This window comes from Helicoverpa armigera, chromosome 24 (genome assembly GCF_030705265.1).
Source record: "Helicoverpa armigera isolate CAAS_96S chromosome 24, ASM3070526v1, whole genome shotgun sequence".
Lineage (NCBI taxonomy): Eukaryota > Metazoa > Arthropoda > Insecta > Lepidoptera > Noctuidae > Helicoverpa > Helicoverpa armigera.
The window spans coordinates 559,649-703,827 of NC_087143.1; the positions used below are offsets into that span (position 1 = coordinate 559,649).

The 144,179-nt window shown below is 39.5% G+C and overlaps 7 protein-coding genes and 3 non-coding genes across 11 annotated transcripts; 6 read left to right on the plus strand and 4 right to left on the minus strand.

Annotated features, from left to right (window-relative positions):
* Window positions 1-14,117: 14,117 nt before the first annotated feature.
* Trnal-cag (transfer RNA leucine (anticodon CAG)) lies at window positions 14,118-14,201 on the plus strand. Its single transcript has one exon. It is a non-coding gene; the product is annotated as a tRNA-Leu (tRNA).
* Window positions 14,202-14,838: 637 nt separating this feature from the next.
* Window positions 14,839-22,423, plus strand: LOC110383307 (6-phosphogluconolactonase). The gene is made up of 4 exons (XM_049850070.2): window positions 14,839-15,028; window positions 15,621-15,821; window positions 16,209-16,489; window positions 22,012-22,423. The coding sequence occupies exons 1-4, from the start codon at window positions 14,911-14,913 to the stop codon at window positions 22,114-22,116; spliced, it is 705 nt and encodes a 234-aa protein (XP_049706027.1). The 5' UTR covers window positions 14,839-14,910; the 3' UTR covers window positions 22,117-22,423.
* Window positions 22,424-22,495: 72 nt separating this feature from the next.
* Window positions 22,496-66,456, minus strand: LOC135118650 (protein lingerer-like). Its single transcript, XM_064041217.1, has 30 exons — window positions 66,318-66,456; window positions 59,854-60,021; window positions 57,358-57,432; window positions 54,487-54,609; window positions 53,945-54,053; window positions 53,636-53,833; window positions 52,797-52,882; window positions 51,768-51,839; window positions 50,224-50,238; window positions 49,722-49,829; window positions 48,270-48,374; window positions 47,712-47,796; window positions 47,324-47,415; window positions 45,679-47,178; window positions 45,062-45,143; window positions 44,384-44,475; window positions 43,788-43,871; window positions 42,265-42,372; window positions 41,735-41,845; window positions 40,152-40,245; window positions 37,415-37,523; window positions 36,585-36,690; window positions 36,124-36,222; window positions 35,766-35,852; window positions 34,746-34,863; window positions 33,729-33,832; window positions 30,462-30,578; window positions 24,977-25,012; window positions 23,565-23,663; window positions 22,496-23,060 (listed from the first exon to the last, which is right to left on the minus strand). Exons 2-29 carry the CDS (start codon window positions 59,974-59,976, stop codon window positions 23,574-23,576), a joined length of 4,128 nt encoding a protein of 1,375 aa, XP_063897287.1. The 5' UTR covers window positions 59,977-60,021; window positions 66,318-66,456; the 3' UTR covers window positions 22,496-23,060; window positions 23,565-23,573.
* Window positions 24,104-24,187, minus strand: Trnal-cag (transfer RNA leucine (anticodon CAG)). Its single transcript has one exon. It is a non-coding gene; the product is annotated as a tRNA-Leu (tRNA).
* A 694-nt stretch (window positions 66,457-67,150) lies between the features above and the next one.
* Window positions 67,151-69,983, plus strand: LOC135118628 (uncharacterized). Its single transcript, XM_064041145.1, has 5 exons — window positions 67,151-67,419; window positions 67,729-67,875; window positions 68,069-68,205; window positions 68,523-68,722; window positions 68,973-69,983. The coding sequence occupies exons 1-5, from the start codon at window positions 67,266-67,268 to the stop codon at window positions 69,916-69,918; spliced, it is 1,584 nt and encodes a 527-aa protein (XP_063897215.1). The 5' UTR covers window positions 67,151-67,265; the 3' UTR covers window positions 69,919-69,983.
* A 219-nt stretch (window positions 69,984-70,202) lies between these two features.
* LOC110382041 (homocysteine-responsive endoplasmic reticulum-resident ubiquitin-like domain member 2 protein) lies at window positions 70,203-79,576 on the minus strand. Its single transcript, XM_049850387.2, has 4 exons — window positions 79,119-79,576; window positions 75,211-75,659; window positions 73,283-73,513; window positions 70,203-72,682 (listed from the first exon to the last, which is right to left on the minus strand). Exons 1-4 carry the CDS (start codon window positions 79,251-79,253, stop codon window positions 72,451-72,453), a joined length of 1,047 nt encoding a protein of 348 aa, XP_049706344.1. The 5' UTR covers window positions 79,254-79,576; the 3' UTR covers window positions 70,203-72,450.
* A 471-nt stretch (window positions 79,577-80,047) lies between these two features.
* Window positions 80,048-82,029, plus strand: LOC110382042 (mediator of RNA polymerase II transcription subunit 20). Its single transcript, XM_064041212.1, has 4 exons — window positions 80,048-80,282; window positions 80,563-80,705; window positions 81,062-81,321; window positions 81,755-82,029. Exons 1-4 carry the CDS (start codon window positions 80,269-80,271, stop codon window positions 81,962-81,964), a joined length of 627 nt encoding a protein of 208 aa, XP_063897282.1. The 5' UTR covers window positions 80,048-80,268; the 3' UTR covers window positions 81,965-82,029.
* Window positions 82,030-83,161: 1,132 nt separating this feature from the next.
* LOC135118588 (uncharacterized) lies at window positions 83,162-90,806 on the plus strand (the record flags this gene model as incomplete). Its single annotated transcript, XM_064041000.1, has 11 exons — window positions 83,162-83,291; window positions 83,667-83,775; window positions 84,171-84,307; window positions 84,495-84,569; window positions 84,648-84,730; window positions 85,972-86,097; window positions 86,700-86,847; window positions 87,442-87,560; window positions 88,439-88,571; window positions 88,704-88,997; window positions 89,484-90,806. Coding segments are annotated over 11 exons (1,497 nt in total), but the record flags the coding sequence as incomplete, so codon positions are not given.
* A 1,347-nt stretch (window positions 90,807-92,153) lies between these two features.
* On the plus strand, window positions 92,154-95,776 carry LOC135116567 (uncharacterized). 2 transcript variants are annotated; one of them, XM_064041250.1, is made up of 4 exons: window positions 92,154-92,252; window positions 92,933-93,058; window positions 93,142-94,173; window positions 94,361-95,776. In XM_064041250.1, exons 2-4 carry the CDS (start codon window positions 92,945-92,947, stop codon window positions 94,475-94,477), a joined length of 1,263 nt encoding a protein of 420 aa, XP_063897320.1. In that variant the 5' UTR covers window positions 92,154-92,252; window positions 92,933-92,944; the 3' UTR covers window positions 94,478-95,776. The 2 variants fall into 2 exon arrangements, with proteins under 2 accessions (XP_063897320.1, XP_063897319.1); XM_064041249.1 differs by having other exon boundaries at window positions 92,196-92,252; window positions 92,927-93,058.
* A 23,997-nt stretch (window positions 95,777-119,773) lies between these two features.
* Trnal-caa (transfer RNA leucine (anticodon CAA)) lies at window positions 119,774-119,888 on the minus strand. The gene is made up of 2 exons: window positions 119,851-119,888; window positions 119,774-119,818 (listed from the first exon to the last, which is right to left on the minus strand). It is a non-coding gene; the product is annotated as a tRNA-Leu (tRNA).
* Window positions 119,889-144,179: the final 24,291 nt, after the last annotated feature.

The window sequence follows — 144,179 nt, forward strand, 5'->3', positions numbered from 1 at the left end:
GCGTTGTCGTCAAACGACATGTGACCATAGGGCTGACACTGGCTGATATGGAAATACTGAATAAAAAAACAATCGCCTAACACTTTCCTAACCGCTTTGGCTTCCAATACCACTTGCACAATGCGTAAATATCACAGGTAAATCGAATGTTGTAAAATTCATTAAGAAGTTTTAAAAGAAGAAACATATTACATATTCTGTAAATTAAATGATTGCTCTATACAAGCAAAACAAAGTAAGCAGAACAAGGGATAAACTAGGGTAAGTCGAACAAGGGATAAACTACGATATAAGGGCAATCTAATAATATTGAACTTCAGTACCTTACCTTAGTAAACTGGTAATTTCAACAAATATCTTAAAAGCTCAGTACAAAATGCATTTAGAGGCAACCCTAAGGCAGTTCACACATGTGCGGATAAAACGGCGCTAGTTAGTACATATTGACGCAGCAGATTGTTTGTCTTGTGACAGCGCCACTGACGAAAGTATTTACTTTACCATGTATTACTGCTTGTTTAGTAAATAATTATTTTTTGTTTTGTGCACATTCTGTTTTATTATGTAAAGGAAACAATAAGTTTGATTAATTTTAAAAACGTATGCAATAAAATGCAAACAAAATCAAAGATTTAGGATTTCTATGATCAATAATTATGTACTTATAGATACATATTTAGGTATATACGGACTTTTGTATTTACTTTATTTGTTTAAATAAAGTAGACACATAGGTACTCGTGTATGTAGGTACCTGTCTATTTACCTGTTCGTAATAAACTCAAAAGCTCCTGAACAGTTTTCCAATTGTGTGAACGGTTTACACCAATATGTTCAGTGGTCATGAAATCTTGAGAAAATACTTAGGAAAACGTAGCGTACTTATTTAAGATTTTCATAAAAGATATTTTTGCCTCTGCTTTTATTTTCTTCAGATATATTTTATCGCCATAAATATTAATTATCCCATAAGTAAACACAGAGATTATTGATTACTTCATAGCAAAATAACACTTATGTACGCCAAGGTTTTGTAAACCGATACTAAGAACAAATTATCTAATAAGCACTTACGAACAAATGCCACAAAATATCTTAATGAATTCAATAGCATACGACATTGATCTTTGGCAAGTACCCACGCCCAAATACATTAAAAGTGTTACACAGCATTTAAATTTATTTAACCCAAGTATATACTTATATGTAGATTTGTTTGTATGACTGTAATTATGTATGGTCGTAAAATCACGCTTCGAAACTAAATGGTTGAACGTTGCATTTTTATTTATTTATCTATCAGTATAACACGCTGTTATATTAAGAGGGCAGAATAGTTCTTATGTTTACTAGAAGTTTTACCTCAATATGTTGCTTTGTTGCTCAATTTGGCTGTTTGTTTGTAATGGATAAATTCAAAAACTAGGTACTACATCAACGTTTTTATTTAATTCTTTCACTGTAAGAAAGCTACACTTTTCCCGAGTAACATAGGCTATATTTTATCCCAGTACGGGGAGTAGGTCCTATGGGACGCGGGTGAAACCGCAAGAAAACGGCTATGTCGTATTATTTTTTATCGTATATATTGTTTTTCTGTTTATTCCTGTGGTAATATGCTGCACAATGGTAGACTCAGCCACAGGTGCACTCTCTATTCCTTCACCCTCATAGCCCAATGAGACGGCAATCCGACACGACCGGAGAGAGATCAAGCGCAGGACCGACAACTCAAAATGATGTCTCAACCACGGAGAGGTCTCCCTCAACTACGCATAACAATATACTTATTTACACTTAATAGGATGAGCATTATAATGTTTACAGAACTATAAATACAGGCACGTTGAATAAAGCTGTGCAACAAGATTAGAGCATGTACCACGCTCGCGGCCACTAGGAAGAAACCTTACAGGGGATTATATTGTAACGTTGCAACTGACTGATTATTGCATACTAGCTGAGCACGTGGTGGTGTGTGCATTATTTTGTATTTTTTTAAACCAGAGATATTAAGTTTGGTTGTCGTTAAGGGTAGTTAGAAGCTAGAAGGATTGATAACCAGTCTTACATAGGGGTATTGGGTTGCCACTTCTAAATCAGCTACATTTGGTTACATTGGAAGACGATCTCAAAATACATAGTTTGACGATGATTCCGAAATTAAGGTATAAAGGACTGGTTATGGGTGATTTCAGTTTGTGATGATATTACGCAAATTACAATCTGCCTGGCCTTTTCCACGTGGGGGTCGGCTTCCATTCTGGCAGCCACTAACTACCCAAGCAAGAGGGAAAAATTACGTATACCTACTTTTATTATATTTTTTGAGCTAAGTCTATGTCCAATGAGAGAAAAAATCACATTGCCAAGCACCTAAGATTTGACAGAAATTACAGTTAACACCTGGTGACGATAAAATTAAATGGACAATTACTGCGACACGTACGGTTAGCAAAAATAATGGTCCAATATGTATGTAAATCAATTAGGTTAATATATGCGTACGGTTAGCGAAACAAGAGGCGGGTATCGGCCGATCGCTCGCTATCGGTGGCCGATCAGACTCGAATTATCTTGTGTTTTGATATATTATTATTGTTGGTTTTATAGTAGCGTTGGCAAAACCATATTGGTTTAATTTTTTTAGAGCATGTGATCTTTGGGAGGTTTACCTATGGATTTTCTTCTTGTTTCGGAAACCAAGAGCGTCTCGACGGTCGTTTCAATATTTGGTAGCTGTTACGGGTAGCCAGAAGCCAGAGCCCGAGTAACTGGGTTAAGGAGGTCAGATAGGCAGTCGCTCCATGTAAAACTCTGTTACTCAGCTGCATCCGTTTAGACTAGAAACCGATCCGAATAGAAAGATATGATGATACTGTTGCTGATACATGTTTATCAAAGAAAAAAAAAAATCGGTTATATTTTGTATTTGATATATTTCTTTGTTACGAGGTCAACAGTCACCAAAATACCTGCCTACCCAGTCAGTGGTAAATATCTATGCTATATATGTATGTCTACTTGTTTTGCTGTCGGTAGGCATTAGTTATTTACGTAGCTGTCGGTACTGACATGTTACTCGCACATATGCACAAGGCGAGCAACCGCGCCCTGCGCATGAGTGGCTAGTCATGTGAATACTACTTATCGATATGGTCGATAATATAATATCGATATCTTTAATAAAAGTTTTAAGCTCAAGAATTACTTATTACATTTGGATAATGGGACTACACGTTTTAGTTGCATTAAATGATTATCACCTGTTCTGAAAAATAAAATGGAGAGCGCTGTAGCAATCGCTTAAATACAATACAACCACCGATTCCCAATTCATTGGGAGTTATTTTACACTGGGTTGGAAATATTGAAGACAAGTTTCTTAATTAATCAACTTCATAAAACGAGGAAATCCTTAATTTTAATTCTTAATTTTATTTGTCCATAGCATTCTTAAATTATCTATAATATGCACAGAAGTATATATCGATAAATTTAATCACATGACTACCCGCGTATGCTTCCAGGCGACATATAGTTGCGACACGAGTGGTAGGTGACCGCCAGGTGGCGCAACGACCAAGCCCACACGCTGGTGAGACACCTCGCCGTACTACTCACATGTACTAACTATTATATGCACATTGGACCATAAGCAGCCTGTTAGCAACAGCTGTAGTTCCTGCCCTACTCTCCTGTCGTCGCTACGAGCGCCTCTCTCCTCACAAGACCTCAAAGTCAAAGTCAAAGCTCTTTAATCTCACACTCTTGTGGCAGCAAATCCCAGAAGGACCCACCAGACTCATGTACTCACGTATTGTATGCACATGAAGGCTTGAGCTGGCTCTTAGAAACAGCTGTAGCTCATACCCTTCACGCAAAATCGTGAAGCGTCCGTAGTCCGTCAGTCTGTAATCTGGAAGTTGGTGACTGATACACCCGTGCATCGGAGAGCACGTAAATGAAATCTCTAGATCAGGTACATGACCGACAATCCGACACGACCGGAGAGCCGGTCGTGTCGGATTGCCGTCTCATCGGGCTGTGAGAGTGAAGGAATAGTAAGTGCACTTGTGTCTGCGTAAATGCACCATCCTTATATGAGAACAGCCGCCATAAATCTCATATCCACGTGACAGTAACCGATGATGGCTTTAGAACGTCGTATTTTAGGGCACAGCCCACATGCATACACCTACGCAAGTGAGTGACAAGCCACCATGGAGTTCGGGAACAAATAGATTTCAGGCAGTTTTTTATATCTGCCCATGCGATGGGCTGAAAATGAAAGCCTTCGACTCGAGCTTTGTATCCACGAAACTACGATCCGTCGATCAGATGCTTTGGGCCTTACCCTGAGTGAAACTGCATTTAAGGTTTCAGTGTTTTATGGGGCCAGCTAGTCAACAAATCCATAGTACTTACTTGAGAGTAATGAGTTAGCCTTGCGTTTGCTTGCTATTTTACCTGATACGAAGTCACATAAAAATGTCACAAGCTAATTACCAGCCCTAATCAATGCCACATTTCCTATATCCTGCCATATAAAGCTATAAATAGCCGCCGTGTCCTCACCTATAAGGGCGATGTAGGTCATCAGGCCTGGAGACAAGAGGACCCTGACCTCTGTCATATATCCATGTATGGCAATGTTTCCGGACAGCCTTTATAAAGCTGCAATTGTACGCCTTCGATTATTGCCAATCGATTTTTTCCTGTTAAGTGAATTTGTTTTTGTTAAATGTTATTTAATAAGACCCTGACTCTTGTAAGAAGATCAATCCAAAATAGCATACGTCTAGGACAAGTTTAATGTCTGCAGATTTCAATAACCCATCTCTGGTTGTACAGATATATCCACCATTCAATCATCCTCCGAGCCTTTTCCCAAACTATGTTGGGGTCGGCTTCCAGTTTAACCGGATTCAGCTGAATACCAGTGCTTTACAAGAAGCGACTGCCTATCTGACCTACTCAACCCAGTTACCCGGGCAACCCAATACCCCTTGGTGAGACTTTTGTCAGACTTACTGGCTTCTGACTACCCGACTATTCTGTTATTTAATAAGACCCTGACTCCTATAAGATCAATCCGAAATAGCAATACGTCTAGGACAAGTTTAATGTCTGCAGATTTCAATAACCTATCTCTAGTTGTACAGATATGTCCGACGTTAAAAGTAGAATACAGTTAGCAATTTCTATTCCTATCAAATAGTTTCTGGCAAAAGCTATCTTATCGTAATAGCCGTGAATATCCCTAGTCCGGATGTTTTCGGTATAAACCCTAGTATTTAGTGTAGTCGGGAGCCGTGACACGCTTGGCTCGATTCCAGGGTCCGTCCTTTGTTTATCATCTCCCCGATTATTATATTAGGAGTCATTACTTACCAGCGCATCTGCTAGATAACTGTATTTGTGGAAATATTGGTCTTGCGTGCGAGTTTGATTGGGATTTTTTGGAAGTTGACAAAATTTAATGATGTATTCAACTCGAGCAATTAATATGAATGCCAGAATGTTTGAATTTTTTCTGCGAGTGCTTTTGCGGATTATATTATATACTTAACAATAAAATTGCTTCTGACTTCAAAATGCTTATCAACTGTCATTATCACAAAATCCAAAAATCATTGGCTTCCCCATTTTGAAGATAAGTATCAATTTGACAAAGATGGACCCCATCCACGATCCCCATCAGTCGTGGTAATTGACAGCTAAACCTTTGATTGGAGTAATTTTGCTCCACGCTCTTCTAACAAACCTACAACATTTCTGTATATTCTATATAATATAATACTCTTTAGTAAGATTCGCAATGAATGGAAGAGCCATATGTTCACGGTCGTGGACGAATGAATGCAATGCCAATGATATAGGATGGTATATAATGTTTCTAGAAGCTAGTGTGAATGTTTGTGTTTACCATTCTCACATAACTAAAGCAAACTGTATATGTATTTCAAGTTAATTAATAATGGCGGAGGGGTCCAAATATACTTTTTTATTTTCGATGCCGTAGAATGGAAACTTCGTAGTAATTAACTATGAGCTTTTCATGTAGAAGATGTAGGATGAGCTTTGCAGCAATTCCTTCTTAAGCAAGCAATAAAATAAATGTAAAACGCCAGTTTATTTATCACAAGTGTAATTTAGCTAAAATGGAAAACAGGAGAATAGCATGGTACACCGAATATGAGTCCAATTCAGAAAGTGACCCGGAGCAGGCGAGTGAGGACGACCGGTGTTCAGAGCTTACCTTCGCAAGTAAAATAAGGATACGTAAAGGACTTATAATTAAAAATAACTGTTAACTCTCAAACATATGTTAAGCAGAGAGTTTAGGTTATAGAATTATTTTATTTGGATACTGAATAGTGCTAAGACCTCGTCCTGTGAAAATTTCGAAACAATATTAAAGCTCCTTACAATCTGAAAAAATTTAAATCTAAAAGCCGGTCAAAAATTCCACAAATCTAAGTATTTCCTTAATCTAGATTTGAGTCTGTAATATTGGGCACGCGTCCATAAAGTACGTACACATGTCGGTAGTGTCCAGTAGGTAGGGTCAGCACACACGGACCTGCACGCAACGCGCCGCGCCCACCGACACACATTCGTGTAACGACAGCAAATATAGCGTGTGTTGGTCTAGTTAAATAAGTTGTAGGGTATTAAATGTTATTGAGCTTTTAGTTTTAGAATCCTCAAGTACATAATAGATAATTAATTTTGCAAAACTGAGTTTGAGTAACGCTTTTACGCTTACCGGCTGAACCGGATGAAATGAAATTGGTACAGAATATTCGGCTACCTTTTGTCCGGTTATGATAGTAGTTAGTGTCAGTTTTTATGTCTTTTCATCTCTCAGGTTTACCCTTTTATTATTATTGACTATACCTAAATATGTAGTTCTGTTGTTTTATTAACACGTCTACCCTCATCAACACCTAAGGACCCTGCCTGTCGGAAGGTTGGCAAGCCCAACATCACAACACAAAATGCTAAAATGCGGAACTAACTTTATTAACATCATTAAACTTAGTTGCTTGTCTGTTTTGCTATCGGTCCTTAACACATATTGCTAAATAAGCGCAGATTGATATCTACGATAGTATGGACTAGGGCTTTCAATACCGGTATTACGGGATCCCGTAATACCGTGATCACGGATATATTTTGGTCCTTTTTCAATACCGGTATTGACGAGCCAATACCGTGATTACGGTATTACAATCTTTTTTATAATTTTAATTATTTTGGTTTGAGGAAGTTGTATTAAATAAGATAGATAACTACGTACTCGTAAGATGTACTCGTAATATTATTCTCACACTTCACACTTGTGTATTAAGCGCCAACTTTTATCTCCAGCATACCTCCACCTTTCTTAAACAACTGGTTTCTTAATCGATCGAGCGAGCCAAACGACGTTATTGTTTTGTTAGTCAGTAGTAAAGAGACATCTCATCACTAGGATGTATCGCCAATCTACTTGGCAACACTGCAGGGACTCCAGAACAGAGTAGATTTCAACCGAGTCAAAGGCCTTCTCATAGTCCACAAATGCTAGACACAGTTGAAGTTGAAGAACAGGACGACAACAGTCCTACTCCACGTCTCTGGAGTTCTCCCTTCAAACAGGACATCGTTAAAAAGCTTCTGGAGCTCCCCCAGAATGGGCTTACCTCCTGCTTTTAGTAGCTCTGTTGTAATGCCATCCTCGCCAGGTGCTTTTCCATTTTTGAGCTATCTCAGTGCGATCTCGATTTCACTGACTTCTGGCAGGCGGTGAAATGGCGTGTTAATGTGGCTCTAGAATCCTCATTTCCGGGATCAGGTCGAGATGCATGCGATGCGTATAACCGGCCATAGAAGTTTTCCACTTCCGAAAGGACTGCCGGCACCGAAGAAATGACTTCTCCACATGTTGTGGTCAGCTTCGTCAAGTGGCTTCTTCCAAGAGATTTTACGAACACCTTTGACCCCCGATTCAGCTCAATTGCTCTTTCAATGTCTAGAGTATTGGAGCACCGGAGGTCGCGTCGTACGTGCTTGTTGATCTCTTGGTTTAGAGCCCGCTTAGCTGACGAAGTGACAGGCGGGTTTTCACGTCGTTTCTCCATAAGCCCTAATGTCTCTTCCGAAAGCTTTGATTTCTTGCCCTTACGCTGCATGTTACAGAATCTCGAACCTTCCTCCCTGAGGATCCGAACCACATATTCGTGGTTCTGGTTAACGTCTGTTGTGGTTTCCACGGCGGCAAATCGGTTCTCCAAATTTGACTGGAACGTTTCAGATCCCGAAATGGTTTGGAGCAGTGTTGGTCGGAGCTTGGGCCTTCATCAGACGGAAACGTTCGGCCTTGAAGTTACCGTCTTGTCAGAGAGCCTCGGACAAGTCGGTAATCGCTACCGGTATTAAACCTATTGATCACGGAGACGTTTCTATGTGCTTCTTGTTCGTCATGATGTAGTCAATCTCATTTTTAGTCATAGTGTCGGATTCATAGCGTGATTGGACGCTTTTTGAAACTAAAGGATTGTGTTTAAAAAAGTTTTAATCGATCTAAAATTAAACTCCGATTTGAATTAGACGAATTCGATTTGACAATATTAAAAAATATTTACAACAGCCTTTCTGTAGTAAAAGTAACTGTATTAGAAATTTGTAAACGGGATGCCAATTTACTAAAAGCGGATATTGCGCTAAAATGTATGTTGACGAAGTTAGATGGTCAAGCTACTATCTTATACTTAAGCCTAACTCTTGCAAAAGCACTTCGAATAAAGGAGCGACGACTTTTAATATCTGGAGTATTGCAATATTTGCATGACCGACAATACCGTGATCACGTGATCACGGTATTGAAATTTTTAATACCGGTATTGATACCGGAATTGAAAAAATCCGGTATTTGAAAGCCCTAGTATGGACATGCGAGTCAGCTACCTACACCGACCTTACAATATTCGCCTGATATACTTATTCAGGATATTTATAACAATAATTAACTACCTATGTATAATAGTTAATTATACTGTAACTTCATCCAAATAAATAGTTTCAGAGGGATTTACCTGAATGGGTAGTTTTTACTCATAAACACTGTTCACTACATGTATAGGATTCAAAACATACTTTATAGGGAGGAATTGTAATTAATAACAGACAGAAGTTGTCCCTAAAATTTTTCCATAAGATTTTTTCGATAATATAATGATAACGATTTACACAAAACTTCTTGATAGTAATGAAATATGTATAATCTGCAATAACTGAAAATGAATCAATCAAAATCAAAAGTCATTTATTCAAAGTAGGCTGAAAATCAGCACTTTTCGAACCTCAAATTTACAAAAGACAGCCCCCAAAACGCCCGTCCTTCACCACTTCCTATGTGTTTTTGCTGGAAAGAAGAAGTGGTGGAACAAACTCCCCAATTGTAAAATCAGTATCAGTTAGTCATCATTTTTCTTTTGAGGTGGGAAATCATGTGAATCATATGACCCCTCCACCTAAGTTTCTTCCAAGAGCCCTGTATGTACTAGGACCTGCGGTAACATGCACAAACAATCCCGCAACCCCGGCAGAGTTTAGCCATCTTGAGATAGCTAAACTAGTAAATATAACTCAAAAACAGAGCAACCAATCACAACTCCATACAAAAATAGTACAACCGCCATATTAGTCTCACAATTAAATGAACAGCCAGAATCGCTCCAAAAAAGTCTTAATCTATTTACAACGACCTCTCTGGTACTGATAAGGTCAGATGAGCTCTCGTCCGATCTATAGCCTAAATGGCCAACGCTGGTGAGGACAGTCACGATTCACGATTTTAAGATGAAAAGAACAACATATGTGGTTTGAGAAGCATCATTATGTTGAAGATCATCGTCCAAAAAACATTATCCAAAATTTTAAAGATTGTCTGTCTGCCTATCTGTTGCGCTTTTACGCAAAAATCACTGAATCGATTCAAATATTTGATACATAGATAGTCTTTCCGGTCGTGTCGGATTGCCGTCCCATCGGGCTGAGAGTAATAGGGAGTCCACCTGTGTCTGCGCAAATGCTCGTGCACTAAAATACGTCCTGCGCAGCTGGCTAATCTCCTTAAATGGGAATAGCAGCCGTGGCCGAAATCGCCCATGGACGCCATTCCATTACATAAATAGATCCTGAAAAGGACCTAAAAGGATACAGGCTACATTTTCTTCGGGATCATCACCTACGCAGCCTTTTTCAAAATATGTATTCAGCTGAGACTTTATCCGAGTGTGAGAACAAACTACTCGTAAAATAACTATTTAGAGAACTAACTAAACTAGCTAAAAGCGGTTTCTCTGAAACGTCGAAATCATATTCAGTGTGTAAATTATGAAATAAGAAAATATTTTGTGTGGTTGCACACACTTTTAGAATAGTTAGATTAGCATAATGTGCCTAATAAGTTGTCCAAAGCAAAGTTGGTTTTAACCAACAAAATTATTTCCAAAACTGGTAATTTTTCTGTAACATGGACCTTTCTGCAACAGTTTTAGCAATGAATAAATTAAACACAGACCAAACCTCGGCTACCTTGCAATTTTAAGGCCTGACACCCGAAGCTACCTTAAAACCCTGAAGGTCAGGATGCTGCCCCGGGCGCTCGTGATTCCAACGCATATATTACACGTTATGTATCGATATCTCGCAGAAAGTAATGTTAACTGTGTCAAGTGCAACTTGTACATATGTGCTTAAGGCTGAGTACACATGCCACTACATCTGACCTTTTGGTCCTACGAGCATTTTTTTCAACAATTTCGATACGAGAAGCTGCGTTCTGTTGTCCCTTTTAGTTGGCTGATACACTAAACTACACTTTAAACCAAGAAAGGAATGGACTAATCGCCCTCTCCCTTCCTTCTTAAATACAATCACTCCATGCATATCAAAAGAACTTATAGATGAAGAAATATAAAGAAGTCCCATTATAGGTGTGAGTATGGTCAAACACTCGAGATTGCGTACATTGGTGAATTGACATTTACTAATAGCAAATTAAGAATAATTTTAATTATTATTTTATTTAAATAAGTAATATTAATATCTAGTATGTATCGGGTTTACAGGGGCACGCTGACACACGGAGGTCAGACGCTCGGGGCGACGTAAAAAGGCAAACCATTGCCTCATTACTTAAGGCACAGCGTCTTAAAAGTGCCTTTGAAATCCTGTACCCTCAGCCCTGAAGTTGTGGTCGCCTAGTGGGTAAAGAGCCAACCACTCGAGTGTGAGGGCGTGGGTTCGATTCCAGGTCAGGCAAGTACCAATGCAAATTTTCTAAGTTTGTATGTACTTTACTAGGTTTAGTTTTATGTTGCTAGGGATATCTTGGATACCAATGACCGTCTTCGGATGCAGCGTTAAACTGTAGGTCCCGGCTGGCTGTCATTGAACATCCTAGGCAGTTTTTACGGGTATTCAGAGGCCAGTTAGTCTAACACCAGTTTAACTAAGGGGTATCGGGTTGTCCGGGTAACTGGGTTGAAGAGGTCAGTTAGGCAGTCGCTCCTTGTAAAACACTGGTGCTCAGTTGAATCCGGTAAAACTGGAAGCCGACCCCAACATAGTTACGAGAAGGCTCGGGGGATGATGACCCACAGCCCTGAAGTCAGTAATTTGTTCCCTTGGCAGGTTGTTACAAGCCTTCAGAAGGTACAAAGTCTGACGGCTAGAGTACCTACGTATGTAGGTTGTGAAGATCAAATTGGCAGAATCTCCGTTAGTTGCAATTTAGTCTGGAAGTCTAAGAATAAATACCAAAACAACAGTATGGTCTAAAACTAAGGTAATGATCGGGTGCTGCTCGGCTGTTAGAAGCTTCCTGGCACATGTCTTATAAGACCTTCTCATATATTATGAGTTCCACTGCTAGAAACACCCTTCCGTAATATTAGTGGGCCCAAAGGTTACTAAGATTATAATGTCCGTCCCTTTTACAATACTGCATTAGTCTCACCATCCCACTAGCATGCTCGTCACTTCTGCACATTGATAAGTTCCTAGCTACCATCTACTTCCCTAATTTCTATCCATCATCTAACGTTCGTTCCCAGTATACTATCTGCCTGTAGATGTACTTGGCTGATAAAAAGGTGAAGGAAAACATCTTGAGGAAACCTGGACTGTATAGTCTGAAATCGCCAACCCGCATTGAGCAAGCGTGGTGATTAATACTCAATCCTTCTCCGTGCTGAGGAGGCCTGTGCCCAGCAGTGGGACAATAAAAAGGCTGTAACTGTAAGTAATGTCAAATCCCTATCTCTTGATAGACAGAATATTGAAAATTGCTCTAAATGATAGCTGATTGGTTATTTAATAGCCGAGAATTGTTGTAGTAACTTCTACTTAACACAGGTGTATAGAAAAATATCATGATCGCATATATTATAATTGGCATTTATTGCTGTATGTGTTACTTGTATGGTCTAAGTTCTAGGTTGCATTATGATTTCACCTCTACCTTTATTTATTTCAGGTTTGCAAGGTGTAACTAGTGTAACTACCCATTACTTAGGTATGTTGTAAGTACAAACAATTTTCAATCAGTCAGGTAAAAAATCTTCGGCACTTATGTAGTAAAAATAAAAATTATTTAACTTTTCAACACCTTTTAATATTTTTATCGTTACTATTACTGAAACAGGTAGCCAGGGGTACGCAAGTTTGAGGTCTTTTTAGAGCAGTACCTTACCTACGTAGAAGAATACTAATGAGAACTACACTAATCATTGAATAAATGAACCTATACTTTCCTACCTTACCTTTCACTACCCCATCACCCGCGCCGTAAGTAAATATGAAAATTGTATCATAAAGCCCTGTAAGTACCCTTTATTCGACAAAAACATATCGTACAAGAGTAGCGAGGCCGCCCTTATTCCTATTATGTCGGTTACGTCATTCTCGTTTTGACGGTCAACAACCGTGTGTCGCGGTCACCGTGCCCGTTTTCATTGCGTTTCGTCTCACTTTCACTTTTTACCGCGAAACTGCATTGTTAACAGCGCCATCTGTTGTCGAGTAGGAGAATTAAAAATTTAAACTTTTATTGAATTAAATTGTAATGTGAAGCAGCTAATACAACTTCAGTCTTCAAATATGGCTTAATGTGTTCTTCTATCTCAATTATTTTACAACAACAAAAATATCCTTGTATTTATATACACTGATCAGTATTTCTATTCGCCAATAGATGGCACTCATCATTCACTATGTAATAGACAAAACTGCCAAACCCATTGACTACACCCATGGAAAAAATACTGAAAATTATTAGAAAAATAAACAAAAATAAGTAGGACTGACATGCCTAAACGGAAGTTTCGAAATCACGGTATTACATACATACATATGGTCTGTTTTAGAATGCAAATGGGTGTTTCCTACAGCCGCGATGTTGTGTGCCGACGAACACCGGTATCGGCGAAGCGGGGACTGACTCCTTATTGTGTTCGTCTGAGAGTCTACCTCCTTTGCCGAGCCGCTGGTACACGAACGACGCGAGGTGTGGGAAATGCCTTTTGCTTATTTTAGGTCCCAAAATTCATATCAAAGTAATTCTACGGTTGCTCACAAAAAGGACGGATAAGTTTTCACAGTTGACTTATTTATTATTGCAATAGTATTTTTGGATATTTACAGTAAGTCAGTAAGCCAGTAAGCCTGACACCAGTCTAACCAAGGGTAAAAGGGTATTGGGTTGCTCAACTAACTGGGTTGAGGGGGTCAGACAGAGCAGTCGCTCCTTGTAAAGCGCTGGTACTCAGCTACATCCGGTTAGACTGGAACCCGACCCCAACATAGTTTGGGAAAAAGGCTCGGAGGAAGATTTTTGGATACTTACAATTAATCGATTTCGATGGCCGAGGTATCATGATTCTTTTAATTGACATACATAAATAATGTGTTTGTTACCTTATTAAATTAACATGGAATTGTTTTAAGTCCGCCCTTATAAATATTAGGAATAGGGTTTACCAATTCTTTACGCGATATTGTGTTCGATTTGTATTTACGACCCGTAGGTACTTCTGTACTATAATTTTGTATTAGTTTAAACAGTCAGGATGGCCGAGCGGTCTAAGGCGCTGCGTTCAGGTCGCAGTCCACTTCTGTGGGCGTGGGTTCGAATCCCACTTCTGACAAAGACTTTTGCTTCGTTATGCCTGCATTTTACACATAGAAACGCTCAAAAGAAGATTAAATAATAGATGAACATACTGTTCCTAGCTTTGTTAATAGTAGGGAATGTTAGCGTGATTGTCTCTGGTGGGAACTTGGGAAATTGAGACACCGGCAATGTATACAACAAAAGAGTGTCAGCTAGAAAGTCGGATACGAACAAGCATGTTCATTCACATGTATATTATTATTATTTCTGTATGTTTCCATGTGAGTTTTTTTATTATTTTATCATTGAAGACTACGGTTGAAGAGGTGAGATAGTAAAACCTCAGTAATACATAGTATTACATAGTATTACTGAGGTTTTACTATCTCACCTCTTCAACCGTAGTCTTCAGTAATACATAGTATTACTGAGGTTTTACTATCTCACCTCCTCTCCAATTCTCTAAAAACTAAATTATATTATTTATAATAATATAATTTAGTTTTTAAATAGATTTTAGTTCTTAGCTGTCGTATTAGGATAAGAGATCCTGTAAAGATTATTTAAAAGGTGTTTTTAAATAAATAAATAAAATTCTCTGTCTACGATAACAAATTGTCTATGGTTAACCTAAACGAATCTGGCAACTTCAGCTTGACATGAATGACATTCCAAAAATTCTAACCTCGCTTGCTTGCTCGACTATTAGTTGTTGAATTGAAAGTTGTAATACTATTTTTAAAATGTCCACAATAATAGTGAGTGACGAACAAGAACTAGTTAACAAACTAGCTTCTCACATAGAAACGATAGCTAATGATGCTATCGAGAACCGCGGAAAGTTTTTTGTCGGATTTTCTGGTGAGTTTTGAAGGTCATTTTGGTTTTTACATGTTTTGATTTTTATTTATCAAAAACGTAACTTTTATATAAAATACGAATCCTTAAACAGGTACATTGAGGCTTGAACGATCAAACAATAAGATCACTTAAGTTTTTCTTCAAATTTTACTGTAATTATTTAAATGGCGTCTTTAGAAGGACGTGCTAGTTACCTACCGCCCGGCATTTCGAAATCGATTTCATGGAAATGCTTTCGTGATTTTCATCATGGTTTTTATAAATAACTTAGTAATTTTTTAGCCCTTCCTGTGAGTGGTGGTTTTTATACATATTTCATTAGCTCAAGTCCATATTCGCGGTTTCATCAGGCGCCGACCTTGGGGGCGTACTCATGCCAAGTCGTATTGATTACCCGCGTTCTATCATCAATTTTCGATATATTAGTCATAGTATTTCGTATAACTTCTATGCCACACTTGTAGGTTATGTTAGATAGATTACATTTTATCTCATAAAATGAATCATTTGTACACTTTTTGTGTGTCATAAAATAAATTTATTAAGACATAAGTATCACATCACTTTCATGAATGCATTACTTTATTTACAGGAGGTTCTGTATTGAACAACCTCTGCGAGTGTCTGCAGACCGTAGACACGGAATGGTCCAAGTGGGTGGTAGCATTCTGTGACGAGCGCGTGGTGCCAGAGAACAGCGAGGACTCCACCTTCGGCACATACAAGAGGGAGCTCATACCCAAGACCAAGCTGGTGGAAAAGCAGTTCATTAAGATTAAACAGGGAGTGTCAGGTAATTATGCACAAATCAATATTTGAAAGTTTTGAAAAAAAAAACTGGTACCTACTCAGCCACATCCAGTTAGACTCAAAGCCAACCCCAACATAGTTGGGAAAAGGCTCAGCAGGTGACTTCTTGCCCATTTTGCTTGTTGGAAGTTGGCTAGTGAGTTCAGGATAGTCGAAATGGATGAACAAAACACTGCTGTGCAAGGGTTCAAACGAAAAACTTTAGATAAGAGAAGTAAATTGACAAGAACCACATTCAAAATTCTTATTAATGATTTTGACATACAACAACCCACTGACATGTTGTTGCTAACCTATCTCATAAACTAAAATAAATATTATGAATCACAGGAATCCATAAACATACTAATGCAAAATTTATATCCTTTAGCTGAGGAAGCTGCCAAAGATTACACTGAACAGCTGACTAAAGCATTCGGCAGCGAGGACTTTGTGTTTGACCTGCTCCTACTTGGCATGGGCCCAGACGGTCACACCTGCTCGCTGTTCCCTGGCCACCCGCTGCTGAACGAGACCAGCTTGAAAGTGGCTTCCCTCACTGATTCACCCAAGTTCCCACCAGAGAGGATCACACTAACATTCCCCACTATTAACAAAGCTAGGAACTGTATGTTCGCTATCTGTGGTTCTAGCAAGGCTGAGATGATTCAAGTGAGTAATTTTATTTTAGATGAGAGGAATATACGCTTAGTAAGTTCATTATAAATGCTATAAAATGCATAAAACTTCCAAGAAAAACAAAAACGTAAAAAAGTATGTAATGGTTTCTCAGTAAAAGAATAGTATAATGATTGTTATGAAGTATTATTTTAGTAAAAAATAATACAAACGCAATCTGTCCTACACACGGAGGAGAAAAGACTAGCAGAGATGCCCTAAAGCAGGTAGGTCACGCGCCTTCAGGTAGGTCAAATACGTCACGACTACGTCACGGCAGGCGTGGCTGAACACCGCCCATAAACCGTCCTTCACATCAAATTAAATGCTACCAGACATAGAAAATTCACTCACCCAATCTTATAAAAGATCGTATTTAAAATCATAACTCTATGTATTTTTTTGTTTATCTAAGAAAAAACAAAAGGTAAAAAAGTACTTTTGTAAGAAGATTTCTCGATATATGTGAATATGAACTTCTTTGTTGGGGTGGTTGAACAAAGATTTTCCTGTGTAGGTATGTACGAGTATGTATGTAGAAGGAATATTTTGTCAGTTAAAAATTATAGGTAGGTACTGTGTTATTTTAAATATAAGATGTGACGAAAATTGGTGTAGATTTATTTATATTCATCATCAGCAATATTTTACATAGGTATATCTCTCTTCCCATACATACTTTTTGAATGTAGGTACCTTTACTCAGAGCAACATCCGACGCACATAAAGTCTGCTATTTAGTGGATGCGCCGTTATTATATAGTAGTGTAAACTCTTATTTGATAAACACTGTCCCTATAATTTTTATTCCCATTTTTCTTGGTGAATTTCATAATATGGCAACATTGAAAATAACAACAGTCATCATCAGCACGATTCTAGAACAAATAGAACAAATTTTCGGGGTGTACTACGCCGAATCGAATAACATCAATTGATCGACCACTATAAATCGAAATTCTAAATACTCGAACATTCATAATATCGAATGGTTATTAAATCGAACATTCAATACATCGCGCAGTCAATACATCGAGTGTTCAAAATATCGAATGTTTGTTTGATCGAGCGTTAAATGCATTGCATATTCATCCTATCGAAAAATCTGTATTTTGTATGAATACAAGAAAAACTCAAAATTTTATAATAAAACTCATTTTAATATAGTTTTTATTATTATTTAATATTTTTTCAATCGCATTATCATCCCTTTTGCCTCTTCTTTAATAATAATAATAATAAATAATAAATCTTTATTAGGCATTCCAGAGTATACAGTAATAATTTACAATGACAACCGCACTAGGCAAAGCCTGTATCGCGGCTGTCAACAATACGGTTTCCTTAAGGACTAATGAGATCAAAATACAAATACAAGACTAAAAATAATTATAACAAGAAGCCAATGTGTGTGTTTGTGTGTGAGTGTGAGGGTGTGTGTGCGTGAGTGTGTGTGTGAGGGTGTGTGTGTGTGTGAGGGTGTGTGTAATGTGCAAAAAATTTCTTCCTCTTACTGTGTGGGTTTTAGTAGCTGTTCTACTTCGTTATATGATAAATCATTTAAATATTTTGTAACCTTTTTTTGAATTACGCGCGCCGTGTCGTCTTTTAATTTACAGATTTTACAGATTTTGTTGTATAAATAAGGAAATAAAAAATTTGAGAATCTTTGTGCAAAGGAAGTATTAACTGTGGGTACCGGGATTCTAAATATTCTATTTTTCAGCAGTTTGTTGTAAGATTCAGATTTTAATATTTGTTTATGTGTAAGGCAGACAGCAGCTTTTATGTAAAGGCGGCGAATACTTAATAAGTTCGTTTCATTGTATATAAGTGCCGTGGAATACCTTATAGGCTTTTTTAGCATAACCTTTAGCACGGACCGCTGAGCTCTTTCCAATGAGATTAAATGTGACGCAGCAACACCCCCCCAGGTATTGATACAATACGTAACAATCGATTGACAGAGAGCAATATAAATATATTTTGCAAGATCTGGGTTTGCTACGTCTCTTATTTGTTTCATAACATATATCAACTTTCTGACCCTAGCTGATAAAGCTGCTGTGTGATCACTAAATGTAAGTTTTTCGTCAATATTGACGCCTAAATATTTGATGGTATGAGTTCGTTGAATGAAGTTACAGTTACAGGAGTTAACATTAGGTGGATTATTGCAAGTACGCTCATGAATTTTGATATCAGATGTGACCAAGGGAGATGAAATCGCGGTTTTATGAAAACATACGTATTTCGTTTTTGCAGTATTTAACGTCAGTAAATTATCAGAGAGCCACTCAAAGACTTTTGTCATTCCGTATTCCGCGCTTCTAAAACATTCACTCCAATTTGCTTCATGGAATATTATAGCGGTATCATCGGCATAGCAAATAATTTCAGCATTTCGCAATGTTAACGAGGCAAGATTATTTAAATAAATTAAAAATAAAGTAGGACCAAGAACACTGCCCTGCGGAACACCAAAGGACAGTTCTCTGGAGGAACTAACCCATGAATCTATTTTTAAACATTGCTGTCTTCCAGTGAGATAGCTATGGAACCAATCAAGAGCTATACCTCTGACCCCAATGCTTTCCAGTCGTCGCAGTAGAATTGGAATTGACACGGTGTCGAAGGCTTTTGCAAGGTCTAGGAAAACACCAATGCATGCCCTGCCATTGTCTAGATTATGTACAATATTATGGGTGAGTAACTTTACTGCATCCTGGGTTGAGCGTTTTGATCTGAATCCAAATTGATTTGGTGATAAAATATTATTGGATTCAAGATACCTCACTAAACGTTTATTGACCACTCTTTCTAATATTTTTGAAAATACTGGCAACAAAGAAATAGGTCTAAAGTTATTGGGACTATTAGTTTCACCACCTTTATGAATCGGTACAACTGCTGCTGATTTCCAGGCATCTGGGACTGTACCAGTAGTTAAACTATTATTTATAATAGCAGCAAGGGGACTAGTAACGTGATCCTTAATAGCTTTTATGTACTGAACTGATAAGCCATCGAGACCCGGTGCAGTATTAGATTTTAGACTGAGAATGATGCTGTTGATCTCGTCACTGTCAGTTGGTTCAAAAAAGAAAGAAGAAGAAGGAGAATTAGAAGTATCTATTTTATGAGCAAGTTCAATTTGTGTAGTATCTAACTCCAACAGTATTTTATTAGCAAATGATTCACCTACCGAAGCAAAAAAGTCATTACATATATTAACTGATTCATTGGGACAGCTCTTAATGGTTGTTAGTTCAAGGTTATGGGACTTTGTGGTGGCTTTCCGGTGTGTAATGTCGTTGATAGTATTCCAAAGTTCACGAGGATTGTCTTTGTGTTTTTCAAGTAGGTTAGATTGATACTGATTCCTGACTTTCCGTATTAAAGTGATGTAAAAATTCCGATATCTAGTATAAATTATAGATTTAATATCATTTAAGGGATATTTTTTAGTTTCCTGGTGAAGTTTGTCTTTTACTAGAGAACATTTTAGTAAACCTTGTGTCATCCAGGGCTTGAGTATGATCCTTGATCTAGACAGACGCATACGTTGGGAGTTTTTGTCTAATACACCTTTTATAACACCAATAAAAATGTCCACTTGTTCATTAACATTGGAAACATTATTTAAAGATGACCAATCAATATTATTCAGTTCATCTGAAATAGAATTATAATCAATACGTAGTCTATACCTAGGTCGGGGGACCGGTTTAACGATTGATCCAGTCATACCAGTAATAATTAAATTATGATCAGTTATGGATGAAGAACAAATTATAGTTTCCACATCTACTTCACCAGCATAGAAGACGTGATCAATACAAGAACCCCCTCTCGTTGGGAGGTTTACAGCTGGTTTTAGACCCAGTTCAGCAAGCGTACAGAGATAAGTTGAGACATCATTAGAGGCCTGGTTATTAATGTTAATATTTATATCGCCTGTAAAAATGGTGCAAGGTTTAATTTTGAGTGTGGTTATTATTCTTTGTAAAGAGTTAATAAAATTGTCAGTATTCTTAAAAGACGGAGATCTGTACACACCCATGATGTTAATAACCTCTGGAATGCGCAGAAAAATACAGTCAGCATCGTCAATTAAAGGTTCATGGACCAGAGGGGACCAAATATTCAAAACATAGACCACTACCCCACCAGCTTTGTTCACGTGATTAGTTGTATGGAAAGAATTATAGCCCTGGATATGTGGAACTGTTGGAGAATTTTCTAGCCAGCACTCCGTCAGAATTATAGCGTCAAAGTCTACATTAAGTCTGTTTAAAACTAGTAAGAAGGAGTTGAAATTACGATTTAAACTTCGAATATTTAGTGTTAAAGTTTTAAATGTATGATTATGTATGATGTCTTTGTAAAGTAGGTCTTCCCAATCCCGCGTTTGCCTTTTCAATTCATACAAAAATTTAAAATGTACCTTTAAAAGATAAGAATTAAAGATTAAAATGTGATTTATTATAAAATTTTGAGTTTTTCTTGTATTCATAAAAAATACAGATTTTTTTATAGGATGAATATGCGATGCATTTAACGCTCGATCAAACAAACATTCGATATTTTGAACACTCGATGTATTGACTGCGCGATGTATTGAATGTTCGATTTAATGACCATTCGATATTATGAATGTTCGAGTATTTAGAATTTCGATTTATAGTGGTCGATCAAATGACATTCGATTATTTGTTATTCGATTCGGCGTAGTACACCCAATTTTCGTGCTTGTGACGCCATAGTGGCTAGTAGACGAACTAACACAATGATATAAGTTGATACTTAAACTACACCATGGGGGTATTTTAGACCCGTGGTGAATAAAAATGATTTTTAATTGAGTCTCCGTTTAATGATTCCTAGTTGAATTATACCTACCTATTTCATTTCTAAGGGTGTAAAGAAATTGTTGTAGTGCAAGTTCTCTGGCACAAGATAATACTAACATAAGTATTATTTTTCTAACTATTTTATCTCTCTCTTTTTTTTCGTTCATTTCAAATGAATGCTTGTTCAAACTTTCCAATTCAATTACTATTTTTAAAGAATTATTAAGTTTGAGTATTTACTTTACTTTTTAGTATGTCACTAGTGGTTGATGTTAGTTTAGGGTTAGATTTTAATCATCCTATTCCACGCTAGATGGATTTACAAAAAATGGGTGGCTTATCTTCAATGCTGTATTTTTAATAACTTCGTTTTGATATCGTTAAATCATTTATAAAAGTAATGTTTGTAAGCAATAAAACTTGCACGGTTGTATGTCTTTGAATTATGTGTTTTTAATGTTTGTCTACCCCTTCTGATCTGTCCTTTAAGATCAGAAGTGGTCTTCTCCAGTAACGTTCCTCGTCCCCCGCTCACCCGAATTTTGGCGCGCTGCTTTGTTAGGAGATTTTACGTTAGGGGGGCACCTCCGCTAGTGTTTTCTCCTCCGTGGTCCTACAGCAAACAATAATCTTAAAAATAACACATGGTTTCCACTATTACAGCGTATCCTGAAGGATAATGACGACGACGTCCCAGCGCGCCGCGTGAAGCCGCACAGTGGCTCCCTCTACTGGATCCTGGACAAACACTCCGCTAAGAACCTCTAATTCCTACAAACTTAGAGCCGACCATAATATCGACTAATTATATTTTTATGCTAACACTGTAGCATCGGAAGAAAAATATATTTTTTAAAATATAGTCGTTATATTCAATAACAATGCATTTATTACGTAAACAGACAAAATGCGAGAATTTATTTAGTTGGGTTTGGCAGTTTGTCGTGATCAGTCTATGTAAGAACTAGCTTATGATTTGATAAGTGAAATGAAATATAATATTTTGGCAGTATTGCCTCGTTGTTATGTTACATTCCTGTATATTGCGTATAATAAATGTTTGTCTTGGCACTAATATCTAGTTTGATTTACCTGTAGTCTGAAAATGTTTGAACATTTGTGTTTAGTGGGAAATAAAAGTCTTGCATCAAGTTCCAATATGTGTAATCCGTCATACTTTCAAATGCCCGCGAGATCATCACAAGTGCATTCTTCCACATATAAAAGAGCTCGACTATCATACTCGTTACAATTACGATTATCGTCCTATGACATCTCTTTAATCATTTTTAATAATAAGTGTTAATTACAAAAAGTATGTCAACTAAATAAAAAACTTCGGCGCGCATAGCGTACCAAATGCTTACATACATATACATACTTTATTAGATATACATAGCACTAGAGGTAATTTCTTTAAACAATTGAAACCTATGATAGCGGACTTAACGAATGAGATGATGCATCGACGTCGTCACGACGCTCATAAACAAATAAAATACATAATTATATTGCATCGTTCAACTACGACATCTGGCTACCGACGACAGTAGTATTTAAAAAAAATGAAAAAAAAAATCTTAGGTGACGGCGGCGATGCCTTTACACTATGAATTTATATAATAATGCGGTATTTGTGTCGCGTGGAGTTGGTTTAGTATTGAGCTAGGTTACTTCAGAGGGCACGCTGCACCCGCACCGAGCGCCCGATCCTGCAACAACGGACGCATTTTACAAACAAACTGCATACAGATAAAATTAAATCCAACAAAACATGTATTATTTCATATTCCAACCTTCAACAATTTAATATTTTGTTGCTAATCGTGCCAGTCAACCCTAATTGCTTGAAACAGTAACAATTATTAAATAATGCAGTTATTTCTGTGTTCCGACTTATTTCCATTACTTTTGTAAATGTCAGCACACACTAGCATATTTGTTGTAACTGTTAAAGAATTTAATTAATTAGTTCAATAGTTTCAGAGCCTTTAGGGCAAACAAACAAGAAATGTTTCCTCTTTAGTATAGAATATAGTAAAAACCTACATTTTCTATTCACTTTAAATGAAAATACAAAGATGTTATGTACCAGCATATTGATTGATAGTTGATACTTAGGTACCAGCTTAGTGCTTAAGTTTACTAGCCAGAAAGTTTCCTCTCTACTATATTATATAAACGGATTAAACGGTGTATAAAGTAGTTTGTCTCACCAGTGTTAGCTAGTTGGGTGCCCAGTAGGACTGCGAGTAGCTAGGCTTGCTGGCCGCCGGCTTGCTGGCTGCTGCCCGACCGCCGCCCGCCCCGCTCTCCTGTAAACACAACCATACGTTTAACAACACCATCTTATACACCCGGCTTATTTACTGCGGATTGCAATAACCGATCCATCTGCTGTTTTGCGATAGATAAGCCTCATAAAAAATATGTCAAGCTTGAATATGCAGTCACAAAATAACAGACAGGATAAGTTATAGATTCGCGGGTACGAAAATAATTTTGTATTTAATAGATCCAAAAATGGTATTTTTTTTAGTAAGCAAATCTATAGATAGGTCATGGAAACCTGCAGAACGACGTTCCAACAACAAGCTTGCTTCGTAAAACAGTTTTTTTTCTGGATGCAGTTCAAATGTCAATAAAATCAATTTAGGATAAAATTAATTAAATTATTTGTAAGAAAAAACAAGCGGTACAACAAATAAAGGAAAAGTTTTGTGAAAATTACTGTAAAAGATGTGCAAAATTATATTGTCAGAAGTGGGATTCGAACCCACGCCCACAGAAGTGGACTGCGACCTGAACGCAGCGCCTTAGACCGCTCGGCCATCCTGACTACACATTTCTGTCCTAAATTACGCATCGGTATCGTAGATTTCATTCAGCTATATCATGAAGTTTTTTTTAGGTAGAAAGATAGATTCCAATTCAGTGTTAAATTTCCCCGGGAGTCATTTTAAGACCTCATGTTATACTTTTGTGGCAAAAATATAATTTACTTCAATCACTGACCCTAAACCAAAAACATGCATATTTTTACAAAATTGCTGTTGAAACGTGCTATAAAAAAACAGACTTTATGCAAAAGAGTCAATCGAGCGTATATAGTGGATATTATTAAAAGAAACATTTGAATAATGTCTAAAATATGTTGCAAGATAAAATATATTATTGACAAGTACATAAGCGAAATCGAAACATAATATAAGTACATGCAATAGTACGTGAAAGGCGGGTAGTAAGTACATAAGATTAAATATGTTTATATATAAGGGTATTATTATATAAAATAAATACATTGCCATATGTATAGGTTAACCTGTTCAATGAGTATATTCTTTAATTGTCTTTTTGTAACAACGTTATTTATTATTTTATTTATCTTATAATTGGGATCAAAAAAGCATCAAACAAATATTATAAAGTAATTAGAAAATAATTCCCATATTAATTTACATAAGCATAAAGCATTTTTTTACATAATATTAATAAATCCCATTAATTATTTCTGACAAGAATTTCACAGACAATATATCAGCAACATTGAAAAGGTTAACACAATAATAAGTGCGTTATACATAATATAGTGCGTTAATAAATATAATGTATGTATATATTAACTTACCCGCCTATTATGACTACTGTTCACCCGTACATCCATCTACAAACGAAAGCAAACTCTAAGAAATATAATAAAAACTGAATCAACTAAATTGTATAAGATCGCATGCATAAACAAAAATGTAGTTTTTATGCTGGCTATCGTAATGGGCCCTGGGAAGTTATTATTAGGTAACCTAGAATCCGTAATAAGACTTAGATTTTACAGCTTTAAAAAGAGAGATACTTTCATCCTTCTTAGACTAAAATCTTCTGGACTTTGCCAAAATACTCTCTCAATAGAAATTTAAGCAACACGTAAATATTTCGTCTATTTTTCCCAGAACCCATTTTCAGTGATATTCAGGAACATAGAAGCTGGAGATGGCTTATTTTTTTTGAATAATATGTATTTTCTTTGACTAACAAATGCCTGTCTACAGCCCCTATGTGCCAGTGACATATACCTATATAATTTCGTGTCAATCATGCTACACTCGTGAGCCAATTTTATGCACTATATGCATTTTCAAGTAACTAAGTGTATTCAAGTCACTGCAATCATTTTACACAGTTCATGAGTTATTTTTTTTTACAGATAGACGCGGTTTTTTTCTTAATATACTTTTTCGAAGTGTGTGAGTGTGAAGTGTGAGGGTCTGGGTGGGTAATGAATGTCGTTGTCGTCGTAGTCACAGCCTAAAAACTTCGTCTGCTGGACTGCTGCCTCCTCCAATCTGGGGTGATTTGTCCATACTCACCGCGGCACCGGGCATGAGTTTTGTTTTGTGTGTGTCATCTGGCCGGCGTAGGTCTCATGGGTGGTGGCGTGTGTATATGTGTGTGTGGGGATGTAGAGGTGCGAGGCGTGGTGTGTGTGTGTGTGTGTAGTCACCTGGTGCTGCTGCGGCGAGTGGTGGTGCGGGTGGTGGTGCGAGGCGTGGTGTGTGTGTGTGTGTGTAGTCACCTGGTGCTGCTGCGGCGCGTGGTGGTGCAGGTGGTGGTGCGAGGCGTGGTGTGTGTGTGTGTGTGTAGTCACCTGGTGCTGCTGCGGCGCGTGGTGGTGCGGGTGGTGGTGCGAGGCGTGGTGTGTGTGTGTGTGTGTAGTCACCTGGTGCTGCTGCGGCGCGTGGTGGTGCGGGTGGTGGTGCGAGGCGTGGTGTGTGTGTGTGTGTGTGTAGTCACCTGGTGCTGCTGCGGCGAGTGGTGGTGCGGGTGGTGGTGCGAGGCGTGTGTGTGTGTGTGTGTGTAGTCACCTGGTGCTGCTGCGGCGCGGTGGTGGTGCGGGTGGTGGTGCGAGGCGTGGTGTGTGTGTGTGTGTGTAGTCACCTGGTGCTGCTGCGGCGCGTGGTGGTGCGGGTGGTGGTGCGAGGCGTGGTGTGTGTGTGTGTGTGTAGTCACCTGGTGCTGCTGCGGCGCGTGGTGGTGCGGGTGGTGGTGCGAGGCGTGGTGTGTGTGTGTGTGTGTAGTCACCTGGTGCTGCTGCGGCGCGTGGTGGTGCGGGTGGTGGTGCAGGCGTGGTGTGTGTGTGTGTGTGTAGTCACCTGGTGCTGCTGCGGCGCGTGGTGGTGCAGGTGGTGGTGCGAGGCGTGGTGTGTGTGTGTGTGTGTAGTCACCTGGTGCTGCTGCGGCGCGTGGTGGTGCGGGTGGTGGTGCGAGGCGTGGTGTGTGTGTGTGTGTGTAGTCACCTGGTGCTGCTGCGGCGCGTGGTGGTGCGGGTGGTGGTGCAGGCGTGGTGTGTGTGTGTGTGTGTAGTCACCTGGTGCTGCTGCGGCGCGTGGTGGTGCGGGTGGTGGTGCGAGGCGTGGTGTGTGTGTGTGTGTGTAGTCACCTGGTGCTGCTGCGGCGCGTGGTGGTGCGGGTGGTGGTGCGAGGCGTGGTGTGTGTGTGTGTGTGTAGTCACCTGGTGCTGCTGCGGCGCGTGGTGGTGCGGGTGGTGGTGCGAGGCGTGGTGTGTGTGTGTGTGTGTAGTCACCTGGTGCTGCTGCGGCGAGTGGTGGTGCGGGTGGTGGTGCGAGGCGTGGTGTGTGTGTGTGTGTGTAGTCACCTGGTGCTGCTGCGGCGCGTGGTGGTGCGGGTGGTGGTGCGAGGCGTGGTGTGTGTGTGTGTGTGTAGTCACCTGGTGCTGCTGCGGCGCGTGGTGGTGCGGGTGGTGGTGCGAGGCGTGGTGTGTGTGTGTGTGTGTAGTCACCTGGTGCTGCTGCGGCGCGTGGTGGTGGTGCAGGTGGTGGTGCGAGGCGTGGTGTGTGTGTGTGTGTGTAGTCACCTGGTGCTGCTGCGGCGCGTGGTGGTGCGGGTGGTGGTGCGAGGCGTGGTGTGTGTGTGTGTGTGTAGTCACCTGGTGCTGCTGCGGCGCGTGGTGGTGCAGGTGGTGGTGCGAGGCGTGGTGTGTGTGTGTGTGTGTAGTCACCTGGTGCTGCTGCGGCGCGTGGTGGTGCAGGTGGTGGTGCGAGGCGTGGTGTGTGTGTGTGTGTGTAGTCACCTGGTGCTGCTGCGGCGCGTGGTGGTGCGGGTGGTGGTGCGAGGCGTGGTGTGTGTGTGTGTGTGTGTAGTCACCTGGTGCTGCTGCGGCGCGTGGTGGTGCGGGTGGTGGTGCGAGGCGTGGTGTGTGTGTGTGTGTGTAGTCACCTGGTGCTGCTGCGGCGCGTGGTGGTGCGGGTGGTGGTGCGAGGCGTGGTGTGTGTGTGTGTGTGTAGTCACCTGGTGCTGCTGCGGCGCGTGGTGGTGCAGGTGGTGGTGCGAGGCGTGGTGTGTGTGTGTGTGTGTGTAGTCACCTGGTGCTGCTGCGGCGAGTGGTGGTGCGGGTGGTGGTGCGAGGCGTGGTGTGTGTGTGTGTAGTCACCTGGTGCTGCTGCGGCGCGTGGTGGTGGTGCGGGTGGTGGTGCAGGCGTGGTGTGTGTGTGTGTGTGTAGTCACCTGGTGCTGCTGCGGCGCGTGGTGGTGCGGGTGGTGGTGCGAGGCGTGGTGTGTGTGTGTGTGTGTAGTCACCTGGTGCTGCTGCAGCGCGTGGTGGTGCGGGTGGTGGTGCGAGGCGTGGTGTGTGTGTGTGTGTAGTCACCTGGTGCTGCTGCAGCGCGTGGTGGTGCGGGTGGTGGTGCAGGCGTGGTGTGTGTGTGTGTGTGTAGTCACCTGGTGCTGCTGCGGCGTGGTGGTGCAGGTGGTGGTGCGAGGCGGGGTGTGTGTGTGTGTGTAGTCACCTGGTGCTGCTGCAGCGCGTGGTGGTGCGGGTGGTGGTGCGAGGCGTGGTGTGTGTGTGTGTGTGTAGTCACCTGGTGCTGCTGCGGCGAGTGGTGGTGCGGGTGGTGGTGCGAGGCGTGGTGTGTGTGTGTGTGTGTAGTCACCTGGTGCTGCTGCGGCGCGTGGTGGTGCGGGTGGTGGTGCGGGCGTGGTGTGTGTGTGTGTGTGTGTAGTCACCTGGTGCTGCTGCAGCGCGTGGTGGTGCAGGTGGTGGTGCGAGGCGTGGTGTGTGTGTGTGTGTGTGTAGTCACCTGGTGCTGCTGCGGCGAGTGGTGGTGCGGGTGGTGGTGCGAGGCGTGGTGTGTGTGTGTGTGTGTAGTCACCTGGTGCTGCTGCGGCGCGTGGTGGTGCGGGTGGTGGTGCGAGGCGTGGTGTGTGTGTGTGTGTGTAGTCACCTGGTGCTGCTGCGGCGCGGTGGTGGTGCGGGTGGTGGTGCGGGCGTGGTGTGTGTGTGTGTGTGTAGTCACCTGGTGCTGCTGCGGCGCGTGGTGGTGCGGGTGGTGGTGCGAGGCGTGGTGTGTGTGTGTGTGTGTAGTCACCTGGTGCTGCTGCGGCGCGTGGTGGTGCGGGTGGTGGTGCGAGGCGTGTGTGTGTGTGTGTGTGTAGTCACCTGGTGCTGCTGCGGCGCGGTGGTGGTGCGGGTGGTGGTGCGAGGCGTGGTGTGTGTGTGTGTGTGTGTAGTCACCTGGTGCTGCTGCGGCGGAGTGGTGGTGCGGGTGGTGGTGCGAGGCGTGGTGTGTGTGTGTGTGTGTAGTCACCTGGTGCTGCTGCGGCGCGGTGGTGGTGCGGGTGGTGGTGCGAGGCGTGGGTGTGTGTGTGTGTGTAGTCACCTGGTGCTGCTGCGGCGCGGTGGTGGTGCAGGTGGTGGTGCGGGCGTGGTGTGTGTGTGTGTGTGTAGTCACCTGGTGCTGCTGCGCGCGTGGTGGTGGTGCGGGTGGTGGTGCGAGGCGTGGTGTGTGTGTGTGTGTGTAGTCACCTGGTGCTGCTGCGGCGCGTGGTGGTGCGGGTGGTGGTGCAGGCGTGGTGTGTGTGTGTGTGTGTAGTCACCTGGTGCTGCTGCGGCGCGGTGGTGGTGCGGGTGGTGGTGCGAGGCGTGGTGTGTGTGTGTGTGTGTAGTCACCTGGTGCTGCTGCGGCGCGTGGTGGTGCGGGTGGTGGTGCGGTGGTGTGTGTGTGTGTGTGTAGTCACCTGGTGCTGCTGCGGCGCGTGGTGGTGCGGGTGGTGGTGCGAGGCGTGGTGTGTGTGTGTGTGTGTGTAGTCACCTGGTGCTGCTGCGGCGCGTGGTGGTGCGGGTGGTGGTGCGAGGCGTGGTGTGTGTGTGTGTGTGTGAGTCACCTGGTGCTGCTGCGGCGCGTGGTGGTGCAGGTGGTGGTGCGAGGCGTGGTGTGTGTGTGTGTGTGTAGTCACCTGGTGCTGCTGCGGCGCGTGGTGGTGCAGGTGGTGGTGCGAGGCGTGGTGTGTGTGTGTGTGTGTGTAGTCACCTGGTGCTGCTGCGGCGCGTGGTGGTGCGGGTGGTGGTGCGAGGCGTGGTGTGTGTGTGTGTGTGTAGTCACCTGGTGCTGCTGCGGCGCGTGGTGGTGCGGGTGGTGGTGCGAGGGCGTGGTGTGTGTGTGTGTGTGTAGTCACCTGGTGCTGCTGCGGCGCGTGGTGGTGCGGGTGGTGGTGCGAGGCGTGGTGTGTGTGTGTGTGTGTAGTCACCTGGTGCTGCTGCGGCGCGTGGTGGTGCGGGTGGTGGTGCGAGGCGTGGTGTGTGTGTGTGTGTGTAGTCACCTGGTGCTGCTGCGGCGCGTGGTGGTGCGGGTGGTGGTGCGAGGCGTGGTGTGTGTGTGTGTGTGTAGTCACCTGGTGCTGCTGCGGCGCGTGGTGGTGCGGGTGGTGGTGCGAGGCGTGGTGTGTGTGTGTGTGTGTAGTCACCTGGTGCTGCTGCGGCGCGTGGTGGTGCGGGTGGTGGTGCAGGCGTGGTGTGTGTGTGTGTGTGTAGTCACCTGGTGCTGCTGCGGCGCGTGGTGGTGCGGGTGGTGGTGCGAGGCGTGGTGTGTGTGTGTGTGTAGTCACCTGGTGCTGCTGCGGCGCGTGGTGGTGCGGGTGGTGGTGCGAGGCGTGGTGTGTGTGTGTGTGTGTAGTCACCTGGTGCTGCTGCGGCGCGTGGTGGTGCGGGTGGTGGTGCGAGGCGTGGTGTGTGTGTGTGTGTGTGTAGTCACCTGGTGCTGCTGCGGCGCGTGGTGGTGCGGGTGGTGGTGCGAGGCGTGGTGTGTGTGTGTGTGTGTAGTCACCTGGTGCTGCTGCGGCGCGTGGTGGTGCGGGTGGTGGTGCGGCGGCGCGGGGATGTAGAGGTGCGAGGCTCCGCCGAAGGGGCGGCGTACCGCTGTGGGCGACGCCTTCTCGTAACTCTGCGACAACCGACTGGCAGCGACACGACACGACGGCACCACCGCCACCATGCGCTACACCCTGACAAATGTTACTTGATCACAACGACAGCTACATACATAACCGACGCAATTTCGACCATATACGAAACCAAACAAAAAGAAACAGGAAATAAAAGAGCACTTTTCTTTTTTAACGCGGCCTTTCAGCCTCTGGTCAATTTCACAGACACATTCTGTCATTCTAATCAAGTAACATTTTAGAAGGCGCCAAGAAAATTTTCATCTAATATGCATACAACATTCCAAACACTGGTAACAGTTTTCGCAATAAATTTCTCACACAACTACGCGCATGTCGGCATGCCTTCCCCCACCCACGCCACCCGTAGTTTACCAAAAAATATATTTCTGCTCTGGGCAGTGTCTAGCTAGAAAAATGTAGGTACCGTTCCAACGACAAACAGCCTTACTACAAAAATTCAAACATCTGTTGAACACTTGTCTAAAAAAAGTGTGGTTGCAAAACGGACCTTATTTCAACGTCATAATCTGTCATTTTTAGACGAGTGTTCAACAGACGTTTAAAAGTTTTTGTGGAACGACGGCAAAAGTTTGGCGAGAACTATAGGAGATAGCACGGTCTATACGGTACGGTAACGGTAGGTCTGATGAAGTGGTTGATCAACCCGCGTTTTACTGCGTATTAGAATAACCGATTTACCGGTTGTTTTTCGATTGGAGAGCGAAATATATTATGATTTTGTAATGTCAAACTTCTATCTCAATCGCAAAACAACGGATGGATCTGATTAATGATTTTTTGATAAAATCCCTTGCCCTTAAGAATGGCTTTCTAATAAGGCACATCACGCACAGCGTCGTAGTGTAAGCGTATCGGAAGCATATCGTTGCCACGCTGCGCGAACTTTACTTGAAGTGTTGAACATACGAATCGTAGCCCATACTTTGTGTTACTCGTTTTGGATATCACCTTGCTCGCCTCGTATACGACACGCTTATACTTCATAGTGCTAAACAGTGTTGCACAAACGGATCGTTGCGAAGACGTATCATTTTAGATATTGAGGATCAAACTTGCTGTTTAGACTGTTTTGTTACATATACAATTTTATATTATATTTTTTTATTGCTCCACTTAAAGTTTCACTTCATAAAATTCATAAGTAATTAAAATTCAGTTGAATTGACTTTCTACTACTGTCGTAATGACAATGAACATGTACGATACGCCGCATTGTGTGCGAACTTGTCAGGAAATGTTTAAGGCCCCAGTACACGTTGGCCTGTGTTGGGCCAAGCTGTGAAATGCACAAATGTAGGCCACGATCAAATGGTGGTTACACATTGGCGCATGGCTCATTGCTGCCTGGCAAACCACTTGCGATGGACGTCGAGGTAGTTACGGCTGCGGCTGTTTATTTGTACAATACCATATATATTTATATTAAACTACACTACTATATATATTTATATTATACTACACTTCTATACTGACCACTATATTTATTTTTACACGCAACACAAAAGTGTACTATCCTCAGCGGTCAGTGACGAACTAAACATTGGCCGAATGTGTAAACACCACACGCCAAGCTGGGCCAAGTTTCCTTTGATGTGTGCCCAAAAAACCGACAACTCGCCGAATGCGCGCCAACCTCGACAAATGTCCGCCAACCTGCACCAATACCCCGAGTACACATTGGTGATGGCGCGTATTGGCCGCACTTGGGCCAACGTGTACTGGTGCCTTTATACTCGTATCGATGTCGTCGTACGCGCGTTCTATGTTACGCTTAAGCTACGCCGCCGTGTGCGAAGTGCCTACATTTTCATAGGTTGACTATAGTCGCGCGCGGCCGACGGCTGTCGTAGGCCGCGCGCGGCTGCGACAACCGCGATCCACGGAATTCTACCTTTACACATATGACGTAAGTGGTAGGTTGACGTGTTCTATAAACAGAGATGTAATTCCTGCGTCTATCACTCGCTCAAAGAAACAATTTTTGGCGTTCTCGTAATTCACGAATAACACAGCACATCAGGTTAACAAGTGACAGTCGGTAGGCGTGTCCAATAATTTAAGCACACTATAACTATAATTCAGAATTTAATGAAAATTCCAGATGCAATAAAAATAAATTTTGTGGACTGAACCTATTAACCTATATTCAAGTCGCACATATTTTTTACTACTCAAATTACTATTTGCCGTGACGGCGTGTCTTAGTATTTATTTACTATCAACCAATGATATGTATATTGTATAACCCACTTCTCAGTGCATGCCGAACTAAGATAATAAGGTTAATTATTGTATTTGATTGTTTCTACGAAAACTTGCTTCAGTGGAGTTATACATGTCATTGTATGAAAGCATAGTGGACGCGTGTTAAATCGACAAAATATGTTTTGCAGGTTGGAGACAACTTGTTGCATTTGATGGTAGGTACTCTTGTAAATATTCGGATTATAGCGCATTGCGAGGGGCGGCGGATTAGACAGGGGCTGGATAACGAGGATGTTTTGACGTGATAACATCTTGTAAACGTCTAAAACCCTACATTACACTGGGCATCCGTGACTCTTCGGGGATTTTCTGTTCTCACACGTCAGCGGCGTGACAGTGTCGCGTCGTAAACGGGCAGACGCATCATCTTACTTCAGTCGGTCCTTATCAAAGCACACGGCACAAACCGTCATAATTGGAATCGGATCGTTAAAGCTTTGATAATATTAATTCATTCGCAATGTTATTGTTATTAGTGACAGTTGAATTAACGCTCCGTTGCTGGTACGGGTACGGACATTGTGTGAAGCCTTGTATCGTCAGCGCGCGGCAAACCATCGAACATGAGCTCGCGGCCGCGCTGTGTGGGCACGCGCCGCAGCGAGAACCAGCGGTGTAGTCGCCATATTGCGCGGCCGCCGAATACGAATACGGTTTTATATTAAAAGCGAATTGCCCGTTAAGGTTAAAACTGCTATTGAGATTACATTGCTATCCAATTGTCACATTATTGTATTAGCAGAATCGTGTCCTTGATAGTTTTCTAGAGATCTTCCGTAAACCGTGTTCGCAAGCCACCATTTGTTTTGAAATGGCATGGAAGTATGTGATCGGCAGTGGGTAGTAGATGTGGTACTCACGTTGACCTTGTTGAGCGCGGGATGCGGCTTGGCGTAGATGGCGTTGCCGAGCTCCGCCGCCGCGCCGCCGCCCGCCTTGCTGCCGCTGCCCGTGTAGCCGCCGCCTAAAGGAACACATGTTTTGTTAATACAAACCATAATGATATACACCTAGCTGATTATCGGCTACGGCGGCTGTTCTCATGTAAGGAGATCAGCCAACTGCGCAGGACATATTATAGTGCACATCATTTGCTTGGACACAGGTGCACTCACTATTCCTTCACTCTCATAGCCCGATGGGACGGCAATCCGACACGACCGGAGAGAGATCACAAGCAGGACCAAAATTTACGTGCTCTCTGATGCACGGGTGTATCAGTCACCAACTTCCAGGCTCCGGGCTGCTTTGTGAGTCTTCTAAAACCCACAAAGCGATTACGGCCCGACTCGGGCTTCGAACCCAAGACGTGCTCAGCAGCCGCACTCGAGACAGTTAGACTAACGAGCCATATTATTTAACGAAGCAGATATTCCGTGCATTCCCCTCTGCCTAATATACCTATGAGGGAACCATAAATACTCCTATGCCTTTAGAGTAAATGCTTCAAATGAATTTTTTGATGTTAACATTTGATATTAGACGTGATCTTGTGGATCGCGTGAATTTATAATGTCTTTGTGTATCTCCGAAAGTTCTTCAAATTGAAATCCAGCCCGATATCCTAACTAATATTATAAATGTGAAAGTAACTCTGTCTGTCTGTCTGTCTGTCTGTCTATCTGTCTGTCTTTTCTTCACGCCTAAACTACTGAACCGATTTGTGTGAAATTTGGTACAGACATAGTTTGGAACTTGAGAAAGGACATAGGATAGTTTTTATTAAAAAAAAAAAATAATAAAAAAAAAATTTATTCCGGACATATAGCGCCATCTATTGGTCAAACCAAAAATATGCCGGAAGTCACTATTCCATGCGAACGAAGTCGCGGGCAAAAGCTAGTACTGTTATATTTAGCAAGTTAATCGTAACATACCAGGTTTATATGAGTCCTGCGCGTCGTAGGGCTGCTGCTGCGTGTAGGTGGACACCTTGCCCTGCGTCGACACGCCGCCCACTCCGCCCACGCCGCCCACGTTCGAACCGCCGCCGTACTGAGGAGGAAATACCATTGGTTACTCATATCACATTACATTTTTATATATTTTTTTTTTACATAATGAGGTTAATTTACAAGTTATAGGGCGAATCCACACAGTGAGCTCACGAACCGAGATGTTTCGCGCGACAAATTTCTTGCCAGGACGTTCACTGTATGTGGATGCGCTTATTTGCTCTTAAATAACTTCTACTTTTACAGCCTCCTACATAGCTCATAAACGAAATAAAAATAAAAGTTTGCGCAATAACCAATCGCGATCGGCAATTGAATATGTCACCGTAAGATTCCAAACATCGTTAGATTACAATCTATCTCGAGAGATTGTAAACTGTCGAATTATTGTGAACTGTAACATCTGATTGCAATTTAACGTATTATTTTTCGCTATATTATAATCTATCAATGTAAAGCGGTCAAATTGTCAACTGGCGTAGAACGGAATGCATCTTGCGCGCTGATTGGTAGAACGTAATTAATAACTCTACGTGAACTCTATGGGAACAGAACGGCTGGTCGTGATTGGTCGATCTTACAAAAAGACTGACCAATCGGGGAGAGCTTTCGGACAGTTGACAATTTGACAATTTCTCATCGATAGATTATAATATAGCGAAAAATAATACGTTAAATTGCAATCAGATGTTACGGTTCACAATAATTCGACAGTTTACAATCTCTCGAGATAGATTTTAATCTAACGATGTTTGTAATCTTACGGTGACAAATACATCACAAGGGTACGCGCTTGTGGTCAGTACTCTCCGGTACTGGCGTCACTGATACCTTTCAAAATTTCTGATGATGACAAACAGTTTGGCGGGAATCTCATCAACTAATGTATTAATATTATCCTATCCATACATATTTTAGTATTTTTGTTCAGTAGGTACTGACCGTAGGATAGACGCCATACTGGTATGTGGTGGGAGGCGGTTGGTACGCGAAGTACGCGTAGCCGGGAGGTAACGCCGCCGCTGGCACCTGCAATACAATACATTACATATTTGTTATTACATTTATAATACAAAGGAAATATTTATAAGTGTAATCTGCAGTCTTTTCTAAGTTAACCTTATTCACAGAATGCGATCCCCATATTATGCATACTCCAGCACTTGGACTAATTGTACATGTATTTACATAGATTTTTACATTTAGAACGGAGTTTTTAAATAAAAGGCGATATCATGATTGTTTACGTATAGTTACTTGGGGTACATAAATGGAGTAGGTATAGAACTAGTAAGTGTACCTGTTGTGGTGAAGCAGCATCAGTCCTTCCGAATCGTTCGCCGGCGCTGAGGCCGAACGTCGCGTCCCGTCCGCCGTAACCCACCTCATAGTACCCGCCCTGCAATTATAACATTACATGCTTAACTTTCCTTTCATTTACACTATCATGGTCAATAGAATGATGTAATATAATGTTTAAACATGTTTCATGCAAATGAATATTCTTATTTATTACTATAGGTAAATAATAGGGATTTAAAGGCGATATTGTGTAGAAATGAATGATACTTTTTTCTTAATCCGACCTTTCGGTGTGGTTCGGTCAGACAGTTCGGTTGAATTGCACTGATTGACTTCAAAAAGACTGATAAAGACGAAGGAAAATATCGCGACGAAATTTGGTAAATGTGCCACAAATATGGTAATTAACGCGCAAAGGGGAAAAGGGTAGTTATATAAATGATGGTATAGTGTACGTACCATGTGGTGCGGCAGCGTGGAGCGCATGAGCTGGTCGTCGTAGGGCGCTAGGGCCGGCGTGGTATAGTGTACGTACCATGTGGTGCGGCAGCGTGGAGCGCATGAGCTGGTCGTCGTAGGGCGCTAGGGCCGGCGTGGTATAGTGTACGACCATGTGGTGCGGCAGCGTGGAGCGCATGAGCTGGTCGTCGTAGGGCTAGGGCGGCGTGGTATAGTGTACGTACCATGTGGTGCGGCAGCGTGGACGCATGAGCTGGTCGTCGTAGGGCGCTAGGGCCGGCGTGGTATAGTGTACGTACCATGTGGTGCGCGGCAGCGTGGAGCGCATGAGCTGGTCGTCGTAGGGCGCTGGGGCCGGCGTGGTATAGTGTACGTACCATGTGGTGCGGCAGCGTGGAGCGCATGAGCTGGTCGTCGTAGGGCGCTGGGGCCGGCGTGGTATAGTGTACGTACCATGTGGTGCGGCAGCGTGGAGCGCATGAGCTGGTCGTCGTAGGGCGCTAGGGCCGGCGTGGTATAGTGTACGTACCATGTGGTGCGGCAGCGTGGAGCATGAGCTGGTCGTCGTAGGGCGCTAGGGCCGGCGTGGTATAGTGTACGTACCATGTGGTGCGGCAGCGTGGAGCGCATGAGCTGGTCGTCGTAGGGCGCAGGGCCGGCGTGGTATAGTGTACGTACCATGTGGTGCGGCAGCGTGGAGCGCATGAGCTGGTCGTCGTAGGGCGCTAGGGCCGGCGTGGTATAGTGTACGTACCATGTGGTGCGGCAGCGTGGAGCGCATGAGCTGGTCGTCGTAGGGCGCTGGGGCCGGCGTGGTATAGTGTACGTACCATGTGGTGCGGCAGCGTGGAGCGCATGAGCTGGTCGTCGTGGCGCGTAGGCCGGCGTGGCGGCGGCGCCGTACAGCGCCGCCCGCGTACCCAGACCCGTGCCCCGCCACTGCACACACAAACATATACCTTAGTAATATACCACTCGACATCATCATTCATCCATCCGTCCGTCACCCGAGCCTTTTAACAACTATGTGGAGATCAACTTCCAGTCTAACCGAATGCAACTAAGTACATACAATAGCCAGCATATAACTTGGAAGGATACGAGTCCTTTAGGGTCAATTCCCACTGAAAGAGCAGCGGCCGGCAGCGGCCGTAAGAGCACGGACAATGTAAGAGCGCGGCGCGGAGCGGCGCGGCGCGCTCAATCACTTGACTCGCTACTGCTAGAGCATTCTCGGGAGTTCCCGCGCAGTCGCACGACTCCGTTCATGGAATTCGCGGGAAGTGCAGCGGCGCCGCGGGCATCCGCGCGACTCGTTAGAGTTTCTCATGCGAAAATTAATGGGAATAAAGTAAAAATTCAAATGACACTCAAACCGCGCTTCGCTTCGCTGCCCTTGGCCGCGCTTTTGGTGTGAATTGAGCCTTACGGCCGCTGCCGGCCGCTGCTCTTTCAGTGGGGATTGACCCTTAATAAGTGTAAGCTCGCACATAGTACTAAATGATACAAAAAAGTGGTCCAGGTTATTGCTTGTCTATAATTCTATGGTTATTAACATCATTGATCGGCAATTATATCTGCTTGAAAATAAAAGGAACTTTTCATCTCACGATTCTTGCCAAGTTACGACTGTACTAACTTGTTTATTCATTTTACCTATTCCCTTATCTCTAATTTATTTGTAGTCGATACAGCATATTTTCTCCTTCCATACTCTTCTATCTGCCGGCAACTCACAAGTAACATTATTCTCCACACTATTGCCGAGAAAGTGGTATCACATGATTTGTGTATAAACATATTATACGAGAACCCCTGTGAAAACCATCCATATTCTCGTTCACACTTATTCATGTTCATATTTATTTTTTTATATCAAAACACCGCTAATTTTATCTTTACAGGTTTTCACTTAGCCTAATACGACAAAATTAGTTACATTACACATACGAAAACTAAACATAATATTACAAAAACAATAATAATACTACCAAAATTTTAACACTTTCGCTGCCCAGCTCACCTATGCAATTCCTATCCACATGCCCAAAAATATTTTGCATAATTACATAACAACCCGGTATTCGAGTCCAACAGCGCAATTGTATCGGAACGGGACCCTTATGCCCGAAAACCCGGCGTCCGGGTTCACTTAAGCCCCGCCCACCGAGCGTAGGGTTACCCAAAATAATTTACTAGAATATAATTATTGTGCATTTTTGATCAGAATAAAGAAAATAAATCCCGTCTTGTTATTTAATTTTATTATGTTGTTAAAGAGACTATTTTTTTTAATTTTAACGTACATTATGTTAGACCAGATTTACTTAATATGATTTATCTACATGTTTCTGTAAGCTTTTTTTTTAATCAATACAACGTCGACGTGCTTTGTTTTAACACCTGCATAGGATAACAAAGAAAATAAGTATCTAGTTTTTAGTTTAAATACTCGTAATCTTAAAAAACATGCCGACGCGCTTTGTTTGTCATTTTACGGGCCAGAGATAAAAAACCCTAAATCTCGTTATTGCACAAAAGGCGATAGAAGCACTTTTGTTTTAACTTTAAAAAAAGTTTTCGGCAAACGATTAAAGGTCTTACTCAGGTAAAAACTTAACCCTTCTTTACTGCTAAAAGTAGGTACGTATTTACAAAATAATTTAAGCTTTACCTACCGTTCGTGTATTCAGTTAATCAATTATAATTATACAAACATATACGAAGTTTATTTATTACTTCCGTTTATCGTATTACTTCCGTTTATGTTATTAATATTTTCAAAGAGATCCCCAAATGAGATACTTTCAAAAATCTTTGAAATCCGTAATTCTTCTCATATTTTGTAAATGATATGTGATTTAGCTGTAAACACTAGTATTTTTATATTACTTTGACCTAATAATAAATTTATTTCCCATTTATATTAGGCAAGGATTATCTTTGCGAATTTAACGTCTCTTGATTTGGACATACATCAATAGATGGCGCGCGTGAGCGCATTATTACTAACATCAAACAAGATCTAACCTAAGTACGCATGTACCAAATTAATACAATACTGGAATGAAGCAATAACTGGATGGAATAATACCAATTTACGTTTTCTAATCCGTTATAAACTAAAGCGATGTTTTTTCAATTGATTTCACTCACTTCGATTTATTTACTTTTGACAACCCTTACAGCTTACTTAGCTATGGACTCGCTATTCGGGTCCTGGGCATGAGCACATGCATCTATAGCTACACATAGCGACGACTCGGTATTCGGGTTGCGGACATAAGGAATGAACTATGGTTCGACTCGAATCCCGGGTGCTGGGGGGCATCGAAAGTGTTAAATTACTACTAATAATATAGCGGCTCTCTATAGATGGCTCTTGTGAACTCATTCAGCGAACAAGAACAATTTATTATAACCATATCGACTTTCACGCAATCTTCCCAAAAGGAGGAGGTTCTCAATTCGACCGTATTTTCTGGTCATCCTCTTCCATGCTCATGCCTTCCTTTCAACATTACATGCACAGCTTAACATACAGTATGTAAACTTTAATGAACTTACCTGTGGTAGTCGCTACTTTGGCTGTGGAAGTCTGCGTCTGAGTCGTCGTACTCGTTAAACTGTTACTCGACGCCACTGAACTGTCGTACTGTTGCTGTAACAAACGATAAATTAAAATCAAATATGCAAGTTACAAAAATATACTAATAAACTCATACATAATTTATTTTTCAATAAACATATGTAATTTACTTAGTAATTTACGGGGAGTAAAAAAAGGAATTTGATGTTATGACGACGACGATGATGGAATAAACCTTCATAAAGTATCACAAAACACAGATCTACAATAACGCTCACTTAATTATCTTGATCACAGTAAATTGCAATCCCATCATAGCTTAACAAAATTTGAAAGCATTATAAAATTTTATTAATTTTTTATTACACTTAAGACCGATTTGGATAATTGACGATTCGGTTAATCGGCGCTTTCCTGTAATAAGTTTTTTGTAATGATATAACCATATCAAAGATGGGCCACTATCGTCGCCCAGTGGTACCTTAGGATAGACACCGCAGGCGGGGCAGGCCCCGGAAGCGATGGCGTGACGAACTAGGCGCCTATCTTCGAGACTGGTGGACTCGGTCTAAGGATCGAGAAGTGTGGAAGCAAGATGGGGAGGCTTTTGGCCAGCAGTGGGATATATGTGTTACCTGCTGCGTCTCCTTGGGCGGCTGCTTGGGCTGCGCGGTGGGCTGTAGGGGGTGTAGTGTACAGTGTTGCTGTGTTACCTGCTGCGTCTCCTTGGGCGGCTGCTTGGGCTGCGCGGTGGGCTGTAGGGGGTGTAGTGTACAGTGTTGCTGTGTTACCTGCTGCGTCTCCTTGGGCGGCTGCTTGGGCTGCGCGGTGGGCTGTAGGGGTGTAGTGTACAGTGTTGCTGTGTTACCTGCTGCGTCTCCTTGGGCGGCTGCTTGGGCTGCGCGGTGGGCTGTAGGGGTGTAGTGTACAGTGTTGCTGTGTTACCTGCTGCGTCTCCTTGGGCGGCTGCTTGGGCTGCGCGGTGGGCTGTAGGGGTGTAGTGTACAGTGTTGCTGTGTTACCTGCTGCGTCTCCTTGGGCGGCTGCTTGGGCTGCGCGGTGGGCTGTAGGGGTGTAGTGTACAGTGTTGCTGTGTTACCTGCTGCGTCTCCTTGGGCGGCTGCTTGGGCTGCGCGGTGGGCTGTAGGGGGTGTAGTGTACAGTGTTGCTGTGTTACCTGCTGCGTCTCCTTGGGCGGCTGCTTGGGCTGCGCGGTGGGCTGTAGGGGTGTAGTGTACAGTGTTGCTGTGTTACCTGCTGCGTCTCCTTGGCGGCTGCTTGGGCTGCGCGGTGGGCTGTAGGGGTGTAGTGTACAGTGTTGCTGTGTTACCTGCTGCGTCTCCTTGGGCGGCTGCTTGGGCTGCGCGGTGGGCTGTAGGGGTGTAGTGTACAGTGTTGCTGTGTTACCTGCTGCGTCTCCTTGGGCGGCTGCTTGGGCTGCGCGGTGGGCTGTAGGGGTGTAGTGTACAGTGTTGCTGTGTTACCTGCTGCGTCTCCTTGGGCGGCTGCTTGGGCTGCGCGGTGGGCTGTAGGGGTGTAGTGTACAGTGTTGCTGTGTTACCTGCTGCGTCTCCTTGGGCGGCTGCTTGGGCTGCGCGGTGGGCTGGTAGGGCGTGTAAGGCGCCGCTGTGTACAGGGCGCTGCCGCCGTACGGGCCCGCCGACGACGATGTCTGAGGAACACAATCATATTTATCATGATGATGGCGTCTTAGATCCATGGTACAAAGTGGCGGCTGTTCTCCTGTAGATCAGCCAGCTGCGCAGGTCATATTGTAATACATAAGTACTTGCATAGACGTAAGTGCACTCACTATTTCTATTTATTATTCTTTCACTCTCTGCGTCCGATCGGACGACAATTCGACACGACCGACATTAAAGTGCTCCCCGATGCACGGGTGTACCAACTTCTGGGCTCTGGGCTGCTTCGTGAAAGTTTATTGGGGGTATTGGGTTGGCCAAGTAACTGGATTGAGAAGGTCAGATTGGGCAGTCGCTTCTTGAAAAACATTGGTCTTTGGCTGCATCCGATTAGACTGGAAGCCGATCCCAACATAGTTGGATTAAGGCTCAGGAGATGATGGTGTACCTGGTATGAGTTGATGATGGGTTGGTACTGCGTGAGCGTGACGCTGGACGGGTAGGCGGACGCCGACATGGCCGACGCGCCCGTCAGCGACGCGTTGGTCGAGTTCACCTGCTGACAATAGTATATAAACATAAGCTTCGTCATCATCAGGATATTTATGCTCAAATGGGGCACTTCGCCACTGGTATTCTTCTCAAACTGTGTGAACTTTTCAATAGTTTTTAAGCTTATTGGAGATTTGTAAAATTTTTCAAAAAATTAAAGGATCTTTTTTTGCATAGGTATTTTTCTTAAAAATACAATCAACAATTTTATTTATTGTATTTGGTGTAATACAATCAGTTCACTTAAAAAGTGTGCCCTTTTGCGAAGTTCATATTCATATCATTTATTGCATTCCATAATGTACATTTGGTGGAAAATATAAAATAATAGAGGTAGTCACAATTATGGACCCTGATGGGCACAGCAAAATAGTTAGAAGAGAGGAAGGCGTTTAATGTAATAAAGTAGTATGTAGTATATTATTTAAGTAGAGGTATTTATTTAGGTATATATTAATATTACGTATATTTTTGTGTAGCATGACTTGTTTTATAGTTATTTTTCTTTATATGTTGCTTTTATTTAATTTTAGGTTATTTCTTTATCGGTTCACAATTTGAGAAGTGTACCAGTCGCGAAGTGCCCCATTTGAGCATGGTGTACAAGTTGAGGAGTGCACCAAATGCGTCAAACTCTTATAATGTAACAGCTGGGGTGCGGCGGTGTCTCCCACACGCGGATGGCGAGGTGGCCGCACGCACGCTCTCGCGGGACAGCGCACGCGTTGTGTCACTACCGCGCGCTATAGCTGTACCACTCCATACACACCACTCATTCCTTACTGCTTTACTCACTTTGAGTAAATGCTGAGTATCAACAAACATGCTCATGCAATGTTAATCACAGACTTCTTATTCCAGGTTTTTCCTCACCTTTTTTAATCAATCAGAGGAAATCAAAAGCGTAATCAATTACCCTTATGTAAGATGCATCAGCTGCAATCTCAACTATTCTCAATCTACACTAATATTACAAAGTTTTTTTTTTGTAATAGATAAACCTACAAACTAAAGGACCTATTTCAAACATTCTTTCACTATTAAACAACAACATTTTCTACCAATAACATGGGCTATATTCTATCCCAGTACAAACCAACAAATCCCACGACACGCGAGTATAATAACCGCAAGAAAATATGTAATATTATTATAAAATAATAAAAGCGCTCAAACTGTTTTAAAAAAGCCGTTTCAATAAACATATCATCTATCTTCAATAGCGATTCATCATCATCTCAGCCATATGACGTCCACTGCGAAACAAAGGCCTCCCTCTTAGATCTCCACAGATACCTATTGGTGGCGACCTGCATCCAGCATCGATGGCGACCGACATAAGGTCGTCTGTCCACCTTGTTGGTGGACGTCAATGGCAATTATTTAGTTAAAATTAATAAGTAAATTGCAATATGTTACCTGTGGCGCGTAGACATTAGCTCCGTATACAGGCGGGTGATGTGACACCGCGTGATGCGCGTACACATTCTGTTGTCCTACAGTCTGAAATATTATACATTCACTGTTAACATTTCTACTAACAATGTAACAAACAGAGAGGCATGGTTAAATTTATCGTTAAAAGCTTGCCGGCTTACCACAAAAACTTTTAAACGTCAGTTTAAGACTTGTCTAAAAAAATACAGATTATGACGTTAACATATAGTTCATTTTGCAGCCACAATTTTTTTAGACAAGTGTAAAACAGATGTTTAAGTTTTTGTAGTAAGGCTATTGTTGTTTACAATTGAAGTACATCCTTGGGTGAAGATTATATTTTTGTTATAAAAACTGCTTCATTATGGCACAAACCTAGTTAAGCTAGTCAAACATTTTTACTAGCTCTTGTCGCTCAGCGATTACACAAGTAAAGTGATCACCTATTAACAATTTATTTATACGAAATAGTTATCTTTCTGTAAGTTTTTTCAAGAGAAAAATAGCCGACAGTTAGTAGTTTTCTCGCCGGCAATGGGACAACTACCTGTAAAAGTACAAAAAAAAAATGTTTGTACCTTGGGCCTGTGGTGCTGCGGCTGGTGCTGCGGCGGCGGCGCGTCCGACACCGACAGCTGCTTCATGCTCGACAGCGCCGCCTCCAGGGACGCTGTCAACATACAATATGTTTTATATGGCATTTTGTACTATATACTAATGTAGCGAAGAGGAAAACTTTGTTTGTAGTTATGGATAAAATAAAAACGAATGGACTGTATTTCAAAATTCTATCACTGTTGGAAAGCTACAATCTTTCCTAGTGACATAGGCTTTATTTATCTCAGTAAGGTATTTTCCACAGGATGAGGGTGAAACCGCGGTAAAAAGGTAAGTTTATTAAAAACCTATACTTAAGGTAGAAACAGGTATGTTGATGAAGTGTCAACAAATCGACTGGCATGGCAATTATGAAAAAATATAAGAATCATTTCCACCTACTTTGACTGGTAGGAAGTTGTCAGATTTACACTGATGAAAACTATCTTTCTTGTGGAACCCACTCGAATATACTGTTAACTCTTTTGATCAATACCGTAGTCCTAACCGGAGACTATTTGGCAACTAAATTAAGCATTGATTTTGATTGCACGAGTCTAAACAGAACAAAATATAGTTGCCAGTGAAGAATATTTAGGGCGCGCTCTCGGCGGAGTTCGATATAGATAGAACCCAGTTATAATATTGTGGATACTCACAGGTAGTGTTAGTGACAGTGGGCTCGGTGGTGGCCGGCGCACTCACTGGCGTCGGCTCCACTACTGCTAAACTCTCACTCAGCTGGAACATACAAACGTTTACTTTTAGATATGTTGATGCAATGCAGCTTATTTCTTAACTAAAAGACAACTCGTCAAAAATGAAATATATAGGTTTGCTATAATTTGTACAATTTTCTATGGTGGGTATATCGAAGGTAGGAAGAAAATTGCAATAAATAGCTAGTATGTATTGCATAAAAATAATGCTGGGTAAGTGTTTATCTGGTGACAGTAGTCGGGGATGACCTATCGTTCCCCAGCGTGATTGCTACCATGCTGGGAAGTGAGGAGACTCCTTCTGTGAGGGCGTCATGTCACAGAAGGAGGCGGCAGAGCACATCAAGAGAACAACTCTCCCGCGGCGCCGCCACTCTGTAGACGAGGAAGCGGCGAACACAACGTCCTCATCCGCCCCGATGGGTGATCAGAGGGTGACAGGCGCGGGGGGCGCTACCGCCTGCATCACAAGGATTCCTCCTGTGCTCCAGCCTACTGGGGGGAGGTATGTCGCCGGCGCCAGCTGCTGCTGCTGCTGCTGCTATGTTGGTACATACGGCAGTGCTGGGCGGCTGGTAGGGCATGGGCGCGGGCGGGGTGTCGGCGGGCGGCTCGTGCGGCGGCGTGGCGGCGGCGGGGGAGGCGGGCGCTGGTGGCGCCGCTGCTGCTGTGTTGGTACATACGGCAGTGCTGGGCGGCTGGTAGGGCATGGGCGCGGGCGGGGTGTCGGCGGGCGGCTCGTGCGGCGGCGTGGCGGCGGCGGAGGCGGCGCTGGTGGCGCCGCTGCTGCTGTGTTGGTACATACGGCAGTGCTGGGCGGCTGGTAGGGCATGGGCGCGGGCGGGGTGTCGGCGGGCGGCTCGATGCGGCAGCGTGGCGGCGGCGGGGAGGCGGGCGCTGGTGGCGCCACTGCTGCTGTGTTGGTACACCACGGCAGTGCTGGGCGGCTGGTAGGGCATGGGCGCAGGCGGGGTGTCGGCGGGCGGCTCGATGCGGCGGCGTGGCGGCGGCGGGGAGGCAGGCGCTGGTGGCGCCGCTGCTGCTGTGTTAGTACACCACAGCAGTGCTGGGCGGCTGGTAGGGCATGGGCGCAGGCGGTGTCGGCAGGCAGCTCGATGCGGCAGCGTGGCGGCAGCGGGGAGGCAGGCGCTGGTGCGCTGCTGCTGTTGGCATACAGCAGTGCTGGGCGGCTGGTAGGGCATGGGCGCGGGCAGGGGTGTCGGCGGGCGGCTCGTGCGGCGGCGTGGCGGCGGCGGGGAGGCAGGCGCTGGTGGCGCGCGCTGCTGCTGTGTTAGTACATACGGCAGTGCTGGGCGGCTGGTAGGGCATGGGCGCAGGCGGGTGTCGGCGGGCAGCTCGATGCGGCAGCGTGGCGGCGGCGGGGGAGGCAGGCGCTGGTGGCGCCACTGCTGCTGTGTTGGTACACACGGCAGTGCTGGGCGGCTGGTAGGGCATGGGCGCGGGCGGGGTGTCGGCGGGCAGCTCGATGCGGCGGCGTGGCGGCAGCGGGGAGGCGGGCGCTGGTGGCGCCACTGCTGCTGTTGGTACATACAGCAGTGCTGGGCGGCTGGTAGGGCATGGGCGCGGGCGGGTGTCGGCGGGCGGCTCGTGCGGCGGCGTGGCGGCGGCAGGGAGGCGGGCGCTGGTGGCGCCACTGCTGCTGTGTTGGTACATACGGCAGTGCTGGGCGGCTGGTAGGGCATGGGCGCGGGCGGGTGTCGGCGGGCAGCTCGTGCGGCGGCGTGGCGGCGGCAGGAGGCGGGCGCTGGTGGCGCCGCTGCTGCTGTGTTGGTACATACGGCAGTGCTGGGCGGCTGGTAGGGCATGGGCGCGGGCGGGGTGTCGGCGGGCGGCTCGTGCGGCGGCGTGGCGGCGGCGGGGGAGGCGGGCGCGGCTGCGGGCGCCGCTGACGCTGTCGGTGCCGGCGCCGGCTGCTGCTGCTGCGGCTTGGGGGTGCAGTTGTCCCGGAGCGCGTCGGGCTCCAGGGCTCCGAACTGCACGTCCAGGAACATGCCGCCCTCGCCGCCTCCCGGCATCTCCACCGCCATAGACGGGATCTACAACATTTCATTAACAATAAATTTCCATTCAGATACAGCAACAGTTAGATTATAAAGCGACTCGCAAAACAGTGAAATGAAAACACTTTTGTTTTAGGCTCCACCTAATAAAGCGTAAGATAATATCAGACTTGTCACAAACCTTAGAAGGAGGAGGAACTCTCGCTCGCTGCGGTTTCCTCTGACTGGTGATGTCTGTGTTGCCGTACACGCCGTAATTTGACGTGTACACGCCTGCAATACACAAACATACATATGTTAGGGAACAAAATAAATAAATATATAAGAAGCTGACATTTTTATAACTCCAGATTCCGAGGATTCCACCATTTGTGCGAGGTTTCATACGATTTTAAATGAAGAATGCTAAAATTCTTTTCTTTCGCCATACGAACGATACTATTTTTGAAATTTCTCATTACACAAGTGTTTATTTAAATCAATTTCGAATGTGTGCGTGTGTGTGTGTATGCCAGGGTGTTCCTATGTTGCGTAGTGTGTGTCAGTGTAAATAGTATAATAGTACTCACTATTGTCGTGCCTCTGCGACTGCTGTGTGAGTTGCGAGAGATACTGCGACTGCGCCGCCGTCAGACTTCCAGACATGCCCATTGGCTGAAAACATCACAAATTTTAGATGTCAGTCTCTAGTTCAGGAACGAGAAATAAAAAGATATCGCACAAAAATAATATTCTTAAAAGTCATATCATGTTATTTTTATTATGTTAAACAATAAATACACCATTTAACTACATGCTACAAGTAAAACTAATTAAAATTAACTGAAAATAGATAAAAAGACCCAGGAGCATTTTTGCAAAGTCCTTGGGAAATAGGTACATCATACAACGAAAATTATGTAGTCTGATTCTACGATTAATGTTAAGGTTATATAGGATTAAATAAAGTGTTATTTAAAATATATTTTGTGAAAATGTAATTTTGATCATTAGAATGGCTAAAACTCGAGAATGGCTGGACCGATCTGATTTTTTTTTTGTTTTAAAATATTTGTAGAGGTCCTGTACAGACAGTTTATGTGATAAATAAATAAATACATATATAGTAAATAACATCATATTCTTACCTGATGATGAACCGGATGATGGTAAGTATCGGCGGGCGGCTGCGGCTCGGCCGGCGCCGCCACCGCGCCCGACACCGGCGACTGCCGGCTCACTGAACTTATTTGCTGTTTGAACAGATATACAAGTTGTAATATTTACTTTATTATAAGTTAAGAACGCATAAGTACAACAAAACTTGATATTTAGGAATCATGGAGAACAAGATGACTAGCGGAAGTGCCATAACCGAAAATCGCCTAAGAAAGCAGCGCGTAAAAATGCGGGGGACGAGGTTCGTTGTTGTTTTCGCCTTATACGCCTTAGGACCCGAACATTGTTTGTAATACATATCATAATCGATATGAAAATCGTTGACAAATGTTTCGAACAATCGTTAGTTCACTCATTACTGATCATTTCGGTCATGCCCACGGGGGGCCTTTGACCCGAAAAGAAGACCCCTGACCTAACTGTATTATGGCATCTCCGCTCATCTTTCCTTACTCCGTGGTTGGTATGATCTTGATAAACATGTATGTGCAATGCGATAGAAAGGAAACCACCAGTGTAAAAATGAAAACGTGGACAAATAACCACACATATTGGGTGCATTTATATAATTTTGTACAGTGTATAGGTGAAACATTTTGTACATGAAACATGGTACATACAGAAAAACACCATAATATATGAGGAATTTTACATTTATACGCTTGCCAAGTCTCGATAAGTATCCAAAAATTTGCGTGAAAGCGGAATATTCGGCTAGCGAAGCTTGCAAACTGTGTCAATTTATTTATTAAAAAAAAAACATTTTTTTTGTGAAGTCGGTGCAAAAAAGGATAAAAAGAAAGACACTTCTTGAAGTTTTGTCTTAAAAATTGTTGGTAATTCTTGGAAAGCATGTAAACCAGCATACGGTGTAGGTGGGGATAGCATAGGTACGTGTAGGTGGGGACAGCATAGGTACGTGTAGGTGGGGACAGCATAGGTACGTGTAGGTGGGGATAGCATAGGGACGTGTAGGTGGGGATAGCATAGGTACGTGTAGGTGGGGACAGCATAGGTACGTGTAGGTGGGGATAGCATAGGTACGTGTAGGTGGGGATAGCATAGGTACGTGTAGGTGGGGATAGCATAGTTACGTGTGGGTGGGGATAGCATAGGTACGTGTAGGTGGGGATAGCATAGGTACGTGTAGGTGGGCATAGCATAGTTACGTGTGGATGGGGATAGCATAGGTACGTGTAGGTGGGGATAGCATAGGTACGTGTAGATGGGATAGCCGTGTAGGTGGGGATAGCATAGGTACGTGTAGGTGGGGATGTGTGTGTAGACCGGTACTCACGTCCATGTGAGTGGTGGGGATGCGCGGGTATGTGCGCGGAGTTGTGGTACGTGTAGGTGGGGATAGCATAGGTACGTGTAGGTGGGGATGTGCTCGTGTGTAGACCAGTAGTGTGGGTACTCACGTCCCGTAGCGGGTGGTGGGGATGCGCGGGTATGTGCGCGGAGTTGTGGTACGTGTAGGTGGGGATGTGCGCCTCCAGCGGACCGTTGGCCTCCGTCGCCTCCCACTCCTGTCACGGATATTCTCGTTTTTGCATTTTTTTTTACTTATAATATCGTTTAGGTAGGCGATTTTTGAACTCCAAATACAGAAATGCTTTGACACTGCCAAGTTATTTATCAATTCGTCACTATATAAAATTATATGCGAAAGTGAGCCAGATTCAAAGATCGCTTACATGGCGATATATTTTTTTAGGTTATGGACTCCAGAAAGATTATTTTCAAAAAAGATAAACATTAATTTACGTTAGTATATTAAGAACAATATTTAGAACTGATTCAAGACCAAGATTAAGAAAACTTATTTGGAAGTTTTAATTGAATTTACATCTTTATAAGATATTACAAATGGTTTATCTCTTTCAGTTTAGTACGTTAGCATACGCGATGAGAAATACTTACTTTAACTTCCGTATTCTGAACGTAATTATGGGACAGAAAATATTGATTAGCAGTGTGTTACATAGACATTGTTATAGATATAGAAAAGCATGGGTTAAAGCACTTTAGTGGCAAGAATGAAGTAATTTCCATCCCAGGAGTGATGATCGCTATGTATGGATCCACCTTTATATAGGGTGTTTGGTAATTAGTGACCGGTACTTGGAACACGTGATTCTACTCGTGATTACCAAAAAACATTTCCCAATAGTTTTATCACAATAGCAAAACAAGCACAAATTTTAAAATTTGAAACAGCTGTTACGTTAACGTGATAAATCTAAAGAGGTAAATAAAAAATGTTTTTTTTTTTTTTGGAAAAGTTGTTCCTAATCATGGGTAGAATCACGTATTCAAGTGTTGGTTACTAATTAACATCACCCTTAACCTACCTAAAAGCTGTTGATTTGCATTTGTGCTAAAGGACGATGGGCGTTTTGGTACCCCGTCCAACAGTGTTGATTTTAGTACCATTGCGTAGGTCTTGGCAAGGCAAAAAATGTTTACTATGACGACTAGTCCCAAATCCTTGTCCGTTTCGCGTAACATCGACTAATAGAATGTGTAATGTTCATAAGTCATCAACGTAGATGTAGTTCTTAAATCCAACTGTATTGAATAAAAACTGGTAAAGTACCAAAAAAACAGGAATTTGGTCTTCTTTAAATGTTTGCCTGCCGACTGCTTTAAAAAAAGACTGTGCAAACCTTTGCAGTTCACGCAGAACTAGCTTATGTATTTGATGAAAGTCTTTCAGTATTAACAATCAATTAAGGTTGAAAAGTCAGGAGACGATGTTAACATAGTGCATATTACGACTTAATCTTGCTCCTCAAGAGGTGCTGAGATAATGATGAATTTCTTCCTAAAAAAAGATGAATAGAAATGTTTTGAACTTTTGTCAAATCAGATGATGATTGTGTTTCCGTAGTATGACTCCATAGACGATTACAACCTTTAGATTATAATAGAGTGTATCTCAAACAATGTAAGATGTCTATTAACTGAGTTTAAAATTATTACACTGACGACATAAGCCTCTTAATGAATTTGCATATATGGATGACATACATGTTTCTATGTCGATTCAATTTTTATCATTACTCGGATCGGACAGCTAATTGAGGCAAGCCCCATAGTTTTTATTATTCTTCACGTAAATACTTTCTAATGATATATCATGAGTTACTGTTGGAGCGGGTACCAAATCCCATACAAAGTGCCCATTGTCCTTTCAGGACGTTGTTATAAAATATCAAAAATATGTAAATCAATTGAAAGTACGGTAAACGGAAAATAGCTGATATGTGCTGCTTTTTTGTTCTTGTAAATTAATTTTCAATTTTATGAATGATCGTTGCGTAATTACGTCCTTGAATTTGGCAGGAATTTCAACAGCTTGTATATGGGGGGATTTCAAGTGACATATATTATTTACAGGAACCCTTAAACCCGGCAGTGTGTTAGCATACAGCTCGCATGCTATATGTATGTGACATAGTTACCTGAGTGGGCGGCGCGTCGGGCGCGGCGTCGGCGGGCTGCGCGGCGGAGCTGGGCGTGAACACCTGCAACACCTGGCGCATTACGTCTCCACACTGACACACTGCCCACACCGACACACACAACCATCATCATCATCAGCCTATCGCAGTCCACTGCTGGACATAGGCCTCTCCAAGTGCACGCCTCTGAGATCGATTTTCGGCTTCTCGCATCCAGCTCCATCTCCACACACAACCATCGACATCAACATAAATCCTACCCTTATAATATACTAGCGACCCGCCCCGGCTTCGCATGGGATATCAGTATTTCCCCACTATTTAATGTATATTATTATATATATAAATCTTCCTCTTTAATCACTCTATCTATTGAAAAAAACCGCATGAAAATCCGTTGCGTAGTTTTGAAGATTTAAGCGTACAAAGGGACAGAAAAAGCGACTTTGTTTTATACTATGTAGTGAAGTTATTTGGGACGGCAGCAGAGTATGTTTTCTTCTTACATATTCTTCTATCTGCCGCCATCTCACTAACATTTTTTATTTTTTAGCCATATTGACTCAACTATGTTGGGGTCGACTTTCAGTCAAACCATATACGGAGTTCCAATGTTTTACATAAACTGCTGATCTGACCCAGTTAAACGGGATATCCAATACCTCTTGATAAGACTTTCTGTCTTCTGACCGCTCAAAATGTTCAAATGACTACCAACAGGACCTACCCAAAGTCATGACATAGTCAAGCCTTACTTAACCTCATGATCAATCAATCCGCTCGGCTGTAAAACCTCAAAATCATTTGTTTTTATTCTTAGTCTTATTCTTTATTGCACCCTTATCATAAATACATATATACAAAGAATCAAGACAGTTTTTGTACAACGGCGAGCTTAACCCAGAATTGGGTTCTCTTACAGCCAACCTTGAAGCCATAGAGAGATTCGATAGATTATATGGAAAAATGCATCTTTTTCTTTGAGAGGTTATAAAATGGCTTTACCTATATAATTATGCTGGTACTCACCTTGGTGTCTGATAGAGATCCGGACCACTCCTCGTTGTCCCAGTCTTCTGTGGTGGGGAATGTGTCGACGATGTTGTTGCTGCCGCCTGTAAGCACAGATTGAGTTATACCTACTTCAAGTTCAAACCATGCGTTTTGTAGCAGTGTTGGTAATGATTTCTAAGATTAAACGATAATGTCGTGGACGTTTCATTTGATCATATATGCTCGAAGTGTACGGGTTGTGGCTAGGGTTGCCAACTATACTGTTTTTCACTAAATTATACTTTTTACTGTTTAACAAAAAAAAAGTATACAAAATACTGTTTTCAGCATCAAAATGCAGACACATTAGACGCTCGAAAAAATATATATTTAAAAATAATAAATAAATACTGTTTGTTTTGCTAAAATACTGTTTAATAATCTTCATAGACCTGAATATACTTTATTTCTTGTAAAAAAAGTTGGCAACCCTAGTTGTGGCGATTCCATATGCTAATAATCGTGCGACTTGTCTCTACTGCGGTAGGTCGTTGGAGAAGACGACGCGCACAGAGCACCGCCAACGCTCCAGAGGCCCCCTTCACTATCTGCCCGAGACTCGCGACCCTGACGCGTTGCACGTCAACATACCTGTGCAGGAGTGCGGGCCCGAGCACGACACCAGTGCCCCGCTGCGGATTTATCTGGATCTACACGTTCTTGTGTATACTCGCAGGGACAAGCTGAATAGGGACTGTACCTGTGCCTGCGCAAATGCTTGTGCACTACAATATGTAATGCGCAGTTGGCTGATCTCCTTATATGAAAACAGCCGCCGTAGCCGATATTCGGCCAGGAGGGCATCGCCCCGCCACCCGCCCTCGCCCCGCTCGCCGCGCCGCCCTGCACACTCACCTCCGGGCTGCGTGTGGTCCCAGCAGGCGCGCTCGGGCGCGGGCGACGGGCGCCGCCGCCCGCCCCCGCGCGCCGCCCGCCCGCGCGTGCCGCCGCGCCCGCGCCACCCGCCCTCGCCCGCTCGCCGCGCTCGCCGCCCCGCTCGCCTGACCCGCGACCTGGGAACAACATGGATATCATTAGCATGTATCAACAGCTAGACTCCCTTCAAACTGCAGTTACACGACTCAAATCCAGCACAAATATTGTGATAACAATCAAATACTTACGTGGCCTGGGTCCAGAGCGACTGCGCGGGTCCCGTGGTGGGTCTAGTTCACCGTTGCCAGCGGGGGCTGGTGGCTTCTTTTTCTTTTTCTCGCTGGTTCGCCACTCGCCCTGAAAACAAAACACTCTATTTCAATACCAACGTAGCTTTAGGTTGCCTACTTCTACCTCTCTCAGTTATTTAACTGTCTCGTTGGTCTAACTGTCACAAGTGCGGCTGCTGAGCACGAGGTCTCGGGCTCGATTCCCGAGTCGGGCCGAAATAGCTTTGTGGGTTTTAGAAGACTTTCACAAAACAGCCCGGAGCCTGGAAGTTGGTGATTCATACACCCGTGCATCGGAGAGCACGTAAATGTCGGTCCTGCGGCTGATCTCTATCCGGTGGTGTCGGATTGCCGTCCCATCGGGCTATGAGAGTGAAGAAACACTGAGTGCTCCTGTGTCTGTGCAAATGCTTGTGCTCTATAAATATGTCCTGCGCAGTGAGCTGAGAACATCCGCCGTAGCCGATAATCGGCTAGGCAGACATCATAGATGTATGTACCTGTATCCGCTGGCTCTCCTCCAGCAGCAGGTTGCAGGCGGCGACCATGTCGTTGTCGGAGTCGTGCAGCGCCGAGCACACCTCCTCCTCGGTGCGGCACGTCATCTCCATCAACTCCAGCACCTGGAGACCACAACTCACTCTAGTACTATGTATGCACACATTTATTAATGGGAAATCATCAAATGATCTTTCCCCCTGTGAGTGCAACGTGAGAGTGTCAGAATCTTGCTGACTAAAACCGATCATATTTCTTCTTAAGCCCTTTATGTAAAAAGCAGCGGCAGCGGTTTCGAACAATACCGTAGCCAGGCAGGCTACGGCAGGATGTAAAACATCTTATATATAAATTCAAAAAAGAACACCTTAAAAATGTGATTGGACGATCTCGAGAAAATTCTCGTTTCGGCGCTGAACGCAGGCTGCTTAAAACCTGTCATTTAGGTAAAATAGAACACCAGGAAGTTTATGTCAAACCTAGGTCAGCTGATTGCCACAAATAGTCTGGAATGCCAGTATTCAGTAGCAGATACCATTTTACAAGATTAAACAATTTAATCGAACCAAAACTAACCTACTTAAGCACACCTCTACTCTAATGTCAACAGGACTTTATTAGAAGCAGCATATTACCTTAAAACGATGACGTCATAACCAGTCTTGCTACTAACAAGCACTCGACTTGCATCCCACCGAAACAGCTGTTACATTGTAAGCCTTTGTTTCTTAACCGAGTGAACGGAAGTGGATGTATGAGTACTTGTAATTTTCCTGTTACCTTACATTGTTGCTTGTCAATGGGTGAGATTATTATCTCATAGTATTGTGAATATAACATGATAAGTACAAGTCATACTGCAGGGCGATATTGCTACATGAGATTGTTGGTAGCAAGTTTCGCACGATCACAGTAAATTATCGATAAATATTTGCCCTAATAATTGCCCCTTCATCCTCCGAGCCTTTTTCCAACTATTTATTTTGGGGTCGACTTCCAGTCTCACCGGATGTTGCTGAGTACCAGCGCTTTAAAGCGCTTCAAGGAGCGACTGCCCTATCTGACCTCCTCAGTCCTCAACCCAATTATCAAGGCAACTCAATATCCCTTGGTTAGACTGGTGTCAGACTTACTAATAATTGCCCTTTGAGGTGAAGATTTCCCATCAAATCGAAAGAAAGAAAGAGGGGAAAACAGATCATGGCTTAAACTGGTAGCGGGAAATTCAAAATAAAATGGTTTATTGATGTTTTACCTAAGTTACATGTGGTCAAAGTAATTTTTGATATGTTTGTTTTACTTCGAAAGTTCCTACTCGTCATAATTAATTCGCTTTAGTGCCCGAACGCAGTTGCAACTCTCAACAGTAAAAGTGACGAGAACTGAACACCGTTAGCTGGCTAGACTTTCCCACGCTACGAATGGTAAACGCATATCAAATCTATAAGTTGTGTGAAGTAAAACTCTTTATGGAAAGCTGATTATATCTTTTGTATAGTCTTTAGCATATACGGTTTTTATGGTCACCATGCGATTGCTGTGTATAGAAAAGTTGTAAGTAATTTAATGAAATTAAGGATAGATGAGCCCTAAAAACTAGAACTATAGAACTAATTGAAAACATAGCTGTAATTTTGACTGATGTCATTTAGAAAAAAAATGCAACATTTTACCTTGCTGCTACTTTTTCAGTATGGAACTCTTTATCCCTGTACCACAAACTGTATTTCCAACAAATTGTACAGGATAACTTAAAAATGCAAGTGAAATTCGTTGCGTAAACTTGTTAGCGAAGTTTTTCTTGCTTTTGCAATAACTTTTCTTGGTTTTAGTCCTTTGTGAATTTGAGGGATGTAGAGTATAAATAGGACCCTTTTAAGAGTAAAAGGTACATTGGGTGGTTATGTAAGGTGACTCTGAACAAAGTGGCACATGGAGGCGTTCTCAATATGGTACGCAGTAATTTATTTATATCAATGATTTTTTGCTTCCATTCTTTATTCGAGACTTCTTACATCGAGTGAAGGCGAAAATAAGTATGTTATTTTTAGCTTTACATTCTACCTTTTGGAGTATTACGAGTTTTCTCATCTAATTTTAGGTTTCACTTGGTCTTATTATACAGCCAAAAATAATGTATGCGATTGCGAAATCCTAATAAGTCTTAGCTAATTGACAGGCCTGTCAACACATGTTATCGCGGTTCACACAAACATCCGTCGTAATTTTCAACAAATGCCTACTTGCAGAGTTAAGCTTTATCTTAACTACTTCCGTCCATTCCCTTACTAAGCATTTTAAGACCTACATACTTGTTACATATGTTATATTGTATGTAGTTCAAGATTTTTTATCGTTTTGACATTGGAACTAAAGTCCGCCTGCATTGCCTAAGGTCCTGGGCTCGATTCCCGGTTCGGTCGACATTTGTGTGATGAGCATGCTTGTTGGCCGTGGTCTGGGTTTTATAATATGTATGTATGTAGCTATACGTAGTTTATCAGTTGTATTAGCACCCATAACACAAGTTAATTAATAACTTACCATGGGGCTAACCGACCGTGTGTAAAAAGTGCCTCGACATTACATTGTAAGTACCTATGTATCAATAATAGATAAGTATGTAACTACAGAATCGATGAATATGATTGACAGTAAAAAGTACACCAAACAACCCACCAAACACATTGTTTTCATTTCATTATCCTGGCATAAAGGTAAAGCTACTTTGACCTAGTACGTTCGTTTACCTTAATTTTTTTAATATTCCTTGTGTATTTTAGTTTAGACGTTAAAGAAAACTGAAAAAAATACTCGAATGAAAATTCCTGTACAAATTATGTCAGCTATTAGTAAAAGTATGCGTAACTCACCATTCTTCGAACGTCAGACGCGTCATCGCTTTTACGATCGATCATGTGTGCCATCCGGAGCTGTTCTGTAGTAGCCTGAGGACAAATAAACAAAATATTCTTATCAGTATTTTTTTATTATTGAACTAATTTCCAGGAGTGTGGGGAATGTATTTATTTACGAAAAAAAAGACACTTCTTATTAGATACTCTAGGACCTATAGTTTTAGACTTTTCTTCCTCTGATTTATTTGATAGTCATTAAAGTGATAGGACATGTAGTTTTTTCATGCTATGGTGAACCTTGGGAAAATAACATTACGTTTGCATACATCATAGGGATAGATTATCCACAATAAGGTTTGCCTATATTTCGCCATGCCAATTAAGTTATTTATGTAAAGCCACATTTAAGGCTCTTTTGGTTGGTTGACAGAAATGGTTTTTACATGACACATGGAAAGTCTATAAAACCTAAACTCGTGCTTACCCCCTGAAGGAATATAGACCTTCTATTATGTGACAAATAATATGTCAATATGACCACTACTTATGAGTTAATACCGGCGTATATTATCACTTGCTAAAACAAGTCGGCAATACAGTTGTATTACTCGCGCGCTACCCACGTCCTTCCCGTAACTTGTAGGGATGTCACAAGGGATTTTCTACCACGCCATGTAGAATGTGTTACAAATTAAAAAAGAAAACGTTGCCATGTTCAGGAAATAACAAGAGACATTTATGTTTTGTTGGATACTATCCAGCAAAAGCATAAATCGCTCTCATTGCGCCATTTCTTCTTAACAGAAAAACCGTGCCCTTGAAAAATAGCGCTTTTAGGGTCTGCATCTTTACTCTTTTTACCCGACTGCGAATTAAGGCATGCGTTGTGCTTATTAACTGATTACGTTTGGCCGAAGGACGTTACAGAATAATCCCAATACCACTAAAGACTATTATTTTCTATTGAATATATTTAACTCTGCTGACTTCTCTGCGATCCATACCCCATTATGTATATCGGTATCTACAAGTTTATCACTCTCCGGAAACGATAAAACCATCGTGCCAGCCCTAGCCGCACCCCCATTTCACCGGGCCGGTAGGAACCGGTATCACGTTCTCATTATTTCGCAAACAAATAATACGCGAGCAATTATAGAAAGCTTAACAAACAACACCAATATTGCTTGTGGTTTCATTGATTTTGCTGTGTATTTATTCCCATTTACTTGCATATTTTTTGTTTCATATTCCGCGTAGGTATATCATTATCAAACCAAGATTTATCATCCTATCTCGCTCATAGCAAGTCATGTTTAATTTTGATGACAGTCCAAATTAGACAACATACAAGCACTCCATAATTTTACCCAACTGTACCACGCAATGGTGTGTTAGAAACAATACAAAAGAAATCTTGGTCGTATTATTCCAATAAAACACTCAAAGGATCAAGTACAAAAAAATCGGCGGTTAAACTCGCAATTTAACAAGAATTAGAAAGAACCGGCTGCCTAAACTGACGTGCAATGTCAATGACACGCCGGAGGTCACACGCCAAGGTCGCGCGGTGTTATTGTCGTATCTATGATTGTCTAACGACCGATCCCAATATTCGATCCATCTTTTGTTAAACTTACTAGAGATAGCTATTTTGACAGTATACCCGTACAAGTAACGTCAAATTCCTATCTCTAGTAAGTTAAACAATCTGATAGATAGGATTTTGGGAATGAACGTTATCTCTTGCAGTTGCGATAAAAAGACGGTTATAATGCTAATTTATTGCAAGAGCCATGTTTACGGTTTTTGTTTAGGGTAAAATTAAGTAGCACGTATGACCTCACGATTCTAATAAGATATTCAACGCACTAAAGGTTATATCGATTTGCATTTATGTGCGATTAAGTCAGGAAAAAGCGGCTGTCCGCCAATATCCGGTAAGATATACTTCGTAAGGCAAATTGTTCTATTCTAGCACCTAAGAATATGATTAAAACAAAAAATAAGACAACAAACAACACAAGTTATTTATTGACATCAGAATGATCGGGGAAGTCCCTGAGTCACTGTTTGCATATCGTTCAATTGTTTTTATATCCATAAAGATACCAATAATGTTTGCCTAGTCCGAAAAGCTTCGGACTTTCCCAATTACTGGGATACATTTTGCCCGAGTGCTTTATTGGCTATAAATATTTACTTAAATATTTTGTTTTTCTATTTAGACCATTTGCACCGCCTCGCACCAAAAATTGGTATGGGCAGGAAAGTAAAGATGAATCGGAAACAGTAGCATCAGGCTCGACCTGAGAAACTATCGCATACAGAAACGTTAAATAATTTTAAATACAGCTGAAACTTCATTTTATTTAACACAAATTGCTGTGCCAAAAATACTTTCACAACTTAAAAGTTTTCGAGGTATATGCCATAGACTTAAGGTTGATTGATTTTAGCAACGTTGAAGTTGTTTTTGAGGTATGTTGGATAGACTAAAGTATTAATTACCTGTGGTTTAACCTTCTCCTTGGTCTGGGTTTTGTCTGTGCTCTTCCGAGTGTCCTGTGCATGCTTGCCGTCTTTAGCGCCCCCCTTCGCACCACCCTTGGTGGCGCGCGCACCCAAACTCATCTTTAAACTATATACGTTATATTTACAGCCTCTATTTACAAGCAGCTGAAACAAATAAAATATAACATCATTAGAAAACACTTGAAAGTATAAGAAAACCTCCGTCTTGGTAAACATATCAAGGTCTTTAAATATAAGGATTAAAGTTTACTTTCTCTCTAGATTTTGCAGAAACTTCAGCTTACGTGACTATTCATTTAAAAATTATCAACGTAAGCTTCAGCTTCAGCTATCAGTGCACGCTTAAGTTATTTCGTCAACTTTTATACACTGGATATAAAATATTTACATAAGTATAAATCCCCGAATGGTGCGTCAAAAGATGAGCTGTTGCTTTTTAGTTCCTGCTGTTATTTCTATATAAGCAGACGCAATCCAAATCCTGCATAACTGTCTAATGAAGAATAACACAAAATATAAAATAAACAACATCTATTTTAACAGGAAAGTCTGCCTATCAATCAATTTCTTGTCAAATCCGCACGAAACTCTCCCGGGTCGACGACGCAATGAGGAAAATTAGCAAATAAGACCTCATTTTCGTAGATTATGCAATACCCTTGAAGGGAAGTGCCGTAAGGTTTCTGCGATTGCCATATATAAATAGAAAATACCCTTATTCTCAAGGTAAAAGGGCTTTGAACCAAAAATATATTTGGGAATGACGTACTAAGTGGTTATAAGAGGCTCGAAATGCCTATTGTCAGGTATCCACTTGAAGAACGATGTTACATACAAATATGAGATGTCTGAAGGCTTTTTCCTTATTCTTGGAGTTTTTCCAAATCGTGTAGAACATAAACTGCTAGACATATTCGAGCTTGTAGACAGGCTTCTAGGATACGTTATTAGTAAATGCTGAAGAGAAAAAGAAGGGGTAGTTTCTTGCAGTTCAGAAAATGACTCCCATAAAATCAATACGATGAATGGTTCCACAGAAGGAACTTGATCAACATCGATAGAGCCACAACGGACATAAAACTGAAATTAAAAATGTCACAAGGACAAGTAAGCCTTCGGGGAAAAGTAAATACGTCATTACTATTCATTTAAAAATAGTATCCGACACAAGAGTTACCGAACCATCTACAAAAATAAGTTTAATGGAATTACTTTCCCTAAGGAATTACTATCCAGGCTAAGCTATTTTAAAAGCATCCACTAAAGCCATTACTAGACTCGGAGGCTACCTATCCCGATGCACTTAGCCCAATTTATTGAGACTGAGCATTTTACCAAGTTTATCGAGTTCTGGTTCCAGTAAAACTTGCAATCTATTCGACAGGGAGAATATCTATTTGCCTTCTACAATCTTGATATCCCTTGGTAAAACTTGGTACTGAAGACCAATAGGATAGTTTCAAGACCTAGAAATAACATAGAGACTTGATCTGTGAAACGCAGAGGGTATCTTTACGAAATAGATGCTCAAATTGTTCACCCATCTAAAACACGACCGTGGGAAGACCAGTTTAATATAAACTCATCAACCATCCATCTGTTACTAAAGCAGGATCTTCAAACATATTTCTACGTTAGATTCTATAAGGCGGTATACATTCTGAGTCACGACCGGCACGTGCCAAAGGTATGAAAACAAACAAAAGCGTAAGTAACAGAGTAATGGTGGATATCGTACTGAAACCGCATGAAACATAAGCTTGTTTACGTTCACGTCTCGTAAAAAATATCTTACACTAGACAGAGATAGTCTAGCGTGGGATCGAGCTAATCTTACAATATGGTTAATGTGGTTGATGGCACCTTTTGAGCGTGAATATATTGACGAAGAGTACGACCAAAGAAACGTTGTTTATAGTGTGAAAGACAATACGGCTACAAAGATAGGAAGGCAGGTATGCAAGAAGACATGCTGCGCCGACCTCAAGTATGAAATTGGGATAAGGGCAGGGGAATGATCACACCTAATAATTTTTCACGCGTGACACTGGCGGGCGCCGGAATTATGATGCACCATATACCAATATAAACTCAGTTTAACTTGAACAGCCCACGCCAGTTTAGGGACATCGGTCCTTAGCGTTCAGAATCTGAATAAGAATAGGATTGACCTTTGTGACTAACTTAACGCAATCTGTAGTTGAGTGAGGCGCGAATTTGCGATTCTAATATGATAACTGTGAAAGTGAATGCTTGTTTATTTTATTTGGCACTCTATCACGGTTTAGCGGCGCAACGGACTTTGGAATTGACCGTCCTGGTAGCACTCATACATGGAAAGAATTGTCTTCTAAAATAGTCAGATAAATATGGACAGAATTTGCCTCTTGTTTTATAAAGAAGTTGACCTAAACCTCTTGATCATCGCAAGGCTTTTTTCGTTTTTAGCGATGTTGAAACAAAAATATAACACGAATCCAACATACCTAAGAAAACGTTAACATAAAAACAAATGAAGGATAACTTATGAGTCACAAGTTAAACCGCATTCCCCCGCTTTATCGCCCACTGACCCACCCCCAGACAACTTACATTTCTATCTACAAAACATGGACAAGGCATTATTCGTTCAGCCTGTAATGTCAATAAACATGGCTACCGAATTGTCATTTCCTTCAGGGGCTGTTATTAGTGACTATGTATGCATAGCTTTGTGTTTTTAGTGCATTCAATGTTACCGATGACGTAAGTCTGTTCATTTAAGTAATTACGTGGAAGAGAAAAACTGATGAATTAAAGGCCTCCTTTTTTGGAAGTTGGTTAAAAATAACAATTACTTTCAGGTTCATGTCTGAAAATCATCTAAGCTGATCGAAAGCCAAATGTATCTAAGTCGAAAAGTAGGTGAATAATATAGAGCATTGACTTAAATATCTGCCTGATAGTAACAGTTCTAAATACATATCTTGGTCATAAGTTTGTATGCAACATTATGATAACCAGTTAGTATGTTGAACTGCAAAGGGTCAAGCTATTCTCGAGAAAGCATAGTGACGACAATTATGTTTACAAAAAACTTTTGTTTACAATTTGTTATCACTAGTGATAAGAGAAATTAGCGCACTGTTGATTATTTTCTTCTCTTAGTAGAGAACAATCAATTGTTATGCTGTTTAGTACTACTATAATTAAATAGTGAGTAATTATTTATTCGAAAAATGGCTTGAGAACACTTAACCAAGAAGTTTACAAATACTTAATCTGTTTACTTTTGGTTTAGCAACTTAAGTCAATGCATACATGTCCCAGTTTTTTTGGGCATTAATGACTCAGGGATTAGAAACTTGTATTATGTATGAAATGTAAAAACTCTATATCAAAGAGGAAGCAGATAGCAAGCTGCCAAGTTTGACAAACAGTCTGTTATTAATTTGAATTAATGCCAATATGTCTATTCTATTAATGATACTTAAATGGCCGCTCTTGTTGTTGTTATTGTTTTAGTTTTCATAACAACAATGTATTCAGCTCATTTGGAATCTCTGATAGTTCTAAATTCTGATGCTAGGTGTTAGAAAACATATAATTTACCTACTACATAAGAAGCAGCAGTCCGGAAGAAAGTATGTTTGTATGGACCCTGGAGATTCAGCTATATGCTATGAATGATTAATGCCACTCAAGAGCAAAATATATGAAAACCAGAAACAGGAAAAATACCAAACATAAGTGCAGTAACTTTGTATCTATTTACAACACAAATTTTGTGCATTATAAATTGAAAACTATAATCTTCAAAACTAACGCTCCATCACATACACAATTAGTACTTCACGAATACTGAATTGCTTGAAATTAATTAGCCGTATTTAATGTATACACTAAAGATCTAAAATAGAGTAAACAACAAACCATAAAGAGGGTAATACAGAAATGGGCAAGTCAATGACCTGAAGACTGTCATGAATAAATAATGCAATGTTAAGAAATACTATAATAAGAACATGCAAGTGTTCCTAACAATATATCAGAAAAGGATAACCAGGACTTTCTGTTATTTTTTTTTTCTCTATTAATCTATAATTCTAATCTCACATCTCATCAAATTGATAATATAAACATGAATGTTTGGCAAAATGATGCAATTATGAATGTTTTTACTCTATGACAAAAATGACTGAATGGGGTTTTCATGAACCTGTAAATAATGTCAGCTATACGTCATTACAAAATATAGAAGTGCAGTTAAAATTGCAGGCAATATCATATAGCCCTCAAGAAGTATACATTTCAGTAGACTTATTTTCCTTCTACCAAATGGACTTTGATCCCTCAGTTTAGGCATAGGTAGGTAATAGATTGATGAGCCTAATTTGTGCAGCTATGCAGGGCAATGCAGAATCAATGAATTGCTACCACTCTAGGCAGCTCTTAGCCAATTTACTCAAGGAGCTCTTGTTAAGCAGAGAAGTGTTATTGTCTAGCATATATTTTTGTAACTAGCTTCTGGCTACAGTTTCACCTGCATCCAGAGGCTACTACTTTGTGGGCCTGGATAACAATGTAGACTTCACTGTTCCTAAGTAAATAAGCTATCTAGCTATCAGAGAAGATTAGCCATATTGAACCACACAAATAATCTCGTTATTTCATCAGCTTTAAAATATTAGTCACATGTGTATATGTAAACTTAAATAACTTTATATGGTTAACAATGTAAATAAGGCGTTTTAAATTAAGGGTTAGGAGGGCAGGGTTAAATTAAAACTATAGGAGCAGGCTCTAATCTTAGTTAAGTGACATACTATGAAAATTCCACCATTTCAGAATTGATTAAATTAAATCATTAATATAAAAGAACAGGTAAAATAATTAAGTTATTTACTTCTAATTGTATTACATATTGACATAATTCCGGTAAGTGAACTATTTTGAGTGATTCCATTGAGTGTATTACTGTGTCAAGGACGTGTAGTGTAATGCATTACATTGCTCGCATAATAAATAAGTTACAGATATAGAACACAACATGATGATTAAGAAAGTTCTTTTTAATTTTGTTAATGCTGAAGCCGAAAATCAATCTCAGTGGCGTGCACTGCGATAGGCTGATGATGATGATGATGAATGCTAAAGTAATATTAGCTTTACCAGACAGATATTCTTAGGTGATTAATGTTGATAACATAGTAATATTGATTCTTAAAGTTAATACATATTTTCATAAGTAATAAATTCTGCAAAGAATATCTATGGCAGTGAACTACAAAAGTACCAACTTAATGTTGTTATTAACTGTCCTACATGAAAAATAAGCCTGAATGAAGAAAATTATATATTTAGATATTTTTCCTTTCACTATCAAGTATACATAAATAGGTAATACATAATTATATGCATAGGTACTACTTACTCAAACTTCTTGTTTGAAATACAACTTGGATTGGAGGTCAATGAACTTGACAGTGATAAAATTTTGTGAACTGAATTGTGTGCATGTATGCAGCAGATATTACATAAAGCTATACAACATACAGGTAAATGATATCATCAATTTGACCTTAAAGCCTGCATGCAAAACTAAAGGAAATAAACGTAAATTAGTTTATCACGCAAAATTTACGAGATTTCGTTTAAGTAGGACAGATGTATGGATGATATAAATGTTCTGCATTTCATGTGCAATGTTTGGTAATCGGATTCTTTCGGACGATACATCCTGATGCGCTAATAGTAGGTATTGTGAATAACTACCGGCATTACTGATCATGACGCGATAATGACTCGATACACAAGCAATAACAACTGAACCAGCTCATTAGCTAACAACACCTACAAAGAAAACAACGATAACAAAGATAATATGAAAGTTACCGTAGCCCGGCTGTCGTGTAAGCGGTAAAATGGTAAACAAAACAAATGGGCGGATCGCGGAAAATTCACTATTTTACCCTTCAAAACACACAAAAATACTAATTATGACACACAATTTAACGGCCATGACGCTTAAACCAGTGATTTGTAGCGAATTTTTATGTAATATTTCGCAAAAATCGGAACAATGAATCACTGAGACTGGCAGCGCAAGGGCACCGAACGAACCACCGAATTTTCGACATAATTCTACCGGAACACCGACGGAAACCCAATGCATCAGCTATTTCACGCCATTTCAACAGCTCACGTCATCAGATTCATGCACCGCCAAGACGAAACTCAATAGGCCAGCGGCACATGTGGGGGACGCCATTCTTGAAGCACCTTTCTTGGTATCAAAATGACAGTCTTTGTTGACGAAATAACCGTGCACAGCACCATTAAACACTGTATTTGCACGCACAACAACACTCAATTTTAGCGCAACATTATTATTTACCTTATTTCTACAATAATATCCAAAATGTAACTAAATTTCTAATAAAATTTACTAATTTCCATACCTGTTAGTGCGCTCAAACGCAAGCTGGTCACGTGACTTTCAAGGGATGGGACATAGGTGTAATCGTAAATCATTCCGATTTAACCGTAACAAGAATGGCCAGTTTTATTCCCAAGTTAAACATAAAAATGTTTTATATTATTTGAAAGAGTCGCTGATTACTTTAGCTCTTATAACTTAGCCACTTATATTGTAATAATCGGGATAACGTTTCAAACGGTTCAGTAATTAATCTTATCATGTCGACGTTGTATCAAGTAGAGAAAACCGTTACAGTTTAATCGTTACAAACAATACTGATAATTTAGAGCACTTTTCAGAAAAAACAAATAATTAGCGTAGAATAATCATAAAGGACAACAAACTTTCGAAAAACTTTTAAGTATTGCATTTTAAGTTTTATTACATTAATCGTAAAACTTTTAGGGGTAAATGGTAAAGGGTAAATAAAACTGCTGTTGCTAATTCCTTCTGCTGAAATATATGCTTGTACTCCTTTTGATAGAAAATAATGCAATATAAAATAGAAAATGCATTTTTCAAAAAATCGTTATTCGTTTACCGCAGGCTATGTTAACCGTATATTATCGACAAACGGAAGCACAGCATTATTTTAGGGCGTTCCACAGGTAAAAATTTTCGTTCGAAAATGTTAACATTCACGATTTCAATCATTTTTCGATTATTTACCTGAGTTTCACACATTTGAAGACGTTTTGATTGAAAATTTATTTCTCTTTATATTCACTGTAAGAATAAAAACCTTTATTCATATTCAAGAATTTTAACATAATTCCAAATTCCGATCCAAATTCCGAACGATCAAACCATAAAGATTGTAAATTTTTCCCGCTAAGTTTGACGTCAAAAAATATTATAAACCAAATATTTTGGATTTCCATTCAAAGGCAATTTGTTTTCTATCGAATATTATTGTTAATGCTGATTAATGTCACTCCTAGAAGATATATTCTTGCAAGATGAAGCCGACGAGGCGCAGGAACTGGAAAGAGTTATCGAAGGTGATGAATATGATGAGAGACCCCGGTCTCGATCTGCAACACCAGACAGCGATGATAACGGACCAAAAGATGATGAAGCAGGTACATTACTCCTTCTTATTTACATTAATCTTCGTATTTTTATCATAGAAAACAATTTGCAGCTTTTATAACCTATTCACTCAGGTATATAAAAACTATTCAACTTAGTTTTGCTGAAACATTGACTACACTACACGCTCAACAAACGTGCTACAGCATTTCAATAAGAAGGAAATAGTCACTAGTCCTTCTTCAATATAACAATATAACATTGCCACTACAGTCATTGTGATAAATCTACATACACCAGCTTAAAATTTTATATACCTTCCCTAAGGTTCCCCACTGATCATATTTTTACTTTTACAGAAGAAGATAAGAGACGGGTGGATCCAACATCCACCAAAGCCAAGAGAGTAATAAAGAATCCCAGGTTTATTCTGAATCCCGCCCGACTAACTGGTCCAAGAGGCATACAGATTATACCTGATCACTTCAAAGATTTTAAGTTTAAAGGTTGGTCATAATAATAGCTTCTACTAGTGGGTTCAGCCATGTGCCATGGCAACTTCTCTATGCAAGTACATAAAAAGTAGCCTTCCTTGATAAATGAAGTTTTCAAATTGGTCCAGTAGTACCTACTACCAGAGATTAGCATGTTCAAGCATAAAATCTTCAGCTTTCTGATATTCTATAAAAATGTTTTCAGGCAAAGGTCATGAGAAGGAAGACTTAGATATAGTTCTTAAAAAGTTAGAGCACTGGGCATACAGATTGTACCCTAAGTTTCAGTTTGAAGACTGCCTAAAGAAGATTGAGACTCTAGGCAAGAAGAGACCTGTTATGGTGAGTTTAATTTATTTGTGTTATAATAATTATATTAATCATCTGCCTAGCCTTTTTCTAACTGTATAGGTTGGTTCCTAGTCTCACCAGATACAGCTCAGTATCAGGGTTCTACATGGAGCAACTACCTACCTGACCTTCTCAACCCAGTTATCCACCAACCAAACAATTTATCCGAATTAGTTATGCTTTTTATGCAACATGCAATGGATTTATATTAAGCCTCAAAAAGAGCATTGAATAGGTTTGCTGCATGTGTTAAAGTAGCCTCAGGACATGGGAGGTTTGTCTTATAATTTCATTAAAACAAATTACAGGTCCACCTGCAAAAAATCCGCACAGACCAGTTCCTATCAGAAGAGACTGTAGTACAGAAGGACTCCAGCGACGAGGAAACCCAGCCGCCTCAAGAAGAGGATGAGTTTGACAAGCTGTTGCAGCAACAAATAGAACTGGCTAGAGCCACTCCTGCACCAGGGTCTGTCAAGAAAGTCTTGGCTACTCCCATGAAAGACAGGTAGGTGGAAAATCACCAAATAACCCCTGTAGAGTCCATTCTAATTTCACAGTTTTACATTCCAAAATTACAAAAGTATTTTGGTTCCTGGATAAAGTTAGTTTCCAAAACCATGAAAATAACTAAAACCACCATTTTAGATTACACTCAAATATGCAAAACTGTCTAACTAACAAAAACACTTTTTTGCCCACCCATATTTTAATGCTTTTTGGGGTAAAAATTAAAGATTTCAAATATTAATTTCTAGATCTCCATTCACAATGCCCAAAGCCACCTCCTCACCGTCCATAAGTGACGAACAGAAAGAAAGAATGATAAGAAACAGAAGACTAGCTGAAGAAAGACGTTTAGCTCGACTAAAACAGGCTTCCCTAGACACCAGTAACAAACAAGATAGTTCTAACAACATCAGTCAAATCATAGAAGTGGATGAAGAATTAGAAACCAGTGTCACAGCTAAGAAAAACAATAGGTCTCATGTTATAGATAGCTCAGATGATGAATGTGATGTCACATCAGTTAATCAGTCTGTGGCTGTTGATGTACATAACGGCACAAATCCTCATGAAACAGCCAATAAAAGTAATAAGGAAATTAATGGAGCATCAAACAATGTACAAACAAATCTAGATGATATAGAAATGGATAGTAATGACGTCATAGAAATAGCTGACACTGAAAAAAGTAAGGATAATGAAATTAGAAGTCAGAATAAAGTATCTGATGATGTTATAGAGATCAATGATCCATTTGAAACATTAAAGAGAGGTCCTCAAGAAAATAGTAACAAAGACACTGATGTTAGTGAAGTTATTGAAATAAATGACCAAAATGATAAAGCTAGTCCAACAAGAAACAATAATATAGGAGCAGATGAAGTAATTGAAATACCTGATCCAAATGATAAACCTACTAACATAGTGGACCAAAGTAAAACAAATGCAAATGAAATCATCGAGATAGATGATCTGGCTGTAAATATTGATAAAGAAACCACATTAAGTAAAGTTATTGAAGTAAGTGATAGCAACAATACTGAAAATGAAAACTTAATAGAAAAAAGATCTGAATCAGATGTAGTTCAAAAAGATTCTGATTTACAAAAAAATTACGGTGCTTTGGAAGAAGATGCCAAAATGGCGGATGAAGTGATTGAAGATATAATGGATGTTGATTTTAGTGATGATTTTTGAACTAGAATAAGATTAATCATGTTTTACGAAGTTGATGTATTTCTAGGATAAGTTTGATAATAAAGCTGGTATTTATTGAAATATTCAGTGAACTTATATTTGACCTCGCAAAAACAACCATACCGAAACTTAAAATTCATCCTTTAGTAGACTTTCTCTATAGAGCTTAAGGTGTATGAAAATTAGAAAATAAATTCTGAATTTCATGTTTCTGGTCTCTTTGCAATAGACGCTAAGTAAAAATCTAATTTATGTTGTTTCGGTAGGAAAAAATAAAAAGCTAATTTAATGATAATTTTGTACATTTTTAATACAATTTTCACGCTTACAAAGTTTACTTAATCATCTTAGCAATCGCTACCAGAATTACATAGTTTGATTCCTCAAAGTTCTATTGAAATGGGAACAATTGCTTATATTTATCTGAAACTTTGAATTTTCGCCAAAAAGCGTAAACGTGATACAGCTTTGAATAATATATGTCTATGTTACACTATAATTACCAAGAGTATATACAAAATAATATTTGGTTTCACATCAGTACACCGAAATTTGTTTAGAACTATGCACAACTATTATTCTTTAGAATTACTGTACACATTGTCAGTACCCATTATAAATTATTTTCATTGTAACATTAAGCCCAAAAGGCTTTAACTGTATTTTTACGAACTTCAAAGATTTAATTTGCTCTAGTGCAATAGTTTTAACCGACTTCCAAAAAAGGAGGAGTTTATCAACAGATGTGGTATTGGTATTATATGAAATGTGTACAGCAACCCTCAACAATCTTACACCATACATGCTATAAACTAAAAATTTAAATTATCTCACTAATAATATTAAAAATACGGTTACTTCATTATTAAATACACGTTATTCACAAAAGCGATCTTTACTGGTTTTCGTTATCTTACATTAGTGGTGGTTTTACAAACAAAAAATTTCGTGAAGAAATACTCGTATGGAACCGTTTCTATCTTATTTATTTTATCTCCCACCCACCTCTAGACCCTATATAGTTCAAATTAATGCATCATCATCTTCCTTTTCCCAACTATGTTGGGGTCGGCTTCCAGTCTACCCGGATTCAGCTGAGTACCAGTGTTTTACAAGGAGCGACTGCCTATCTGACCTCCTCAACCCAGTTACACGGGGTACCAATATCTGGTACTCTTAAAAATGTTTATGAAAGTGGTATAAATATGTTTTTTTTTTGTAATTCCACCACTGATTAAGAGCAATTACTTCAAGTGATATCTAAAGTTAAAGTTTCTAAAGTTTAGAGGCCTGTTTCACCACATCTGGATAAATAATAACTTCAACTTCATTTACTTGGAAAATACGCTTCATCGATACTTATCCCGAGGAAGTGAATAGCCATGAAACTAATAATTTTGATAGTCGAATTTTCGAGTTACTTGTATAGATTTACAGTTATTTCAGCAAAATTGTATCAAGTAGTTTCATTTTTCATTATAATCTGTTGCAGTTGGTACAGACTCGTATGAAATAGTGTAATCACAGCAATAGTTATCGATACTTTATGTATAGAGAAAACATCGATATAAAAAATCTACGAATCTTCTTTCGCATCGAGTTTTACTCAAGCTAGCTAAGTATTGTAGTGGACTCTAAAATAAAGCGAAGTTTTTGAGAAGCTTTCCCAATGTTACACCGCAACTTTCTCTTTAAAATAAAGGCTATTTTATTTTTTAGTTTGCGATCTATATGTCAAGTACACTTCGCAATATCCAAGCGTCACTATAGCCGTATTTTAGCCGAAAATAAAAGTTCTATATCGCTATTTCTTGCTTAACCCGCTATGCTAACTAAAATGCTTTATTTCACACTGGATTTTTAATTTAATTTATTAGAACTATCCTATAATTAAAGTTTTGTTTATCAACATTCTGACATGTTTTAGTATATTATTTTTATTGGAAATCTCTCGCCTGTTTATCTAAACTAAGCTATAGTGAAAGCCCCATTAGTATTTTCGCTTTAGAAAAGCTCATTTCTGCTTTGTTTTTAATTATTTTTAAATCGCTTAGTAATTTAGTGAAGATGACGCCACTGAGCTCATGCAAAGTTTGGTCGAATTGTTAAGGCGTCAAAATTAATTATTCCAATTGTCTATTCAACCTTAAAATCGCATTTCGTTCATGAGCCCATGAATCAATGATATTTAGCAAGATCTTTCAAAATGTTACGGCCACGTGATCTTCAAGCTTAGCAATCCACCAATGAGAAGCAAGGATTATCACGCAATAGTTGTTTGTCCAATCGCTGACGTATATTTCCCCTTCCCAAGTAACTTGTTGAACAAACTTCAACTATCATTCAGGTATCCAAGATCACACAAACTTTCTAGTCCAGCCCACAAAACGAAACTCCTTAGACCTACCCTATCACGGAATCGATGAAACTCCCAAAAAAACCGTAACCTTCCGAAAATTTTAGCTTCTATACAAATTATTTTTACGTCTTAAAGACCGAGTAACTCCTTTTAAACCTAATCTAGGATTAGTTTTAATTCGTGTCCGGGATTAGGGATGCAAAGAACGATGTGAATATCATCCATGTGACTGCTAGGAGAGACTGTTGGTTGTCGTTGTTGGTCTGTTGTGGTACAGACTCGTCTGGGTTGGGTTGGTTTGGTTGCTCCGGTTGGTTTGGTTGATTAGGTTGGTTGGGTTGCTCGTTGCGTCGCTGGTTGTCAGCAGGGTTCACGTGTAAGTCACGGAAGAAACCCACTTGGTGGCTGGAATAGCAGAATTACAAAATTAAAAATAAGGTAATTACAGTTTTCAAAGGTCTTCAAAAACGATATATTTACTTTCTGATACACAACGCTAGTATTTTTATTATTTTTTGTTTGTCTGCTGTAAAGACGATATCACAGGGAAACTTCGAACTTACAAAATAACTGAAATCTAAAACGTCTTGAGCAAGCACTGTGATCAACAACCGTGCCTATTCGAAGCGAAGGAGAAGGGAGGGTTGCGACATGCGAAAATCTATCCGTCTGTTACGAATTTACAGTGAAGTAAGTAAGAAATAGTCGAATCATTTTCGTTGAAAATAAAGACGAAAACTGGGAAAATAACTTTTATTTAACTAGGCTGAAAAAGCAATTTTAAACTGCCAAGTATGTTAAATGACAGCCGGGACCTACAGTTTAACGTACCCTCCGAAACACAGTCATTGGGGTCCTAGATTTACTTAGAAAGTACATACAAACTTAGAAAAGTTGCATTGGTACTTACCTGACCTGATATCGGACATACATGAGAGGTTGGTTCTTTACCCACTAGGCCAACACAACTTTTTCGAAAAAATAAATTAAAAATTGAATACTTACAGATAACCAGCGGCAGCCAAGAGCATGACCAACAGCAGCCTCGCTGGGCTTCCATACAGATAAACCAGCGAGAACAGTATGGCCAGCCTAGACGCGGCATACAAGTGGTCCAGCCAGTCTCGGGCTGCGAGCGCCTCTTCGGGCTCCTCGACTGGGGCCGGGGCTTCGGCGGCTGGGGCTGGGGTCTCGGCCGGCGTGGGGGCTGCGGGGGCTGCGCCTGCTGCTTGCCACCTGGAAGTTTTGGAGGTGAAATTTAATTTGGGACAAGAGAAGGATCTTTATATAAGGTAGGTAGCGTTTCCATATTTTATGTATACTTCTAAGTGTAGGTTAAATAATAAGTTTGCTTTCTTCGGATGAAGATGTACCTCAATATATCGGAAACCCAGAAAGTAGAAGCACAGACTACTGTAATTTAGAAGGATAAGAATCCTTGGAATATTGCAAGTCTGGGAGTCGACCTTCGCGAGTGCTATATTTATGTCTTTGAAGTATGAATTTTACAGACTTCTCCAAATGAAAACAGTGTGTTGATTTTGATACATCCATTTAAAATAAATTACAACCTGAAACCCGAACGTGTTCACCAGTCATTTGGGCCATTTAATGTCCCTAGAGGAAATAGGTACCTAATGACTATCCCACGCAATCTCTAACAGCAAATGTGTAAGTACTTCTCCAACACACATAGTAGGCATCATGCCAAGTGCTAATGACACGTGTTTACTATTCGCGGCTAAATTCTCTTAATTATCTTTGTTTTGTGGCGGCTCATTAAGAACATGGGTCGGATAGGATGGGTTGGAATCTGATCTGACAGGGTAACATGTGGTCAGCATTCTACCAACTTTTTTTGTGGCACAAAGTCTAATTGAATGCTGATGAATACCAGGCATTTTGTATTGAGCGTCTTCCTATGACTCGAGTTTGTTTTAAGAACCTAATAAACTAATGGTTGCGAATTCTAGATTCCTCGTGTTTAGCGGCATAAGAAGATATCTCATGTAACGTGTTTTTTGTAATTTTAGAGTTATTTGCGATTTTACAACCCCCTTCGAAGGACCATCCTGTATTGCTATAACTGAAAATGTAATAGACGTGAAATGTAGTTCGCTAATTAGGTATTTTCTGCGCGAGTGTGTGTAGTTTTATATCAAGAAAGGGAGATAAAGATCAATTAAAATTTTAATAGGCTTGCTACACTTGATAAACAAAATATTTTTTGTATGTTTTTTCTAAGGATGGTTAATAGCAATCGCTCTAATATCCCTAGGTAAACAAAAATAAACAAAAAGTCGAAATCTACAAGAAAACAACGTGGGTCAACGATGAGCAAACCTCAAGTCACAACGAGTCCTAATATAGGAAAACAGGAAATAATAATAGATTTCATGGTATAATGACCGTATTCAGAGTAATCAAGGTCTAGCGCAGCCACGACAAAAAATAGCGCAGAAAATCGACTTGCAATATTGTACGTAAAAGATTTAGGAAGTATCGTAGGTATTTGGGATGATATTGCTTTCAATTGGCTACTAATACCTACAGGCATTTTAATTGAAAAGTGAAGTTCTAAAAGACCTGATAACTCCTTGATATTTTTTAATGGGGCATAGTAATCGTGCAGAATATTTTGACTTCCACACTGTGCTTTTTCAAACATGAGAAGATATAAATATTACATCGTTGACTGTTTTGTCAGATGTCATTCGCGATATGACATCATCATGTTTCATAGGCAAGTCTGTTTGCCCAACTGTTACGCTTGAAAGACTTTTTTGCTTCAGTTTTTTAATTTCAATAATCATTGGTCTGCATTTTCGCAGAGGAATTACTGTCACTCATATTTTTTTATCAGAAGATGAATTAAATATTATTTATATAACTACGGTATGAATTCTATGCGTTTTTAATATGGAATCACTTACATGTTAGCATACTGCTGCATATACTGCAAATAGGCTTGCTGCATCATCATCATATGATTGGCCAACTGCGCCGGGTCGTTAGGTACCGGCAGGTACCCCTCCCCGAAATTGTAGTTAGGATACGGGGGGACCCTGCCATAGTTATTCACGAAGGAGGTCAAATAGTTCTGCATCTCTACATTATGGTTCTGGTCGTTTTGCCTCGTCTCTGGTCTGGGAGGTTCGGTGGTGGTCACTCTTTCCGTCTGGTTCGTGGCTTCGGTCGCGACCCTTCGGCGGAGTCCGTCAGTGTTCGGCTCGGGACTCACCGCCTCTATTCTTCGGGTCGGAGTGCATACTAGATGCATTGTGTGAGCTATCTGGCTCTCATATGTTCTTAAAACATCTTTTAATATCGTGTTGTCGTCTAAAAGCTGACCGGAGTATATTATTTTCTGTTCATCTGTTCCCTGTAAAAAAAAACAAAATCATTATTTTTTATATGCCGTAGCAATCAAGCGAATTATTTTTTTAAAACTGTGACTAACTTGAAAATCTTGGCAACATGATTGCATAAACAACTAACGAGACTTCACAATGTTATCTTTTATTCTTATCAACAAAAAATACCATTCGTTACACACTGTATTTATTGTTTAAATACATACTTTAAACTATATGTTTCATTTAACATGAGTTGGTTGGAAATATAACACTGAAGTCATAATATTAAAATTGTTGCCTTTTTGTGGCACTTTCCGCGGGTTTCCTAATTCCAATTCCAAGGTTAAAGATAATCAGCCTATCTATAGCTGATGACGTATTTTAAATATAATCAGTTCGCCAAACAAATCTGTGTCTTTTAGGTTTTACGATGTCTGGGAAACCTGTTAAGTTAGGTCAAATAGGTAGATCATCGATATAAACAAAGGTTTCAGCGATTATTACATCATCATCCTTCTGCCCTTATCCCAATTTTATTTGGGGTCGGCGCAGCATGTTTTCTTCATGCTGCAAAAGTTTTGGCATAAGTTTTATGGTAGGCCGCCTGCCTGACACCAACCCTCTTTGGGAATGCTGTTGTGGTGATTTACCTGTCACCGTGCGGGTGGCCCAAACTACAGATGTTATGCACTGGCCTTTAGGTTCCCTTAGTCGCCTCTTACGACACCCACGGGAGAGAGATGGGGACGTCCTATTTTGATCCGGGACCGTCACGGAATGTTTCAGTGATTATTACATTCTTCCAAAAAGAGTTTGAAGCATATCTTTTAAAGTTTGCAATGCCAAAATTAAGCATTCGTTACGACTGAAAATATAATTCCGAGACAGATATTTTTAAACCCAACTGCAATGACCCAGAAAGGAATTACAGATCACGAATTGAAACCGAATAAATTGACTGATAAGCCAATAAATTCCGGGGAGTATCACGTTCTATTCACATGACATTTACCCTATATTATTATGGGCGAATATAGCAATTTTTTTGTGAACAAAAACGGAAAATGAACGTCTTTTCGGTAGGACAAAATGGTCTTGACATGGTGCTAGATCGAAACCCCAGAAAGGGTATAAACATGTAATTAGGATTACAAGATTCGGGTGAAGCCTAAAAAAATACACTTCTTTCTCGAATTCCGCAGAAAGAGAAAGTTTATGTTTAGGTAAAAAGAGTTATACCTAAGCAATTTTGCTGTTTTTATTACTTTTACACAAGATTGTATGTTATTGCAACGGCATACGGTTTTGAAAATAATTACACGCTTTCTTAAATCGGTGGTGAGCTTGTTTTACTATTTTAGGAAGTATAAAACAATAGAAAACTCAAACTAAATGAAAGAATAGGTTTATTTTTTCCAAATTGCGCTTTTTTGATTATACGTTTAATAACATTCCTAATTGTACAATTCTTCAATGTAAACATTTGAACAGTAGAGTGGTCACTATGTCACCTACACTCACTGTTTATCACATAGATTCTAATATTTTATGGCGCTAACAGTGACCTGGTTTTAGGCTGAGAAGTCATGAATCATACCTAAGGATCTATATTTATTTGCTAAGGCCCATTCTTTTTTTATCTTCTACATTGTCCCATAGGATTGACTGAATATTAGTTTGATGGGAGACAGAGAAATGCAAGGGTCGTACATAGAGTGCCGATGCTGATCCCAAGCACTGATTGGAACGGAGAAAGAGAAAATTGGTTAAATTTCATCCATTATGTAAAGCTCCCTAAGAAGAGTTTTTCAGCACACATGTCTAAGCATGTGTTGTGAAACCCTCAGCAGTTATTCTCGTCATAAACGCTTTATTACTTTGTTACATACACACTTGATTGGGAGCTGTTAATTAAACCCTATCGCCTGATTTAATTGCATGTTATCGGTTTCTAGGTAAACACGTAACATTCTGAGTTGGTGAACTATTTTATGAAGAATGTGGTGTTGATTAAACACTTGTCTTTTCTTCAAATAGTATGCAAACATACACACTACATAGCTACATATACTACATAGCATGGGACATTTTAGTACCTAAAAGTTTAGTCAAAATCAGTCTGTCAACAAAATCCATATGCAACTTAGTAGACGGCCTAGGAACAAACACCCAATAGGATAGGATGCTTTAAAATCACTAATTTTAAGAGAGTCAATCATGATCCATTTATAAACAAAAACAAATAAACCAACAAATCCGATATGACAAATTGGTATTTTGAAATATGTGTTATCTATCATTAAAATTATTTTTATCATTAATTGCTTTATTATCACTTTCATAAAGTGAAATGTTTCACATTCATTTTGAAAACATAAAAATTGCAATTTTCTCAAATATTTTGAACATGTTACGACTATAGTGGAACTAGAACGTTCCAGGCATTTATCAGCTTTGAAACTTTTAACACTGTTTTGCTTGCATTAAAACACCTCATTATTCAATCAACTTATCAAACTCTTGTTTTTAGGAAATTAAATTTTATCTTGTCAATTGTTGCTATTATTTCAATTAGCCTTTTAAGCATTTTAAACTCCCATTTTTACGTGTAAAGAAGCATTGTGTCCTTTCTCAGGCTGTAGACTATCTGTGTACCCATTTAAATTATTTCAGTTTTGGCATTAAAGTAAATATTTATTAAACTTTGAACTTTTAACAGTTTTCAGGCTATTTCTGCAATCCTGGTATTTTAGTTGTCAACACAGAAGCCTGTTGAATAAAACTCTTAGCATAAATAGCTCAAATTATGTATGTACCATTCATAGATAAGCAAAAAACATTGCACTTTTATTTACTTATAGGAGCCAGTCATAAACCTAACTAACACATTCGGAAGTAAATCCAGAAGAGAGTATAAATCAAAATATTTCTAACCATAATAGGTACCTATCAAAACTTTTATTGAACATAGAAAACAATGGTCATGGTCCCATATTATAATAACATTACACCATTATTGTTATTGTATTTCGGAGAAATTCAAACCTAAGCATAAGTGGATACCTATGTACCAATCAATATGCAGGTCGTTTCATATAACTATCTAGATGTATTTGCATCTGTAACTTATTAATTGTAGTCCTGATATGTGTATAGTTCAAATGTTTGAGGAAAATGCTTCATGCGGGTGCTAAAATTGAATAATTGTCAGAAGTATACATAGTCGATGAAAATTTAGCAATTAACATCAAAAACTTTGCAGCGTGAATTTAAATGTTTGTTATTATTTTTATACCTACAGAATTTATGATAACATTATCAAGTTATAATTTTATTTTAAATTGTCGAGAATTGGTTGTTTATAATGGTCTGTATTCTGGTGGGTGCGATAAAACCAAATAAGATATGAAAAGTCATGAATATGCCACAGATATATTTTTAGCGGCTACGTTATTTATTTAGATGTAATATTAATGGATACTCACAGGTTTACTTGGGTAAACCTCGGACAGGTGCCCCTTCAGCTGCCGAACAGTCCAAGACGATTCACACTCGATATTCTGATCCTCGATCTGTTGATTCGGCGCCTTAACAATCAAAGTCACGTTGTTTGGTATCATCTTCAATCATCCAATTACACTCCGCTATTAGATAACACTTCTAAAACCCGTGATTTATAACACGCAACAAAGCAGGAAATAGCTCTCAATCAAATCCACAATTGACAAAAACACTAGAATTTTACGCTGACGCAATATAAAACCACGAAAGTTCTTTTATTTATCAAGCCTGTCGTCCGAATACGTAATGACCAAATAAAACTGTTCTGATGTAAATAAATACTTAGATAAATGGGGCTAGGCACTTGTCAATTTGCCCGTGAAATTATCTGTCGCTACTCCATTGGTCCAGCGTTCGATTGTGACGTCAAAATTTTGTTTTCAATTTACTAATTTACTATAGCGAGTTTGACACTTGTGGAACACGGAATAGAAGTCACAAGGCTCGTTTTAATTGGTCACATACTATGAACAAATTTTTGTAGCCAATCAATGCAAGTATTTTGGTTTTGTGGTAAATGGCAAATGATGGAAATCTGAGATGGAAATTCATTCTCAAAAGCGTGTAGAGAAACGTCTCTACATGTTTTCTGTTGTGTATTTTTCACGATTATACATGCCACCAAATAGATTTACCAAACTAGTAAAACTATTACCTACGTTCTTTATACGTGAGCAAAAGAAAGAACGCCAGGAGATACTACATGATTCCGTTTTTGAGTTTGAGTTGAGTTTTAGACAAACTGAACCTGTTGATTACTGGCAAAAGGAAAACGGAAAAACGCGACATCCCTAAGTGAAATGTCAATTTCAAAGCTAGCAAAGCTGTCATTGTCAAACAAATGTCAGTCAGAGTTCAGAGTCAGAGGATTTGTTTATCGGCTTGTGTTATAATATTGTTCTATTTGTCGAAATTAATCCAAATCTATCAATAATCTTGCATTTACTGAAACGAAAAATAGCCGCTGTAACACTGCGCTGATATCATAAAAGACTACTTGTTATATCTTAGTGGTTTGAAGTGCAATGAAGAGTTTGTAACCTACAACACATTTGATTACAAACAAACTATACAATGGGTGTAACAGTGTAAGTTCTTGAATAATAATAATCAGAGTTTTATCTCCACATACCTAGTTGTCGACTACCGTCACTTATATCTCATATATCTGCAATAAAATGAAAGATTCAAATCAAGTATTTGCTTGCTAAATTACTGTCCACAAAAGTTGGTAATGATCACCATGGCATCTCCATTAAAAAAAAATATAACTAAGAACTTATTTCGCGGATTTCCCAAACATATTACAATTATAACTAACAATTGTGGAAAAGTATCAGAATTTAAATCCTATTGTAATATTTCCAGATTACAACAGTACCCCGTCCCAGAGAACAAGACTGGTACATATGTGATAGAGCTGCTAACTAAACGGATACTGGCTCTCGGAGCAACTCAGCAGGGGCAGTTCCTGGTTGATTGCGAGAGCTATTTGTCACATCCGCAAATGGGTTAGTAAACATTATAACCTTACCTCATACAAAGTAGAAACAATTCATTTTGCTTGTTCAATTGGTAACTTTTGATTTCTATGCTTTGTCAAATACTAATGTCTGTTAGAAAATTGTGAAACAGTAAGATTCATCAATTAGATGGTCTTATAACTGTCTGCTGCTAAAGGCCTCTTCTAATATATCAAAATATGCTGGAAAGTGATACCTAACATGTAAAATTTTTCAGTACTGTTGAGCCTTAAAATACAGTTTTCACAATAACTATTTCTAAATACTACACTGCAATTTCTTTTCCCAAATAATTGTCCGATGATTCTTGAGTTATTATTAAAACAATTTATATAAAATTCCAGGAACAACAAAAACAGTTCACATATTTCACAATTCGGAACAACCAGCATCTGTCTTCTCAATCCTCGATACTGGCGCCAAGAACATCCACGTCATAGCTGATGGCTTATTTGACTTGCTGATGATGAAACTGTCACAGAATTACACTTCTAAGAAACAAACGAAGATTGAGAGTAAGGGACCGAGGTTTGAGCTCGGCGATTTCTGCGTAAAGCTTGGTTCGGTCACAATGAATCAGAGTTTTAAGGGAATTCTTGTTGAGGTTTGTATTTTGTTCTATTTGTGTTACACTAATATTGTAAAGGTACACCCACCAATGTTTTTATAATGAACAATTTTTATAAAATGTACTTATTGAACTTGTATCATGCTGTGTAATCTACTTGTATTGTGAATTTTACTTACACTTTCACTTTTATTTGAGCGACAATTAAATCGCGAAAGTTTAGAAACCTCTAACATAGTCTGTTATGAATTTAATTGTTGCTGCAGTTTGTTCTACACTTGATGTAGGTATCAGCACACTGTGGATGTGCATGAGGGGTATGGTCAAAAACGCTTTATTCGAAGTTACTTACGAGTCGTCTTTAAGTTTGGCAAGAAACATACTAATATAGTTGATCCAGCTTACCAATATGCCATCGCCGATACTCCAACATTCAGACTCCCTCACTTTATTTCCTTTAACTTTCCAGGTGGAATATCGCCCATGTGTAACAGCAAACGCCGTATGGGGGTTACTCCGAGAATTCCTCCAGGGTCTACTAGGACCCTCAGTGCCAGTCCAGCCACCACAGCACCTGCTAAGCCGGATGAACGAGATATATACTCCGATAGATACCATCTACCAGTACTTAGAACATTTTAGTGCTTATAGGAAAATTACTGGGATGAGAAGTGCGTAGTGTAAAGGGTTTTGTTCGAGTGTGATAGTTTTAAGTTATGTAATAATAAAATATTTTTTACATTATGTTTTGTTTTTTTTTTTATACTTTTGGCGGGAATTTACACTTTGTGATGGAGTCTCTGACTACAAACGAAATATTCGAAGGTTTTCGCTAAACCAATTGAGAGGCAATTTATGACGGAAGATTAGTACATTGAACTATAGTTACACTACCAACCTTCGGATTTCGAGTTATTTTACCCACAAAACGATTTTGGGCCAACCCGGGAATGGACGTTGAGACTCCGCACCACCACTAAACCACGTTTTCGACCACTAAACAAACAAGGCAAGACAGTCAGAGACAAATAGACTGTAAACTCATGTAAGTTAAACAATTATATGGCCATTTAAAAATTGGTACCTAATAACGAGGTTTGTTTTCATTTCTAAGTTTGTTGATTTGAACTAGGGTTGTCACACAAATATCTTGAAGCCTAGTCAAGGATGTGACTAGGCCATCCGTTCGCAGGTAAATAAACAAATATCGACTCGTATTACTAACAACATAAACATTGAAAAACTATAAATGTTAGCTTGTTTGTAATGTAGACTCATTCGTTTGTTGTGAACATACCGAAGACGTTCGTTTTGTAATGAGTAATTTGAAAATGTTGTCTACTTTTGTTATTTTGCTGCAAGGTACGTAAACTTACTTTGGTATTTACTTAGATCAGTGTTTCTGAAAAACTTAAGTGTTTTTTGACCCCGCGAAGCTTCTTTGAGTTGCTGGGAAAATTCAATCATCAGAAAAACAATAACTTTAAAAGAACAAAAGAAAACGGATATAAAGAGGGAACTTCAAATAATATGTTTTATTGGTGGTTCATCTGAGTTCACATATGATATGCGGCGATAGACCAAAAATACTTAAATTTTATTTTGAAGTTTCCACTACTAGTCGAAGTATTAATATTCGCAAACTCTAGCTACCTACTTATGTCCCTTACGGTGCATGTTGAGGCGCATGCGCAGGTTACATACATCTTAAAAACGTGCGGATCCAGGGATTCGCGTATGTAGTAAATTAAAATACCCACCCGCGTCTCTCGTCACTTGCGCGTGTTTACTTGCCCCAGCCACATGCACCGTGTAGACGCATCTATTATAAGTATTAATTCCCAAACTCTAGCTACCTTATGTCCCTTAAAATCTTCCAGTATGCAAGATCCTGTCAGTGGAGTTGGACCTCATAGACTGCGGAGTAGATCACGCGCTGGACGTGCCCGAGGGTGACGTGGAGCTCAAGCAGTTCCCCTGGGTCGGGGTACTGTTTTACAGCTACTGTGAGTTCTGTTCAAATATTTGAATTGTCCGAGTAAATATATCTCAAAAACTTCTAGAACAATTTGAAAAAATCTTCCAAAGTTATTGAGAAAGGCTATGGGTTAATTTTGGCAGGGGGCGTGAAGTAGGTAGTTCACTATGGGGCGCGAGTGAAACCGAGATCCTGAAACATTTATGCAAAAACAAAATCTAAAATCGTTTATTCAAACTTGGCTGCAAAACAGCACTTTTTGAACGTCAGGAATTTACAAAAGACAGCCGCCAAAACGTCCACCCTTCACCACTTCCTATGTGTTTTTGCTGGGAAGAAGAAGTAGTGCCACAAACTCCCCAGCAAAATATGGTTTGATGGATGGCCAGGGTATTCTTTTCAGACGGCATGGAAGGAGACAGTAGATCTGTGAGTAACGTTGTGTTAATTCACAAAGAGTTTGTCGTCGCTTCCGCCGCTGACATAGGACCCATGCCTAAGCATAATTTCAGGTAAGCAATAAGCAAACAAAACCCAAACATTTGAAACATTAAATGGCGAACTTCAGAGCGGCAACGTTATTTTTTTATTTTATTTTATTTGACGAGATAAGGAATGTTCTGTGTGTGTTCTGTTCCTATAGTTTGACTATCGTGCTGTCATTAGTAGTCTCATCGTCATCAGCCTTTTAACGTCCCATAGATGGGCTGCGACCTTCCCTCAGACAGGGAAGGATTGAGCGTTAACCACCACGCTTGCTCAATGCGGGTTGGTGATTTGAGACCTGTTCAAGTTTCCTCGACATACATATTTCCTTTCACCTTTAATCAGTCATACAGTGTCCGAGATATACTTAGAAAGATCTACATATCTGGCAGGTAATTAAACACGTTTCCTGGTTTCCCAGGCGAAATTCGCGCGTCCTTCTAGGCGAGGCTTGGGACCGACCAGGGCGAAGAGTGAGGAACTATGTACTGCATCCAGAGTACGGAGAGACATACAACACGTTAGCTTTGGTGCAACTCAAGGATCCCATCAGAGATTGTGAGTAAAGGTTTTCTAAAATCTCTTAAGTTTCTAAAGTCATGTTTGCTTTTAAATTAATACGGGACGTGCGAGAAAACGCGGGCGGAAGCTAGTTAGTAATAGTGGTTATTTTGAGACCCTCAGATAGGATAACTGTAAGAGTGTAAGTATGAAGATCTAATATTCTGCTCATTACGGTTTTCAGTGACAATACGACCAGCGTGTCCGCCTCCGAATCTGTTGAGAAATCCTAAGTTTTACGTCATCAAAATGAAGGATGGTAATTAAAAAAAAAAATTAATCTTCTAAGTTAATAAATGGCTTGCTTACCTAACTTAGATTTTTTCTATTATTTTAGACGTGGAAGCACTTGAAAAAGAAGTGATTCCTGTACTCCATATTCCCGGAAAAATGTGCAAGGAGTTTTATGTTGCCGCCAATGTGAGTCGAGTTTTTTTTTCACAATGTTCTTTATTCAAACTGTCCTCTACGACGTCTTGGGAATGCTATTAAGCTAGTTTGCCCGCCACCTCGCGCGTTGCCCTGAAGCTGGTGAAATGCATTAGGCCCAGTGGCGTAGCGTGGGTATCTGCCGCCCGGGGCAGTTGTCGATTTTGCCGCCCCTTCCCGTGTATTTTTTTTAACAAGTGTTACTGGCCGTTTGTCATTTTTAACCGACTTCAAAAACAGGGTTTTTTTTTGTATCGACGTTAAAAATCATCAAATGACCCTTCCCGCTGTGGGTTAGCAGCGGTGAGTGAAGTTCTTAAAGTTCCAAATGCGCGAGCGAAGCGAGCGCGAAATTTTTATCGGACTTACTTAAACCAAATATTACGTAAAATTTAGCCCAAACGTACTTAACTTTTTGTTTGTTGACAGATGCAAAAATAAGGACATAACGTTTCTGAATACGCGAGCGAAGCGAGCGCGAAATTTTTATCGGACTTAAACCAAATATTACGTAAAATTTAGCCCAAACGTACTTAACTTTTTGTTTGTTGACAAATGCAAAATTAAGCGCATACAGTTTCTGAATACGCGAGCGAAGCGAGCGCGAAATTTTTATTATTTTTTATTTAAGACTCAAAACTAAAATTACGTAAAATGTAGTGTCACGTGTGTTTTAAGTACCTGACAATAATTAATTTTAAGTTTAAAAATTTTCAACTTTCTTGTTTAATGTTTGTTATTGTTAGACAGTTTTATGTAGTTGCGAATTTTTTTTTTTAATTTTGTAAATTTTGCCGCCCCCTAAAAGCTGCCGCCCGGGGAATTTGCCCCCCCTGCCCCCCCCACGCTACGCCACTGATTAGGCCTCTCCCTTAGTCGCCTCGCATGGACGACATAACTCCCATGGGAGAGAAATGGGAAAATCCTATTGTTATCAGATTTTTTAAATAATAGTTTAGGTACTCACCATGTTTGCTCAATGCGGGTTGGTGAATTCAGACTTTATAATCTAGGTTTCCTCAAGATGTTTTCCTTCAATTGAGCAAGCGTGGTGATTAATGCTGAATCCTTCGCCGTGTGAGAGGAGGCCTGTGCGCAGCAGTGGGTCGATAAAAAAAGAAAAAAAAGGCTGTAATAGTTTAGGTACTATGAATTTTCACGAATTATCACAGTTTATGTTGTCGGTGTACTTGGGATCTCAGTAGGACTAATAAGACCATGTTATAACCCAGCTATACAGTAAAATGCAGCGTCCCCCCCACGTGGCGTGCGCCGTGTCGGTCGACACGAAGAGTGTTTGCGTGTGGGCAGCCGGCGCCGCCCTCGTCTCCCGCGACACCTGGGGACGATGGCAACTGGTATGTAGTATGTAGCTATAGCTCTTGTAATTTACCTAGTTAGCAATTTGACGTGTCACGAACAGACAGTGCAAATCGAGTTCAAAATCGCAAGCAAGACTTCACAAATAGTCGTAAAAATATGAATGAAGCACAGACTGTTGGTAATAGCCATAAAAATATGAACAAAGCACTGCTGTGCATGCTTGAGGTGTCAAAAACCTAACTTCAGAATGGCAAAGTTATTTGGCCCGATCTGTATCCATAATAGTGTTTTGGGTGCGTCTACACGGTGCATGTAAATGGAGCAAGTTAACATGCGCAAGTGACAAGAGCACGCGGGTGGGTATTTTGCTTTGGTACATGCGCGGGTTGCTGAACCCGCACGTTTTTAAAATGCATGTAACCTGCGCATGTGCCTCAACATGCGCAAGCTACTTGCACCGTGTGGATGTACCCTTAGTTTAGTTCAAACATTTTGACTATAAGAAGACGATATTATATGGAATGTGTCACAAACAAACTTTTACATACATTTAAATAGGTATCTACTTATTACATAGTAAGTATAAAGTAACACATTGTATAAGATTTCCTAGATGCTTACGTAGTTTTCCGTTCAGTTGGGCCTAGGCGTCCGCGGCCCCGGATGCGGCGCCCCCTCCCGCTACCTGGACATGATGAGCTACTACCCCTGGATCGAGCGCAGCCTCGCCGAGTTCAACCGGGTCACCATCTCCAAGATCAGCAAACAGAAATATGTGTTGCGATGTGAGTAGCTTTGGCCTTCATACTTATAGCCTCTAAGTAGCTATAATATATTATGACTGGAGGTTAACGTACTGAGAAGTAGGTACCCAATGAAAGTTAATGGCGTCCAAGCCCGATTTAGACCACGGCGGCTGTTCTCATTTAAGTGACTGTGTAAGGAGAACATATTATAGTGCACAAGCATTTGCGCAGACACAGGTGCACTTACTATTTCTTCACTCTCATAGCCCGATGGGACGGCAATCCGACACGACCGGGGAGAGATCACAAGCAGACATTTACGTGCTATGCTAGACTAGAGGTCAGCGTAGGTACCTACTAAGAAATACCTGATTTCCAATGAGAATTACACACTCACATACCGTTCGTGCCTAACTTTCCTTACGAAGTTTCGCCCCACCATCTCATGCGCTGCGCACCTCTAAACACGCTGTGCTTAAACCGATATGAGTACCAAGGTATCCATACATTACGAAGGTAGATAAATGATATAATAATGATTACCTATATGGGACTTTTAAGGAGTAATTAGGTACAGTCAGCAACAAAATCATCCTTCTTATGCGATCAAAATATTTCTACTACCTGTTCCAGCAAGCCACGCCTACCAAAGATTCGGCTCTTGTGATCCAGAGGAGAAAATTAACTTGGTGTTCAGAGAATCTATCGTACTGCGGACGGACAACAATCGGTACCAGTTTTTGACGTACAATGTGAGTTATAGAAGAAATGCTGAGTTTCTCTCAAGATCTCTTCCTAGAATAAGTCCTAGAGTAAGTAGAGTTGAGCTCTGCCTCATTAGGATGTCGCCGGCCCAAGCAGTTAATATTGAAATGTATGGTACCTAACTCACTTGGCGACGGTATGGCAACGTCACCAAATTGGAAGCGTTGCCACGAGCTAAAGGTCTCTACGTGGCTTCTGGATACTCTGGCATCTTGGCGACGATGGCAGAGTTGCGACTATAATGTACACGGTACAGTGCACCTCGCTCACTCAGTCGCCAGTGTGGTCGCCAGTCAGCGTGCGATTTCTTCAGCGACGACGTAAACAATTGACTGTCGAGACGCCATGGCCACTCGACTTGGCGACCTTTGGATGCCAGAAGTAGCCAGGCCTGCGTAGCTGGCGGCGTCTCAATGAGGCAGAGCTTTTGCACATGCACACTACAAACTTTTAGTTGGCCGGTACTTTGTTTGGGTTCATAAATCAGTACGAAGATGAATGGTAGTACCTACGCACATTACTAAGATAAAGTATTTAGCCGGTATCACACCGACTGAAAACTATGATTGGAATCAAGATACCAACCATCGTATCGGGTCAAATGTCGACCTATTGTTATTAAACAACAGATTACTGTAGTGTGCTTGTACTGTAAGTCAAGGCTTACTAGAAGTTACTCTTTAAAATATAAGATAACAACTTCCCGGTCTAGGATAAAAAGTAGCTTATATAGGTAATATATGTACAACTGCCAAGTACCATAAAAATCCGTTTAGTCGTGTATGCATGAAGAAGTAACAAACAATCACAACCTTTCTTCTTTATAATATAAACGTGATTTCGAATCCTGGTTCTTGGTTCTCAGATGAGTATTTTCGAAAGTGTGGAGTACACTTGTCTGACCCTGGAGCTTACCAACGCGTCAGCTGTGTCAGAAATGAGGGTCAGGCATTACTGCCCAAGAGTCAGCTATGGTCCTGCTTGCTACTTCCACAAAGGTAAGAGACTCTAGGGTCCTTAACGCCACCACGACTTACTAAACTTACTAAATAAAACACTACGACTTATTAAACAAAAAAATACGAAATATTATGCTTAACTTAACTTTAACTTTCATTATTTCAAACCAGGTTCCCTTTTCGAAATCTCGGTCTACATCATGTTTTCCGACAAATGCCTGTTCGAGATGTTCGCTTGGGGATACAAGAGGAATATGACTCTGCTCGACATCCAAGAGTGGAAGTGGGAGGAGGGCACGTACTACGAAGACTTTACCATGAAACGAGTGGAGTATAGAGGACCTACGTACATGACAGACTTTGGTTACGAACCTGTGGACCATGGGATGTGGGTGCCTGAGTATGATATTTGGACGACTACTGAAGTGGACAATAGTACTACGCCCACACCGCCGCCTATAAATGGTAACTTTTTATGGTCATACATAATCATTACTAGATTGCCTGAAAGATGACATAAATAGGAAGGGAGTGAGTGTCAGTATGACGAGTGACAGGGGAAAATGGAAGAGAATGACATATTGCGCCGACCCCAAGTAAAATTGGGAACAGGGCAGGAGGAAGAAGACATAATCATTACTAGAATAAACTAGAATACTACCTACTACTTATAATAGAATATTACTAGTTGTTTTCCCGCAGTTTTACCCGCGCCTCGAGGGAACTTCTTCCCGTACTAGTATAAAATATAGCCTAAGTTCACATGGGATAATGTACCTTCCCAATTGTGAATTTATTTTTATGGTGAATTTATGCCAAAATTTTCAAATCGGTTCAGTAGTTTCGGAGCCTTTAAGGACTAAGCAAACAAAACATGTGACCTCCATAAATGTACTTAGTACTATGTGTTTTGGCAGAATTCTTATTTACCTACAATTATTTTTACATTAGTGAGCCGAAAACGACCTCGCAGACCAACGACGAGCACGATGACTACGAAGAGAACTAAAAAGACACCCAAGCGAAAAACTAAAACGACTACAACTACACCTACGACGACCAAAACAACAACAACAAAACCAAAAAAGGGATAAAACATAAACTACCGCGATTTGTACACATATCGATGGCGCAATGGTCACCATACTGGACTGCCGAACCTGAAGTCCCGGTTCGGTCTACATTTATGTGATGATGATTTTATGATTTGTTTTTTATTTGTATTCGTGTATCTTTGGATGCAGAATTTCTTGCTCTATCAATATTGTTATAATAAACAGTGGCGGATTTGCAAATTTGCCGCTAGTAGGCCATTCAATTTTTGCCGCCCCTACTGACTTTTGAAATTCAATACGTTAGTTTAATCCCTAAGAAATTCAATAAGTATGATTGTAAACTTAATGATATTTCTGTCAGTTACTAGATTATTTTTGCAACCCCCTGTGTACTGAAGAGTTTAATGTTGACCTAACAGTGGCGTAGCGTGGCTATCCTCCACCCGGGGCAGGAGGCAATTTTGGCGCCCCCAAGTTTTGGGTACAATTATGTATTGGCACATGCAGCCCTTAAAAGGTTGTGGGAATCTGGTTTTCAGGTTTACAATTGTCATTAACAATACCACTGCAACCGATAAAGTGAACAGATTTTGATAAATATTTTTAGTGCGCTCGCTGGCGCGATGATAGAGGAAATAAGCAAATGTAAATAGGCGCGAGCGAAGCGAGCGCGAAATTTTTCTAGTTTATGGTCTGAAAAAGTCATTGGAGCCAAAGGCGTCTCTTATGTAACTTAAGCTTGTGTAGCGCCCTTGTGCATTCATTACCTAAGTGGCCCCTATGTATTGAAAGATTGTGATTAATATGTATATCAAAGTGCTTAGAAAAGTTTATGAGTAACCCAAACTAACGAACTTAAATATCTATAACAATGTTTAAATTTAGTAAAAGATGTTGATAGTCAACGTAGAAGACACATGCCATATGTAAGGAGCGCGAGCGAAGCGAGCGCGAAAATATTGTAGTCTAAGGCCTAAGGACACGAAATAAATAAAAACCACTGTAAATTAACAAAGCAAAGTCAAAAAGTAAGATATGCATAGAAATTAAGTGCAAGTATATAAGAAGCCGCGAGCGAAGGGAGCGCGATTTTGTCCTTAGAGTTATTATGAAGTAAACATATCATAAAAAGCCAAACTGAACAAAAAGCCATAAGGGATGTGCGTGAAAATTTTTTTTTTCGGAATTGAGTGCCTCAACAATTAAACAAAGATAAACCCAGAAATATGACATGGAGCCGCGAGCGCAGCGAGCGCGCATTTTTTTGGAGATGCAAGGGGTGAACCCGAAAATTGACAGGACATGACCAAACCGGCGGCTTTTCCTGAAATTTTATTGCTAATCTACTTATCTATTTTAAGTAAAAAATATAATTTTGCCGCCCCCTAAATCGTGCGTCCCAGGGCATTTGCCCCCTGCCCCTCCCCCACCCCACGCTACAATACTGCCTAATAAGTTTATTCGACAGGCAAAACAAAAAACCCCCGACTTTAAAGCGTAAAACCTCTGTAACTTTTAAACGGCTCAATCGATTTTCATCAGACATGTCTTAGAACACTCGCCCGTAAAACACCTGTATTACAAAAAAAAACTAAATTTAAATCGGTTCATTCGTACGGTTGCTGTAATGCCACAGACAGACAGACACGTCAAACTTATAACACCCCTCTTTTTGCGTCGATGGTCAAAAACAGCAGCATGTAATAATCATAGGGTGGGGAAAGGCATGACTTAAAAATACCTTCACTATATGAACACTTAACAGTTTAAAAACAATACAAACAATTTGTATTAAAATATAACATTTTAACAATAGACAATATGGATTGTGTACACGTATAATTATTTTAAAAACACTGTTAAAAAAAACAAAAATTTGCTAAATTTGCCGCCCCTCTAAATCTGCCGCTCTAGGCACTGGCCTACTTGGCCCATTGGTAAATCCGCCACTGATAATAAAAATCAACAGGAAGAGAAAAATCTAATCTTTAATCTATCTCACATAAATCTCTCTAATCTAATCGTTTTTTTATTCTAGTTCATTTTTTTTTAAGACGAAGTAATTGCACAATATTAATGTGGAATAATTGTTGTATATTAAGGAAATAAAAAGATACAATGCAAAAAGTACATAACTTATTCATTCCCTTCCCTACCTACATACCATACAGCACCGTTAGCTAGATTTACTAAGGATCAGTTTCCGGCTTAAGCTTTCGATGGCATAACTTTGTTGAGAAAATAAATCGTTCATAATTAATAATAATAATTTACCTATTACTAGTTATCACTAAGTTTCTTGTTAGTATCTAAACTGGTCCATTACTATCCCACGATATCGGGAATGCGGTGTCAGTAGGTTGTCAAGCCCTTAAGAAAAATAAATCCAGGAATTCTTAAAATTGAGTAAGAGTGAGAATCAAGATAGTATTCGTTAAAAGTATGTAAGTATTTTATTTATGAAAAAGCTTAGGTGAACTTTTATTTCTAAACTAATGGAATGAAAGGGAATGTAGGCTTACTAATTTAATCTGAGAGCTTACTATTTTATTAGTTGGCATCCCTGGGCCCTTCTGTCAACAACGTAAACATTTACACGTCACAACGTCAACAGTGAGTGAATTAAATTCTTTTGAATTCAATAAGAAACTTGCACGAGTTAAAAGTAAGTATTAAGTCCTACTCTAAAACAGAAGCGGCTTATCTGTTTTCTTTATCAAGTCATTCTGATTGGTGTCTTATCTTGTCCTGTGCTTTGAGCGCTTTATCGACATAAAAACGTTACACCGGTTATTTTCTTAACAGTACGTAAATATAAGTCTAATTTATTTATTTCTGAATTACTTACAACTTTTAGTTTATTTATGTGTGTATTAGAAAAGTCGGTACATAACTTATTTCATCAATTATTTATTCATACTTATGGAACTTCATATTAATATCACATAAACATTTCCATTCGTCTATGCCTGATTATTATACAAGGCAAGGATGTCCAGTGACCTAATGCTATTATGTATACTCCATTTGAGTAGTACTCCACTTAACTAAAGGTGAATAATCTTGATAAGACTTATTTATTACACATGATACAAATAAACTACTGATAAAAACAATAATACAATTTAGTAAGCGGCTGTTATTATTGTGTTTATACTGACTCTTAGTCACATTTTATTTCGAAACTTGAGTTTTTATTTTCAACCTACACAAACAGAGTAAGTATACGCTTTTAAATGTTAGTACAAAATATAAAAAATGTAAAGTTCAGTTAATATGGAAAAAAGAAACCAATTTCTTATAGGTACTTATTAATAATTTAAAATGGTCTGGTTACCGTTTCAGAACTAAACTACAATGTCTGAAGACTTCAGTACATTGACCAATGTGTCTCCGGCACTGACTAAGGACAGACTCAGCAAGGCACTCACAGATTGGTTCAATGAGCCGCACACATTTACACATTGGGAGGTAAGGATTCCACTGTCAATGAATGACTTTTCTACTTTGAAAAGCAAACATTCTTAACGTATAAAAATTCATATCTTTTTCAGTATGTGAGTGAAACCGGCAAGGGTGATTCGTACCTCAGCGAACTAATCCGCATCAGAATACATGGCATCAATCAAAATGAAGTAGCCAACCACGTTCAAGTCATACTCAAAAACATTCCTAAAAGCATTTCCCGCAGGCTCACTTTCAGAAGTGCCGAATTCTTCGAAAATGAGATCAATTTTTACGAGAAAGTTCTACCAGCCTTGCTTGAGTTCCAATCCAGCAAAAATGTTAAAGACCCATTTGATAAGTATGCGAGACTGTTCCTAACATACTCTGATGGGACAAATGATGTCATATGTTTGGAGGATGCAAGTATTTACAACTTCGGGAGTGCAGTACGTCAAGAAGGCATTGATATAGATCACTGCAAGTTAACATTCAAAGTCCTGGCACAGTTCCATGCACTCTCCTTCGCAATGAAAGACCAGAAACCTGAAGAATTTAATAAAATAAAGACGCAAGTCAGAGAGCTGTATTACCATGACCGCCTCTGGGGGTGGTACACCAGATTCTGGAAGAGAATATCTGGTATTGCAATTGATGCTGTGGAAAGGGAATATCCAGACTCCATATACGTTGAAAAGATAAAGAAGTTTGCAGTTCCTGAAAGGTATCAGGACATGATAGACGCTGCAACTAAAACTGGTGATAATGGTGTAATTTCTCATGGTGATTCCTGGACGAATAATTTCCTTTACAAATATGTTCAAGAAAAGCCTGTTGACGCGAAGATAATTGATTTTCAATTATCAAGGTGTGCTACGCCTGTGTTGGATGTAGCTTTTATGATATATGGTTGTACAACTCAGGATTTGAGGGACAAGCATTATGATGACTTGCTCAAGTATTACTATGAGGTTCTTTCTACCCAGATAAGAGAGATGGGTAGTGACCCATCGAAGGTGTATTCTTGGGAACTATTCATGAGTGAGATTAAGAAGTACTCGTTCTTTGGTTTGGCATTTAGCTTCGAGTCTACGCCTGTCATCGTTTTGGCACCTGAAGATGCTATTGACATGGAAATGGAGGTAATTATGACTACATAAAATTATATTAAATTAAGTAAAAAGTAGTAAAGTGCAGCTATAATGCTGGAATGATCTTAATGAATTGTAGATGTGGGATATTATAAAATGATCTATGATAATCTTTCACAATACTATTGGTCAGTGATTCAAGTTGTGATTTTTTTAATAAGTAATTTGTTTCTTTCAGGGAGACGAATGTAAGAACATAGACGATATATGGCAGGTAGGCCCTTTCAAAACCAAGGAGGGACGACTAAGAGAAGCCAATAATATTAAGCATTGCGTTGACATGGGTTACATATAATCACTTCTATATAATAACCAATATTTTAAGGTTGTGTTGCCTTGCAATATTAAATATTTTCAGGTTGTGTAGCCTCTTTTAAAGTATATAAATTAAGTATATTGAGAGTTTGTTTGTTTGCTTCTTTCATCCATTCATCGAGGAAGTCAATTTTTTATCTGGATAGTTCCCACGGGATACGGCGGAAACCGCCGGCGGAATATGGTGTACTAATAACCTAAGCTACCTCACATTTGTCAATTTTTAGCAGTAATTCCTGAGATCAGCGCGTTCAAACAAACAAACTCTTCAGCTTTTTGATATTAGAAGATACATTATGCGAAATATCCAGTTTATATTGCCATAGTCTTAAGTTGTAGCTTAAAAACCATATACACACATAGCTTAAATAGCCGTAGCTTAAAAACAGGGTAGCAAATTGGTATAAAGGCTCTTTATGTATCAAACAAGCATCACTATTATATTAGCTTAATAAGTTTGTGCAATGAAAAATATGCTATTTTATTTTTAGACAAGTATTATGTAAATTTTATTTGACAAATAGTTACTGCGATTGAAAATTGCATTCCTCTTATATCTTAGCTTAGTAGTTTGTTTTTATTTAATAATTATAAGAATGTATTGATTTGCATTTAAACATGGTATTTACAGGTCTCAAAGTAAAAAAAAAATAGTTCTACATATGAGTAATTCTCACTGATATTTTCATACTCATTTAATCATGACTATTTTCCTATAATTAATAATATTTAATAAGTTAGTAATAACACGACAAATGTAATCACATATTTAGCTATTATGAAATATTCTCGTATGAAAAAATCTCAAATAGATTTTTATGACACCAGACAATATCTATTTTATAGTTTGACTTACTTTTGTTTTTATATTAATGAAAGTATGACATCAAGAAGTTATTTATATATTTTTAAGTTAATGCAATAATTAAAATCAGTATTTGTTTATTCAAATATACATTTGCAGCTAAAATAAAGGCTGGTCTTTTGGCACCGCAGTAGTTCTTTGTAGTTCTAAGGTTATAAGCAATATGTTGGAAAAATATAATTAATTATATTTTTTTCAGCTATTATTATGCAATATTTATATTAAGATGTTTTTGTAAACTTTGAGTTCCTTTGAGTGATTTATATTAAGTATATGACAATATTACCATAATTAGTGAAATTCTATTATTAAATTATCTAATTAGTTGACAATATTATGCGAATTATTTATGCATTCCAGTATTTTTTTGCATATGTATTATAATGTAGATTTAGGATTTTAAATGAATTATACAATTTTATTAAATGAAGAAATTAAAATTATTTGTTTTATTGATTCCTTAGCGCTCTAACCCTTGGTGGCACATTTTCAGCAATTTTAACTATGGTAAGGTCTCATATAAGGTTAAAGCTGTTCTCAGTAGTTTCAGCAATTTTATACTGGCTTCATGTTCCGTGCGTAGCAAAAACGAGCGTAAATGCGAGGCACCAAAAATCAGGTTTTAACGTCATTTTTGACTCCGCCCGCATGATGCAAGCGGTGTCGCTCTGAAAAATTTTCAGTACCTATAAAAACGCTGTTAAGTAGGTATATCTAATAACATTTGAAAGCACATGTTTATGTGAGAATTTGATAATTATGCGGTTGAAACCACGTGACGCAGTTAGTCATTATCTAAAAGTACCTACCTACTAACCGTCAGTTGCACAAGCTCCATTAAAGTTATAGTTACTTTAAATATATTGCTGACTGTTTCTTTGTCAATAAGAAGAGTGTCCGCAATAAATTTAATGCAGCTTTAATTTTAATAGAGCGATGTGCAACTGAAGGTTTGTTACAAAATATAATGAAGAGGAAACTATAAAATTTGTACCCTAACGGCTCCGAAACTACTGAATCGATTTGAAAAATACTTTCTCTGATTTGAAGCAACAGTATCCCCAAGTAGCAGCTTATATTTCACTCCGATATGGACAGTAGTTTCCAAGGAACGCGAGTGAAACTGCGAGAAAACCGCTAGTTAATACAATGTGTGGTGATGACGTAGCATCAGACAGGTACCTACATAATGGCAGTGTAGCCGACTCGCTCAAACTGCACAACTAAACTAACTTATAAGCCGTGGTTGCTCTATTACGTGTTCTATAGGCGTTTCGTTATTTTATCGCCTGGCGATGGCAATAGACTATGCTTGTATTTTTTTTGAAAATTGAGTGACAGTCCGACTCGTTGGTCTTTTTTTTTTAACGACGTCAAAAATCATCAAATGACCCCTCCCGCTGTGGGTTAGCAGCGGAGAGGGAGTGTCAGACTCTTACTGACTAAAAACCGTCGTGTTCCGTCGTAGGCCTCTTATGTAGGTACCAGGGCCGCGGTAACTCTTACGAACAATCCCGCAGCCCCGGCAGACCCCAAGGTCTGCCCAGCGGGGCCCAGCAGGGTTGGCCCTGCTGGGCTGACTCGTTGGTCTAGGTCAAAATAGGCAATTATTTTAGATGCATTTTCGGTACAAGTGTAAAGTCGTGGTGGCCTAGTGGGTAAAGGACCAACCTCTCAAGTATGAGGGCGCGGGTTCGATCCCAAGTCAGGCAAGTACCAATGCAACTTTTCTAAGTTTGTATGTACATTCTAAGTATAACTTAGACACCATTGGTTGTGTTTCGGATGGCACGTTAAAACTGTAGGTCCCGGCTGTCATTGAACATCCTTGGCAGTCGTTACGGCTAGTCAGAAGCCAGTAAGTCTGACACCAGTCTAATCAAGGGGTATCGGGTTGCCCGGGTAACTGGGTTGAGGAGGTCAGATAGGCAGTCGCTTCTTGTAAAGCTCTGGTACTCAGCTGAATCCGGTTAGACTGGAAGCCGACCCCAACATAGTTTGGGAAAAAGGCTCGGAGGATGATGATAGAATTTAGAGACGCATTGTCAATGCAACGTGAAATTATTGTAGGTACCTACCTAATTAAGCAATTGCAAATATGTTTGTTAAATTTATTTATACCACACATCTTAATCAGATAACTCCCGTTCGTGCAAATTACGACCAACAGTTTGTCAAACTTAAGTACCAGACAACGTAAGAAAAATGAGTGGGAAGGTACTTACAACAAAATGGAGGGAAGATCTGCTGCAGTCTTCTGGCAGAAGGAGCAGGATAGTTTCGTAGTAAGAAGTTCTTCCTACATGACTGGTTACGTAGCGTTGGTTTCGTAGCCAACCGAACGGGTTTTCTCCATAGTACGGATGACAATTTCACGAGCTAGCGATAGACTATTCGCTATCGTCCAATTTATTTTTATCTTCGAGAGGGAAATAAAATCGAATTAAAACAAATAGCAACAATGAAAATAATTTCTATCATTTACGTAATAAGTGCCGCAGCTCTTTGCAAGTTCCCGCCAATTGGCAGAGTCACTGTGGCCGCGTCAAGTGTCTTTCCATCTAAACTGACAGGGGGTTAATTAAAGAGCGAGACGGAGGTACACTGCCGACGCGAGAGAGAAAGAGATAGCGGGGATTCGAATTTCAATTCCCTGTTCGATATTGTTCGTCGTTTAATGTATTATTAAGTGCATTTGACGTTTATAAATTGGAAATGGCCGTTTTTGTGCAATCTAACGAGGCAGGGCGCCGAAATATAGCGAATTAGGCAAAAACTAAGAAAGTTAATGGTGGTGGCTAAAGAATAAAGTTATGGGGTCAAAGCCTCGGTTATAAGAAGGTATGCTTACCAGATATAATTCTCATAATTACCAAATAATTAATTCTCATTTCATTGAGTAACTATTAATAGGTCAACTCCCACTGCCGAGTTAGACGAAGGATTTCTACAATGAAGAGAAGCGTTTGATAAGGACTTCAGAAAAATTAAGGTACGCGATAATATCTACTATCTGCTAAACTATCTAGTGCTTATATTTAGTTACAAGTACTACTTACCTAACTCTACATCCTCTATGTCTTAAGGAATTCTAAGAAACACAGATTAGTTATTTGTAGGTACAAACATAACTAGGTAGTAGGTAGACCTACCTACACGATGTAACATGTACCTAGACGTCACAACACAAGCAAACCCGGGGGCGAGATAGAAAATAGCGAACAAACCCAGCGATGACGTACCTAGTTAGTGAAAATAAAGTGACGAGAATAAGCGATCGAGTGCTCATGTTTACGTGTGTAGCTGTCCACTGGTGTCGACACAAGGACTTGATGTGATGCTTAACATTATTGTAAACAATTTTGTACTTATTAATAACTTTTGTTCGTGGTTATAGGTAGGTACTATAGTAACCGAAAAAACTGTTGATAAAAATTAAATTCTTGAATTCCTAATTTAATCGACATAAGTTCAGCTGTTTTGAGTGCAGAAGTGAAGTGATCGTAGCTCTGACTGCGGATTCCCCTAACCTAACCTAACTGGTCTGAACCAATTTGTATAAAATTTTGTACCCAATACAGGTGGCCTCATTAAACATGTTATTCCAACTCATACACGTACATTCATTAACGATACGAGTATTCTATCCGATTACCTACTTGACATGATCAACTTCATTTTCCGAATAGACGCCAAGTAAAACTATCGGAAACATGTAGCCACAAAAAAAGACCATTTCACTTCAGGCAAAACTCGAAAACACAGTACAAGTAAAATCAGCAGTTTATTTACAAAAGTTGCCGCTTGGTGCTAATAAGATCTTACTAACACAATACTGTGTCGGGAACAGTGGAGAACGCGTTGAAAACTTCCAGTTCAAACAAGACATTTTAAAAAGACACGCCCAACGGTTTTATAGCTGTATTTCGAGCGCTACGAATGTTTTTAATGTACGGAGACAAGTTTCGGAGAAATATCGTCGCTTTTGACAATTTCATGGGTTTACATCCTGTAGGACATCTTTATAAAAGGCTTTTTATTTCGTTTGGGGGTGGTTGAGTGTGTATAGGTATTGAGAGTAGGTGCCTTTAAATACAGCAATAAGCTATTATACTACGATGATCTAGGGTAGGACATGTTGAAGAAAAAATATGAAAAAGCGTACCTAGTCATTAACGGGATACATTGGTCTGGTTGACCTATTTTACCAAATTGGAAGAAGCCTCACCTAGCAGTTTTAGCTAGACAGAAGGCTTACAGAAGAGCGTCCATGTTAGCTGTTTAAAAAATATGAATCAATGAGTCGAAGACAAAAACGCTGGTTCCCAGAAGATAGTTTCATTTTATCAGATATTAGAGCATTTAATTGAACTGCGTTCTCAGTAATCTTCTTAAGTGCCTAGGTAGTAGTTTATTACTAGAAAGTTCTAAGATATACGGCAAAAACAGTGTGGCCACAGAATGGAGCAAATGAAACGATTCAATATTTATTTGATAAATACGAAGAGCTCGGCAATCAGTCGGCTGCCGGGCGTCGCATCAAACACGTAGAGTTATGATGGCAATGGATATGGCGTTCAATTACGATAAAAAACAGGACATTCAAAAGACTTCTACTTTCTTCTAGTTACGATTAGTACCTAGACTAGTTACAGCCTTTTTTATCGTCCCTCTGCTGGGCACAGGCCTCCTCTCTCACGGAGAAGGATTGAGCGTTAATCCTAAAACCTAGACTACGGCAAAATATCGTGTAGGTAGATACTGCAGCTCGCTCACAGTGTCAGGGCATCGGTTGATTGATAATAAGGAATTCACGAATCTGTGTTTTAAGATCGTGGACGGAAGTTTCACAATTGATATCTGATGCTGATCATGCTATGAGATATCTGATCTGATTGATATCTACTTATTACACTTAATTTATCAACCTTTTTATTCTTAATCAGTAACTGATTCAGGTACCTAAAAAGTATCTATACTGCAACAGCGCCAACAAAAATGTTATGAAATACTCGTATGGTTTCAGAGTTTTGCATTTTGCTATCACCAATTTGTGTAGTGTCACGAACAAAGTTACGCTATTACGTATGCGTTCACAAAATACATAACTAAATAAATGTACTTTACGTGTAGTAATGACGTTACGGTATTGTCTCGCTCGAGTTCGCAGTTTGGTATGCTTTGGAATAAGAGAATGCTCGTATTGATTGAGTGAAATTTAAACACGTAGGTACCAGTCAAATTCAAAGTTGATTGTAAAAGTAGCAAATGTGTTGTATTAATCGGGAATATAAATAACTACAAAGTAATGGAAAATCAAATTAACTGCGACCTCATTATTATTCAGAACGACCTCGATTTTGTTTTTCATCAAGTAGGTATCTGTTCGGGGATGTGCGTTGTTTGTTGATGTTGAATGAGATGAGAAACTCGCGATTATCGTTAACTTTGTTTATTTACGAAAATCGTTACAAAAATGTTAGTTGAATGCACGCCCGTGTACGATGACGACCGAAAATGCACTAAAAGCTAAAAATTGTGGGCCGAGGCTCACGTGTTTGCGTAAAGGTGTTCGGTTACTCCGAACATATTCCCGACCAGCAAAGATGAGGGAGGCTGGGGTGTGCATCCATTACAAAAAAAGTATAAAGTATAAACAAAAATACAAAAAATATTATTATACAATGTTAAACAAAAATAGAAAAATATTATTCCGAATCGTTATTAAAAACTAATTTACGGAACACGGGTCTGGGTTTGCTAAACTCTTTCATCTCGTGTTCTTCTTGAGCTTGCGATTGGTGTTTGTTGATCCTAGAAGTCCTGGGCATTGGTTGAGCTTCGTTGATCGTCTCTTCCGGGTTGTATTCCAGCTTCTACATAATTTTCGATATAGGAAAACAGCGCATAAGATAACCACTATCCCCAATACGATGTAGATAACCGCATAGTGATGTATGTCGTGGTTAGACATTGAAGTGATACTTTCATATTTCTGTTCTTCTTTCAACTGTTTTAACTTCAAGTCTATCTCTCTAAGCAAGTTGTTGTGCACTGTTTCTGTTTCATTTGATTGGTTGTCCAAATTGTCCTCGTATCCTTGATCAATAGTCAGATTGATTATGTGGTTAATCGGTGCCAGGACTGCTGTTTGAGTATCATATTTGACCTTAAATTGACTCTCATAGTGTTTGTGTCCATGTATTGTAAAAGAGTTTGTTGTCATTACGCAATCGCTATCAAGAGTAATGACATTAGCGCGCATAAGTATGTGCGGCGTAATCCGATCTCCGCATATGATTCGCACTTGACACTGCTCGCAACATACATATAAATATGTGTTTATTTTGTTAATGAAATGAACTGGCTTTTGCACGCGTCACTGCTTGTTTTGCATACATTATTTCTCTCCAGTATGCAAAGATCTTCATCTGACTTCATCTTGTATATCGGTGTGTTTGAGTCACACATGTATGTTGAGCTTCCTCTGGTTATACATTTCTGTAATATTTCTGTAGTTATAGGTGAATAATTGTCTTTCTGTAAGTTAATGGCAACGTAATCTGAAACTGGAGTGATTGCGAGAGTCATGTTTTTTCTGTACAACTTCGGTACTGCAATGAGGTGATAGAGATCATAAGTTTCTCTGTTGATTAATGGTATTTTTATCTCGAATATAAAATACTTGTCTGTAACTCTGGCTCTTATCTTCATAAGTTCGTATATTTGTTTCAAATCTGTGTGAATGTTTTCAATCGGTAGAGTAACGTCGCCTGTTAATAAGCCAGAAATAACATTCAATTGATGTTGTAGTTGTTTTGGTGTTAATAAATGCAGATTTACTCTTCCCTGGTAAACATCAGAAATAGTGTCCAACATCATGTTTTGAATGTTTTTCAGATTTTGAAGCATACTGTTCGCTGCAATTGCTGTTAGAATAAACTCTTGCTGTTTTGTTATTTCGTTTACTTCCGCTTGGATAGTGTTCAAAGCTTTATCAAGGCTGTTCAGGTGTTTGTTTATGACTTTATGTTGCATGGCAACCATTTTCTCCATCCTTTTAATTAAGTTGTATTCAGATTCTACTACCGATGTTTGATTACTCCACAAATTCTTCAAATGTGCTTCGTTTCGTTTTATAAGTTCAATGTCTTGGGCGTACTGTTCTGCGAAGCGTTCATCTAATACGCCGAACAGTCCATTGGCGAGATATCCAATGCCGTTGATAAGCCCGCGACGCCGTCTGGAGTGCTCTATGAAATGTTGTGTCAGCAACAGCTGGTTATAATACTGCAACTCCGTGTACTCGTGACTTTGTTGTGGTACAATCATGTTACATTTGTTGGTATTGTTCATGCGATTGCAGGATTGTTCCAGATAGCTTGAATATTTTTTGAAGGCAGTTATTCCTTCCCAGTACGGTGACATATCGTAGTAGGCTACCAACGTCCACTGGTGTCGTATGAGTTGCATTTTGGCAATGGGATCAAAGTAGATTGCTTGATTTTCGTTCAGTTGGGTGATGTTACTTGTTCCGTAGGCATTTGAAATAAGAGTCATAAAGAATGTTAGTGCCATCACAACGGAGTACAATGTAGCGGAAATGCAGTGCCTCTTGTTTCCTTTCTTTCCTGTTTGTTTAGTTTGTTTGTTATCAGTTTTCGTTTTAGGTTCATCTTGCGCGGGTCGAATAGGTAATAAACACAATTTGACTATTGGCCGCTTGATGATCCCATGTTGAGTTTTCAGTGAAACAACACGTACATATCCGTCGCGCCCAGGGTGCAGTTCGACTACTCGAGCCATCGCCCACTTCCCGGCTGGTAAGTTTTCATCTTGAATAATGACCAAATTCCCTACTTGAATGTTATCCTGAGGTTTTAACCATTTGTTTCGTGCGTTAAGTTGTGACAAATATTCCGACTTCCACCTCTTCCATATTTGTTGAAATAGTTGATTAGTCAAATACCATCTTGTTCTTCCATCTTCAGGTGTTTCTATGATTGTTACTCCTGCCCTGCCTGTGAGAAAGTGGGCTGGTGACAGGTAATCAAGATCATCAATGTTTTCTGTTAGGGCGCACAAGGGTCTTGAATTTAAACAGGCTTCAATTTGTGTTAGTATTGTGTAGTATTCTTCAAATGTTAATTTTTGTGACCCAATCACTCTTCTCAGGTGGTGTTTTAAGCTGCGAACCGCGCGTTCCCATAAACCTCCGGCACTGGGCCACGACGGGGCATTAAAATGCCATTCAATGTTCATATCAGCAAGTATACCCATGAAGTTGTTATCAAATGTTTGTTGCACTTGTTCGTGTTCTTGTTGTAAAATACGATCAGCGCCCACAAAGTTGGTTCCACAGTCGCTATACATATAGCGTGGGGCTCCGCGTCGGGCCGTCATTCTTCTTAGGGCCGCCAAAAAAGCTGTACTTGTTAGATCTGTTACAAGTTCCAGGTGTATGGCCTTTGTGACCATACAAATAAAAAGTGCAATGTAACCTTTCATCGACCTTGCGTTCCTTGTTTTGTTGCTCTTGATTTCAACGAAACCGGTGTAGTCCACTCCGGTGTGGTAAAAGGGCGGGGCTGGCTCCGTACGTGCAGTGGGTAAATCACCCATTATCTGTTGATGTTGCTGTGGGTTGTTTTGCGACAAATCACGCAGTTTCTCAGACGTTTTTCACAGCGTTGTTCCTCCAGGTATCCAATACTGCTGCCTCAGATTGGCCAGAGTAAGGCGAGGACCTCCATGAAAGGTAAGTTTGTGAGCTTCGTCCACTAAAAGCTCAGCCAGACGACTATCACGTGGTATGATCTTTGGATGCTTCATCTCCATGTTCAATGTTGAGTTTTCAAGTCTGCCTCCAATGCGTAAGACACCAGATGAGTCAATGAATGGATTTAAATTTAATATTTTACTTTTTGTACTTAGTCTTTGCTTATTGCGTAAACATTCAATTTCCGATCTAAATTCCATTTGTTGCACGTTTTAATTATAAGTAATTTTGCTGCAGTAAGTTCATGTAATGTGAGATATGATGGCATGTCTGTTCGCTTAGGTGCAAATGCACGTAACAACCATGCAATTATTCTGTTTACTTTATTGAATGAGCTGTGTTTATGCAATAATGTTTCAATAATGTTTTCTTCTTGTTCTTTAACAGTACATGATTTATTTAACCTTACTTCTTCTTCTGTTGTGTAGGTTGGGGTCTCTTGTTCTTGATTTTCGAATGTTGTGAGCCATGAGGGCCCGTGCCACCATAAAATGTTGTCTCTTAATTGTTGTGCGTATAAACCCCGACTCGCTACATCGGCTGGTTTTCGCCCGACTTTACATAACGCCAGCATGTGCTCGGTATTGTTTCAACTATTTGTTGCACTCGGTTGGCGACGAATGTTTTCCATCGAGTTGGTTCGCCCTGTATCCATCCAAGCACGACCATTGAGTCCGTCCAACCATATATTTGTGTTTTATGTTCCGAAAGTGCATCCTGTGTTTTCTTCATAAGTTTTGCTAATAAATGTGCTCCACTCAACTCTAATCTGGGTAATGTTACTGCTTTTTTGTGAGGTACCAGTTTTGTTTTGCGGCCAATAGCACTGGCTCTGTTTCGTCGTTGACTCGTGCGTATAAGACACAAGCAAAGGCTACAAGAGACGCATCGCAGAAGCCATGTAGTTCTATGATATCTTCCTTGCGACTGCGTATCCATCTTGGTACCTCATATTGATTAATTGCGCCGAGCTCGCTTTTAATCTTGATCCACTCCTTCTGAATTTCAATTGGCACTTCATCGTCCCATTTCATGTTTTTCTTCCAAACCCTTTGAAACAACAGTTTAAGTTTGGTTGATAAAGGTGCCATCCAACCTAGCGGATCGAAGACCTTTGAGATCTCCGATAACAGTGTTCGTTTTGTTATTCTGGTGTTGTCTTTAGGTTTGTTTGTGTTGTACTGAAATGTTAATTTATCTTCTGTTGAGTTCCAACATAAGCCCAATGTTTTCGAAATGTTTTCTGTTTTAAATGTAAATACTTCATTGTTTGATTTGTTTCCGTCCTTCTTAATGTTATCCAGTAGCTTTTTCTCATTCGACGACCACTTCCTTAAGTTAAAACCACCTAGTTTCATTAGTGCGTTCAAATCCGAGATTAACTGTTTGCCATCTTCAATTGTGTTTGTCCCATGTACAAGGTCATCCATATAAAATGCTGATTCGACAACTTTTGAGGCTTCTGGGTATGTTTCACGTTCATCGGCTGCTAGTTTTCTTAAAGTCATTATTGCCAGAAATGGAGCGGCGCGGGTTCCATATGTGACAGTTGTTAAGCAAAATGTTTGAATAGGATGTTCTAGAGACTCTCCAAAATATTTTCTGATACTTTTGATCTCTTTCATCTACTGCTATAAAACGAAACATCTTCTCAATATCACTCGTAAAAGCATATTTATACTGTCTCCATTTTAAAAGAAGTGTTTGTAGATCAATTTGTAAATTAGGGCCGGTATGCATGAGATCATTCAAACTGTACCCTGTATTTGTTTTATGAGAACCATTAAATACCACCCTGTATTGTGTTGTTAAAGAATCGACACGCTCAACTCCATGATGCGGCAAATAATACTCAGGTGTCTGGTTACTAATTGTTGTCGGTATCATATGTTCCATTGTTTTATATTCATTCATGAAGTTCTTATAGTCCTGAGCCAATTTTGGTTGCCTTTTAAATTTGTTTTCCAAGGTTCGAAATTGTGCCAGTGCAGTTTGTTTAGAAGACCCAAGTTTACTTGTTATGTCTTCCTTTAACGGTAACCTGACGACATAGCGTCCATCTTCTTTTCGTGTTGTAGTTTCGTTGTAAAATGTTATGCATTGTTGATCTTGTACTGATAAAGGAGACTGCTCACTGATCTCTTCTATTTCCCAAAATTTCTGTATCTGTTCAATGTTATGCACTATGTTGCACTGGTATGTTTTGGCGGTTCCACATAGCAACCAACCAAGTTTTGTTTGTTGTACGACGGGCTGAGTTGATTCGTCCCCTTTTATCATGCCACTTAAAAGAATTAAAGAATAAACATCTGCTCCAAGCAAAATGTCAATGGGTCGACTAATGTAGAAATCGGGATCCGCAAGGGATATGTTTTCAATAATGTTCCAGTTTGGCTTTTTGAATGTTTTGTTGGGTAAGTTTCCAATCAAGCTGTTCATAATAATGACGTCAGTTCGAAACTCGTAGTCACTGTAGATCGAGCGGCAATGAATGTTTAGTAACCCTTTTCCACTATTTTCCTTTTCTCCAACGCCAATAACCGTTCCTTTGCAATGTTGTCTTTTCAGATTTAACTGTTGCGCCGCCCTTTCTGTTATTAAGGAAACTTGCGATCCTTGGTCTATTAACGCTCTCATATCATGATAAGTTCCATCAGTACCCTTAACCTTCAGCATAGCGGTTGACAACAAAACCTCGGCTGATAAGTCATTTTCATTACTTTGACGCACGTGAGGGTTTTGAATTTCATTTTGTTTTGCTACATTTGTAGTCGATGTGTTGTACCCAATATTGCAGGCATCGTGAATAATGGTATTATGTTTCTTCGAGCATTTTCTACATGTTTGAGGTGATTTACATGGATTGCCATTATGACTAAATAAACAATTCATGCAGACTTTTAATTCCTTCACTGTTTTTAATTTCTGTTCACTGGACATTTCCAAGAATCTTTTGCAGTTATAAAGTCCGTGGCCGTTGTTGCATAATGGGCATTTTATTGTAGTTATGTTGCATGTTGATTTCGTAATAACTTGTTTGTCTGCGCTTCCCTTGTTGTAATTAAAATAATTGTTTGCTCGATGGTAAGGTAATTTTCCATATGATGTTGATGGATTTTGTTGAGAATATTGATTGCCAAATTTCTGTGGCAAGGTTTCGCTCTTGCGACGAGATGACTCTAGTGCAGTAAACTTTTTCCAAAAGTCTAAAAATCTTTGAGAACCGGTAACTCACGGCGATCTTTCAACGAGTCTATGTACTCGGAATGGGAGTCAACATCTAACTTTGATCCAAAAGATGTACAAGTAAAGGGTCCCAGGTGGATATGTCCACACCCAGGTTTGTTATTGCATTAAGGCACTCTTGAGTGACGTCATGCATCTTCTTGATTGGCGCTAATGCTTGATGTTTTAAAACTGGTAAATCTAGTAACATGTTGATGTGAGATGTAAATATAAGCTTTTTGTTGTTGTAACGGCGGTTAAGGATATCCCAGCAAACTGTGTAGTTGTCCGAACTAATCGGCAAGTGTTGGATGAGACGCTCAGCTTCTCCTCGAATCTTACTCTTCAGAAACTGCATTTTTTGCGCCTTAGATAGTGAAGGATTGTTGTGGATAGCTTCCGAAAATAAATCCTTAAAGGACACCCATTGGTTGTAACTGCCGTTGAATGTTGGTACTTCTAAGTTAGGTGTTGTTTTGTCTCTATGTTTTCCGACCACATTTTAGAGTTAATAGACTTCTTCAAACGGAGGTATTGCTTTTCGTATTTATCGTACAGTAGTTCCAACTCTTCTTTACCTTCGGCTTCCAATTCACTTTCCATCTCCCAGTGAAGACAGTCTATGATTTTCCAGCGTGATTCCAATGTTTTGATCGCATCTTCAAGTTCCCAATGTTCTAATAAAATACCTACGTCGATGTTCGATATGGTACGCTGGAAGGCTCTGTAATTAGCTGTTTGTTTTCGCAGTTTTTCGGTTAGCTTATTGTTAGTGTTGTTGGTTTCGGACTTCTCTTCTGTACTCTTGGTTACAGTCTCCGCATGTTCTTCCTGTTGCTTTATAATTTTTGTTAGATCAACACTCTCTATAGTTTTGTTAGATGTTGTTACGTTTTCTCCAGCATCCTGTTTTATGTACTGTTCTATGAAGTTTAATGCTTCCAGATAGTAGTTTCTTGTTTCGATAAAGTAACCTCCTGTGAAGTAGTCACTAGAACGATCTTTACACTCCTTCAAAACATCATCATTCTCCTTATACTCTTGAAACATAAGTTTTAATTCTGTTGCTTTCTTCTTAGCCACTAGCTTCCTGCGTTCCATGTTCTCCTTCTTGAAGTTAGTGAAAATCCTCTCGATTAATGTTGTAAGCTCAGCTTGTCTTGTTAGAAGATCTTCCATTGTTATTGTTTGTTATTAAGTTGTTGTTAATGTTAAAATGTTAGCGCACACACCCTATACTGTTATTGCTGATTCCCTCTGTGCCCTGGTACTCGCTGTTGTGATACAAGCACCTCTCAAACCGACTGGTGAGACCCGCTTCTGGGAGGCCAGTCGATTTGATAGCACAAAACACTGGTAGACACCAAAACACAGCAACGCTCGAAGGACCAATGTTCGGGGATGTGCGTTGTTTGTTGATGTTGAATGAGATGAGAAACTCGCGATTATCGTTAACTTTGTTTATTTACGAAAATCGTTACAAAAATGTTAGTTGAATGCACGCCCGTGTACGATGACGACCGAAAATGCACTAAAAGCTAAAAATTGTGGGCCGAGGCTCACGTGTTTGCGTAAAGGTGTTCGGTTACTCCGAACAGTATCAATTGGAACTTAAGTTACCGCATCCAAAATCAACTACATCCTTGTAGAAGGAGCAGGACGTAGTCAAATTAGCCAAAAGCGGAATGTTCAGCTAAATCAAGTGTAGTGTACTCCTAAGCTTTGACGCCTCGTGCCTCGTGCCTCGCGCCTCGCCCGATGTAGCCTCGCCTCGCAAATTTTATTACCTTCCAAATTTATTTTATTTTTCACACTTGAAGAAGCAACGCGACTAGTAATTTTTGTAATAACTCCCACGGTGTGATTTAAGATGTTTTTCTTTGTATTACTTATTTTTATTTTTGGCCATGTTGCCTGATGAATTTTCTGTGCTTGACCGACTCTATTATATCAGTTGTATCCTTGACATGGAATTTTCATTTTAGTCAGTTCTTCTTCGACAGACACCATTTTTTACCCAAATAGGTCTTATTTACAAATTAGACAACATTTTTTGAATGAATGATTTTGGAGGTACCTATCTTATTCTTAATCTCTCTCTCGAAGACTCTCAGTGGTACACTATAGCCACTTAAAAATAAAAGTTTTTAATAATTATGATTATCACAAGGCTGAAAACTTAAGTGCTACAATACTCTTGGTAGGCACTAGTCTATTATTTAATATCGAGTACTTCAAAGCGTAGTTACTTCGACTTTGGTCAGACTTTCGACTTTTAACAAAACTGGAATAATTATTAATTCAGAATAACTGTAACCCCTTTGAGTGCGCACTTAGTAGGATCTTAGTTTACAAATTCCAGTGTTTGCGAAAAACTTTGTCAAAATAATATCCAGTTGTCGCAATGGCGGATAATTTCATTTTATTATCATTTGTATAATTTTATTATTATTAGTATATATATTTTGGGTTACCTACACAAAATGGTTGAACCTCTTTGTATTTAAGGTTTGATGAACTCGGCGATAAATAGAAGGTATGTAGTTTAAAGAAAATAATGCTTACCCTTCATTTTTGCCGACGTTTCTAGCTGAGCGGTTACAAAATAAAATATATCATGGGCGTACGATAGAAGGTCCCAAGATCCCATATACAAAAGCTTGTGAGATAAACAGCAAAAACACGAATCAACGAATCAAATATAAAAAGCAATAAGATAAGTAGGCAAGTTTACCTACTGTGTAATTTATCAAACGTTGCAAACGATTTGTCATATCTAATGGTTACCAACAAACGATACATTTAAAACCTATAAAAATCTAAATGTAAGTTATTTTTCAAAGCCGTAATGTAACGAAGTATTACTCCAGAGAAAATGTGCACAAATTTTTATCAATTTGTTATCTACGGGGCTTTCGGCTTAGTTCGGGAGCTCAACAGCGTAATCACATACCTACTCATCTTAGTAAGTGTTCTTTACGAAAATAATACTAATGTTATGTAAGTACTTGGATTTATTTTCACGATTGAAATCAACATTAAAGTCTACATATGAAACTATTTGGCAGAAATGTTGTCTATAAAATCCACTAGAAGATAATTCCAGTAGAATGTCCACCACTTTTTGGGCATAATTTTACAGATACACTGAAGAAAATATATATTTGAGTAAATCTATACTAATATTATAAAGCTGAAGAGTTTGTTTGTTTGAACGCGCTAATCTCAGGAACTACTGGTCTGATTTGAAAATTTCTTTCAGTGTTAGATAGCCCATTTATCGAGGAAGAATACTTTTTATCTCGGTACGGGAAGTAGTTCCCACGGGATGCGGGTGAAACCGCTGGCATACTTAATAAACGTTCAATTCCACAGCGGAAATAGAGCGAAGTGGAGAAGGAAAATTATGAAAGCTGAACCCACCACTATGTGGGATACATAGGAAGAAAGAGAGAGAGAGAGAGAGTACTGATCTTCTTCTCCTCCTGCCCTGTTAACAATTTTATTTGGGGTCGGCGCAATATGTCATCCTCTTCCATTTTCCCCTCTCACTCGTCATACTTGTATCATGACATGAGAGAGAGTACTGATATCTTGAAAATATCTAATTACTCGTAAAAATGTTTCACAGGCTCCTAAGCTATGTTCCCGAGTGTTCCCTGGAGGCGAGCTTATAGCAATCGTGCGATGTTGTTGACAAATGTTCCGAGGGGCCATTACTAACGTAACGCGCATAACTCAGACACATTTGCTTACAAACTTGGAATATATTTCATGATTTTTTGTTCGCTTTGCCAATGGTTTTATTGATACCATTGTGTCTGCTCAGTTTGTTGTAAATGTGTTCAGTTGTTTTGTTCTAGGTCGCCTTATCTTGGAGATTTCGGAAGATCTAAGGCTTTATGTATTTTTTACGTCATTGCTTTTGGTAATGTTGGTATACCAATTTTTAACTTGAGACTTATTATTCGACATGTTTTACCTATAGAAAAATATATTAATTGTTTCCAAATCTCTAATTCAAATCTCCAATATCTAATAATAACTTAAACTTCAACATAAAATAAAACTACAGATCTTTTAGCATGATAGGATTTGATCACTATTTTCTACAACGGTCCTCTTTTCTCTTTGAAAGAAGATAGAAAACTAGAAGTAGCATTTTCTGTCTGTTCGTATTTCCGAGTGTCCGGGTGTTCTGGTGTCTATTTAGTTAGTATTCCACGTTGGGGATAAATTCATTAGGGTGGCTTTGTGTCCACTCTTTGTATCATCATGTGGCTGGTACATGCCTCTATTATTTCTTTTCAGCTACAAATATTGATGAGTGAAATACTGCAGTGCAGTGTAATATTGTACACTGCAAAAATAATCTTTATTTTTGCACACACTTTACAAAAATAAAAACAATGCACAAAGGTGGACTTAACGCCATAGGCGTTCTCTACCAGCTTTTGATACAGCCTATGATCTAGCTGTATTTGTCATTTATTATGTCAGCATTTTCTCAAATCTGCCTGATGGTATCTAATAAATAGTTGCTTTGTGAGGGTTTCTGAAAACCCACAAATCGATTTCATCCCGACATAGGAATCAATCCCGAGCCCAAAGGCAATGATGATGACAATGATGAAAGAACTCTTATCAAAATTGAAACCATTTGAAAATAATTAAATGACCCGCATTGAAACAAAGCCAGAATTAAAGCAGAGCCTAAATGATTACTTCATTAGGATTCTAAAACAGTAATTATCCTAAAAACTGTGTGTAATAGTAACATATCCGGCATAATTGTGCGGGTATTAGAGTAAAAGTGGTCACGTTACCCGGGCATAAAGTTTGACCGGCCCCGGGTGCTCGTGTTTTGCATAAACTACAACCGGAATATTGATGGTCGCGTCGCGGACCCTATTCTGACCAACGATTTCAAAACGATAATATGATTTATCGTTTTAAATGTGTGGTCTCTCACTATCGGCCTCATTTCAAAGCTCAAAGTCGCTCAACGAGCTATGGAGAGGGCTATGCCCGGTATTTCTCTACGTGATCGAATCCGAAATGAGGAGATCCGTAGACGTACTAAACTCACCGATATAGCCCACCGGATTAGCAATTTGTTGATAAGCGAAGTGGCAATGGGCTGGCCATATTAGCGGATGGCTGATGGGGTCGAAAAGTGCTAGAGTGGAGACCACGGACTAGCAAGCGCAGCGTAGGACGTCCACCAACAAGGTGGACAGACGACCTTATAAAGGTCTCTGGAAGACGCTGGATGCAGGTCGCCTCCAACAGGTATCTGTGGAGATCTAAGGGGGAGGCAGTGGACATCCTATGGCTGAGATGATGATGAATATGATTTATCGTCTAGTATCAAATATTTTCCATAAAACTCATATACATATAATTGGTCCTCATCATCTAGTGTTTACGCTACAACTTGTCCTTTGAGCTGTGATACCTATATTGACTGACCTAATTGTGCAGCCTCTGTTTGGGAATCAATAAATAATTGACTAAGTCATTGTAGATTTGAATGCTGCGCATGACATCATTGGTTGTATTCTCTCGTTAGAGACATTTAAGACAATAACTCTATTTAAAGTATTTGTCCCAACACTAAATCAGTGCTCGTTTTATTGAATTACCTAAAATAGTTCGGCATAGAGTAACATAGCTGTCCAGTAGTCCATCATGCCTAAAAGTTAATGGAAAATAAAGGAATGAGGCACATTTTAGTTAAACCAGTTTAATAGTTGCTACTATAAGCTAGGCCATTATCTCCTAGCTTTCATCAGAAATAAAACGTCAATTCGTATCACAATAACTTCTTGTATTCACTTTTAAAACACAATTTTTAATAGCAATCGTAAGAAAACATAGTATAACAGTCAATGCATGAAATGCGCGTTTCATCTGTCCAAATCTTCCCAGGGTTGTCATCACAGTGGCAGCAGTGTGTTGCCCATATAAAATAAAAGGATCTAACACTACTTTTCATACTCTTTATTTGTGAATATATCGTTTCTCAGTATAAAGGCGGTTATGTTTGCGCAGATTCGGCGGTACGCTATTGAATGTTAACTATATTCCGTTGCTAAGCGTTCTGTTGTGGCCCCTAATTGTGGCTCGGTGTGAGCAAGATGTCTACATGTTGCGGGTTTGGATACGATATTGCTAACTCTTTTATGTTAAGCTAGACTTTTTGGGTTCGATTTAGCGGTTTGTGAGTTTGGATGTTTGTTCCTCTATCAATGGAGTGAGCATTTCGTTTATAGATTGTATTCTAATTTTACACATTGGATACTTTTCATCCCAAGGTAAGGGGTGGTTACCTGGGAAACCGCTAGAAAAGGTTTTTCTTAATTTGTAAATGCTGAAGATTTTTGTGGGAATATGAGACAGCAATTGATTGTGACGTAGTTATTTGTGGAAATAAATTACATTGTGGATTATCCACCAGTACCTATGTAGTTTCCTACCAGTTAAGCTAGGCACAAGTTCTAATTTCTACTATTTATAGGTAAGTACTGATAGGGTTGCTGCATTCAGTCAACGAATCCTCTTTTTTTATCAGTGGTTACGCATAGTCAGGATATAATGTATGTCATGCCAAGATACATCATGTCAACCGACAAAAGCATGATTTAAACTGATATAGGTTTACATTACAAGCTGACACCACAAAATACTAGTCTGACAAAACGCCTACAGCATCAACAAGAAAAATTAGGCTGTTAGTTGCACAACCAGCGTCAGTAGAATAGATTAGCTGAACCAAGCTGTTACGATCAGTCAGTCACCCGATCGTCATGGTGTCGTGTAAATCACCCGTCAGTCCGGTTCGGACCGCGCTATCCGATGCTATCCGGCGATGTACGGTGCTCTTCCGGCTCCTAGAGTATTGATGTGACGAAGGTAGGGTATGTTAGCGTGGAAGAAAACAGGCATCATCTTAAATTTTAATCACAAAATCGTAGGTATAAAGCTGTTCGTCTATTGAGGAATAATTAAAAAACTGCTGCACGGATTTTTATGTCGTGTAGAGTGAATAGGAGTTTGATAATGCAAGTTACTCGAGCTACAGGTAGTTTGATAGTAGAATATTTAAATACTCTTCAAGTTATGAAGAGTTATTTAAATACAAGCTGATCTCGCGAACTTCGTATCGTTTTAATCTGCCCTGGACCCGTACAAACATTTTAAAACCAAAATAAGCGAAATCGTTCCAGCTATTCTCGAGTTTTAGCCAGACTAACGAAGAGCAATTCAATATTATATATACGATGTTGCAAACTAAATCTTCTTGAAACTCACATAATCACACAAGTATTTTTACTTGTGCCTCAAAACTTAGCTCCTTCTCCCATCAGCCGCTCTATAGCATATAAATACTTAAAGTCCCAGTAACCAGCACCGTTAGTAACTCGAACTAAACTGATGATCGCTCTACGCCCATGTCGGCATAATCTAGATAGATCTGTGTTCGGTACTGTTGTCAACACAAAGCTAACACCTATATTAAGCTGAGGTTCAATCATTCGCAGGTAATCCCTTTTGAAATTAGCTGAAAATGGACGCGACTGTACTTATAAGGTCTTATGGGATCATTTTCGCGTTATATGGACAAGTATGTGCCATAGCAAATCTTACCATGTATTTCTGTGTGTTATTTTTTTGTTTTAGGAAAAAATATTTTGTCAAAATAGATAAAAAATCCACCTTTGTTTCCTTTCGAGCCCTTTTGTGTACCAGGACTGCGGTAATACTATTGAACAATCCTGAAGCCCCGACAGGCTTCGCCCCTAAGCGTTATTGTCCTTAGCTTATTGAAAGAACAAGTGGAAAAATCAATGCTAAATATTAATTATTTTATAGGGAACACTTTTTTCACCTGATAGAAAAAGGCTCTTTTTTAAGATTGTCGATTTCAGGCTGTTTTACAGTGAGCACTATTTAATTATAACGAACCATTTTCAGTTATCAAATCGCCGATTTAACCAATGGGCGGCCAGTGACGGTTGGTTATGGTTTTGTCATAGTTATAGAACGGTATTTTCCAACGTGTCAAATTCCGAACTTTTACTGAACTGTCAAAAACAGTTTCTCTTTATGCAATATGTATGAAAATGTGAGCTGTGATGTCCCAGATTTTTTAAGTGAAACTGCGTACTTGTTTAGCTTATGTTACAATAACAAAATGAGATCAATTATTCAATCAAAACGATAAATGAAAGTGATATTATTTTAAGATGCTAATGATATAAGAAAAAGTTGAATATGACAACATAATTTATTTTTGACCTAGTCAACTACCCACTTCAAGGGTGCAAATCAGTCTTGAATTCTAAGTCGTAACTTTAATACCGATTTATACCAAGAAAGTTTAAGATTTATTTATCTTAATTAATATTAATATATCCGCGATATAATCCGTAAAAGTAGTTTTATTTAAATGTCATAAGTTTAAACTTGCGTATACAGCAGTACAAGTGACGTGTGTACGGTGTGACTAAGTTATAGCTTAGTAACTTAAACACCGGGGAAGTTATGGCAGGGCCCGGGTAACGCCACTACGATTTGTACGACTAAGCCTATGTATTGGAAGGTTGGGCTTTCAGGTATTTTTGGTGGAATTGTGTTTTGTTTCTATAATATGTACTTATAGTAAAATGATACGATAGGGCTCATATCTACATAGTAGTGATAAAATTAGATAGTAGAAAGAGATTGTTGTTTATTAAATTGTAATGAAGGAAGGATGCTGAAATATTTGTATAATAAAAAAGATGTTTTTTTTTTTGTTATGATCTTCTAGTGTCCATCATGAAAAGAAAGGCTTGATAAATATGTATTTGATAACCTAATATAAATAATATTACCTATAGTATCTTGTACCTGTATAAGAAGTTTATCTTTAATTTTTTAATAAAAAGCCTCATATTTTTTCACACACTTTAATATAAAATACAGTTTTTAGTTTTTATTAGAGTTTAAAAAAACAAATGCAATGCAAACTGTAAACAAAACAACATCTGATTTATTATTATTATGGAAGAACTAAACATTCTGTTGCGTCAGAGAAAATCACGGAACATAATAATTTGTAAGAAAAACTCTAGTGTATTTTACGCAGTGCTCGCTGTGGAATTATGAACAGTAGTACAGGTTTGTCATGTCCTCAAAAAACAATTGTATTGCAGTATACACCTGCCATGTGGAGTTGTGAAAACGATTAAAGTTTATGATAGTACCTATATTGTATTGTACGTAAGTTAGCAGAGTAAATAAAAAAATCTGAAATCTATACATATAATAAATCTGTAAAAAAACTGTGTCTGTACATTGAATATATTAAAAAAATAATAATTGGGTGGGGTTTAGAATCAGTAATGGAGCACAAATCCAAAAAAAAAAATCTGTCTGTTTGTCTGTATGTCTGTATGTCTGTATGTCTGTTTGTTTGTACACGCTAATCTTCGGAACTACTGGACGGATTTCAATGATTTTTTCTTTGTTGTATCAGTATTAAGCCTGGTCAACATATAGGCTATAATTTATCTTTGAAACTTGAAGACCTGGTGCAGAACTCCAACAGACCAATAAAACTATAACAGATACAAATATGGTGCCCTGGCAAAAATTGTTTCATTTGATGAGCATTTTCAGCTGAGATAATACATTTTAAGATCTGGAACACCTGATGTGGAACCCCAAGAGCCCAGCTTCTCTGTGCCATATACAGGTATGACGTTTTAGCAAAAGTTGTTCAATTTGATAAGCACTTTCTATTGACTTATACAAATTGAAGATCTAAAACACCTGATGTGGAACTCCAGGGGCCCAGCTAGACTATAGCATATAGAGGTATGACGTTTTAGCAAAAGTTGTTCAATCTGATAAGCATTCTCTGTTAACTTATAAAAATTGAAGATGTAAAATACCTGATGTGGAACTCCAGGAGCCCTGCTAGACTATATGAAGCATATGAAGATATGACGTTTTAGCAAACGTGGGGCCGAAGCCAACACGCTGAAGCCCTTTTGAGACACAAAACCGACGATTATCCCTTTATACACTATAGAAATGAACCCAAGGACAATCCCCGGTGGACGTCGTTAAAAAAAAAGACAATCCCCGGTTCTGTGCTAAACTGTTGCTAACTATGGAGGAAAACTACTTGGGCTATTGTGATGGGATGTTAGTGGATGACAATGTACTAGGTACATGTAAAAACGGCAGGTGGAGACTCGCCACCTCACTTACTGGGCCCCCGGGAACCAGTCACTGAATAGCAACAAGAGGGCAACAGGGACATGAGCGGCTGAAGGGTGAGGATACCTCGGCGGACTTTAAACGCAGATTACGCGCTCCCAGTGCTTACCATGAGGCACCTACCCTCCGAGCAGGGCTACTAATCCTGCTCTAGCGACTCTACTCTGGACAGCCAAGCCAAGCCAGAGGCGTGAGACCTACCCCCGTCATGGTTCACTCCGACCGGCCGGAGATGGGGGACAGTATACACTTCCTGGAGAACTCAGTATATATAGCCCCGCGGGGTCGCTACTCCCCGTCATCAGCCTCAGATGTCCTGCGGTGCCTATATCTCATTATTATTGTCGTTATTATCTCAAGAGCCAACCGCTCAACCCATCACCCCTTGGTAAGACTTACTGGCTGCTGACTACCCATAACGACTGCCAAGAATGTTCAATGACAGTCGGAACCTACAGTTTAACATCCCCTCCAAATAACGGTCATTGGTATCCAAAATATACGTAGAAAGTACATACGAACTTAGAAAAGTTGCATTGGCAGGCACTTGCCAGACCTGGAATTAAAGACGCACGCTCATACTTGAGAGATTGGTTCTCTACCCACTAAACCACCACGAATTCCACTAAGTCACCACGACTTTGTCATCTATTTCATGTTTTTTTACGTAATAATACGTGTAATATTTTTGCCTCACACAACTTAAATGCGGACTAATTAGAATCACTACTTATATCCCTATGGTCACGTCTATTGCGACTATTCAGATCTTTGATTTTGCTGACCCCGTAGTCGCTGGCATAAGTGACAGGATCCGCGTACGAAGTCGCGGGCAGAAGCTAGTACATAATATAAGTTATGAAACACACAGGGTGATGAAATACTTCCATAGTACACAGTTTACTACCTTAAATTTCACTTCCTGCACCTGGATAAAACGTAGCCTATGTCTTTTATCACGTTATATCTCACTATTCACTCATGCGCGAGATATCGAACATTCAACTTTTTCGAAGCAAAGTTATTTGATGAACTGGAGGTATTGTATGGAGTCATATGCAAATTAATAAATTAAAAGTGGTACTACTGAAGTTATTCCGTGCATATGTATAGTAGTGTTCCCTGAGGCGTGGAGCCGACACTTTTTACCTAAGTTTTATTATTCTATTTAGCGGGAAATTGCTTTTTCAGTGTTTCCCAGCTTGGATTATTGATTAGCGCTTCGAGTGTTGAGTTTCTTATGAAATATGGGAAACTATATTTCTGAGAAATACTCGTTATTTTCTGGTTATTTTGTATTTGTTTGAACAAAGTATTTTCCCTTTCAAACTACTTTATTGTGAAGGGGTATCATATTTTCAATGTTTATTTTCTTTCACGATAAAATTGCATTGTTATTTTTATGCAGGATATTAATATTGCATAAAACGATGGATAAATATTGGAGCTCATATCCAGGCTATTACTCGGGTTACACGATACCCCTTGATAAAACTGGTAGTCACATTTTCAGACTTCTCGTTATCCTCATACAGCTACAGGTGATTTCATACAATTCACAGTCCAAGTAAGAAAAAACATATAAACTTAGAAAAGTTACATTGGTGCTTAACTAACTTGGCATCAAACTCATACTTGAGAAGTTGGTGTTTTACCTACCAGACCACTACGACAACTACCAGACCACGAAGATAAAACAATACACATTCTAACTCAATAAGCACCTCAATGGAACTTTCTTCCCGCCCTCAGAAGCCGTTCTTTTGTGTGCCTAACGTGCATATTAGAGGGCGCACTTGACCTGGAAGCCGACTGGAATAATGAGGCGTGTAGGTCATAGCTGCCTTATGTAGCAACATGCATCGCTAGCTCTTAGCAATGATTACTTTCTTGCTGCTTTTCATGGATGGTTATTATTAGAAGTGAAGCTTAGTGGTTAAAGTAGAATTGTGGAGTTCGATTCCAGGTTAAGTCACAAGTTTAAGTTTTATGGAGTTTCAAAGGTCGAAAATCTTGGACGAAAATGAAATCGCCAATCTTCATTAAGTAAGCATGAAATCACCACGCTTGATATAAATCATGATTAAAACCATTGTAGACCAAAAAAAAAGATACATAAGCAATCAAAAAAACTTTGTCAGAAGTGGGATTCGAACCCACGCCCTCAGAGAGGACCAGAACAACTCGACTCACGTTCAGTAAGCAAGGCATCCTTGAGTCTGGCGCCTTAGACCGCTCGGCCATCCTGACAGATGATGAATGCGTCGAAATTATCGAACGCATTACATGCAATCATTACAATTTATGTGTGCACGAGTTGGCTCGTCACGCCATTGTAAAATGGTTCAAACGATTGAGACAAATCTTGGTACAGAGATAAGTAGTAGGTAAACTGAAAATATAATACTTCGTAAGAAAATATAAACAGTTATTCGGTTGGGAGAAGTTTTTTTAAGAAGCCGAAAATCGATCTCAGTGGCGTGCACTTGGAGAGGCCTATGTCCAGCAGTGGACTGCGATAGGCTGATGACGATGATGACGATGATGAGAAGTTTTCTGGGCAAAATAAATATGTAAGTAAGACTGTACTAAGTAGTGTGAATACTAAAAGTATCCATCAAAAAAATTTAATTTGAAAAATAAATGATTTTTTAACGGAATTTTCACGCTCAATTTTCGCAAAATAACTTTTGAGTGGAATGACATTTTAATGAAAGCACCATTTCATACGTTGCATTATATGTATGAATATTTTATAAATATATTCGCTAATACATGAAATTCTTTGAATTAATACAAATATTGTCAATTTTGGTCGTTTATTTTACTTGTAATTATGTATTTATTAGTAGTAAAACAACATACTTATTTGTTTAACTGTTAATATATCCCTTTTATTTCTGAGGTGGGTAATGATTTACTTTGTTTTTTTTTTTGTCGAGTTCTTAATTAGTTCTTTCAGTAAGTATTTTTGTGAAAACTTGTAGCTGACACTACAAGCGTCTTCATATGTATGTACTAAATATTCATTTAATAGATATTGCCGAGTTGACGAAGAGTAATCATAACATACCTATTTAATTACCTATGGCTAGGAATTTGGTAAGTTTGTACGACAACGCCGTGAACGTGTATTTTTTATTTAATTTGTAATAATAGGTAAACATTTACGTTAATAAAGTAACAGAATAATAACACTTAACTAGTTTACCATTGTGCAATCTAAGAAGTTATCCACAAGACACAAAATTGTTATAATTGCTCATAGACAATTGGAACTTGATGATAAAATAAAAAATGTTCCCGTGCTTGAAGTGAAATAACAAAAATCTATAGCAAATTGGTTTTATATTAAAGTGATAAGCTATCTTTGAGTGTTTTGAGAAGTTACAACAAATATATTCAAACATTTTTTGATAACAATATTAATAAAAACAGAAGTGACAATTGACACAAGTTTCTGTAGAAAAAGGTTGTTCGAAAGAGATACCGCGCGGCCCTGGTACATAAAAGGCCTACGACGGAACACGACGGGTTTTAGTCAGTAAGAGTCTAACACTCCCTCACCGCTGCTAACCCACAGCGGGAGGGGGTCATTGACGATTTTTGACGGCGTTAAAAAAAAAGCTACACAGTTATGTCATGGACAGACGACCTTATAAAGGTCGCCGGAAGACGTTGGATGCAGGTCGCTTCCAACAGGTATCTGTGGAGATCAAAGGGGGAGGCCTCTGTTCAGCAGTGGACGTCCTATGGCTGAGATGATGGTGATGATGAGTTATGTCAAGCAGAGAAATATAAACAGAATTCATAAAAATACTCGTAGAGATTTCTACAACAAAACCTGTTAACATTATTAACGATAATTTTGTGAGAAAAAACAGGCGAAATATTACGAATATTTCTAAAGCGGTAAAGGGAATATTTTTCTTAATAAATTCGTTGTAAGGAGAAAAAAATAAACGTTCTGATTCGAGTTATTCGTTATCGCAAATACCTTTCTTTGTCGATATAGAATTTGTTTTTTTATATCAAAAATATGAGGCGAATTTTTGCTGAATGTTACAAGTAAGGAGCAATTTCTTTTTATTGCTATTTCGTTTTGTTTTGTATATTATTTCTTTAACACTTTTCATATTTGGTCTGAAACAATGTTTGGTAGGTTTCAGAGATAACGTTGGTCACAAAAATACATATTTTATCCCAATACAAGACATTATGTTCTAGATACCAACATACAATTTTTACCCAATAGACGACAAATGTTCAGTTGGCCGATAGTCAGTAACATATACATAGGTATATTGGCCTAGAAATCGAACCCGGGACCCCGAGTAGGTACAGCAGTGAAAATTCTTTTTTACATAAATTATCGTAAACCACAAGTGAAAGCCAACAGTTTCCCTGATTAGCCGAAATGTGTAAACACCAGTAAACGAGGGAATTTGTCAAACAATCAAATTTGACCGCCGCAGCAGCCGCGGTGATTATGTGGTCACCTCTAATTGAAATAGTACACTGTGCAAGTGTGCTTCTAATGGAAATAAAACAAAAATGTGAGGTTATTTGTTGTTTCGCCCAAAGCTGTTGTTTTCAGAAAATCTTACGTTACACTACCTACAGTTAAAATTACGTAGAAGAAAGCTTTACACTAAAATACGAGACATTTTTAGTATAAACAAATTTCAACTTCATTTTTATCAGCTAATCATCACTTTAAAGGCAGATTTTCTTAATTTATAGCTTTAATTCCTACCAATTACATTAGTTTTAGTCTTCGGCGACTTTTAGAGTAATATGTATTTAATAGGTTCAGGAACTATCAGGGGTATGCAGATATTTTTTCCTCTTTTCAGTATTTTTTGAGTTCACATACCTACAATCGAATGATCCATTTACTAGCTAAACTGCCACAAACAGATACACAACTCAATCTTAGACCACCCCTTCCTTCAAAAAAACTTTAAGGGCTTATATCCTGCTATAAACACCAGAGTATGTGTATACAACCATGGAGAACAAAATGACTAGCGGAGGTGTCATAACGGAAAATCTCCTAAGAAAGTAGCGCGACAACATGCGGGGGACGAGGAACGTTACCGTTTTCGCCTTTATACGCTTTCTTTGAACAACCAAATTTTTTGTATGTAGTCCTTAAAATCATTGACAGATATCTCAAAGAACCGGAACGCCTTGTTAATTCACTCGTAACTCGTCATATTGGTCATGACCACCGTACGAATTGGACTTACAAGAAGGTGCCTGACCTACCGGCATTATGGCATCTCCTCATCTTCCTTGCTCCATGGTATACAGTATGAAGTCTTTTGTGAGGGCGACGCGGACGTGACAAGCCGATACAAAGCGTGTTCAAAGACGTGCATCGCGCTCAATGGGAGCCGATACCCTTATAAGTGTTGCACACCCTGTATGTGAGCTATAGATGGTGTGTGAAATTAGTTAAATAAGTTTTTTTTGTAGATGCTATCGTTTAGGCTACCATACATAAAAAACAGTCTACTCAAAGTGGGTGAAAATCAAAGTCAAAAGTTTCAATTTCAAATACAATAAATCAGGCAGAGATTTCAAAAAACGTACATTTAAAAACATACATTAAATATTTAAATAATTTATGGAAATAAAACCCACGACACAACGGGCAGATAAAACTCCATTCATACCATGAAACAGTAGGTAGCGAACAAAACAAAAAACTACATAAAGCTAATAAAACTACCAACAAATAAATACGTTTAATTTCTTCAATAAAGTCATCAATTAATTCCGATCGCGTGCAATAAATAATAATTATTGGAATAATTCATTGTTACGTGTTTATTCATACTAGCAGTTATAATACTTAATTATGCACAGTGCACAGTGTGCCTGATGAGGCTGCCGCTGGAAATAATATTATACATTACAATTTACTCTGTTTATTTACGTTTAAACGCTTTTCAAGCAGTTCGCATATAATTAACGGAGTCTTTGTTTATCTTGTTCATTTTGTGTGAAATATCATGACTTTATGTTGTGAATGCTAATTTGTAATTATAATATAGACTGGTCGTTTTTCACAATGATTTTTGACGTGACCCGAGGGAATTTCCTCTTGTATTCCAATAAAATATAGTTCATACGTAGTGGATGATTGATATATTAAAGACCAGTAGTTCCATGATTTAGAACTTAGAGTACACTTACAGTAAAAATATTTAAAAAAATATATATTTGTATAATTACTACTAGGTAGGTAAATCAGCACTTTCTACTACTTCAATCGTTTTAGCAGACATACATAACTTATTAAATAAGACTTCCAAATATAATACATTAGCATAAAACGTGAAAAAATATAAAAATAAACGTAGAAATCAGATCGTCACATCGACGCTCGCTTGATTGCCTCCAATCAAATTTATTGCAATTTCCTCGAATATAATTTGCTTCAATCAACTTGATTTAGATATACGCGTGACTGTAGACGCGAGGAAAGGGTACGTGTTTAAAAATCATATACCTATTTTTTTATAAAATTACGAGTGTAGCTTTTTATTTTCATCATTTATTTCGAGAGAACTACTTATTACTATTGAGTTAAGGTGCATGACAGTTACCACTGATGTGCAGTCTACCGTACTAAAATATAAAGGGTCCAAATAAAATACATGGAAATTAACAAAGCTTTTATATTGTCTAACCAAAGATATCCAAAAAACATTGATCAAAGTAGTTTCTACCTGTACCGACCTTTTGGAAGTCAACATTTTTTGTATATCATGTTTGATAGCGGTTTTTAAAGCGCTGTTAAAGCGTTGTCTTTATTTTGGTGGTCTGAATGTCTCCGACAAGTATTTTAATGGAACCTTATATTCAGAGTTCAAACTGTCTTCCATATTTTTTTACGTAGAACAAATATCAAGCGACGTTTTAATTTGACCTGAATTAAGTTTATTTTTCCCCCAAGTCTCCTATCTGCAGAACAAAAGTGAGATGGTCGAGATATCACATCAGACTGCTATCTACTGGAATACGGAGTCACGAGGTGGACGACCATGGACGTAAAGACTGGAGCGATAGCAGATTCATATTTTTTAATTATAATAAGTTCATCATTAAAAAATGTAGGTTAAACTGTAGTAGGTCCCGGCTGTTCTTGAACATCCTTGGCAGTCGTTACGGGTAGTCAGAAGCCAGTAAGTCTGACACCAGTCTAAGCAAGGGGTATCGGGTTGCCCGGGTAACTGGGTTGAGGAGATCAGATAGGGCAGTCGCTTCTTATAAAACACTAGAACTCAGCTGCATCCGGTTAGACTGGAAGCCGACCCCAATAGTAGTAAAAGGCTTGGGAGTTGAAGTTCTTCATTAAAAAAATATTAAAAAAGTGTTTGTTAATTATCATTGTACTTGGCGCTTATCCAAAAAGATTTAAACATTTTGAAGTCAAATCATTAGATAATACCAAACTTTCGCAAACTATTTTTTTTCAGTTACTTTGCATTATTCAACTAAATTGAAATGATAAGTGTCATTTTACTTTGGTAGCATTTTATATAATATGTAAAGTATTAAATATTTTTTAAAGTACTCACAATCTTTCTTCAAAAAACAGAAAATCTTCTTAATTTCGCTACCTATCTGCATAGTATTTAATATTCAATTTTAATCTAGAGGAGAGTATATTTCGCTGACGGTACAGAGACAACGTGAGTGCGCAGCGTAGAGATAGTGCTCTCAATAAGCGCAGTCGAGTAAAATCATAATACGGGGCGAGTGGAGCCGGGGGCTGGCGCTAGTCACACGCAGAAGCGAGTATGTGTTGAAAATGTAGATTATTATCATTAATTTTTAAATAAATGATTTCAGTTGATTTCCAGAATTGTTATCCTACATGTATGATAATATTATGAATTTCATTTTAGTGAAAAATTAAGCATTGCCAACCATCGTATCAATGTTGACAGCCTCTTGGATACGCTCCAGGTGGGCAGCAATGAGGAGTTTTTTGATACCATTTTGTAATTATTATTTCAATGAATTAAACAATAATTGTTCCAGTATTAGCCTACTGTTGAAAATAAGGCTCTAAATAAAGTGTGTTGTCGCTTGGGTTGCCTAAGTTTCTTAATACAACTGTTTACAATTAAAATCGTAAAAAATAGAGAGACAGTTCATTATCATCGTCTCAGCCATAGGACGTCCACTGCTGAACATAGGCCTCCCTCTTAGATCTCCACAGATACCTGAGAGACAGTTGTTGTCGTGAAATGATAAAATGGCTACCGCTCATGCCTTAGAGCTCTCCGAAAATATGAGCGGTCCGAAGTGGTGCGCTCTCGAAACGGAGCAGGTTCGACGATCTATTCGATTATTTATACCGTCCGATGTGGTCCTGCCGCATTCAAATACCCACAATGTACGCCACTCCCGCGCATGAAAGGAATCTATGGAAAAGAAAAGGGATTTTTTGTTCTTGGATTTCTAGGTTAATTTTTTTGTTCTTTGTAGAACACTTACTGCGTTAGTATAGTGGGTAAAACATTGATAGTTTTTTTTGCAGTTTTTGTCCACTTATTTATGTAAAACGAGCACTTTGCAGCGTGAATAGATGGAAGTACTTCGAACTTGCTACGCCTGGCTACGATTGGCTACGAACTTGCTACGGCTGGCTACGATTGGCTACGACATTTGCTACGACAATCGCTACGAAACGCTTTTTGATAGGTTGGGTTCATTCAGATTTTGCGGTGCCTATCAAAGTCAAATCATGAATTTCATTAAGTTCATCACCAGCTCTTATGAACGTCAAAAATATAAATAAGTTTGATTCTATCATTAATCTTGCCTCTTTCGATTCTTTATAACAAGAAAATAATTTTAGATTTTTCAATTGTCAACTGAAATTAATATTTTTACTTTATTTTTTTACCTTAGCACATTAATTAACTAAACAAAATCCAGATGCCTTGACCTCACACCTCAGTGCAGTGAAACAGACCACAGTATCCGTAGAAAGTATTAATATATTCTGCGCTAGTACCTGCAGTGCCGTGTCTAGCAGAATACTAACTCTGTGACGTCAGCTGGCACTTGTTCTGAAATTCATCAGCTATTCTATTTCTGGATCAATTTCGCTTGTAAATGATTTTAGCTAATTAATTTTAAAAGTGTATTTCAAGGAAAATTTTATAATCGATCGGTATGTATGAAATTAGGTTTTGAATATAGTTCAAAGTCGATGTATGATGGTCGTACATTGTGTACCTAAATAAAGTTAGCTTACATGTTATTGGCCCATTCATAGGCGTCCAAAAGAAAAAAATAGAAGCTCTATGCTATGGGGTATCCGAATCACTCCCATGTATGTTCAGCGATTTTTTGTACTTTAGGAGCTAGAACTATTTTTATTGTTTTTCCGTAAAGAAAATAAAAACTACTGTAAAATAATAACATCTACAGTTCTACATGTTATATGTATTTCGACTATTACAATATATCGTGTGCACTAAACAAGAGACAACTTCTATCACAAAACACATAGATTTTTCCTCATCTCTGAACATAGCGGGGAAAGTTTTAAGCTGTGCGACGGAATCTTAAAATGTAGTTCGTCTTACTTTTGTTACACCGAAGCGAGCGTGCGAATATAAAATAATATGAATTACTTACCTCCCCACTCAGAGACATTTAATGGTTACTTAAGCCATTCTTTAGTGAAGGATTTGTATGACATTCCGTCACTAAGGAGTGACTTAAGTAATCATTAAATGTCTCTGAGTGGGGAGGTTAGTTAGGAGGGCACGTTATACTGTAGGTCCCGGTTGTCATTGAACATCCTTGTTAGTAGTTACGTGTCCTAAGAATCCAGTAATTCTGACAGACAGTGTTACCAAGGGTTATCGGGTTGCCCTGAGTTGAAGAGGTCAGATAGACAGTCTATGTGAAACATCCGGGTGGATGCAGCTAAGTACCAGTGTTGGTAAGTACCAGACTGGAAGCCCACCCTAACATAGTAGGGAAAAAGGCTCGGAGGATGAGGCTATTCAGTTAGGATGAACGGAGAACTATTTTTCGTAACAAGATAAAAATATCTCATGACTTTTTCAGACGGTTATGAAAATCTGTGTACCTGTGTAACCTACCTCTTATTTAAGGCTGCCCTTTCACGTCCGATAGTCGGTGGCACGTCCTACAAAAAGTAGGTCAGAAAAGTAGGTGGTTTTAGTTAATTATATTCGTAAGGAAGTATTAGTACCAGTCTAACGCAGGGGTATTGGGTTGCCCGGGTAATAGAGTTGAGGGGGTCAGATAGGGCAGTCGCTCCTTGTAAAGCACTGGTACTCAGCTACATCTGGTTAGACTAGAAGCCGACCCGACCAACGTAATTGGGAAAAAGGCTCGGAGGATGATGATGATTCGTAAGGAAGTAAGGTTTTTCAGATCATACGAAATGACTTGAATATGCTACAATAAATTACACGTCGGTGTGATACACAGACATACTTATGGAACTGCACGAGCGAACACAACTTGTTTGCATATGTTGGGACCATGGAGGACAAAATGACTAGCAGAGGTGTCATAACGGAAAATCTACTAAGAAAGCAGCTCGCCATAATGCGGGTGCAGAGAACGAGAAACGTTACTGCCTACGCACTTACACGTCTTCTTTGGCACCTGCCCATCATCATCATCAGCCTATCGCAGTCCACTGCTGGACATAGGCCTCTCCAAGTGCACGCCACTGAGATCGATTTTAAAAATGGGCACCTGCCCATTATTTTAAAAATAAAATCACCAATCAATCTTTGAAAGATTGGTTTTGATTTGACAAGGAACTTCTGCTATCTGATCACGCCTACCGTACGTTGCTTGACCTACAAGAAGGCGCCTGATTTTTTTCCTCATGGCATCTCCGCTATCGTTCCTTACTCAGTGGTTGGGACAGGGCATCTAGCTCGTATTGTGACATACGTAACTCGAGTGCGTCGTGTGCATCAGTTTTATTGATTCTCTAAACTTTATTGTTCAGCTTAGTTCTATTTGACGCTGTTCAGATTATCTAGGAAAGAGAGGCTAAGTCTAAATTGACTTCATCTAAGTATCAGGAATTTCTAGGTTAAGGCTTTTGTCTTTCGCATAAAGAACCTCAACATCTGCCTATCATTTTCCAGGGTATGATGGCGACGGCAGTTGAGTACCAGTTTCACATGGAGCGACAGCCTATCCGAATTCCACCACTCAGTTACCCTGGCAAACCGATAAATAAGATCAGTTGTTAGACTTTCTGTTTTCTGATGTACCCCGAGGACCAACTTTAACGACTATCAAAGATATTCAAATGATAGCCGGGACCTTCTAATTTAACCATATGATCGGATGACCCTCGTGGCTGATACTTCTATTGCAGACATTTTAGATAATTTTGAACTATATACATGTACATCATTACACATTCAGAGCAAATATGGCAATTGGCATCTTTGAACTTAATAGTAGTAGGCTACATTATTGGTTCTGCGAAAAACAGCCAAACCCAAAAATAACCAAATGAAAATATGCTTCAAAAAGCTCTTGATAAACAATTTTCTCCCCTACTGAAAGGGTATTACCGCGCCGGTGTTTCACCGTTGTCGTGCCGATGTCGGGCCGATACCGTGGCGATGTCGTGCCGCTGCCGCGTCGTTAAAGAGAAAACGTAAACTATCGACGGAAGCTTTCGGTTCGCTAATGATTTGTGTATAGGGCTGTCACTAGGTTATAAATCAATGTTATATTTCTGGAAACCTACAATAAGATATTAATAGGACGATCAATTCAACAATTTATTCACGACAATTTTGACAATCACACATCAAAATCTTGGGACAACTATAAATTAACCTTTAAATGGCTGGGAAAGGCTAGATAGACGATTGATCAGAAATTGCAGTACAATTTTCCTTTTTATCCCTCGCGCATCTGGCATTTGCCACTTCAGCAAGAAAATTGCCATTTAAACTTCATGATACTTACACAGTAGAACGCTGTGCGATTATCCGAATTAATTGGGACCGGAGCCGATTCGGATAATCGGACGGACATAGACCTGTATTAAAGCAAATCGAATTGTCACACATAGAATAGAACTTCATAAAGTCTAACAAACACAGTTCTACAATAACATTTACCTGAACATCTCGATCATAGTAAGTTGTAGCCCCATCAAAATATAATGTATAAAACTTGACAACGATAAAAGACAGCTTAGGACCGATTCGGATAACTAGTGATGCGGTTAATCGTCTTTTTACTTTTTAACGCTAACCTTGACGTAACCGAGCTCCGAACAACCGGGCCTTAGTCCTAAAATGAAAATCAAAAGCTTCGACGATTATCATCCCTGACTATAGTTGGCTTCGTTTTAAACATCGCGACAGTTTCGGCACTACTCGCAGGTGCCGCGAAGAGCAAGAGGGGGGGGGTAAGGTAGGGAGCAGGGGTATTGTAGAGGGGGGGAAGCCGAAGACTTGTCGGATATTGCTTCATTATTATATTTGCAGGAATAACGAATGAGTTTCGAGTTTTGCAGTGAGCGGTGGTGAAGGTATGTACCTTCATGTGTTAAGGTTCAATTATTTTCAATGGCAAGAGGTGGTTTTTTGAAGTGAAATGAAAGTATTTTGTTTCCGTGTTTACCAAATTATGAGTTCGCACACTTTCACTTGGTTTTCATTCCATCTGAATGCTGCTGTTATTATTTTACAAACTGACAAGCATCACTAATGACTGAGTAAGAAAACAGAATGAAAACGTGCTGAAATTAAAGCTCATTCCTTCTGAGTACGAGAAGGGACAATAAAAATGCTGATAGAATACATTTTTACACAAAACTACCTCTTCCTCTCTTACATACCTTCCAAAATATCTATTCAGCATAAGACAACAGAATTCAGGAGCAATTTTATCAATACCCCCGGTTGAGAGCACCTGAGTGCTAGCACTAGCATATACCGCGGCGTCGCTCGTACATTACCGAAGCCAGAGTGCACTTCGAGAAGAACCTTTGTCATTTTATGTATGTACGTAAATATATTGTGGGTAGGTATCGGCTGAGTCGCGATTTCCTGAGGGGAATTTCGTTTTTTGGGGGTTTCAAAGTGATTCCTTTTGGGTTGCAGAGTATGATTGTGTTATAAAGTTTAATTCTTTTGGTTTTGAGTAACAAAATCTTATTTAATTACTAAAGATTTTAAACGTAGCTTTGAATGAAAGAAAACAGCGTTTAATCTTTAATTTAATTCTCGCCAACGCGAGATTACACAATGGTAAGTTAGGAATTAAAATACCGTACACATATTGAATGACAAAGGGTGTTCGTTTTGGGGGTTCCCATTTGTAAATTACGACGGTCAAAAGCCAAGTTGGCACAAATAATTTTCGACTTTAAGTTTGTAGCAAAATACTGAAAATTTTGATCCCAAAAAATCCACCCCACGTTGAATAAAAGCTAAGACCCTTGGATCCCCATGCGTCGAGAAGTCACATTATCAACGAGGCTCGATCGAGTGCCTCTTCACGCCTGCGCCCTATTATCGTTTTCGTCACAAAAGATTTACTTGCCAAGAGCTTTTCACAAAACTTTGAGTTGCAATTTGTTGTGTTATATTGTATAGCATAGCTATGGGTATGTCACAGTCGAAAGTTGAACGCTTGGAGAAGTCGGTTTGTTTATTTGTGGGTCATAATCGTAACAATCGTATCTGTGTTTCGGATGGCACGTTAAACTGTAGGTCCCGGTTGTCATTGAACATCCTTGACAGTCGTTACGGGTAGTCAGAAGCCAGTGAGTCTGACACCAGTCTAAAAAAGGGTTGCCCAGGTAACTGGGTTGAGGAGGTCAGACAGGCAGTCAATCCTTGTAAAGCACTGGTACTCAGCTGAATCCGGTTAGACTGGAAGCCGACCCCAACATGGTTGGGAAAGAGGCTCGGAGGATGATGATGAATCGTAAAATAATTCTTCCGGGTCTCGGAAGAGTGGTTCCATGCTGTCAATTGTACATTGTACTTTTTAAAGTTTTCTATATCTAGAAAGATTTAGAAACCCAAAGATAGAGAATAGTTTAGATGGATGACGTTTTGAAAAGTAATGTTGTTTTTGGAAAAGGAATCATCGATTTTCATAGACAGATTTGTCTAACAGCTTAATTGTGCAGTAAGTAGCATTTTCAGTGATTTTAAAAGAAATATGTTTTAAACATGATTATTATTGTGAACCACCGACTATCATCTACCATAAATGATGCGTAAATACTATTAACCTGCTAACTTCCTTATTAGTTCTTAAAAAGCAAACAATATCTTTAATATCTTATAATAAAGAGGAATATAAACCATATTGGTATTTTTTGCGTACCAATACAGATTATTATAAATAATCATGTTCTCTTTGAGACTTCATACTTTAATATTTTATACAAAATTAGCAATTAAAACAATCAAAGCTTTTAATTAACAACAAAAATCTGCAGAATTTTCGAGAGCATGAAGCAAATAGCAGATTAATCCTATCACAACTTGCACACAAAATTATACTTTAAAACGAAGGCTTACAGTATACTTTTCATTAAGTGATGGGGCCTTTAATACCTTTTATACACGCGATGTTTAATAAATTGAGTGGTCGCAGTTTATAAAGTTTTTTCACCGTTAAGTTTTGAGCGTTTAATTCGTACTGTCTTTGTGTGAAGGAATTTAGTGTATAAGCTAGTTGTTTTCAGGCGAAATGCAAGGAATTTAAGATGTTTTCAGAGAGTGATGATGTATGTACAGAGCGACACGTCATTTTCGCAATTTTCTCAACAAGTATATTTTATGCAATAGTAAATTCATTTTATAACAGCATAAAATATTGTCTAGGTAACACAGTATAAGATATGTTTAAGATTCGAATTAAGATTCGGAACAGACCCGGATTCGGATAAATCCCTAAAGAGAATTATACAAAATACTCAGGTTACCTAAAACATATATGCTCAAAACTTTATTGCGTATACTTACATACTTACATATATGTGAAGGAGAAAACCAATCACGACATATTACTTAAAACTATTCTACTTCTAATACTATATTTACAAACTAAATTATTCCCTACAACTTACCTACACGACATTAAGTATAAAAATCTCAAGTAGACATAAAGACCACCCTTCTTTTACTTGGCAATAGGCTAAAACTCCCGACCACAAGTGCACTTAAACAATAAGGGGCTTATCTGATGTCGGACCAACGGAACAGCACGTTCTGATGTCAGATAAGGGTGGCAGACCATCGATCCACAAATGTTATGCTCTATCGCGATTTTATCGACACATCTGTAGTTTTTCAGAGGTTTCATCTTACGAACAAAATGAAATATCAATGATGCACCCTTCTTAGTGGTGGCTTAGTGGGTAAAGAACCTCTCAAGCAAGACTGTGTGGGTTCGATTCCATGTCAGGCAAGTATCAATGCAAGTTTTCTAAGTTCGTATGTACTTTCTCAGTATATATCGGAGAGCACGTTAATGTTCTGCGTGCGACCTCGTTGTGGTCCTGCTTGTAATCTCTCGCCAGTCGTGTCGGATTATTGCCATTGGGCTATGAGAGTGAAGGAATAGTGAGTGCACCTGTGTCCAAGCAAATGCTTGTGCACTATTTGAGTCCTGCACACCCGTCTTATCTTCTTAGAGAGAACCGCCGCCACGGCTACGAATCGGGCTGGATATCATTACACTAAAAACCGCAAAAATGGACCTAAAGATATTATCTTCTTTTCGTCATTTTGTCTATTGTCCAGTGTAGGACGTCCTCAGGCACGGTGGAGTGATGACTTGCGCAAGACGGCTGGCAGGAGCTGGATGCGAGAAGCCGAAAATCGATCTCAGTGGCGTGCACTTGGAGAGGCCTATGTCCAGCAGTGGACTGCGATAGGCTGATGATGATGACCAGAATTGCCATTGTATATTTGAACCTTCAGTGGTTGTAATACGAAACACAATAAAGATTGTAAAACAAAAGATCACTTCTTAGTTACGTCATTGTTTATCATTTTGCGATGTTTCCATTAGCAGCCGTCGCAGTCAACAATTCCAAATACTAGTTTAGACCGCGGATTCTCCTTACAACAAAGAGATTTTAATGAGAAAGATAATTTTCATACAAGAACTTCTTTTAGTTTCGAAAGGTACGTGAAATTGTGTCCTAAGCAAGTTTGAGAACAGTCTTACTATAAATCGGGTTGCTATGGTAACTGGGTTGAGCGTTGAGATAGGCAGCCAGACACTGTGTATAAAACTGGTATTCACCTGCGTATTGAGACTGAAAGCCTATCATAGTTGGGAAAAGGCTAGGCAGGTGATATAAAGGTCGCCAGAAGACGCTGGATGCAGGTCGCCTCCAACAGGTATCTGTGGATATCTAAGAGGGAGGCCTATGTTCAGCAGTGGACGTCCTATGGCTGAGATGATGATGATGATGAATTGTATGTAAGTAAAAGCAACAATTTTAAGCCGACTTAAAAAACATATGGTCTCAGTTTGACCACTTATGTATGTACTAGCTGGTGCCCGCGACTTCGTCTGCGCAGGTTTAGTATTTCGAACAATATGTTTACAAATTGTAGCCTATGTGTTATTCTGATGTATAAGCTATATTATTGTAAAGTTTCATTAAAATCCATTCAGTAGTTTTTGCGTGAAAGAGTAACAAACATCCATACATCCATACATACAAACTTTCGCGTTTATAATATTAGTAGGATTGTTGTGTGCGATCTGAACTGATGACGGCGAATATTTTAAGTACATATATTACTGAAGATTATACACTTCTTTTTCGTAAAAAAGTTTTTTCAACTCATTCAAAACTCTCTTTAGTCCGTGTTACAGACGTACACGCCAATTTTTTTGCACTATACCAACACGATATATAGTTATGAGCAAGCTGTGTATGAAGTAACTAAAAACAATAACAATGCGCTGTTTTTAAAGCTATTGATAATAAATAACATTTCTTCTCTTAGTATTGATTCAAATCTCAAGAGCAGTAGATTTCAATTTTTTTCGTGTGTTCAAGTCTAACTAGGAATGTAGTTCCCGTTGAAAAATATTAATTTATTTATTGTATAAGTTTGTTGAAAACGGCTGTAGTTGTAACAAAATGCTCGTGTTAAAACTTATGTTCGTTGCTGTGTGTGCGAGTGGATTCTCAAGTGAGTGAAAAAGTTTTATTTAATACTGGAATAAGTATACGTTGTTGTGAAATTGTCAGCTTTAGTTTTCATAAAATAGCTTCATATTAAAAACCGTAATTAGTCTGTCTGTAGCGCTTTCAAGTTAAAACAACTAAACAGATTTCTTTGTAAGGAACACTGTGCTTTATCTGGGTAACGAAAGTAGTTAAATAAATCATTTATTTCCAAGAAATATGGTGTTACATAGGATGTAAGCTTGTGTAGGTACTGAACTTATTTCACCCTTATTACGGGTATCCAAAATACAGATATTTAAAACTAAACTAGGAAATAAAGTAATATTTAGTACAAAAGGATATTTAAAGTTAGTTTCTTCGGGACTTGTACCACGACGGATATCTAGTCATATATTTGACATTCAACTTGTATACTTTATCTGTAGAATGAAAAATAGTTCAAAAAACTAAACCACGCTTTTAGCACGCACTAAAATGACGTTTCTTTGCTAGTCATGTATTGTCATTAGAACTCCGCAAAATTTCATCCTAATTGAAGACCGGGAAGTGGGTCAAATTAAGATTCCAAGATTTTCTTACATACATAGTTACAAGTGAAGCTTATAAATAATAAAAAAACGGCCAAATGCGAGCCGGACTCTCGCACGAAGGGTTCCGTACTATCATTTGTAAAACGTATTATATTCCATAAGTAGGTATTATATTCTATATTCTGTGAAAATTTCAAATCTCTAACTATCACGGTTCATGAGAAACAGCCTGGTGACAGACGGACGGACGGACAAAGGAGCGAAAACAATGGGGTCCCGTTTTACCTTTTGGGTACGGAACCCTAAAAATATAAGCGTGTTAATAAAAAGAAGAATAGTGTATCGTTCTTCTCATTATAAGAAGTCTACCAGTGGAACAGTGACATCATCCTCCGAGCCTTTTTCCCAAACTATGTTGGGGTCGGCTTCCAGTCTAACCGGATTCAGCTGAGTACCAGTGTCTTACAAGAAGCGACTGCCTATTTGATCTCCTCAACCCAGTTACCCGGGCAACCCGATACCCCTTGGTTAGACTGGTGTCAGACTTACTGGCTTCTGACTACCAGTGAAACAGTGACATTACGGTGCTTCTCTTGTGTTTAGCGGGCACAGTGCCGAGTGTGTCGACCACGGAGCCCGTACCAAGAGAACAATGTGGAGAGGACAGGTTGGAGAAGTACACTGGTAACACAACAATCACTCCGGGGATCAATAATATAGAGAATTTTCCTTGGTTGGGCCTGCTTATTTATCCCTATGGTGAGAACCTGGTAATATCTGACTTGTACAGTCAACTTCAGGTCAGTGGTAACAGTTTTATAGGAAAATCGTACTTATTACTATTAAGTTAAGGTGCATGACAGTTACCACTGATGTGCGGTCTGCCGTACTTACTATTTACAAATTATCCTACTAATATTATACACTAGCTGATCTCGCGAGCTTTGTATTGTTTAAACCTTTCCTGGACAAACATTTTAAAACCAAAAGAAGCCATATCGGTCCAGCCATTCTCGAGTTTTAACCAGACTAACGAACGAACAGCAATTGATTTTAATTTTTATATTAAAGATGTGATAGTTTCTGAGCTTGTATGGATGTTTGTTATTCTTTCACGCAAAAACGGTTGGACCGATTTGGTTGAAATTTGGTTTGTAGATAGGAGATACCTAGATTAACACAAAGGCTTTTTATGAAAACACCACGCGGGCGAAGCCGCGAAAGGAAGCTAGTTATTATCATAAAGCTAGATTTTGTCTGTAACGCGTTTTCAGAAAGAAGCATTTTGCCTACAGGAAAAGGCTATTACATTATTTGGTAAAGTTACTTTCAGCGTTGTGGGTACATATAAGAAAGAAGAAAGAAAAAAATATTTATTGACACAACACAAGACATATCTATGACGGCGCCACCGTCGATGTGTCAACCGTCGATCTGTCAACGGTGGACCTTATATAAAGCGGCGCGCGCGCACGACTCGGGTCATTCGTTCGCCGACCGTTGCCGAGTGCACACCTCCCACAAATTCGTGATAATTTATTTCGTTAATATTAATTGTAGTGACTAATATTGTGTTAATTGGAATAAAACCAAGTGATTGTGTGAGAACCCCTTTGTTTTATTTAACGATGTCGGATCCTGACGCCGACATCTACATACACATAGGAATAAAAAATAACAAAAGGCTTGCCAGACAGCTAGTGTCTGACGCTGGTTTTCAACTGGACCTATGAGAAGTTGAGGGTGTTAATTGGCATCGAAAGGTAGTCTCAGTCTATGACCAACTACAGATCCGCTTGCATCGCTCACACGAATGATAACAATGTGTTAATTAATAATAACTTCTTGCAGACCATCCAAGACCCACAACGACAGCAGTTATTCTGATCTCCAAGGAAATAGTACTGGCATCAGCTTTGGACATTGATTACTATCCCAAGAATGATTTCAGGTAAAGTTTGAACATAGATTTTGACTCAATTACTAAATAATGTCGCTTAAGTGGAATGTGTAATATTTGTAAATATGTAAGTTGAAATATTTCTAAATGATAAAATAGAAACACTAGGATTTTTATATACATATAAACTCAATAGGATTAAAATTATTTGTACACCAATTCCATTTCGTAGAACTCTGACATGTTTAATTTTAAGACCTTTCTACCTATGCTCACAAATAAATACATTGAATTGAATGAGGGTTTTCTAAAATGGCGTCCACGAGGTGGCAGCACCGAGTCGTCAGGTCCAGATAACTGTCAAAGTGCTTATCTTTACTATGAATAGTGAACGATTTTAGTGTTTTTTTTTTATTTTATAATTAAAGCACTGCATTATTGTTTTACTATTGCGGTTGAGTAAATAAAAAAAACTAAATCATATTGTGTTAACAAATTTTTCAACAAGCTTTTCCTTAGTACCAGTGACTTTAGCACCCTCTCTCTTAGCTCAATTTTTAGTTCGGAAACCTTATTCTGACCGTAGTCCATAATAAAATCAATAACACTTCCAATATAACAGAATTTCAATAAACAATAAGTTCGGACCCTACAATTCCATACTATTTGACAGCTGTTTGGACCAGACGCATACGTGGCGCCACCCTGTGGCAGAAAAAATTGAGAAGACCCTCATTGAATTGTACCTAAGTACCCCTACCTACATCGTCTGCCTATTTGTTAGAATTCTTCCCAGATTCCATTATAATCTTTCCAGTAGTGCTTCATTGTTTTTTTTTGTCGTAGATTTCTATCACGCGTGGTGCTAGGCAATAACTGCAGCGGTCCATTCTTTCGTGTCAGAGACTATACCTTTAGCCCCGACTTTACTCGCACCACGTATAGTTCACTAGCTATCGTGCACTTGGACACCATTCGTCACGAACACGGTAAGTTATTTGGAAATATATAAACACTTGTCTTTCATTATAATCCTTAGTAAGTATAATCATCGGCACGAATCTTGAGCGCTGACCTTCACCTGCGCAGAAGTGATTTACTAGCAAAGAACCAATCCCGAGTGACGGCTATGACGCGATGCGTTGCAGGCCAATCACCGCTTTACCCTGCCCCTTCGCCTCACTTCATACCACAAAAGGGACTGAAAAAATCACTTCTGCGCAAGTGAAGGTCAGCGCTCAAGATTCGTGTCGATGATTATACTTAGGTACATACTTATATACTCATCCCGAATGTCAAGGTCGGTTTCCAGTCTCACCAAATGCACTACAAGTGCCTGATATGGAGCAACTGCCTATCTGGTTTCTTGAACCCACTTTACTGGGTAAACTGGTTCCCCTTGATAACACTCATTGACTTACTTACTGGCTTCTACTACCCGTAACTTAAAAAAGAAATACATTAAAATGACAACGGGACCCACGAATTTATCATGCCTTCTGAAACTCGAAGGAACCAGAAGATGATCACCCATATAGACCACGCGGCTGTTGTCATGGGGACCGCCTCTTTTATTAGAAATGTTTTCTGAATAAAATATATCAACTAACTATGTAAAAAGTATATTCTTCTTCTCTGCAGTAATGTTCCCCGTCTGCAGCCCACCACAGGAGTTCTCTAATGGAGAAGAAATCTACGCAATGACTTTATTTAATGGTGTGTACCTATGCAGCAGTTTCTTTTTGTATTTTTTTTCTTGGCCCAGAAAAGGGTCTTTTAACAGTAATAATATTAGAAGAAGACTGTGTCAGATCTGTTCAAATATTTTCAATTAAACATGGCAATGCAATTTTGTTGACCAGGTGTTTGGGGTCTCAAACCTTACTGTTAAATTGTGATGGGGGAACTTGAAGTAACTACTGAATAATAAGCCTGCAATAACATATAGAAGGTTGCATAATTAAGTACAATTTTGTTAATTCTGCAGATTGTTACAACAGCTCAATGGTCATGGTCCACAAGATGGATTATGTGGACACCACCCACTGCCACGACTATTATAGGAGAGTTGAGGTAATTATAGCAATGAACAGAACAAAAAACATTGTGTCTAGCATCGAAATTGATCTTTAAACATCAAAAGTTAAAGCCAAAGTAATGTCTAAAGTGAAAGTAGCGGTCAAATTCAATTTTTCTATTAGTTTTGCTGTCACTTTAGCCTTGAAAAAACGAATTTGACCGTTACTTTTACTTTAGACATTACTTTAACTTTAACTTTTGATGAAGAAACTGGCCGTTAGTAATTTTAATTTTTAATAATAGTTATGATCAGCATTTTTATCGTCCCACTACAGGCTTTTTTTGCACAGAAAAGGAACGACCGTTAATCGCCGTGCTTGTTCAAGGTGAATTGATGATTTCTTTCTTCGAGACGTTTTCCTTCACCTTTACGAGCCGTTAACCAAGTACTTAGGCCTATGTCCAGCAGTGGACTGCGATAGGCTGATGATGATGATGATGATGATGATGAACCAAGTACTTAGAAAGTACAAGTATCTTAGAATAGCTACATACAACATCGGTACTAACCTGATTTGAAATCGAGTCGCACACTCGTTCTTGAGAGGCTTCAACCACTTGGCCTCTTCGATTTGAAGACCCACGTCTATGAACAAATCAGCATGTTGAATCCCCAGTTGGACATAGAGACCATGTGGCCCATACACCTGGTGTGCGCTAAGGGAGTGAAGGGAGGTCACTGCATCTGGCGCAGTGGCACCGCCCTCGTCATTCGAGACGATGGACAGTGGAAACTGGTGAGGACCTTGCAAATTACCTTTTTTTTTGTTTTGTTTGTCGCTGGGTAAAAAATACTATTACGCATGCCCTTACCGTCAGGGGACGGGAGAGGGGTATGTGGGACTCCCCGGTATACCCACTAAAAAGGCCCAGCGGCACTCCGACCTCGCCTGAGTGGAGGGGGTCTGGGAATCTATGGCATCCAGTCCCCCACCGGCGATTGCCCGCCTCACGGCAGGCCCCTCATGCCTCCCCCCAGTGGGGAGGGGTATGTTCCTTGAAAATTACCTGATCTATATTTCTTCAACTTTTCTTTGGGTCTGGAAAGTGGCGTAAGATATGTTCAAGAACTAATAAGTATATGATTTGAACCATTTAATAAACAGTAAAACAAACAGAAACAGAGAAAAGTTATGTGTAAGTCCACATGTCTGTGCACACGCATAGCACTAGATTTTCGGTTGGCTCCTGATAATTGAGCAACATTTTATAATTTCACTATGAACGAGATATGATTAAAATAAATAAAATCAATTAATCTGATATACTGTCCTGTCTTCTTGCCATTTTCTTATCTTGTTCAGGTGTGTCTTGTTGAGGTATATTGAAAGTTTCACATGTTAAATCACCTTTTTTGTTGGTGCAGCTCGGTCTCGGTGTCTACGGTCCTGGCTGCCAATCCCCGTCCAGGTTCCTGGACTACGGCATGTACCACTACTGGGTGCAGCGCAGTATCACCAGAATTGGACAGCCTGCCATCACCAGGATAGCACCAAACCATCTGATAGTCCGGAGAAGTTATAATCATTTTACTTATTTTTATTTTATTTAGTTACATTTTTATCATCTGTATTTTGTCCCAAATCGACAACGTACCTAGTTGAAAATCCTATTAAAGTTTGTTAGATTGCACTCTTGATGTTCTGGCGACTGTGCAATATTTATATTTGTATAGAATTTTGGTTCAATACGTAAGTTCATCGACTCAGAAATCGATATGAGTAATCCTTCCTCGTTTTTTTGGAGGCTTTGAAATGGCCGTTTCAGGTTGCCTTTTGGCTTGCTATGAACGCGGTTGGACCTTTAAGACCATACGTGTTTTGAAAAGAGTGTCTATGGAGTTTCTTGCCGGCCCTTCTCCATAAGACACTCCTTGGAACCGTGCACTTAGCTATTAAAGTTTTATAAGATTCTGTAATAGCTCTACACGAAATAACTATAATATACTATATGCCTTTGACTTTGAGAAAAATAATACGTAAAAGTTTCATAACGTTCCAGCAACAACAAATATCCCAAGATTCGGTCACTGCGACCCCGAGGAGCAAAGGATGGAGATCTTCTCAGACAGGACCACTGTCGTGCCACCTTACACAGAGTTCGGAGAGTTTGACCAAATAGCTAATGTTTATTATAATGTAAGTGACTTTCAAGTCTTTAGGGCAAAAATGTTTAGGGATATAATAAATTGCATATCAAATAAATAATCGCCTATCAATAAATACTCATCATTTATATTCTTTTTTACATCAAATAACTTACTTCACTACAAATAAACTAAATGTTTAACAAAACTCAAACTGCAGATAATTGGAAATTTTACATCAATATGACATTACTTTTTTCCTTATAATGCAATACAGTTAAATTTATTCTTGTACAAAAATACTACATGCAAGCATTAAATACTGAATGCACAGCAAATTTTCCATATTTCATAGCAAAATAACTATCCCAGTCGCATATTAACCAGTAAGTACAACAAAATCTGTTCATCATGTTTGTCTTAATTTTCAAGAAGCCATGCTCGGCAAATTTATTGATTATTATAACAAAAAAATCTTGTCACATTGCATTATTTCTAAAAGCAGAACAAATTAACTGAAATCTCATTCAGCGTACTATGAAGATGGTAGAATTTTATTTATATTCAATTTATTTAGCAAATTGCCATTTATAACCTTCAATTAAAAAACATTGTTTTAAAAATTGAAGCTAGTAACGAAAACGAATAGCTGCAAAACCGACTCCACGTAATCTTGTTTTCCCTACCCCTAGAGTGCAATTCAAAACCGCGTAGGCGCGGAGGGGCGAGGCGGCCTGCGAGCTGAGACGCAGGTAGTTTTAACGCTCGCCGACGCGGTTGAGGATGGCCGGCTCTGCCGGCCAGTAAGCCGAAGCTGCGGTGGTGAGCGTGAAAACCATCTGCGACGATAAGCTCGCATGGGACCGCCGGAGCCCCGCAGCGCCGGAGCCGTGACAGAAGCTATGCTTGCTGCATATTGCATGCTTACTTACATGCTGCATGCCTGCTTGCATGCATATAATTCAATAAATTACAATTTTGTATTTAATTTTATATTTTTTTGCTGATCTCATTATGTGGTTTGCAATTTATAAATAATAAGATGACTGTGACTAATAAAATGCTGTTTTATTCAGAAAAACTGCTGTAAATAATATAAAAATAGAAGCTATATTAAAAAGAAAAAGAGTTAACATGTTATAATGTGCATTAAGATTATTAGCTGTGCATTGATGAAAAAGCTTTTGCTTTAGGAAAAATCGCTGTACGCTGCGAAAATAAATTGTAGTGTGTTTAGTGATATTTTGAGTTGAATATTTTGCTGTGCAATCAGTAATTTTGATGGGAAATCGGAATCTTATTGCATAGAAAAAGGATATTTTTTGATTTGCGTTTAAATACTACCCAAATGTTTAGGAGGCCATGCAGAACTGTACGTCGATTCTATAAAATTCAGACAACAACTCGCATTTCACTTCGCTATTCGCCCTCACTTCGCATTCGGTTCAAAACGTTCTAAAAGTCATCTCATACTTTATCTGTCAAAATTTTGAGTTTAATTTAGTTCAACTCGCAAACACACTCGCAAGAGTAGCGCTAGTTTAGTTTGAGACGGCGGATTCAGATGCGAAGTGTAGGTAAGTTTAAATGTAGGTAAGTAATTCGTTTTAAGTAATTACTTTTTTAGTGGTAATTAATCTCAGAATAAAAGTGAGTCGTGGTGGCCTAGTGGGTAAAGAAACAACCTCTCAAGTACGAGTTTGGGTTCCATTCCAGGACAGGCAAGTACCAATGCAACGTTTCTAAGTTTTTATAAACTTTCTGAGTATATCTCCGACACCAATGACCGTGTTTCGGAGGGCAAGATAAAATGTACGTCCCGACTGTCATTTGAACATTATTGGCATTTGTTACGTGAAGTGCAAAGCCAGAAAGTCTGGCAACCAGACTTATCAAAGGGTATCAACTTATCAAAGTATCAAAGAGGTCATGCAGTCCCTCCATGTAAAATGCTGGTGCTCAGCTGGAACTGGTTAGACTGGAAACTGACGCCAACATAGCAGTAAAAATGGTAGGCGGATGGTACAGCTTATAACATATTTGCTATGTTTTCAGAAATTCCTCCTGCAAGTTGTGGCATTGACAACTCTCCGATAGCGCATGTGTATGATGGAATCACTCGCATCGAGACCTACCCTTGGCTCGGAATCCTATACTACCCGCATGGTAAGTATCTTGGAAATCATTGTCGAAGAGGGATCCTGGACTAGTCTGTAATCCCCAATTCTCCTTCTTCACGTGACATTCTGTGGATCACGTGAAGAAATGTTGTTAATGTTTATTTGTCTGTGTGAGAGGAGGCACTACAGTGGTGCAATAAAAAGGTTGATGATAGAATCCAAATTGAGACTACGACTTTTGAATTTGTTTTAACATTTCTTCTCAGGGTTAGTCAGATAGGAAATCCAGCCGCTCCTCCGATCTCAAAATAAATTGACGTGTAAAAGTGATGTACCTACGTAATGTAGGCATGACATGCAAAATAAACGATCCCATTACATTTTAGTTAAGTGTGCTCCACGTAATTTTGCAATTCTGAAGTCAGCCATTTCATTAGACTCCCAGGCCATTTATTTATAGAGATATTTTCAAGGAGCTTTGTTTGCACAATGTTGGTCATAATTGATTTCATAAAAAATATGAAATTTGTTGAAAACACTTCTGCGTATGTCTAATGGCTAAATTCAGAATGAGGGTTTTGTAAAATGGCGTC

What these genes read in the sequence shown, in the direction of transcription:
- LOC110383307 (XM_049850070.2), top strand. Translation starts at nt 14,911, where the DNA reads ATGTCCACAATAATAGTGAGTGACGAACAAGAACTAGTTAACAAACTA. An exon ending in GTTTTTTGTCGGATTTTCTG is followed by an intron (nt 15,029 to 15,620) that starts GTGAGTTTTGAA and finishes CTTTATTTACAG; the next exon opens with GAGGTTCTGTATTGAACAAC. An exon ending in GCAAGGCTGAGATGATTCAA is followed by an intron (nt 16,490 to 22,011) that starts GTGAGTAATTTT and finishes CCACTATTACAG; the next exon opens with CGTATCCTGAAGGATAATGA.
- LOC135118650 (XM_064041217.1), bottom strand. Translation starts at nt 59,976, where the DNA reads ATGAGTTTGGGTGCGCGCGCCACCAAGGGTGGTGCGAAGGGGGGCGCT. An exon ending in AGGAGAGCCAGCGGATACAG is followed by an intron (nt 54,054 to 54,486) that starts GTACATACATCT and finishes TTTTGTTTTCAG; the next exon opens with GGCGAGTGGCGAACCAGCGA. An exon ending in CACTGTCACTAACACTACCT is followed by an intron (nt 44,476 to 45,061) that starts GTGAGTATCCAC and finishes GTATGTTGACAG; the next exon opens with CGTCCCTGGAGGCGGCGCTG.
- LOC135118628 (XM_064041145.1), top strand. Translation starts at nt 67,266, where the DNA reads ATGTCACTCCTAGAAGATATATTCTTGCAAGATGAAGCCGACGAGGCG. An exon ending in CAAAGATTTTAAGTTTAAAG is followed by an intron (nt 67,876 to 68,068) that starts GTTGGTCATAAT and finishes AAATGTTTTCAG; the next exon opens with GCAAAGGTCATGAGAAGGAA. An exon ending in GCAAGAAGAGACCTGTTATG is followed by an intron (nt 68,206 to 68,522) that starts GTGAGTTTAATT and finishes AACAAATTACAG; the next exon opens with GTCCACCTGCAAAAAATCCG.
- LOC110382041 (XM_049850387.2), bottom strand. Translation starts at nt 79,253, where the DNA reads ATGATACCAAACAACGTGACTTTGATTGTTAAGGCGCCGAATCAACAG. An exon ending in ATGCAGCAGTATGCTAACAT is followed by an intron (nt 73,514 to 75,210) that starts GTAAGTGATTCC and finishes CAAAACTTCCAG; the next exon opens with GTGGCAAGCAGCAGGCGCAG. An exon ending in TTGGCTGCCGCTGGTTATCT is followed by an intron (nt 72,683 to 73,282) that starts GTAAGTATTCAA and finishes CTGCTATTCCAG; the next exon opens with CCACCAAGTGGGTTTCTTCC.
- LOC110382042 (XM_064041212.1), top strand. An exon ending in TTTGTCACATCCGCAAATGG is followed by an intron (nt 80,706 to 81,061) that starts GTTAGTAAACAT and finishes ATAAAATTCCAG; the next exon opens with GAACAACAAAAACAGTTCAC. An exon ending in TTAAGGGAATTCTTGTTGAG is followed by an intron (nt 81,322 to 81,754) that starts GTTTGTATTTTG and finishes TTAACTTTCCAG; the next exon opens with GTGGAATATCGCCCATGTGT.
- LOC135116567 (XM_064041250.1), top strand. Translation starts at nt 92,945, where the DNA reads ATGTCTGAAGACTTCAGTACATTGACCAATGTGTCTCCGGCACTGACT. An exon ending in ACACATTTACACATTGGGAG is followed by an intron (nt 93,059 to 93,141) that starts GTAAGGATTCCA and finishes TATCTTTTTCAG; the next exon opens with TATGTGAGTGAAACCGGCAA. An exon ending in CTATTGACATGGAAATGGAG is followed by an intron (nt 94,174 to 94,360) that starts GTAATTATGACT and finishes TGTTTCTTTCAG; the next exon opens with GGAGACGAATGTAAGAACAT.